A 131,058-nucleotide genomic window follows, 5' to 3' on the forward strand; every position below is an offset into this window, starting at 1 on the left:
TGACATGTAGAAATGTGTCACATCCATGTGTTTAAACCGTCTAAAATTCGTTTGAAATTTTCTCGTCAAAAAGTTGCTAAAGATGGCATCAAATTCGGTCTGTGTAATGTTGACCCCTCAACCGAGGTTCCTTGATGCTGGTGAGGGGTCGGGAGAGGGAGGGTTCTTGATCAAAGGAATTGAACCTGCCTTTCCTTTCCTTTGATCAACCCTCATTACCTTCTCTTCCCCCAAGCGCTGTATGACCCCTACGGGTTTAGCTGACCCCATGAATGTAATGTAATGCAACGCTTTAATGTAATCGCAATGCTTGATGGCTCACTTTCCTATTTTATTTTCTTTGCCTTCCTATCTACTGCTTTGTTGCGTTCTGTCCTATGGGTTTTTTGTCCCACTGGGATTTTGTCCTTCCCTCGTGGGCCATTAACTCTCCTGCAGTGGCCCTCTGTTCTCTTGTTCCTATAGACTAACTACACTAATACAACAACTACTACTACTGCCCCCTGTTTCACTTCCACTACTTGCTTCTCATTGCCCTACTACTACTACTACTACTCCTACTATGTTTCTCAGCGTATATACATCGAGAGGTGTCTTTCAGTGTATGCACACCAAGAGGTATATATATTCAGTTTATCCAAGAATCAGTGCTGTTGACCTAAAGCAGAAAGAAGAGGAAACGAATTGGTCCTTCCCACCACTTCTGCTGCTGCTCCTCCTCCTCCTTTTAGACTCTTCCTCTGGTACGTGAGTCATTCCTCATGCCTTACCTCCAATGTAGACAAACTTTTGTTAATAACAGATTTCATTTCATTTGACTGACATCGTCTAATTGTACAACTAGTAATGCATCTTACTCTTGATAAAATAAGATAAGATTTTCTTCGGATTTTTAACCCCGGAGGGTTAGCCATTCAGGATAACCCAAGAAAATCAGTGCGCCATCGAGGACTGTGTCTGATTTCCATTGTGGTCCTCAATCTTGTTCCCCAGGATGCGACCCACACCAGTCGACTAACACCCAGGCATCTATTTGCTGCTAGGTGAACTTGACAACAGGCGTAAGGAAACACATCGAAATGTTTCCCACCCCGCCGGGAATCGAACCCGTGCCCTCCGCGTGTGAAGCGAGAGCTTTATCCACCAGGCCACCGGTTAATATTATATTTAATATTATAGTGTTTCCTAAGATTACCATAATATTTGATATTATTTTATATCGAGTCATCTTTTGTTATTTTGCAAGGCTAAGTAATTTCAGTTTTCCTAGTCGGTGGACTCGGGTACAAGGATGGCGGCAAAACGATACGATTGATTAATGTTGTTAAGTAGAACGTGCGAAATTACGGTGCGGTATTTCTGACAGGTATGAAAAAAGATCTCACTGTACCGTCTACGTACTGAGAAAATAGGTGTCCAGTATCTGAAGAATCAGTAAGTTGCTCCAGCCAGTCGAGAGTTATGGAGCGACTGTGAAAATATCATGGCCCTTGACCAGGCCCTTGGCCTGGTGGCAAAAGCACTTGTTTAACATGGTGAGTGTCCGGGTTCGATTCCCGGCGAGGGTGGAAACATTGGGCGGCGTGTTTTCTTACACCGGTTGTCTATGTTCATCCATCAGTACAAAATGGGTACCTGGGTGTTAATCGACTGGTGTGGGTCGCATCCCGGGACAAAATTTACTTAATTTTCCCGAAATGCTCTGCATAACAAGTGGCTTTCTATATAGTATGTCATTGATGTCAGCTAGGCCTGTATGTCTTGTACATGTCCTTGTAGAAATAAAGATTTCATTATTATTATTATTATTATTATTATTATTATTATTATTATTATTATTATTATTATTATTATTATTATTGCTCTTAAATTCATATGAAACTCATGTGGGTCACCACAGGTGGTGCTGGAGGCTTGATCCTCCATCCACTGATTGCTACAGAGAAACTCATCTCCCAGCCAGACTTGACCATGGATGTCAGGAATGAACGGGGAAGAAGTTCAGTATAGGTACAACAGTCTTCCTCTCAGCAGTCGCATCTTGTTAAAGAGGATACAATACCCCGGTTGTGGGATCAACACCCTGCCCTGGGAGGTGTGAAAGACTTGTTTTGATACGAAGAACTTGCAAGTGAAGCTGTGTAAATGATTTCTCCCGAGACGCAGGTGAAGTTTACCATCTCTGAGGAAATCTTGAGAGGAGGAGAGAGGAATATCAGGTCAGTTTTATTGTTCTGAATGACTAATGCCGTTGTGGAGGAGCAACTATGTAGGAGACTGTAACAACTGCGGAGGAGTCTGTAACAACTGTGGAGGAGCCTGCAACAATTGTGGAGGAGATTGTAATAGCTATGAGTGATTCTTGTGCAGCTGTGGAGGAGCCTCTAACAGCTATGGAGAAGGTTGTAGCAGCTGTGGAGGAACCTCTAACAGCTGTGAATGACCCGAGTGCAGCTGTGGAGGAACCTGAAACAGCTATGGAGGAGCCTCTAACATCTGTAACGGAAGTTTTAGCAGCTGTGGAGAAGCCTCTAACAGCAATGGAGAAGGTTGTAGCAACGGTGGAGGACCCTATAACAACTGTGAATGACTAGTACAGCTGTGGAAAAGCCTATAACAACTGTGGAGAAGCCTGTAACAGCTGTGGAGTAGCTTGTAATGGATGGAGGAGTTACCTTGCAGGTGTCTATGTGAAGATATCTTACATGTGTCTCTGTAAAGCAGTCTTACAGGTGTCTGCCTGGAGTTAATCTGGAGAGGGTTCCGGAGGTCAACGCCCCCGCGGCCCGGTCTGAGACCAGGCCTCGTGGTGGATCAGGGTCTGATCAACTAGGCTGTTACTGCTGGCCGCACATAAACCGACGTACGAACCACAGCCCGGCTGACAGGTACTGACTTTAGGTGCCTGTTCAGCGCCTTCTTCAAGACGACAGGGGACTATTTGTAATCTACCTTAAGTATGCTGGAAGGCAGTTGAACAGTCTTGGGCCCCTGACACTTGCTGTGTTGTCTCGTAGTGTACTCGTGGCCCCCCTGCTTCTCATTGGGGGAAAGTTGTATCTCCTGACGAGTCTTTTCCTTTCGTAGGGAGTGACTTTCGTGTGCAAGTTGGATACTAATCCCTCTAGGATTTCAGGTGAATATTATCATGTATCTTTCTCGCCTGCGCTATAAGGAATACAAATCAAGGGACTTAAACCGTTCCCAGTAATTTAGGTGCTTTACCGTACTTATGCATGCCGTGAAAGTTCTCTGTACATTCTCCAGGTCAGCAATTTCGTCTGCTAGTTAGTGTACAGTAGTAGTCGAACCGAGAGAACAAGCGATTTGAAGAGAATCATCATGGGCTTTGCATCCCTAGTTTTGAAGGTTCTCATTATCCATCCTATCATTATTCTAGCAGATGAGGTAGATACGTTATTGCGGTCTTTGAAGGTGAGAGCCTCTGACATTATCACTCTCAGATCTTTCACATTAGTTTTTTGCTCGATTGTTTGGTTAGAATTTGTTTTATACTCTGATAAAGTTTTAATTTCCTGAAGTTTTCCACATCTGAGTAGTTGAAATTTCTCTTCATTGAACTTCACACTGTTTTCTGCGGCCCATTTGAAGATTTGGTCGATGTCCGCTTGTAGTCTTTACAGTGTCTTCGATGGAGGAAACTGTCATGCCAATTCGATCGAGTGTCATCCGCAAAGGAAGACATGGAGCTATGGCTTACATCTCTGTCTATGACAGATATGAGAATGAGGAACAGGATGGGAGCGAGTACTGTGCCTTGTGGAACAGAGCTTTTCACCGTAGCTGCCTCAGACTTTACTGTTTACTGTTACATTTTGTGTTCTATTTGTCAGGAAGTTATAGATCCGTCTACCAACTTTTCCTGTTATTCCTTTGTCACGCCTTAGATTTAGCATAAGAGAAGTGTTTCGCGTTTCAGTTTCATTTATGGCTTTAAGTTCTTCCTGAGATTTTTGTCTCCTGTAAGATTCCTCAAGCTGAAGTTCGATATTTTCTATTTCTCTGACCAGTGCCTCCCTTCGAATTTCAGAAATACTGGCCCCTCTCAGCAGCTCTATGATTCTTCGCCTTTGCCAGCATAGGGAGCATCTTTCTCTTTCTTGTTTACATCTTCTTTCTTTTTCTTAATGGAATCTGCCTTGAGGAGACCTCAGGTGGCACAGAGTTAATTTTTTTCTAGACATTGGTTCGGATCCGTGTTGATTAGGATATCTTCCTATCTTGTTTCATTTAGCACATGGTTTACTTGTTCCTAGTGTATGTTTTTGTTACTGAAATCCAATTTTGTGAAGGCACCCTCATAACTAATACCATTTTGCTGTACCTCTATTATGTTGTGATCTGAGTGTATTGTCTTTGATGCGGATATATTACGGATCAGATCGTCGTTGCTGAAGATGGGGTCCAGTGTATTTTCTAGTCTTGCTGGTTTAAGGTGAATTTGGTGCAGAGATTTAGTAGCTCGTGTGTGTGGGAATTTTCATCTCAGCTGCCTCCTGCAGTGATTTCTGCTATAACATTATTTAAATAAGCTACACTCCTCCGTTGTAGGTGTCTCAAGTTGAAATCCCCCATTAGGAAGATGTTTGGGGCAGGAGTTGGGAGATTTTCCAGACAGTGGTCAATTTTCAAAAACTCGGAAGTTGCATCCGGAAGCTTGTATACAACCACAATGGCAAGGTTTTGGTTTTCGATTTTTACTGCCAAAACTTGAACTACATCATTGGAGGTGTTCAGTAATTCTGAGCAAATGATCGACTCTTGACGTACAAGCCGATCCCCCCGCTCCCTGTTGCCTGTTTAGTCTAGTCTATGTGAAGCTATCTTACATATGTTTATGTGAAGCAATCTTACAGGTGTATGTAAAGCACTTGCAGGTGTCTCTGTGTGAAGCAATCTTACATGTGTCTATGTGAAGCACTCTTGCAGGTGTCTGTGTGAAGCAATCTTACAGGTGTCTATGTGAAGCAATCTTACAGGTGTATGTAAAGCACTTGCAGGTGTCTGTGTGAAGCAATCTTACATGTGTCTATGTGAAGCACTCTTGCAGGTGTCTATGTGAAGCAATCTTACAGGTGTCTGTGAAGCAATCTTACAGGTGTCTATGTGAAGCACTCTTACAGGTGTCTATGTAAAACTATCTTACTGCTACCTCTACTACAACTCCTGCCCTATACCGCGTTGTCTTCAGACCTCTACTTTTTTTCGCCCTTCTGGTGACTTGACAAAGGTCCAGGAGAGACCGAAACGCTGTGATAAGTTTCCTCTCCTGAGTGCTGGTGTTTGGTGGGGATGAATAGTGTGAGCTCTAAATGCCTGAAAACAATGGTGTTTTCGCCTCCGTGAGGCAAGGCCACGCGATGTTATAAGTAGTTTTATCTCGAGATTACAGCTGCGTCACAAAAAAAAAAGGGGGGATGAGTAATAATAATAACAGTAATACTACTACTACTACTAATAATAATAATCTTTATTTCTACAAACGACTTATACAGACCTAACTGACATCAATAACATACTACTATATAGAAAATCCCTTGTTATGCAGAGAATTTCGGGCAAATTAAGTTAATTTTGTCCCCATGATGCAATCCACAGCAGTAGGCTAACACCTACGTACCTATTTACTGCTAGGTGAACAGGGACAGCAGGTGTCCTAAGGAAATATTCCCTAATGTTTTCGTCCGAGCCACGGACCTCAATATGTGAGCTGAGTGCGCTTAGATCGTAATCACATAACGTCAAATTACGTCAGTTATTAATATTAGTTAATTTTAATAAAATGGAAACAGAATCATATGATGAACCCCTCAGCTTGCCTCTCTAGTGATATTTGGATGGAGGTGCATGCCGGCCTATATTATTCATTCTCGCTAGATGTACATGAGTGGTCATCCGGGATTGTCATTACAGAATGAGGAAAGTCACTGTTGTTGACGCACTTGGGTCACGACTCTTCCTCCACCATCCCAGCTACCAACTCTGCAGAGGCTAGGCTGTCAGTTAAAAGCATTCTACCCTGCCGATAGGTGTACAGGCGCAAAACGGTGAGTTAAGGCTAACACCCAGCTGCACATACAATCTAAAACTAAGTTTGTTACATTCCCTGCTGTCTGCCAAACACCACTGACGTCCTCCTCTAGTACTGGAAACTTTGTTTAGGACAGCTGCCGATCGACCTTCCTTACTAACTGGTAGCTATAACGAAACTTCCTCAGTCTTCATGTGAACAACAAACACTACCAAACAGTCTCATGGTCAAGATCTGTCAAATGACCAGGGAATCCCATTCAGTGCTTAAGCCAACAATGTAGAAAGTGTAGATAAATAGTTTGTTGATCCGACAAGTTGATAAATTAGACACATCTGCAACACTTGGGTATCTTTACTGCGGGAACGTTTCGCCACACATTAGCTTTATCAGTCCTATAGAAAGAAGAATAAGAACATAAGAAAGAAGGAACACTGCAGCAGGCCTAGTGGCCCATGCGAGGCAGGTTCAAGTCTCCTAACGGCTTAAGCCAATACCCCAACCTAGTCAGAGCAGGTCACATTCACTTAAGAAAGGAACACGACAACTGACCTAGTAGCACAAGCTAGTCAGGTCCAACTCACACCCACCCACACCCACTCATGTATTTATCTAACCTAATTTTAAAACTACACAACGTTTTAGCCTCAATAACTGTACTTGGGAGTTTGTTCCACTCATCCACAACTCTATTACCAAACCAGTGCTTTCCTATATCCTTCCTGAATCTGAATTTTTCCAACTTAAAACCATTGCTACGAGTCCAGTCTAGGCTAGATATTTTCATCACGTTATTTACATCCCCTTTATTTATTCCTGTCTTCCATTTATACACCTCAATCATATCCCCCCTAATTCTACGTCTTTCTAGAGAGTGCAGATTCAGGGACCTCAGTCTATCCTCATAGGGAAGATTTCTGATACATGGGATCAACTTTGTCATCCTCCTTTGTATGTTTCCAGAGCATTTATATCCATTCTACAATACGGTGACCAAAACTGAGCAGCATAATCTAAATGAGGTGGCCTGGTGGCTAAAGCTCCTGCTTCACACACGGAGGGCCCGGGTTCGATTCCCGGCGGGTGGAAACATTCGACACGTTTCCTTACACCTGTTGTCCTGTTCACCTAGCAGCAAATAGGTACCTGGGTGTTAGTCGACTGGTGTGGGTCGCATCCTGGGGGACAAGATTAAGGACCCCAATGGATATAAGTTAGACAGTCCTCGATGACGCACTGACTTTCTTGGGTTATCCTGGGTGGATAACCCTCCGGGGTTAAAAATCCGAACGAAATCTTATCTTATCTTACCAAGGATATATAGAGTTTAAGAACAACCTGAGAACTCCTATTATTTATGCTTCTTGATATGAAGCCAAGGATTCTGTTAGCTTTATTGTGAACACTTGTGCACTGTTGTCTTGGTTTCAGATTACTGCTAACCAGGACTCCTAAATCTTTTTCGCAGTCCGTAATATTAAGATCGACATTATTTAGTTTATATGTGGCATGGTTATTTTCCTGTCCAACATTTAGAACTTTGCATTTGTCTATATTAAACTGCATCTGCCACTTCTCCGACCACTGCATCAGTCTGTTCAAATCTTCCTGGAGTGCTCTAATGTTCTCGTCAGAATGAATTCGACGGCCTATTTTGGTGTCATCGACAAACTTGCTTATGTCGCCCTTTATGCCCTCATCAGTGTCGCTTATGTAGATTGTGAACAACAGGGGGCCCAACACTGACCCATGTGGAACACCGCTCGTGACGCTTCCCCACTCTGATTTCTCCCCATTTGTGTAAACTCTCTGCTGCCTATTTGTCAACCATGCCTCTATCCAGGAAAAAATTTCTCCTCCTATTCCATGTGCCTTAATTTTCCTCAATAGTCTCTGATGTGGGACCCTGTCAAAAGCCTTACTGAAGTCCATATACACAATATCATATTCATTACCATGATCTGTCTCCTCAAATACCTTAGTGAAAAAAAGTTAATAAATTCGTAAGGCAGGAACGCCCCTTTGTAAAACCATGCTGAGATTCGTTGATTAATTTATGCTTTTCAAGGTGGCTACGAACTGCCTCGGCAATTATTGATTCCATAAATTTTCCCACTATGGAGGTTAGGCTTATCGGTCTATAGTTCGAAGCTAAGAACCTGTCACCTGCTTTGAAAATAGGTATCTCATTTGTCATTGTCCACTTATCTGGCACCATGCCAGTCTGTAGTGATGTATTGAAAAGATTAGCCAGAGGTTTGCTAAGCTCCTCTTTACATTCCTTTAGAACCCTTGCATACAGTTCGTCAGGGCCTAGTGATTTGTAAGGTTTTAATTTATCAATTTGCCATAAGAACCATGTCACTTGTGACCCTAATCGTGCATAGTTTATTATCGTCCTGTTCTACATAATTTATTATTTCTGGAATATCGCTAGTATCTTCCTGAGTAAAAACTGAGAGGAAGTATGTGTTAAAAATTCTACACATTTCCTTATCACTGTCAGTGAGCTGACCTGAGTAACTTTTGAGTGGGCCTATCTTGTCCCTGATCTTACTTCTGTATACCTGAAAGAATCCTTTTGAGTTAGTCTTCGATTCTCTTGCAACTTTAACCTCATAATCTCTTTTTGCTTTTCTTATTCCCTTTTTTATTTATCTCTTTAACTGAATATATCGATTTCTTAATTGCACTCTCCTCTTTTGACTTGCCTATATATGCCTGTCTTTTGGCCAATGAGATGTTTTAATCTATTGTTCACCCATTTAGGATCATTTTTGCTTGATCTGATTTCCTTTATTTGGAACATAAGTTGTCTGAGCAACTAGAACTATGCCCTGGAAAACGTCATATTGGCAATCATCACCACCTACCTGACCCTTAGTCAGGTCATTCCAGTTCTGCCCACCCAAGTAATTTTTCAGTCCTATGAAATTAGCCAAGCGGAAGTCAGGGACAGAGACTTGATTGCCATTATTAGGGGAATTCCATGATATATTAAAACTGAGTGATTTGTGATCACTTTCCCCGAGCTCATCATTAACCTCAAGATTATTAATTAGCATTTCCCTGCTGGCAAGAACCAAGTCAAGCAGGTTATTTCCTCTAGTTGGCTCTGTCACAAACTGCTTTAAAAAACAATCCTGAATCGTATCAAGAAAGTCACTTGATTCTAAATTTCCTGTCAAATTGCTCCAGTCAATCTGTCTATAGTTGAAATCTCCCATTATCACAACATTTTCGTATGTAGATGCCTTACGAATTTCATCCCATAAAAGTTTACCGCACTCTCTATCAAGATTTGGGGTCCTGTAAATCACACCCAAAATTAGTTTTTCACGGCCCTCGAGAAGCTGTAACCAAACAGATTCAGTGGCTGACGCTTCTAATTTTATATCTTGTCTAACACAACAATTTAAATTGTCTCTGACATACTTCGCTACTCCACCACCCTTCCTGTTGACCCTGTCAGTGTGGAATAATTTATAGCCTTGTATGTGACATTCAGAAGGCATCTCTCTATCTTTCAGATTGAGCCAGGTCTCTGTTATAGCAATGATATCTATGTTTCCTGCACTTGCAATTAATCTTAGCTCATCTATCTTATTTCTTACACTCCTGCTATTAGTATAATAGACTTTAAGTGAGCTAGTCCCTTGCTGCCCTCTGCTGCCTCCCTTTGTTTGCTGACATGATCTATTGTCTTTATTTATAACTTCATGATGAATGTCTTTTATACATTTACTGTTTTCAACCCTAGTGTTGCAACCTTACTGTTTCCCACACACACCCATACCTCTATCTTCTATCAGTTTAAAATCCTAGGCATTTCAGCAATGGCCCTCTCGATTGAGTTTGCAAGAGCTACCGCCCCTGCCCCAGAAAGATGTACCCCATCCCTTGTATACATATCATGTTTGCCATAAAAGTTGTCCCAGTTGTCAATGAATGGGATTGCAAGTTCCTTGCGGTACCTGTCTAGCCAGCAATTTATACCAATTGCCCTAGACAACCATTCATTGCCCACTTCCCTTCTAGGCAAGATGCTACATATAATTGGGACCCCTCCCTTAGACTTAATTAAATCTATAGCTGACCTGTACTTATCTAGCAGCTCTTCTCTCCTACCCTTCCCAATATCATTTCCACCAGCACCGAGACAGATAATAGGCCTGTTCCTATTACCTGACATGGTATTATCCAACCTGTCGACTATGTCACTAACCCCAGCTCCTGGGAAGCACACTCTATCTCAGCCTGGAGTCGTTGATACCGACTACAGTCTGAGGGAAGTGGCATTGTCCAGTTATTGCAGAGAAACCTGTATCTCGATTTGTTTATAAAAACTGACAAATTGGGACTTGCACAACCAAATAATAATGAAAACCTAAAGAAAATACAGCAGCTCTGAAGTTGATCAGAAGACGAAGTGAAGATTAAGACGCATGTGTAATAGTTAGGTATCTTTATTGATGAAACGTTGCGGCTACACAGTAGGCTTCTTCAGTCAAATACTGAGGGAGCAGGTGTAGGAGTGAAATAAAGATGATGTAATCAGTCCATTATCCTTGGAGAAAAAGCATTTCAGCATAGAGAGCTAAACCCTTCTCATCCCCCTACCCATCCCCTCTCCCCTAGCCCCTCCTTTCTTCCCCTACCCCCTCCTTTCTTCCCCTACCCCTCCTCTCTCCCTTACTCCTCCTCTATCCCCCTACCCCTCCTCTCCCTCCCACAGGAAGTGACCCACAACACATGACTAACACCTACCTGGAGTTTACCTGGAGAGGGTTTCGGGGGTCAACGCGTCCGCAGCTCGGTCTGAGACCAGGCCTCGTGGTGGATCAGGGTCTGATCAACCAGGCTGTTACTGCTGGCCGCACGCAAACTGACGTACGAACCACAGCACGGTTGGTCAGGTACTGACTTTAGGTGCCTCTCCAGTGCCTTCTTGAAGACAGCCAGGGGTCTATTGGTAATCCCTCTTATGTATGCTGGGAGGCAACTGAACAGTCTTGGGCCCCGGACACTTATTGTGTTGTTTCTCAATGTACTCGTGGCGCCCCTGCTTCTCATCGGGGGAATGTTGCATCTCCTGCCGAGTCTTTTGTTTTCATAGGGAGTGATTTTCGTGTGCAAGTTTGGTGCTAGTCCCTCCAAGATTTTCCAAGTGTATATTATCATGTACCTCTCTCGCCTGCGCTCAGACGACTTTTGTCCCGAGTAGGGAAATTAGATCTAACAAAAATGATCCCAGATGGATAAACGATAGATTAAAACATCTCATTGGTCAAAAGAGAGGCATATAGGCGTATCCAAAGAAGAGAAGGGCAGTTAAGAAATCAATATATTTAATTAAAGAGAGAAATAAAAAAAAGGAATAAGAAAAGCGAAAGGGATTATGAGGCTAAAGTCACAAGGGATTCGGAGACTAACCAAAGGATTCTTTCAGGTATACAGAAGTAAGATTAGGAACAGGGTAGACTCACTTAATAGTAACTCAGGTCAGATCACTGACAGTGATAAGGAAATGTGTGAACTTTTCAATACCTACTTCCTCTCAGTTTTTACTCGGGAAGATACTAGCGAAATTCCAGAAATAAATTATGTAGAAAAGGACAATAATAAACTATGCACGATTTGGGTAACTAGTGACATGGTCCTCAGACAAATAGAGAAATTAAAACGTAACAAATTCCCAGGCTCTGATGAACTGTTTGCAAGGGTTTTAAAGGAATGTAAAGAGGAACTTAGCATTCCTTTGGCTAATCTTTTCAATATATTACTATCACTACAAACTCAGCCTGGAGTCGATTGATACCGACTACAGGCTGAGGGAAGTGGCATTATCCAGTTATTGCAGAGAAACCTGTATCTCGATTTGTTTATAAAAACTGACGAATTGGAACTTGCACAACCAAATAATAATGAAAACCTAAAGAAAATACAGCAGCTCTGAAGTTGATCAGAAGATGAAGTGAAGATTAAGACCAATAAGCCTTACTTCCATAGTTGGTAAATTTATGGAATCAATAACTGCCAAAACAATTCGTAGCCATCTTGAAAAGCATAAATTGATTAATGAATCTCAGCACGGTTTTACAAAGGGGCGTTCCTGTCTTACGAATTTACTAACTTTCTTCACTAAGGTATTTGAGGAGGTAGATCATGGTAATGAATATGATATTGTGTATATGGACTTCAGTAAGGCTTTCGATAGAGTTCCACACCAGAGGCTATTGAGGAAACTTAAGGCACACGGAATAGGAGGAGAAACTTTTTCCTGGGCAGAGGCATGGTTGACAAATAGGCAGCAGAGAGTTTGCATAAATGAGGAGAAATCAGAATGGGGGCACGTCACGAGCGGTGTTCCACAGGGGTCAGTGTTGGGCCCGTTGTTGTTCACAATTTACATAAACGATATAGCTGAGGGAATAAATAGCGACATAAGCAAATTTGCCGATGACACCAAAATAGGCCGTCCAATTCATTTTAATGAGGACATTAGAGAAATCCAGGATGATTTAAATAGACTGATGCAGTGGTCGGAGAAGTGGCAGATCAGTTTAATATAGACAAATGCAAAGTTCTAAATGTTGGACAGGAAAATAACCATGCCACATATAAACTAAATAATGTAGATCTTAATATTGCGGATTGCGAACACTTTACAACTCTGGTTCTGGTTAGCAGTAATCTGAAACCAAGACAACAGTGCATAAGTGTTCACAATAAAGGTAACAGAATCCTTGGCTTCATAGCAAGAAGTATAAATAATAGAAGTCCTCAGGTGGTTCTTGAACTCTATATTTCTTTGGTTAGGCTTCATTTAGATTATGCTGCACAGTTGTGGTCACCGTATTACAGAATGGATATAAATGCACTGGAAAAGTTGATCCCATGTATCAGAAATCTTTCCTATGAGGATAGACTTGAAGGCCCTGAATTTGCACTCTCTAGAAAGGCGTAGAATTAGGGGGGATATGATTGAGGTGTATAAGTGGAAAACAGGAATTAATAAAGGGGATGTAAATAGCATGCTAAAAATAGCTAGCATAGACAGGACTCGCAGCAATGGTTTTAAACTGGAAAATTTCAGATTCAGGAAGGATATAGGAAAACACTGGTTTGGTAATAGAGCTGTGGAGGAGTGGAAGAAACTCCCGAGTACTGTCATAGAAGCTCAGACGTTGTGTAGTTCCAAAAATAGGTTGGATAAACACATGTGTGGGTTTGGGTGGGTGTGAGTTGGACCTGACTAGTTTGTTCAACTAGGTCGGATGCCGTGCTCCTCCCTTAAGTGAATGTGACTGACATGGCATAGGTCAAGGCATTGGCTTAAGCCGGTGGGAGAATTGGACCTGCCTCGCATGGGCCAGTAGGCCTGTTGCAGTGTTCCAACTTTCTTATGTTCTATTTGTCTGTATTGTCTGTGTGTTTGTGTGGAAACACTTGGGCATGTTTCTTTAAAACATCTGCTGTCCCTGGTCACTTAGCAGTGAGTAGGCACCTGGATGTTAGCCGACTAGTGTGGGTCGCATCCTGGGGACAAAATTAACCTAAGTTACCAGAAATGTTCTGCCTAACCAGAGGCTTTCTATATAGTATGTCAGCTACGGTCTGTGTAAGTTGTATCAAGTACTTGTGGAAATAAATATTATTATTATTATTATTAAGAAGGAACACTTCATCCCTTACTTCTACTGCCTCACTTTTAGTTCCCCACCAAATTCAATTCCTTTCTCTTCTCTTGTGCTGCCAGTAAATGTGTAAAATTACATTTTAAAACCTTTTTCTGATTCAGAATCTTACCTGGAGTTTACCTGGAGAGAGTTCCGGGGGTCAACGCCCCCGCGGCCCGGTCTGAGACCAGCCTCTTGATATAATTCTGTGACCTTCAGTTTGCACTGCCAACACTCACATTCCAAACAAAAACCTGAACGATATTTTAAACATTCTTAGGTTTATTGCATTCTAAAACCGATGAATTATCGAAAAAAAAAATATTTCAGGCATAGAGAGGTCCCGCTAACGAGGCACCGAGATGAACACCACAGACAACCCGAATATATCAGAAGCAACGTTCACCCCGGTGGACTACACAGTGCTGAGCCTCATGCTAGTGGCGTCCGCTGGTATTGGTGTGGTCAGCGCCATCAGGAGCCGAGGTAAAGCCTCCACGCAGGAGTACCTGCTGGGAGGCAGGAACATGTCACCTCTACCCGTGGCCATCTCTTTACTAGGAGGATGGATCTCTGCCATATCTTTCGTAGGTTAGTTAGAAGCATACCTACAACTATCACAATTTCACTTGCTTTTTCTTCCTCCAAGTTTTCTGTACGTTAACTTTAGAATGCCTCTTCCGATAGGCTTCAAATTTCCGAAGGTGGTGTAACTTAGAGCAAGACTGGACTGTGTAAAAGCCAGTTCGAAAAACTAATTAAAAAAAATTGTATTTTCTTGTAATTACCTGAGAATAATTCTTTTTAAACGGCTTAAGTACTAATGCATTGAGCCCAATAAGGCTTTAGACTGTGTAAATGCAATTTTGTTGACTTTAAAAATAATTTGAAAAGCAGGTATAACAGGTTTCCATGCAACAAGGGCAGAATGTCGTATCTGATCAACTTCATAAGTTAAACCCTGATTTTTTTTCTTCTGAAGTTTATAACAGATAAGACACAAGTGCAACAGTTTGGTATCTTTATTATTGAAATGTTTCGCCTGCTCAAACAGGCCTCTTTAGTCAAATACAGGTGACTAAATTTTGGAGCCAGCAACAGTAGAGGTAAAGATGATATGATCAGCCTCTCAGCCTCGAACAAGTTGAAATGTGGTCAGCCCAGTGTTTTGACAAGGTTGAGTGCCAGCTCCTAGGCTCTTATTGGTGTTGATCTCCAACCCATGGACCCCTTGGGAGGGTTTAATTTTAGGTTTTAGGTTTCCTGAGAGAGAGAGAGAGAGTTAAATTACAGTTCTTCAGCCTCAAGAGGGTTTTGAGGTCTAGCTTCTAGGTCCCTTGTATATGCTGAAGTACAGCTTCTAGGTCTCTTCCGTACGTTGAAGTACAGCTTCTAGGTCCCCTGTGTACGTTCAAGTACAGCTTTTAACCTCTTGCCTGCACTAAAGTACAGCTACTAAACCCTCTTGCGTGTCCTGGGATCCAGGGTGTAGGGATTATGTGATACAGGAGATATCTATCCCGGATCGCCCAGAAACTGAAACTAGTTTACATAACTAGTTATGAGACAAAGAACGCAGAACACATCAAATGAAAAGAATCAATAAACTCTCAAGCTATGGAGTAGCCTCGGATGACTGCTGAATTAGACTAGCTAAGGACAGTCTTTCTCGTTACTAGTGATCTCATCATCATTCATGGTCTCGGTATGAACACTGGGTCTTCCAGTTCTCTTACTGAACATTTGCTACATCTATGAAAAAAAAATTCCATGAATTCACTACAATTGACAGAACTCCCATCCCTTGATCTTGTTGGCAACAGAGGTGGACCTTGATCTTAATTCTTTTATTGATCTCAGTCTATGCTGGATAACACCCAATATTAGTCGGAGGAGGGAAGATCAAAACAGCAATCGTTTTTACACTAGCAGAAAAGAATACTTGTGGATATATGGACAGACTAAATTGGGATAAAATCAAGTAAAGCTTAAAGGATTTAAAGAAAAAAATAACAAGGAAAATGTATAACTGAAAACTCTCAAAGAGAAAACTAGTATAACAAAGAAAATAGAGAATGTGGGTCAGAAATTGGTTAAAAATGAGGATGATATTGAAAAGCAGATAATAGGCTTAAAAGGCTACAAAGCAAAAATGAAAATATTTATGCAGGAATAGCCAAGCAAAAGGCACGGCTAGAACAACAAATGAAGCTAGCTGAGGTTATTTATGAGAATGTTAACAAACATTTTGTGAAATAGAGGAAAGAGCTGGAAGAGTTTAAAGCTAAAATTGAAGACTATTGTGTCAAACTCACTAAGAAAAAGACGAAGATATTGGACATTTTAAAGAATAAATTATCACTTATCTCAGAATAGAACCTACACTCAATATTAACTTTTATAAACACTGCGGAGAGGCTGAATGAAGAGGTACTGTAAGTTTATTGAAGCACGGAAAGAGTGAACCTAGTAGCGACCAGCGAAGAGAGGGCCAGGAGCTGAGACTTGACCCCTGCAAGCATATATAGGTACAATACACACACAAACACACACATATACTGGGTCTGTTATGTGCTATTTACAAGCTTCAAGTGTTTGTTACTGCGATCGTCTCAGCCTTGTTCAGTAAGAGTTACATATTCCACAGGTAATCCCACAGAGATATACTTCTTCGGCACACAACTAACCACCATCTTGCTGGGCACAGTCCCAGGTAGTCTCTTCGCCGGCTACATCATTCTCCCGATTTTTTACAAGCTCAAAATCGTCTCCATCAACGAGGTCAGGTGATCATTAATGAATATTCTTCTCAGATAGGATTTTTTCTTAAATAAATGCAGTGTACGATTAATACGTTCATTTTAATCTTTGTAACTCTAGCGAATTCGGATAAAAACCGAATGAAATCGAATATACCTGCTGCCCCTGTTCATCTAGCAGTAAATAGGTGCTTAGGTTTTAGTCTACCGTTGTGGGTCGCATCCTAGGAAGTGGCTGTATACCTTAAATACAGTTGGGATTTGAAATAAACTAAGGAAAGATAATAGCCTGTAAATTCAGCTGTATGAAAATAAAAATGTTTTGGTTTCTCTATCCTTATAGTATTTAGAGTTGCGGTTTGGGTCAAAGCTACTGCGGAAGTTGGCTACCACATCTCTGGTCTTGTTCACCCTTACCTACTTGGCTTTGAGTGTGTATGCTCCTGCACTCATCATGTCCTCTGTCACCCAACTCTCTACCTGGGTCTCCACACTCATCATAGGCTCAGTCTGTACCTTCTACATCACAGTTGTGAGTATAACAAATGTGGCGTGACCGAATAATTTAGTCAATCGTAGACTGTATGAGCAAAGTTAAGTCGCTTATTACTGAACGTAACATTGTGGAAGGAGTAGCAGAGAGCTAACCCGCGGCGTTGCATTTATAGAATAAAAATATCAGAATAAGTTGCAGTTATCCCAGTGTGGAATATTACGACTGAAAAGAAAATACGATATTGATCAATGTCATGCTCAGAGAGCAACGAGCTGGTGCAAGAAGGAATTTTGGTATATATCATGTGTGTGTGTGTGTGTGTGTGTGTGTGTGTGTGTGTGTTAGTTAGTTAGTTAGTTACCATTCTGTCCTAGGCACATGTCGATTAGACACTTGGCCTGTTGTATATAAGTGTGTGCATGTGTGAGTGTGTGTGTGTGTGTGTGTGTTAGTTAGTTAGTTAGTTACCATTCTGTCCTAGGCACATGTCGATTAGACACTTGGCCTGTTGTATATAAGTGTGTGCATGTGTGAGTGTGTGTGTGCGTGTGTGCGTGTGTGCGTGTGTGCGTGAGTGTGTGCGTGAGTGTGTGCGTGTGTGTGTGTGTGTGTGTGTGTGTGTGTGTGTGTGTGTGTGTGTGTGTGTGTGTGTGTGTGTGTGTGTGTGTGTGTGTGTGTGTGTGTGTGTATGTGTGTGTGAATGTTGGTGTGTGCGCATGTTGGTGTGTGTGTGTATGTACTCACCTAATTGTGGTTGCAGGGGTCGAGACTCAGCTCCTGGCCCCGCCTCTTCACTGATTGCTACTAGGTCCTCTCTCTCTCTGCTTCCTGAGCTTTGTCATATCTCTTCTTAAAACTATGTATGGTTCCTGCCTCCACTACTTCACTTGCTAGGCTATTCCACTTCCTGACGACTCTATGACTGAAGAAATACTTCCTAATGTCCCTGTGACTCGTCTGAGTCTTCAGCTTCCAGTTGTGACCCCTTGTTCCTGTGTCCCCTCTCTGGAACATCCTATCTCTGTCCACCTTGTCTATTCCCCGCAGTATCTTGTATGTCGTTATCATGTCTCCCCTGACCCTTCTGTCCTCCAGTGTCGTCAGTCCGATTTCCCTCAACCTTTCCTCGTACGACATTTCCCTGAGCTCTGGGACTAGCCTTGTTGCAAACCTTTGTACTTTCTCTAACTTCTTGACGTGCTTGACCAGGTGTGGGTTCCAGACTGGTGCTGTATACTCCAGTATGGGCCTAACATACACAGTGTACAGTGTTTTGAACGATTCCTTATTAAGGTATCGGAACGCTATTCTCAGATTTGCCAGGCACCCGTATACTGCAGCAGTTATTTAGTTGATGTGTGCCTCCGGTGACGTGCTCGGTGTTATGGTCACCCCGAGGTCTTTCTCCCTGAGTGAGGTCTGTAGTCTTTGTCCACCTAGCCTATACTCTGTCTGCTGTCTTCTTTGCCCCTCCCCAATCTTCATGACTTTGCATTTGGCAGGATTGAATTCGAGAAGCCAGTTTCTGGACCACATGTCCAGCCTGTCCAGGTCTCTTTGCAGTTCTGCCTCATCCTCATCCGATTTAATTCTTCTTATCAACTTCACATCATCTGCGAATAGGGACACTTCAGAGTCTATTCCTTCCATCATGTCGTTCGCATAAATCAAAAATAGCACTGCTCCTAGAACTGACCCCTGTGGGACCCCACTCGTCACAGGCGCCCACTGTGATACCTCTTCACATACCATGACTCGTTGCTGCCTCCCTGTCAGGTATTCCCTGATCCATTGCAGTGCCCTCCCTGTTACATGCGCCTGATCCTCCAGCTTCTGCACTAATCTCTTGTGGGGAATTGTGTCAAAGGGCTTCCTGCAGTCTAGGAAAACGCAATCAACCCACCCCTCTCTCTCGTGTCTTACTTCTGATACCTTGTGTGTCTTACTTCTGTTACCTTGTGTGTGTGTGTGTGTGTGTGTGTGTGTGTGTGTGTGTGTGTGTGTGTGTGTGTGTGTGTGTGTGTGTGTGTGTGTGTGTGTGTGTGTGTGTGGGTGTGTTGGTGTGTGTGTGTGTGTGTTGGTGCGTGCGTGTGTGTGTGTGTGTGTGTGTGTGTGTGTGTGTGTGTGTGTGTGTGTGTGTGTGTGTGTGTGTGTGTGTGTGTGTGTGTGTGTGTGTGTGTGTGTGTGCGCGCTCTCACCTAGTTCTCACCTGTGTGTGTGTGTGTGTGTGTGTGTGTGTGTGTGCGTGTGTGTGTGTGTGTGTGCGCGCGCGTGCGTGCGTGTGCGTGCGTGCGTGTGCGTGTGTGTGTGCCGGGATTTTGCAAATATTTTATTTGAGCGATTTCGCATATGTTAGGTATAAGTGTTGTGGGACATATTTGTGCCCCTGACACTGTGTTCCGAGCAAAACCTTTTCTGTGTTTCATTTCATTTTTGTTCCATAGGGAGGTGTGAGGGCTGTAGTGTACACTGATGTGCTACAGACATTGATCATGTTTGGTGGGGTGTTGCTGGTGGTCATCGTCTGTAGTATTGACCTGGGTGGTATTGGCAACGTCTGGACCATCGCTGAGCGCGGAGGGCGCATTCAGTTTTTTGAGTGAGTTCTTCAGCTGAGCTTATTACGCACTGTTTGTTGATCAGTTGTGTCAGATGTCTGCGTATTTTTAATGTATCGTCACCAAACTTGGCACACTGATAAGTTAAGTGACGTGTCTGACCTCACTAGGTCAGTGAGGTCAGACAGTCACTAGGTCATAGAGCTTAAGCCATTGGTAGAATTGGACCTGCCTCGCATAGGCCAGTAGGCCTGTTGCAGTGTTCCTTCTTTCTTATGTTCTTATGTTCCCATAGCAATCAGACTTGACCGCTTGTACAGCTAGGAGAGAGAGTGATGGATAAGACACGTGCAACACTTTATTAAGCTCCTGGTGAGTCTTTCAAATAAAAATACACAGGTGTTGCAAATGTGTCTTATTTATCAACTTGTTAGTATTGTAAACCTTTGATCTAATTACTTTTGTCAGACACAGCAACATTATGGAACCTTATTTCAGAGATTATCTTAACTTTCTCCTTATAGCATAGACTTAGTAACCTACAGAACTTCCTGCAAATACTGACCTCTACTACCACTACATCATCGCACGTCAGACCCGACCACTACTTCCTCAGCCAGCAAATTACATCTCCACTAGCAAGCTCATCCCAGGTTTATGTGCTTCATCGCTCCACCACTCGCGTCTCCATTGTCGAGTCTCTGAATTAGACTGACAAAACTTCTGATGGACCAGAAGATGCCCAGGTGTTGCTCACGTGTTATTCATAAACTTGTTGATATTAATCCTTCGTCAAATTGTAGCAAGGAAATAACTGAAGAGTGCTTAGTACCAAGCATATGCCGAGGTGGAATCTTTCTGAGGAGTTTAATAATTCCCGCCAGTTTGTAGTACAAATCCAGCGTCTTCATAATTATCCAGCTAGAGGAGGGCGATATACCCGCCTTCCTAAAAATTACATAAGTCGATCGATATTGTCATTTTTCTGTAAACAAAACTCATTTTCCATATTTTTCGAATAATTCTCATAACCACGCGCGAAATTTTCCCACACGCCCCTTAAGGGAGGAGCACAGCATCCGACCTAGTAGCACAAGTACTCACCAAACAATCAATATGTAGTTACAGGAGCAGAGAAATGGTCGAGGTCTCTGTCCTCTGTAATAATTGGTTCATCATATTTTTCCAACGGTTGTAACACTTACTACGTAGTTGGTTTTCATTATTCCATAGGTGAGCCATTCTCTTCCTGAAGAAAAAATTCTAGTATCCCCTCGGCTTCACTTTTTTCTCTTGTCATCCCTGTTGCAGATACAAAGAAATAATTTTTACCTACTCTTTCATGATCTTTTATTCTTATATGTGGTTTCCTGTCTCCACTTTTCCTTCTGTCAGCCAGATAGCGCATCTTTAGTAAACACTGGTAGTCACTTCGTAGCTCTTCTTTGGACCTGGTCTAATTTATCCAAGTTTTTCAGAATTGGCTGCCACACAACAGCTACATATTCCAATTTGTAACTAATATATTCTGTAAAGAACCATTTTTAGCATTTCTGCATCCACATATTTGAAAGCTATTGCAAAGTAGTATCTGGTAATGTGATCCAGGCTCTTAACAAACATCAATGTCTTGGTCCTCAGAGATGGAGAAGGAACTACTTCGTGACTCGCAAATGTAACACATGAGTTTCTCGTAAATTTGTCTGTAGTACGATCTTCCAAAACTTCTACTCTCCTTACCCATTTCTACTTTGTATTGGACTGATGAAGCCACTGTGTGGCGAAACGTTTCTTCAATAAAGATTCCCATGTGTTGCATAAGTGTCTCAATTCTTCAATTTTTTAAACTTCTTAGTCCCTCTGTCTGACTTTGCTTTCTCCCTTCTCTGTTATGGCATTTATCTACACAAATTTCTATCACTCATCAATCACTATTTGCTCAATTTGTCCAATTCATCTTCGTTAGTTTATGACTGAATTAAAGCATTTTTTGTAAACTTAATAATTTTTAGGAAAAAATGCATTTTTGTAGATATACACAATTACCTGATTAATATTAAGTGACATGTTAAAATACCAGAGTGAAAACAGGAAATATAACCCGAGCTTTTTATTGTGATTTATTCCATCAAGTGATATTTTGTGCATTTAACTAGATTTTGTAACTCTCACCGAGAGAAGATAAAGGAAAGAGTCTCAGGAAGCAGATATTTAATGTAATAAGTAAATTTATGTATAATTCTATTATTAATGAATTACGTATTTAATGTGGCAGCTTCAACACGAGTCCCTACGAGCGACACACATTCTGGTCGACTGTCATGCTGGGCTTCTACCAGGGAGCCACCACTCTCACTCTCGTTCAACAGAGTTATCAAAGACTTGCCTCGGTTTCAACGCTGCAAACATCGCAAAGGTCTTTTTTTTTTTTAAGCTGTGCTGCTAGTGTTAGTTTATACGAGCGCGTGCACACACACGCACACAAACACACGCACACGTCAAGCATGTCAAGAAATTAGAGAAAGTGCAAAGGTTTGCAACAAGGCTGGTTCCAGAGCTAAAGGGAATGTCCTACGAAGAAAGGTTAAGAGAAATCGGTCTGACGACACTGGAGGACAGGAGGGTCAAGGGTGACATGATAACGACATACAAACTACTGCGTGGAATAGATAAGGTAGACAGAGACAGGATGTTCCAGAGATAGGACACAGAAACAAGGGGTCACAATTGGAAGTTGAAGACTCAGATGAGCCAAAGGGATGTTGGGAAGTATTTCTTCAGCCACAGAGTTGTTAGGAAGTGGAATAGTCTGGCAAGTGATGTAGTGGAGGCAGGACCCATACATAGTTTTAAGACGAGATATGATAAAGCTCATGGAGCAGGGAGAGGGAGGACCCAGTAGCGGTCAGTGAAGAGGCGGGGCCAGGAGCTGAGTCTCGACCCCTGAAACCACAATTAGGTGAGTACACACAGATACACACACACACTGTAAGAAGGCTTTTGGCACAGTTCCACACAAGAGATTAGTGCATAAGCTGGAGGATCAGGCAAGTATAACAGGGAAGGCACTGCAATGGATCAGGGAATACCTGTCGGGAAGACATCAGCGAGTCATGGTACGTGGCGAGGTGTCAGAGTGGGCGACTGTGACGAACGGGGTTCCACAGGGGTAAGTCCTAGGAAACGGTGCTATTTCTGGTATATGTGAACGACATGCCAGAAGGAATAGACTCAGAAGTTTTCCTGTTTGCAGATATTGTGCAGTTGATGAGAAGAATTCAATCGGACGAGGACTAGGCAGAACTACAAAGAGATCTGGACAGACTGCAGGCGTGGTCCAGAAACTGGCTCCAGGAGTTCAACCCCACCAAGTTCAAAGTCATGAAGATCGGGGAAGGGCAAAGAAGACCGCAGACAGAGTACAGTCTAGGGGGCCAGAGACTACAAACATTACTCGAGGAAAAGGATCTTGGGGTGAGCATAACACCGGACACATCTCCTAAGGCGCACATCAACCAAATAACTGCCGCAGCATACGGGCGCCTAGTAAACCCAAGTATAACATTCCGAAATCTCAATAAGAAATCGTTCAGGATCCTGTACACTGTACCTGGAGTTTACCTGGAGAGAGAATTCCGGGGGTCAACGCCCCCGCTGCCCGGTCTGTGACCAGGCCTCATGGTGGATCAGAGCCTGATCAACCAGGCTGTTACTGCTGACTGCACGCAATCCAACGTACGAGCCACAGCCCGGCTGGTCAGGTACCGACTTAAGGTGCTTGTCCAGTGCCAGCTTGGAGACTGCCAGGGGTCTATTGGTAATCCCCCTTATGTATGCTGGGAGGCAGTTGAACAGTCTCGGGCCCCTGACACTTATTGTATTGTCTCTTAACGTGCTAGTGACACCCCTGCTTTTCATTGGGGGGATGTTGCATCGTCTGCCGAGTCTTTTGCTTTCGTTGTGAGTGATTTTCGTGTGCAAGTTCGGTACTAGTCCCTCTAGGATTTTCCAGGTGTATATAATCAAGTATCTCTCCCGTCTGCGTTCCAGGGAGTACAGGTTCAGGAACTTCAAGCGATCCCAGTACTTGAGGTGTTTTATCTCTGTTATGCGCGCCGTGAAGGTTCTCTGTACATTTTCTAGGTCAGCAATTTCACCTGCCTTGAAAGGTGCTGTTAGTGTGCAGCAATATTCCAGCCTAGATAGAACAAGTGACCTGAAGAGTGTCATCATGGGCTTGGCATCCCTAGTTTTGAAGGTTCTCATTATCCATCCTGTCATTTTTCTAGCAGATGCGATTGATACAATGTTATGGTCCTTGAAGGTGAAATCCTCTGACATGATCACTCCCAGGTCTTTGACGTTGGTTTTTCGCTCTATTTTGTGGAAGGAATTTGTTTTGTACTCTGATGAAGTTTTAATTTCCTCATGTTTACCATATCGGAGTAATTGAAATTTCTCATCTTTGAACTTCATATTGTTTTCTGCAGCCCACTGAAAGATTTGGTTGATGTCCGCCTGGAGCCGTGCAGCGTCTGCAATGGAAGACACTGTCATGCAGATTCGGGTGTCATCTGCAAAGGAAGACACGGTGCTGTGGCTGACATCCTTGTCTATGTCAGATATGAGGATGAGAAACAAGATGGGAGCGAGTACCGTGCCTTGTGGAACAGAGCTTTTCACCGTAGCCCCGTCAGACTTTACTCTGTTGACTACTACTCTTTGTGTTCTGTTTGTGAGGAAATTATAGATCCATCTACCAACTTTTCCTGTTATTCCTTTATCACGCATTTTGTGCGTTATTACGCCATGGTCACACTTATCGAAGGCTGTGTGTGTCAGGCCCATATTGGAGTATGCAGCACCAGTTTGGAACCCTCACCTAGACAAGCACGTAAGGAAATGAGAGGAAGTGCAAAGGTTTGCAACAAGACTAGTCCCAGAGCTAAGGGGCATGTCCTAAGAGGATAGGTTAAGGGAAATCGACCTGACGACACTGGAGGACAGGAGAGATAGGGGGGATATGATAACGACATATAAAATACTGAGAGGAATTGACATGGTGGACAGAGACAAGGTGTTCCAGAGATGGGGCACAGCAACAAGGGGTCACAATTAGAAGTTGAAGACCCAGATGAACCACAGGGATTTTAGGAAGTATTTCTTCAGTCACAGAGTGGTCAGGAAGTGGAATAGTTTGGGAAGCGATGTAGTGGAGGGAGGATTCATACATAGCTTTAAGAAGAGGTATGATAAAGCTCATGGAACAGGAAGAGTGACCTAGTAGCGGCTAGTGAAGAGGCGGGGCCAGGAGCTGTGACTCGACCCCTGCAACCACAACTAGGTGAGCACACACACACACGCACACACACACACACACACACACACACACACACACACACACACACACACACACACACACACACACACGCACACACACACACACACACCAGTAGCAACCGGTGAAGAGGCGGGGCCAGGAGCTAAGACTCGACCCCTGCAACCACAAATAGGTGAGTACACACACACACACACACACACACCCACACACACACTCTCTCTCTCTCTCTCTCTCTAAATCTTCTTAGCTATAGCACATCAACAATGAAGGTATCTAGATATCTTTATTCTGTAGACATCTCGCCACTGGTTGACGAAACGTCTACAGAATAAAGATACGCAGATATTGCAGATGTGTCTAATTCATCACCTTAAAAGCGAATGAGTATATTGACTTATTGACATTTTATACATCACTGATTGTTCATAAGTCTGTCCCTCATGAAATATTTTCTCGTAGGTTGATTATTGGCTTCGTGGTGGGGTTGTTTACGTTGTGGATCGTCCTCTACCTTTCCGGCCTCGTCGCCTACGCTACCTACAGAGACTGTGACCCACTCACCTCCGGCAGGATACAGAAACCTGACCAGATTCTCACCTTCTTGGTGACAGACAAGTTGCGCTACATGACAGGAATGGCTGGTCTCTTCGTAGCTGCAGTTTATGGCTGCGTCCTCAGGTAGGTCATGACTATTCTTCTTTTGTAACATCTGTGTATCTTTATTCCGGAAACGATTTGCTAGTCAGTTATGAGCACATTGACTCCAGGCTGAGGGACTAATTACCTCAAACTCCTCCTTATTTTCCACAGATCTTTGCTTTGGACTGAAGAAGTCACTGGTTGGCGAAACATTTCAAGAATAATGATCTCGAAATGTTTCAAAAGCGTCTCATATATCAACCATTTATTCAGTAATTATTCTATGTCATATTTAATATTTCTGTGACTACTTAATATTTAGTATCAAGTAAATCATTATTGATATTAAATATAAGTGTCTGTACCTGTATTTAACTAATTAATATTTACCCTGAATATAATTAACTGAAGTCATTAAGTTAGTGTTTGGGAAGCCTAATTTATAATAAACAAGAGCGCACCAAACATCTCGACTTGCTAGAAGTTTCAGCTAGAGGAACAAACTTCATACCAGCAAGACTAAAACAGTTTAAAATACCCGATGTTATGAAATACGTAACATTCCTGTCCTTTGGCAAGCAGCACACACTCATCCTGTGGGAACTCCATGGCCTGCCTGGTGTGGGAAGACTTCATCAAACATCATAAATACTTCAGTGGCCTCAGTGATGCCAAAGCCACTAATGTTGTTAAGCTCCTCTGTAAGTACTATTAGTTTATCAATATTCAATAACATGTTCTTCGATAATGAAATTTCCTCCGGAATCAATATTCATACATAACTACAGACAATGTTAGTGAGGCCTCGCTTACATTATATATATATATATATATATATATATATATATATATATATATATATATATATATATATATATATATATATATATATATATATATATATATATATATATATATATATATATATATATATATATATATGTATATATACAGGGAGGTACCACCTCTACAACTGTCCTAGGGACCCTCATCCTCAGAGAAAAGAATAAACTTGCTTCAGGGAAAACTCAAGGTTCTCCCTGAAGCTGTTTGAGAATTTTCTCCTACCACCTCCTATATTTAATATATATTTTATTTAAAGACAAAATACATTGACAAAACATTCAGAAAAATACAATAGAAAGTACAACAACCTCGACAACAACCTGAACTTCAGCACCCATATCCAACACATAACCAAATAAGTATCCAAAACGGTTGGGATCCTCTCCAAGATACGATACTACGTGCCGCAAACTGCCCTTCTCACACTATACCATTCACTTATATATCCATACCTCACCTATGCTATCTGTGCTTGGGGTTCAACTGCAGCAACACACCTAAAGCCAATAATAACCCAACAAAAAGCCGCAGTAAGAATAATCACTAAATCCCATCCCTGGCAACACCCCTCCCCCCACTCTTCATAGATATAAACTTACTCCCTGTTCAGTACATCCACACTTACTACTGTGCAATCTACATCTACAGGACCTTAAATTCCAATATTAACCTTGACCTAAAACACTTTCTTGATAGTTGTGACAGAACCCACAGGCATAACACCAGACACAAACATCTCTACAACATTCCCTGTGTCCGACTACACCTTTACAAAAATTCAATGTATGCCAAAGGCCCTAAAATCTGGAACACCCTACCTGAAAATTCCGAAACTGCAGACACATTCATCACCTTCAAAACTACCATCAGAAAACATTTTATCTCCCTGATACACCCTGTCAAATAATAATACGAATACCACCTGGTGGTTCACACTTACACTCACTCACCCATTTGACAATAAACAGAAATATCAATCTCAATCTCAAAATAATGAATCTTAACTAGTCAAAAGTTGGCCTGTGATACTCCAATACTGAAACTATGTATAGTACCAAAACAAAAGCATTCACATTGCTAAACTCACAACTAGTATTTAGTCACTTAGCCATAATACCAACTTATCTCATAATTTTGTAACATTTTAAACCTAAGATTTAATATAAGTCTGCCCGAAATGCCTAGCCATGCTAGGCGTTCTAGTGGTACACTCTGTAATTATTATTTTACTACATGTAAACCACACAATAACCAAATTCTGTAAACTCAGCATTGTAATACTTATAGAGAATAAAGTATGAATAAAGTTTGAATTTGAAAATAACATAGGTAACTCAGAGCTACATCTCGAATACTTCATCCAGCTCCCCGGCGGTGGGCCATGTGCCCAGAATGCTGCAGGCATTTCCTCTGAAAGAGGAAGCTGGTCGCCCTGTGGTCCTTGGTTTCTATGATGAGCTTGTCACCCATCTCTTTGAGGAACTTTAGAGCACACTTGCCCCATGCTCCAAGGGTCTCCAACCCTATTGGGATGAAGTTATAGCAAGGGGAAAGGTCTTCATATTTGCGGATCTTCTGGGTCTCCCTGTGGCTGGCAGCTCCACCTCCTTCCACTATGGAGTATGGCAAGTAGGTGTCTGCCAATGTGGCGGCACAGGTGTAGTCCCAGGCAATCTGCTTTCCATCCTTCAAAGGTAGCATAGTGGCTCCATCAGGACTCTTTTGACTTCTGTCAGACCTCTGCACTTGGGGTTCCCATTGAGCTGGGCAACGGGCTGTGGCGAGGCTTCTCTTTATGATGTCATTGACCTCCTCATGCCTGGCATACTTTCCTTCTGCTGTGTGACACACGAGACCATGAAGTCTGAATTGATCAGCTGTCGCCCTGCTGCAAATACACCTATGTTTGGTGAGGATGGGGGCGGCTAGGCGAAGAGCAACACCAATCCGAATGGCCTGTGGGTCTAGTCGAGTGCCCAAGGAGGAATTAGGAACAGCTAACAGGAAATCTCCTGAGTGTGGTGCCTTCACTGCCAGGAGACGAGCTTTGTCATTTCCTGAGGCATTGGAGAGCATTGTGTTGGCGATTTTTTCCATGATTGGTTTGTCCTAGTGGAACTGTTTGTGTTCTTTGGGAGGAGCTGGTCTACTGGAGGAATCTGTAAGGGTGTCCCACCGAATCGCTGCTTCAGTAAACCTGGGGTCTTGAGCTCCTACCACGTCTCTCAAGCGTTCGGGAACAATCTTCTTGACTAATGCACTGGAAGCCAAACACGAAGACAGAAAAGCAGGTAAAGCAACATGCATTGCTTTGCGCACCCCTATACCTCCCAGTCACATTGGGAGGGTTGCCTGATCCCATTGCTGATCCTCTAGTGACAGGTTCAGTGCCTTCTTAAGGGTTGACCTCAGGTGTGCATCATATTCGTCGAGTGTTGGGTTGTCAAAAGAGGGTGCACACCTCAGGAAGTAAGTGAGTCTTGGAATAGTAAGGCACCTTGTGAGGAGATACAGAGCATCATGGGCATCAAGATTGCTTATTCTCTCCTCCATTCTCATCAGGTCATTCAATTTGTCCTTGAGGACTGTGTCGATGGCCTGGTGACCCAGCGGTGCTCCCAAGAGGATACTGTTGGATGGAGTGGTAATAGAGACTTCTGGGAAGATTCTTCACACAGCATTGATTATTTCGTGGTTTGCCATGATGATTTCACACTTGGAGGGATTGAGGATGAGTCCCAAGTTTTCTCCCTGTGTTTTCACCAGTTGTAGGTCCCCTACCAAGGACTCTTCAGTACCTGCCAGAGTGCCATCATCCGGGTACCAGATGTTGAGCTTGCTACATAGGCTGGAAGTTAGTTCTCTTACTGCCAAGCAGAAGAGAAGTGGAGCTAGTGGGTCACCCTGCTGAACACCTTCTGATGAGAGAATTTCATGTTCTCCAAACAAACGAATTGAGGGTTTGCTGTAGCAGGCTGAAATGAAGGGAAAAAGACTGGGGAACCGATCCCGAACAGCTGGCAAGACAGTATCTCTCTTCACCATATTAAAGGCATTTCTAAAATCAAGTTTGACTATGGCCTTGTCTTCTGGTAGGTCCCTGATGTAGGCCCTTGCCACATGAGCTGCAGCTTCACTGCCTTGAGAGACCCCAAAGCCCAGTTGGTGTGGCTGGAGTAAACTGGCAGCTTCTAGGCGAATGTTTCTTACTGCTGCTTTGGCAACGAGATGGCGAAGTGTTTCAAACCGCAATGGGTCTGATTCCCCCATCTTTCTTCTTCAACGCACACAGTGAGGCTCCAAAAAAGAAAGGTTTAATTTCTTCTGGGATTTGTTGATGAAAGTTGTTAACTCGGTGAGAAGAATTTTGTGCAGATGCACCTAGTACTGGATTTACCATCTCTTTGAGGTGCTGAGGTCGAATTGCAGATCCTGTAGGAAATGACACATTCGCCTTATAGACTTCCGATTCTGGCAAAATTAATTGTTCAGTGATGGGGTCTTCCTCAGGGTTGCTGTTGATGGCTATGGTGTCCCTGGTTGGATGCTTGTCTCTTAGTGCTTGGGCCGTGGTCTCATCTTTGGGGGCTACAGTGTCGTCACTTGTAATTATTCGGATTGCTTCCACTGTGTTACCTTCTTCGATTTTTTTGCTAACCTGTGTGCAAATTTTCTCGTTTTCAGTGGGACTTTTCTTCGGTCTACCTTTGTGATTCCTGCGATGATGGGGCAGAGGGACACAATTATCCATTCTTGGGTAGTTGCACTGCCTTGATAACTGACATGGTTAGCAGTTTGCCTCATCTCTCAGGAACTGCAATACAGACATTGCCGAACAGGAGTAGGTTGCGCCATGCTTGGATGGTGCCTCAGGCTTCTAAGTTGGTGGAACCTCCATTCACCTGCTTAAGAAGGTCTGTGAATTTCCCTGCTGCATATGGGCTAGCCGCTTTAGGGATGTGGGATAGGGTACTGCTAGCAGTGGATTTGAATGCCAACAGAAGGTTATCACAAGTGAGGAGGTTGCCATTGGAATTGTCATCTGCCTGTGGAGGCTGTGGGCTAATCTCTGTTGGGGGCATATGTGATCCTGCACACCCATTGTGTGCACGAATGCGGCCATCCCTGTTGCGTGCTCGAAACTCTCCACACACCTGACATGTGCCTCTTCTTTCATTGTTGGGTGCACTGTTTCCCTGGCTTTGCGGCTGGCTGGCTTCATCATCTGCCATACCTCAAACTGTGTGGTAAGCCCAGGCTGAAGGGAAAATGGCGCATGGCACATACCGCATGTAGTTCATGGTGGTGGTAGGGGGAGGAGAGGGGTCTCCCGTCCTTGTGGTGGGCGGTGGAGGAAAGGGAGGAGTGGAAGATGTGTGATGAGGCGGAGTAGGGCACTCACTCCCTCCCAGGACAAGTCACTATACACCACAATGCTCTGTGCACCTGTTACTATACACCATGGCAAGAAAGAATCAATGAGAAGTCCCCAGACATCATAGCAGTTACAGAAACAAAACTCACGGAGACAATAACAGATGCAATCTTCCCACCAGGATACCAGATCATGAGGAAAGATAGAAGGGGCAGGGGGGGAGGTGGGGTTGCTCTGCTCGTAAAAAACAGATGGAAATTCGAGAAAATGGAAGGCATAGATGAGACGGGAGAAAGAGACTACATAGCAGGTACACTTCAGTCTGGGGAACACAAAGTGGTCATTGCAGTGATGTATAATCCACCACAGAACTGCAGGAGGCCAAGAGAGGAATATGAAGAGAGCAACAGAGCAATGGTGGACACACTTGCTGAGGTGGCAAGAAGAGCTCACTCCAGCAGAGCAAAGTTGCTGGTTATGGGGGATTTCAACCACAGGGAGATTGACTGGGAAAACCTGGAGCCACATGGGGGTCCCAAAACATGAAGAGCCAAGATGTTGGACGTGGTGCTGGAAAACCTCATGCACCAACATGTTAAGGACACTACCAGAGTGAGAGGGGAGGATGAACCAGCAAGATTGGACCTTGTGTTCACCCTGGGCAGCTCAGACATTGAGGACATGAAGTATGAGAGTCCCCTAGGAGCTAGCGACCACGTGGTTCTGTGCTTTGAATACATAGTAGAGCTGCAAGTGGAGAGAATAACAGGAGTTGAATAGGAAAAGCCTGACTATAAAAGAGGGGACTACATAGGGTTGAAGAACTTCCTGCGGGAGGTCTAGTGGGACAGAGAACTGGCAGGAAAGCCAGTAAATGAAATGATGGAATATGTAACAACAAAATGCAAGGAGGCAGTGGAAAGGTTTATTCCCAAGGGCAACAGTAACAACGGGAAGACCAGAACGAGCCCCTGGTTTACCCGACGGTGTAAAGAGGCAAAAACAAAATGCAATAGAGAATGGAAAAAGTACAGAAGGCAGAGAACACACGAAAATAGGGAGATCAGTCTCAGAGCCAGGGATGAGTACGCACAGGTAAGGAGGGAGGCCCAACGACTGTATGAAAATGACATAGCATCGAGAATCAAGACTGACCCGAAACTGTTGTATAGCCACATCAGGAGAAAGACAACAGTCAAAGACCAGGTGATCAGATTAAGGACAGAAGGTGGAGAACTCACAAGAAATGATCAGGAGGTATGTGAGGAGCTGAACAGGAGATTTAAGGAAGTTTTTACAGTAGAGATAGGAAGGGCTGTGGGAAGACAGCACAGAAGGGAACATCAAGAGGGAATATACCAACAAGTATTGGATGACATACGAACAACTGAGGAGGTGGTGAAGAAGCTCTTAAGTGACCTTGACACCTCAAAGGCGGTGGGACCGGACAACATCTCCCCATGGGTCCTTAGAGAAGGAGCAGAGATGCTGTGCGTGCCTCTAACCACAATCTTCAACACATCCCTTGAAACTGGGCAACTACCTGAGAAATGGAAGACAGCTAATGTAGTCCCCATATTTAAGAAAGGAAACAGAAACGAGGCACTAAACTACAGACCTGTCTCTCTGACATGTATTGTGTGCAAAGTCATGGAGAAGATTATCAGGAGGAGAGTGGTTGAACACCTGGAAAGGAACAAGATTATAAATGAAAACCAGCATGGGTTCATGGAAGGCAAATCTTGTATCACAAACCTCCTGGAGTTTTATGACAAGGTAACAGAAGTAAGACACGAGAGAGAGGGGTGGGTAGATTGCATTTTCCTAGACTGCAGGAAGTCCTTTGACACAGTCCCCCATAAGAGATTAGTGCAGAAGCTGGAGGATCAGGCACTGCAATGGATGAGGGAATACCTGACAGGGAGGCAGCAACGAGTCATGGTACGTGAAGAGGTATCACAGTGGGCGCCTGTTACGAGCGGGGTCCCACAGGGGTCAATTCTAGGACCAGTGCTATTTTTGATATATGTGAACATGATGGAAGGTATAGACTCTGAAGTGTCCCTGTTCGCAGATGACGTGAAGTTGATGAGAAGAATTAAATCGGACGAGGATGAGGCAGGACTGCAAAGAGAGCTGGACAGGCTGGACATGTGGTCCAGTAACTGGCTTCTCGAATTCAATCCAGCCAAATGCAAAGTCATGAAGATTGGGGAGGGGCAAAGAAGACCGCAGACAGAGTATAGGCTAGGTGGACAAAGACTACAGACCTCACTCAGGGAGAAAGACCTTGGGGTGACCATAACACCGAGCACATCACCGGAGGCACACATCAACCAAATAACCGCTGCAGAATACAGGCGCCTGGCAAACCTGAGAATAGCGTTCCGATACCTTAATAAGGAATCGTTCAAGACACTGTACACTGTGTATGTTAGGCCCATACTGGAGTATGCAGCACCAGTCTGGAACCCACAACACCTGGTCAAGCACGTCAAGAAGTTAGAGAAAGTACAAAGGTTTGCAACAAGGCTAGTCCCAGAGCTCAAGGGAATGTCGTACGAGGAAAGGTTAAGGGAAATCGGACTGACGACACTGGAGGACAGAAGGGTCAGGGGAGACATGATAACGACATACAAGATACTGCGGGGAATAGACAAGGTGGACAGAGATAGGATGTTCCAGAGAGGGGACACAGGGACATGGGGTCACAACTGGAAGCTGAAGACTCAGACGAGTCACAGGGACGTTAGGAAGTATTTCTTCAGTCATAGAGTTGTCAGCAAGTGGAATAGCCTAGCAAGTGAAGTAGTGGAGGCAGGAACCATACATAGTTTTAAGATGAGGTATGACAAAGCTCAGGAAGCAGAGAGAGAGAGGACCCAGTAGCGATCAGTGAAGAGGCGGGGCCAGGAGCTGAGTCTCGACCCCTGCAACCACATTTAGGTGAGTACAATTAGGTGAGTACCACTATGCTCTGTGCACAGCCCCACTATAAACGACACACCGCTATACACTACATATGCTGTGCGCATACCATGCTCATACTACGCACTATACACTATACATACGGTGAACAAACACTCCATTGTTGTAACACGAGCACATGGTGTATGCGCGCCTGTTTGGGGAAGGGGGAACACAGTTTTACCGCTCAACCTCCGCCTCCTCCTCATCCATTAGGCCTCCCCTCACTGACCTCACCTACCCATGGTGACCGTTATGTTCCCTCACTGAATTCACCTACACAACACTTTTCTTGATTCTGAAGGAAGAGACGAAATGCAGTCTTCTGGCCCTTTCCAACACGAGCAGCAGATAATCACACACCAGGCCCGGTGGCCTGGTGGCTAAAGCCCCCGCTTCACACACGGAGGGCCCGGGTTCGATTCCCGGCGGGTGGAAACATTTCGACACGTTTCCTTACACCTATTGTCCTGTTCACCTAGCAGCAAATAGGTACCTGGGTGTTAGTCGACTGGTGTGGGTCGCATCCTGGGGGACAAGATTAAGGACCCCAATGGAAATAAGTTAGACAGTCATCGATGACGCACTGACTTTCTTGGGTTATCCTGGGCGGCTAACCCTCCGGGGTTAAAAATCCGAACGAAATCTTATCTTAGCTTGTTGATGATAATCCTGTTAGGTGTTCTTGATTGGACGATATTGTGCCAAAACACAGAGCAGGATGCCCACAGCCTCTCTCTGGCAGAGGTTACCTGGAGGTTATTCCGGGGATCAACGCCCCCGCGGCCCGGTCCATGACCAGGCCTCCCGATGGATCAGGGCCTGATCAACTAGGCTGTTACTGCTGGCCGCACGCAGTCCGACGTACGAGCCACAGCCCGGCTGATCCGGCACTGACTTTAGGTATCTGTCCAGCTCTCTCTTGAAGGCAGCCAGGGGTTTATTGGCAATTCCCCTAATGCTTGATGGGAGGCTGTTGAACAGTTTTGGGCCCCGGACACTTATGGTGTTTTCTCTTAGTGTACCAATGGCGCCCCTACTTTTTATTGGCGGCATTTTGCATCGCCTGCCCAGTCTTTTACTTTCGTAGGGAGTGATTTCTGTGTGCAGATTTGGGACCATTCCTTCCAAGATTTTCCAAGTGTAGATTATGATATATCTCTCCCTCCTGCGTTCCAACGAGTACAAGTCAAGTGCTTCCAAGCGTTCCCAGTAGTTAAGGTGCTTGACAGAACTTATACGTGCAGTAAAGGATCTCTGTACACTCTCTAGATCTGCGATTTCACCTGCTTTGTATGGAGATGTTAATGTACAGCAGTATTCCAGCCTAGAGAGAACAAGTGATTTGAAAAGGATCATCATGGGCTTGGCATCTCTCATTTTGAAAGTTCTCATTATCCATCCTATCATTTTCTTTGCACGTGCGATCGTGGCACCGTTGTGATCCTTGAAAGTGAGATCCTCAGACATTACTACTCCCAGGTTCCTTACATTATTTTTCCGCTCTATTGTATGGCCGGAGTCAGTAGTATACTCTGTTCTAGTTATTATCTTCTCCAGTTTTCCATAACGGAGTAGTTGGAATTTGTCCTCATTGAACATTATATTGTTTACCGTTGCCCACTGGAAAACTTTGTTTATATCTTCTTGGAGGTTAACCGCATCCTCAGCAGATGACAGCCTCATGCAGATCCTAGTATCATCCGCAAAGGATGATATGGTGCTGTGGTGTATATCTCTGTTTATGTCTGATATGAGGATAAGGAATAAGATGGGGGCGAGTACTGTGCCTTGTGGAACAGAGCTCTTCACTATGGCAGCCTCCGATTTAACTCCGTTGACCACTACTCTTTGTGTTCGATTTGTTAGGAAGTTGAAGATCCATCTCCCCTCTTTCCCAGTTATTCCTTTAGCACGTATTTTATGGGCTATTATGCCATGATCGCATTTGTCAAATGCTTTTGCAAAGTCTGTGTATATTACATCTGCATTCTGATTTTCTTCCAGTGCATCCAAGGCCATGTCATAGTGATCCAGTAGTTGTGAGAGGCAGGAGCGACCTGCCCTGAACCCATGTTGCCCTGGATTGTGCAGATTTTGGGAATCCAGGTGATTTGCAATCCTGCTTCTTAGCACTCTTTCAAAGATTTTTATGATGTGGGATGTCAGAGCTATTGGTCTATAGTTCTTAGCTAATGCTTTGCTGCCACCTTTATGGAGTGGGGCTATATCCGTTGTTTTAAGTGACTGTAGAATTTCACCCATGTCCAAGCTCCTCCTCCATAGTGTACTTAGGGCATGCGAGAGGGGTTTCTTGCAGTTCTTAATGAAAACAGAGTTCCACGAGTCTGGGCCCGGGGCTGAGTGCATAGGCATATTGTCAATGGCTTTCTCGAAATCTATCGGAGTTAGGGTAATGTCGGAAATCTGGCATACATTTATGGAGTTTTGAGGCTCATTCATGAAGAAATCATTTGGGTCGTTGATCCTCAGACCGATTAGTGGTTCACTAAACACAGAGTCGTACTGGGATTTCAATATTTCACTCATTTCCTTGTTGTCGTCTGTGTAAGTCCCATCCTCTCTGAGTAAGGGCCCGATACTAGATGTGGTATTTGCCTTGTTTTTGGCATATGAAAAGAAATATTTTGAATTTCTTTCAATTTCACTAATAGCTTTAAGCTCCTCCTGCCTCTCCTGGTTCCTGTAAGAGTCATTTAGCTTAAGTTCGATAGTTTCCACTTCCCTGGTCAGCGCCTCCTTTCGTGTATCAGATATTCTAGCACTCCTGAGGAGCTCAGTGACTCTTCGTCGTCTTCTGTAGAGGGAGTGTCTTTTTCTCTCCAGTTTACTCCTGCTCTTCTTCTTTCTTAGGGGAATATGCCTAGAACATGCTTCGGCTACCAGGAAGTTGATCCTTTCAAGGCACTGGTTTGGATCCATGTCATTTAAGACATCTTCCCAACATGTTTCGTTTAGGACATGGTTTACCTGGTCCCAGTTGATGTTCTTGTTGTTGAAATTGTATTTTGTGAAGACACCTTCACAGGTACATGCATTCTGTTGTTCAGGACCCCTATGCATGTACGTCTGGACTTTGATTAGATTGTGATCGGAATTAGTTGTTTTTGATATTCTTATGTCTCTTATCAGGTCCTCATTATTTGTGAAGATAAGGTCAAGTGCATTTTCTAGTCTTGTTGGCTCCACTATCTGCTGGCTTAAGGTGTGTTTTTCGCAGAGACTTAGTAGCTCATGTGTGTGTGACCTTTCATCTGCGCTACCTCCGGGGATTGTTTCAGCTATAACATTATTTGCTACATTTTTCCATTTTGTATGCCTTAGGTTGAAATCACCAAGCAGTAAGATGTTTGGGGATGGAGCTGGAAGGTTTTCCAAACAGTAATCGATTTTCAGTAGCTGTTCCTTGAACTGTTGGGAGGTTGCATCTGGTGGCTTGTATACAACCACAATGACTAGGTTTTGGTTCTCGATCTTTATTGATAGAACTTCAACTACCTCATTTGTGGTGTTCAGCAACTCCGTGCAGATAAGGGACTCTTTGACATACAGGCCAACCCCCCCTTGTTGCCTGTTTTTTCTGTCGCATCTAAAAAGGTTGTAACCACTTATCCATATTTCACTGTCAAAGTGATCTTTTGTGTGAGTCTCTGTGAAGGCTGCAAACATTGCATTAGACTCCACTAGAAGTCCACTGATAAAAGGTATTTTGTTGTTGGTGGATGGCTTAAGGCCCTGTATATTAGCAAATATGAACGAGGTTGTATTCTGTGTTTGTTGGGGGGATTTTGTTATTGGCATCAGTAGTTGTAATTCTGGAGGGCCATGGGTGGCCACTGGCTGCACCTCCAGTCCAACAAGGCTCCAAGGTGGTGGACTATTTTTGTTATTTCCTTCCATTTTCTTTTTTCGTTTCCTGCCACTAAAAAATCACCTGGAGTTGGGTTGTCGTAGCTACTATTGTTTGTCTTGTGGGGTCTGTGCCTCCTGGTCCCTTTTAGATGGTATGCAGGGCACTCGATGTTGTAACACGGCTTCTAGAGGACCGAGGAGTGGCACATTTTTGGGTGAAAGAAAGTACAGGAAGAAGAACGACACACTCCTTTAGACAGGAGGTCGCTACATTTTTTGGGATGGTCAAAGTTGCATGTCCCATTTTTTTCCCCTGTTATTCCATGCTTACAGATGCCCCAAGCATAATATTTGCACAAATTCACCTTTGGTTGAGAATTGTTGGGAGGTGTGTTGTCAATTTCTGCAGGTTCTGAGACTGCACTATAATCCTCAGTATCCAAGCCAGGGCCACCCCGTCCTGGATTCCATCTACTTTCCCCAGTAGAGGAAGGAGGAGACTCCTCTCCAACATCTGTACTGTGGGCCACGGTCTTGTGCAATGATGGTTGTATATTTACTGTTTTTGTGGTGGTTTGGGTAGTGTCCCTAGGAGAGTCTGGGCTGGCAGTAAGGCTGGGGGCTGGGTCTGGGTCAGCACTGGGGCTGGGGGGTGGGGCTGGGTCTGGGCCAGCACCAGCACTGAGGGTATTGGTGCTATGCCCGGGGGGGCCTGGGCCAGCACCAGCACTGTGGGTATTAGTGCTATGACTGGGGGATGGATCTGGCTTAGCACCATGTGGGTGACTAGGTAGTTTCGAGTCATCTGTTGTGGTATGGACATTCTGCATTTTTTGATACACTATCTCTTTCTCCCATGTTTTATATATTTTTGGTAGACTATCCAAGAGGTCATCCTTGTTTTCTTGATTATTTTTATCATTTATTACTCTCCTTAGTACCTTTCTGATACCTGCCCAAAGTTCTACATCTTTATTGCACAACCAGAAGCACCTTGCTAGTTCGAGGTCATTTTTTGAGGCTGTATTTAGTCTAGTACAAGAGATATGATGTTTGGAAGAGCATAGGTTGCATGTGATTCTGGATTTCCTTCCAAGGATTTTTTTACATGTCCCACAGATATGCTGTGCTGACATCCTGTCTGTATCCTACTACACTGTAGGATTTCCACTTTACCTTTCTCTTGCTGGTGCCATATATATATATATATATATATATATATATATATATATATATATATATATATATATATATATATATATATATATATATATATATATATATATATATATATATATATATATATATATATATATATATATATATATATATATATATATATTTATATGTGTGTGTGTGTAGTGCCGAATATGTAAAACTGGTCAATTAGCAAGAACTCATTTAAAATTAAGTCCTTTCAAAAAAAAATTCTTATAAGTTTAAAGATATATTTTTTTGATTAATGTTAATGTAAAAAATTTTAATTTTGCACCAAAAGGAACTTAGAAAATTTACCTAACCTTATTTTAACAAGAACAATTTATTTTAGCCTAACCCAACTAAATATATTTTAGATTTGTTTACGATAATTTAATACTAAACAAACACAGTGAAATATATTTTTTAGTTAGGTTCAGAATGATTTTGGTGAAATTATTGCATACACAAATTTTCACTTGTCCTATATGGCAAGATGAGCGTTGCTATTTAAGCCAAGATCGCAAGTTCTGCCTATTCGGCACGACATATATATATATATATATATTTATATATATATATAAATATATATATATAAATATATATATATATATATAAATATATATATATATATATATATATATATAAATATATATATATTTTTTTTTTTATCACACTGGCCGATTCCCACCAAGGCAGGGTGGCCCGAAAAAGAAAAACTTTCACCATCATTCACTCCATCACTGTCTTGCCAGAAGGGTGCTTTACACTACAGTTTTTAAACTGCAACATTCACACCCCTCCTTCAGAGTGCAGGCACTGTACTTCCCATCTCCAGGACTCAAGTCCGGCCTGCCGGTTTCCCTGAATCCCTTCATAAATGTTACTTTGCTCACATTCCAACAGCACGTCAAGTATTAAAAACCATTTGTCTCCATTCACTCCTATCAAACACGCTCACGCATGCCTGCTGGAAGTCCAAGCCCCTCGCACACAAAACCTCCTTTACCCCCTCCCTCCAACCCTTCCTAGGCCGACCCCTACCCTGCCTTCCTTCCACTACAGACTGATACACTCTTGAAGTCATTCTGTTTTGCTCCATTCTCTCTACATGTCCGAACCACCTCAACAACCCTTCCTCAGCCCTCTGGACAACAGTTTTGGTAATCCCGCACCTCCTCCTAACTTCCAAACTACGAATTCTCTGCATTATATTCACACCACACATTGCCCTCAGACATGACATCTCCACTGCCTCCAGCCTTCTCCTCGCTGCAACATTCATCACCCACGCTTCACACCCATATAAGAGCGTTGGTAAAACTATACTCTCATACATTCCCCTCTTTGCCTCCAAGGACAAAGTTCTTTGTCTCCACAGACTCCTAAGTGCACCACTCACTCTTTTTCCCTCATCAATTCTATGATTCACCTCATCTTTCATAGACCCATCCGCCGACACGTCCACTCCCAAATATCTGAATACGTTCACCTCCTCCATACTCTCTCCCTCCAATCTGATATTCAATCTTTCATCACCTAATCTTTTTGTTATCCTCATAACCTTACTCTTTCCTGTATTCACCTTTAATTTTCTTCTTTTGCACACCCTACCAAATTGCACACCCTACCATATATATATATATATATATATATATATATATATATATTTTTTTTTTTTTTTTTATTTTTTCAACAAGTCGGCCGTCTCCCACCGAGGCAGGGTGACCCAAAAAAGAAAGAAAATCCCCAAAAAGAAAATACTTTCATCATCATTCAACACTTTCACCACACTCGCACATTATCACTGTTTTTGCAGAGGTGCTCAGAATACAACAGTCTAGAAGCATACACATATAAAGATACACAACATATCCCTCCAAACTGCCAATATCCCAAACCCCTCCTTTAAAGTGCAGGCATTGTACTTCCCATTTCCAGGACTCAAGTCCGACTATATGAAAATAACCGGTTTCCCTGAATCCCTTCACTAAATATTACCCTGCTCACACTCCAACAGATCGTCAGGTCCCAAGTACCATTCGTCTCCATTCACTCCTATCTAACACGCTCACGCACGCTTGCTGGAAATCCAAGCCCCTTACCCACAAAACCTCCTTTACCCCCTCTCTCCAACCCTTTCGAGGACGACCCCTACCCCGCCTTCCTTCCCCTATAGATTTATATGCTTTCCATGTCATTCTACTGTGATCCATTCTCTCTAAATGACCAAACCACCTCAACAACCCCTCTTCTGCCCTCTGACTAATACTTTTATTAACTCCACACCTTCTCCTAATTTCCACACTCCGAATTTTTTGCATAATATTTACACCACACATTGCCCTTAGACAGGACATCTCCGCTGCCTCCAACCGTCTCCTTGCTGCTGCATTTACCACCCAAGCTTCACACCCATATAAGAGTGTTGGTACTACTATACTTTCATACATTCCCTTCTTTGCCTCCATAGATAACGTTTTTTGACTCCACATATACCTCAACGCACCACTCACCTTTTTTCCCTCATCAATTCTATGATTAACCTCATCCTTCATAAATCCATCCGCCGACACGTCAACTCCCAAGTATCTGAAAACATTCACTTCTTCCATACTCCTCCTCCCCAATTTGATATCCAATTTTTCTTTATCTAAATCATTTGACACCCTCATCACCTTACTCTTTTCTATGTTCACTTTCAACTTTCTACCTTTACACACATTCCCAAACTCATCCACTAACCTTTGCAATTTTTCTTTAGAATCTCCCATAAGCACAGTATCATCAGCAAAAAGTAACTGTGTCAATTCCCATTTTGAATTTGATTCCCCATAATTTAATCCCACCCCTCTCCCAAACACCCTAGCATTTACTTCCTTTACAACCCCATCTATAAATATATTAAACAACCATGGTGACATTACACATCCCTGTCTAAGACCTACTTTTACCGGGAAGTAGTCTCCCTCTCTTCTACACACCCTAACCTGAGCCTCACTATCCTCATAAAAACTCTTTACAGCATTTAATAACTTACCACCTATTCCATATACTTGCAACATCTGCCACATTGCTCCTCTATCCACTCTATCATATGCCTTTTCTAAATCCATAAATGCAATAAAAACCTCCCTATCTTTATCTAAATACTGTTCACATATATGCTTCAATGTAAACACCTGATCTACACATCCCCTACCCACTCTAAAACCTCCTTGCTCATCCGCAATCCTACATTCTGTCTTACCTCTAATTCTTTCAATTATAACCCTACCGTACACTTTTCCTGGTATACTCAGTAAGCTTATTCCTCTGTAATTTTTACAGTCTCTTTTGTCCCCTTTCCCTTTATATAAAGGGACTATACATGCTCTCTGCCAATCCCTAGGTACCTTCCCCTCTTTCATACATTTATTAAACAAAAGTACCAACCACTCCAACACTATATCCCCCCCTGCTTTTAACATTTCTGTCATGATCCCATCAGTTCCAGCTGCTTTACCCCCTTTCATTTTACGTAATGCCTCACGTACCTCCCCCACACTTACATTCTGCTCTTCTTCACTCCTAAAAGATGGTATACCTCCCTGACCAGTGCATATATATATATATATATATATATATATATATATATATATATATATATATATATATATATATATATATATATATATATCTATGTCGTGCCGAATAGGCAGAACTTGCGATCTTGGCTTAAATAGCAACGCTCATCTTGCCATATAGGACGACCGGAAATTTGTGTATGCAATAATTTCGCCAAAATCATTCTGAATCTAACTAAAAATATATATTTCACTGTGTTTGTTTAGTATTAAATTATTGTAAACAAATCTAAAATATATTTAGTTGGGTTAGGCTAAAATAAATTGTTCTTGTTATAATAAGGTTAGGTAAGTTTTCTAAGGTTCTTTTCGTGCAAAATTATAATTTTTTACATTAACATTAATGTAAAAAATATATCTTTAAACGTATAAGAGAAAATTTCAGAAAGGACTTAATTTTAAATGAGTTCTTGCTAACTGACCAGTTTTACATATTTGGCACGACATATATATATATATATATATATATATATATATATATATATATATATATATATATATATATATATATATATATATATATATATATATATATATATATATATATATATATATATATATATATATATATATATATATATATATATATATATATATGCAAACAATCGCAGACAGGCAATTTTAACTATGCAAGACAAGCCACAGGAAGGGGGGGGGTGGAAATCTTTAGCTCAAGTACTTTCACACTTCTCAGTGCATCATCAGGAGCTGTGCAGTGTTGCAAGGGAGCAACCAAAGCAGAGAGAGAGGTCTCAGGTGATATCAGAATATGCAAAACAACCACTGTGAAAGAATAGTGAAATTCCAAGTGCTTTCATGACTTCTCACATTATCAAGTTCCTTGATAATGTGAGAAGTCACGAAAGCACTTGGAATTTTACTATTTCGCAGTGGGTATTTGGCCAGCTACAGCAAACCTCAATTCTTCTGTTTGGGGAACATGAAATTCTCTCGTTAGAGGGTGTTCAGCAGGGTGACCCACTCACTCCACTTCTCATCTGCTTGGCAGTAAGAGAATTAACTTCCAGCCTACGTAGTGAGGTCAACATCTGGTACCTGGATGATGGCACTCTGGCAGGTACTGAAGAGTCCCTGTTAGAGGACCTACAACTGGTGAAAACACAGGGAGTAGACTTGTATTACAACCCAGGAATCCAAAGGCCTGTTATCCTGGGAATAACGGGAGCAAAATAAACACAGCAGAAAAACTTTTCACTTATATTATCCTTCACCAAGTAAGAACAGAATTATGTTCACTATATACACTATGTACAACAATAGGTATTAGTGCACTCCACGGTAAGCAAGGCAGAATAGAAGCCACTAGAGAGCAGACCTTGCTTCAACCAGCTCTAGAAAGGGAATGACAAGGGCAGACAGGTGTGTGGTACCCACAACACCTCTGCAATTGCCAAAACCATCTTCTCATGGGCTGGAACCTGGGTACTGATCGAACGACGGGGCCCCATCGTCGACCCTAGTACTGGTTCGCTGGGTGTGTACATGCGCCGAATAAAGGTTACATACTCTTTGCATGCCACACCCCCACTCCGAGAGGGTTTAGGAATAGGCTCCCACCTCCCATTGGTAACTGTGCCATCATGGCACCATATAATAGGACCACCTTTCCTCTCAACCATCCAACTCTTAGATAGAGCTCAGCTTTATTTGCAACATAAAGCCAAACTCTAAACTCAGAGTGAGACAGCAGACAGTAGGACTAACATAAGTCCAAGACACTGGTAGACGGTAGCCCATGTCCCCTCACTAAAAAAAAAAAACCCATACAAGGGGACAAAAAAAAAAAAAGAGCGTGCGGGTTACCATAGGTCCCTAACACATCCTAACCTAATATATACAATTTTTAGACTTTAGATAGGGAGTCTGCCAACTTATTTTCTTTGCCGGCAATGTGTAATATTTTGAGAGAATAGAATTGCAGTCGTAGACTTCATCTCATGAGCCTCATATTGTGATTCTTCATGGCTTGGAGATATACCAGAGGGTTGTGGTCACTATAGACAGTGACAACCTGTGAAGTCTGGCCCACGTAAACATCAAAGTGCTCCAAAGCCAGTACCAGCTCGAGGGCTTCTTTTTCAATGGTAGAGTAAGCCCTCTGGTGTGGCTGGAACTTTGATGAGTAGAATGCTACAGGCTGCAACCCCTCGTCCCCGTTTTTCATCAGTACTGCCCCAACCCCAGACTCACAAGCATCAACCTGTAATGAGAAAGGTTTGGAGAAGTCTGGAGACAAAAGAATGGGTGCAGTACACAATAATCTTTTTGCTTTCGTAAAAGCATTTTGACATTCTGGGGCCCAGTTAAAGGGAACTTTGTGACTAGTAAGAAAGGTAAGAGGGGCTACAATATCTGAAAAAAAATTGCAAATTTTTCTGTAAAACCCTATCATGCCTAGGAAACGTTGAAGAGATTTCCTATCATGTGGAATGGGATAATCTTTAATGGCAAGAACTTTAGCAAATTTAGGAGCAACTTTGCTACTACCTACTTCATGGCCTAGAAAAGTAACAGTAACCTGGCCAAAGGAAGACTTAGATAAATTAACAGTTAATTGGAAACTCTGGAAGGTCTCAAAGAGAGCCTCAAGCCTAAACAGGTGTTGATCCCAAGTATCAGACACCACTATGATGTCATCTAGATAAACTGCCATGCCTTCAAGTGCTTTAATAGCCTGATGGATAAGTTTCTGGAATGAAGAGAGGGAGATTTTCATTCCAAAAGGGGTAAATGTATATTGATAATGACCTTCTGGAATTACGAAGGCAGAGATTTCCTTTGCTTTATCTGTCAAAGGTACCTGATAGCAACCTTCAAGGAGATCTAACTTGGACACAAAAGTAGCCTTACCCACAAAGTCGATTACATCATCCAGACGAGGAAGAGGGTAAGCATCTGTGATTGTGACCTTATTCACCTTACGGTAGTCTGTACACATGCGAAAACCTCCATCAGCTTTTTTAACAAGGATGCACAGTGAAGCCCATGGACTAAATGACTCCTCTACTAACCCATGCTCCAACAGAAATTCTACCGCCTGCTGAAGTAGCTTCTGCTTTTCAGGATTAGCTCTGTAGGGGGAGAGTTTAATATGTTTAGAGTTTCCCACATCTACGTCATGATAACCTAACGTACGTTTTTTTGGCACATCCAAAAAAATATCAGGGTATGACTGTAGATGTGCAGTTAAACTTGTTGCTTGAATTTCAGATAGCCCCACCATTAAAGGGCTAGGGTCCTTGAGGAGGACAGAGTTTGGAAACTTGACATTAATTTCAGAAATAGAGTGCAAAGAGTCAGAATCATCCTCAGAGGTAGAGGACAGAGTCATTACTGGGACTTTATCTGATGTATGAAAAGATTTCAATTGATTAATGTGGTAAGTTTTAGTTTTTTGAGGTCTTATCAAGGGGAGATACCACATAGCTTATGTCATAATTTACTTACAATTTGCATAGGTCCCGTAAATCTAGCTTTCAAGGTGTAACCAGGTATAGGTTCCTGTGCCAACACCTTGTCTCCTGGATGGAAGGAGCGAAATTGTGCATTTCTGTCATACCTCTGTTTCATCTTGTTTTGAACTGCCTTTAAGTTAGCCTTGGCTAACTGACGTGCCACCTGCAACTTTGAAGACGGGTTGTAGAGTGTTGAGCTAACGTCTTCTCCCATCCATCCTTTGAGCACCCGAAGAGGACCTCTTACATTGTGCCCAAAGATCAGCTCAAACGGACTATACCCGGTAGACTCCTGCACAGTTTCCCTTATTGAAAACAGCAACAAAGGTAGTGATTCATCCCAGTCTCTAGGAAAATGCATACAAAAAAGTTCTCATAATGGTTTTTAACGTCTGATGGAATCTTTCCAAGGCGCCTTGGGACTGAGGATGATAGGCAGTGGATAAGTTGTGGATTGTCCCTAACCTAGTTAATGCTTCCCTAAATGCTTTGGCAGTGAAGTTAGTACCTTGATCACTTTGAATAGATTTAGGAATGCCAAAACAAGAAATAAATCTGGTTAGAGTCTTGAGAATGGCTTTAGTATTAATACTGCGCATGGGAATTGCTGCTGGGTATCTAGTTACTCTATCTATAATGGTAAATAAGTACTGATTTCCAGACTTAGACTTGGGTAGTGGACCTACACAATCTGTAATTAATTCTGCAAAAGGCTCTCCATCAGAAGGTATAGGTTGGAGAGGTGTAGGTTTAATGGAATGTCCAGGTTTCCCAACTTGCTGACATTCTCGGCAACATCGGATATGATTACAACCCAGGAATCCAAAGGTCTGTTATCCTGGGAATAACGGGAGCAAAATAAACACAGCAGAAAAACTTTTCACTTATATTATCCTTCACCAAGTAAGAACAGAATTATGTACACTATATACACTATGTACAACAATAGGTATTAGTGCACTCCATGGTAAGCAAGGCAGAATAGAAGCCACTAGAGAGCAGAACGTGCTTCAACCAGCTCTAGAATAGGAATAACAAGGGCAGACAGGTGTGTGGTACTCACAACACCTCTGCAATTGCCAAAACCATCTTCTCATTGGCTGGAATGGTTGGGGGAGATGGTCTTTCAATGAGGGTGTGTGCATGCACCGAATAAAGGTTATGTACTCTTTGCATGCCACAATTTGGGACTCGTCCTCAATCTCTCCAAGTGTGAAATTATCACAGCGAACCAGAAAATAATCAATGCCATGTGAAGAATCCTCCCGGAAGTCTCTACTACCACTCCATCCAACAGTACCCTATTGGGAGCACCGCTGGGTCATCAGGCTATCGACACTGTCCTCAAAGAAACATTGAATGACCTGATGAAAAAGGAGGAGAGAATAAGCAATCTTGATGCCCATGATGCTCTGTATCTCCTCACAAGGTGTCTTACTATGCCAAGATTCACTTCCTGAGGTGTGCACCCTCTTTTGACAACCCAACACTCGATGACTATGACGCACACCTGAGATCAACCTTTAAGAAGGCCTTGAACCTGTCACTAGAAGATCAGCAATGGGATCAGGCAACCCTCCCAGTGCGACTGGGAGGTATAGGGGTGCGCAAAGCAATGCATGTAGCTTTACCTGCTTTTCTGTCTTTGAGTTTGGCTTCTAGTCAAGAAGATTGTCCCTGAATGCTTGACAGACATGGTAGGAGCTCAAGGCCCCAGGTTTACTGAAGCAGCGATGCAGTGGGACACCCTTGCAGACTCCTCCAGTAGACCAGCTCCTCCCAAAGAGCACAAACAGTCCCACTGGGACAAACCGATCATGGAAAAAATCGCCAACATAATGCTCACCAACGCTTCAGGAAAGGACAAAGCTCGTCTCCTGGTGGTGAAGGCACCACACTCAGGAGATTTCCTTCTAGCTGTTCCCAATTCCTCCCTGGGAACTCGACTCGACCCACAGGCCATTCGGACTGGTGTTGCTCTTCGCCTAGCCACCCCCATCCTCACCGAACATAGGTGTATTTGCGGCAGGGCGACAGCTGATCAATTCGGACTTCATGGTCTCATATGTCACACAGCAAAAGGGAAGTATGCCAGACATGAGGAGGTCAATGACATCATAAAGAGAAGCCTCGCCACAGCCCGTTGCCCATCTCAACGGGAACCCCAAGTGCAGAGGTCTGACGGAAGTCAAAAGCATCCTGATGGAGCCACTATGCTACCCTGGAAGGATGGAAAGCAGATTGCCTGGGACTACACCTGTGCCACCACATTGGCAGACACCTACTTGCCATACTCCACAGCTGAAGGGGGTGGAGCTGCCAACCACATGGAGACCCAGAAGATCCGCAAATATGAAGACCTTTCCCCTTGCTATAACTTCATCCCAATAGGGTCGGAGACCCTTGGAGCATGAGGCAAGTGTGCCCTAAAGTTCCTCATAGAGCTGGGTGAAAAACTCATCATAGAAGCCAAGGATCACAGGGCGACCAGCTTCCTCTTTCAGAGACTCAGTGTCGTGATCCAGAGAGGAAATGCCTGCAGCATTCTGGGCATGCGGCCCACCGCCGGGGAGATGGACAAAGTATTCGAAATGAAGCTCTGAGTTGTTATCTAGGTTGTTTTACTTTCTATTGTGTTTTTGTGAATGTTTTTGTCAATGTATTTTGTCTTTAAATAAAATATATATTAAATATAGAGGGTGGTAGGAGAAAATTCTCAAACAGCTTCAGGGAGAACCTCGAGTTTTCCCGGAAGCAAGTTTATTCTTTTTTCTGAGGATGAGGGTCCCCAGGACAGTTCTAGAGGTGGTACCACCCTATATATATATATATATATATATATATATATATATATATATATATATATATATATATATATATATATATATATCTATATATATGTCGTGCCGAATAGGCAGAACTTGCGATCTTGGCTTAAATAGTAACGCTCATCTTGCCATATAGGACAAGTGAAAATTTGTGTATGCAATAATTTCGCCAAAATCATTCTGAACCTAACGAAAAAAATATATTTCACTGTGTTTGTTTAATATTAAATTATTGTAAACAAATCTAAAATATATTTAGTTGGGTTAGGCTAAAATAAATTGCGCTTGTTATAATAAGGTTAGGTAAGTTTTCTAAGATTCTTTTGGTGCAAAATTATAAATTTTTACATTAACATTAATGAAAAAAATATATCTTTAAACGTATAAGAGAAAATTTCAGAAAGGAATTAATTTTAAATGAGTTCTTGCTAATTGATCAGTTTTACATATTCGGCACGATATATATATATACATATATATATATATATATATATATATATATATATATATATATATATATATATATATATATATTTATTTAGTAATTTAAGCATACATACAGAGGTACAAAAAATACAGGTAAGAGCAGCATGCCAAAGCCACTTATATGCATAGCATTACGGGCTGGCTTAAAATTAACTTAAGATTAACTAAGCAATGATGAAATCAGTGATAAAACATTATTGTAAACAGATAACTATAAAGCACAAATGAGTATTACAAAGACAGGTCATATGGTTGCATGCATTGCTGTACATTCAGTCGAATGGAGTATTCTGTTAGGTAGAGTATTTAAAAAAATGACAAAGTTAGATTGGGTCCTAGGTTTAACATTTGTGTGATATAATTGTGAGTAACATATAGGATATACAATTTATAAGGTTCAGTTATTCAGTATTTATTTGGTTTTGAGTGAGTAAGTGATCTTTGAGAAGAGACTTGAATTTATAAACAGGTAGTGTTTCTTTTATATTTACAGGTAATGAATTCCAGATTTTAGGGCCTTTTATGTGCATTGAGTTTTTGCATAGCTTGAGATGGACACGAGGAACATCAAAGAGTGATCTGTGCCTTGTGTTATGGTCATGTGTTCTGTTGAGGTTGGCAAGATGTTTGAGGGGAGGGTTAATATCAGAGTTAAGTGTTCTATGTATGTAATAGGTGCAGTAATAAGTATGGATGTTTTGTATGGTGAGTAGGTTTAGTGTATTGAATATTGGTGGAGTGTGCTGCCTGTAGTGAGAATTTGTTATCATTCTAACTGCAGCCTTTTGTTGGGTAATTAGTGGTCTGAGATGGTTAATTGTTGTTGAGCCCCATGCACAAATTCCATAGGTGAGATAGGGGTAAATAAGAGAGTGATAAAGGGCCAGGAGGGCTGACTGTGGAACATAGTACCGTATCTTCGATAGTATGCCTACAGTCTTGGAAATTTTCTTAGAAATTTGTTGTATATGTGTATGAAATTTGAGTCTATTATCAAGGTGGATTCCTAAGAATTTTCCCTCTTTAGCTTTGTGATAGGTGATCTGTTTAATCGTTATGTTAAGAGGTACATCTGTAGCTCTGTTACCAAACTGAATGAAGTAGGTTTTGTCAATGTTTAGTGTAAGTTTGTTAGTCCTCATCCAGGTAGATATTTTCTGTAATTCGGTGTTTACAGTATTGGCTAGCGTGAGTGGGCTCGGGTGAGAGAAGACGTATGTAGTGTCATCTGCAAAAAGTGTGGGTTTGAGTAATTGCGAAGCATTTGGTAGGTCATTTATGTATAGGAGAAAGAGAAGAGGGCCAAGGACACTTCCCTGTGGGACACCAACTGTAATTGGTTGAGCGGAAGAGCTTGCCCCATTTGCATACACATATTGGCTTCTGTTGCTGAGGTATGACTTGAGGTAGTTGAGGGAGTGCCCTCTAATACCATAGTGTGACAATTTTACTTGGAGCAAGTCATGGTCAACTGTATCAAAAGCTTTACGTAAGTCAATGAAGATCCCCAGTGGGACTTCTTTTTTCTCTATTGCAGTGTACATATGTTCTAGCATGTGTATAATAGCATCATTAGTATTTTTATTAGGCATGAATCCAAATTGGCAGGGGTTGAGAATGTTTTGGGAGATGAGGTAGGAGTAGATTCGTTTATGAATTAATTTTTCGAAGATTTTTGAGAGAGGGTGTAAATTGGATATTGGCCTATAGTTATTCAACTCTGTTTGGTCTCCTCCTTTATGGATCGGGGTGACCCTTGCTATTTTGAGAGCTGTAGGGAAGGTGGAGGATTCAATGGATTTGTTAAAGAGTGTTCCAATGATTGGTGATAGTACTTGTGACACTTTTGTATATAAAGGGTGGTAAGGTATTTAAATCTCCTGCCTTGTTTTTTAGTGTGTTGATAATAAGGGAGACTTCGTATGGGTTAGTCGGAGCTAGGAACAGTGTGTTCGGATAGTTGCCAGTGAGGTAGTCATTTGGTGGGGTATCTGAGCTTGGGATTTTATTGGCAAGGTTTTGTCCTATAGTGGAGAAGAAATCATTGAGTCTGTTTGCTGTTTCTGTTGGTGGGAGTTGGGGTTCATCTGATTTTGCTAATTTTATTTCGCTATTTCGTGATATATTTTTTGTTCCCAGAATTTCTGATAGGGTCTTCCAGGTCTTTTTTATATCACCTCGTAAGTTGGATAATCTGTTCTCATAATACAGTTTTTTTGCCCTTCTTATCAGGCTGGTTAGGATTGACGAGTAACGTTTTGTTTGGTCTCTGGTTATGTGACCCATTCTGTACTGTTTTTAATATCGGTGTTTTGTATTTATGGATTTGAGAATGCTGGGTGTTAGCCAGGGACTGTTCAGTCTCTTAGCTGTCATCTGTTTAGTGTTTTAGGGCAGTGCTTGTTATAGAGGTATTGGGTCTTTTTTAGAAAATTATTAAAACATTCGTCAATATCTGTATAGATTTCTAGCTTAGTGTGCCAGTCAATGTTTGTTACTGCTGTTGTGAAGTTATTAATGGCTGCCTCATTGTGAAGTCTGAAGGTGACTTTAGTAGTGTCTTGGGGTATTTTACCAAGAGTTATTATGAGGAAAGTAGGGTAGTGGTCTGTGGTATTATCTGTAATTATGCCTGATTTTAAAGGGGATATGGTGTTGGTCCAGATGTGGTCAAGTAGGGAAACACTAGTCTCCGTAACTCTTGTAGGTTTTGTTACTGTTGGTAGCAACATGCAGTTACTCATTGTGTTTGTGAATTCAGTAACGTGTGGGTCCTGGTCTTGCAGGAGATTTATATTGAAGTCACCTGAGAGTAGTAAGTGATCTTTGTTCATGCGTGCATCAGTTATCATACTTCCTAGGTTTTGACTAAATTGGCTAATGTTTGATTGTGGAACTATATATATATATATATATATATATATATATATATATATATATATATATATATATATATATATATATATATATATATATATATATATATATATATATATATATATATATATATATATATATATATATATACCATGAAAACTTGGTTGATATGCCTTCTCTTCTTAAGACTTTTAATATTAAAGTTGTATTCAAAAATCTTGATACAGTAAAAAAACTTTTGATTAAGAATTCCCCCCAAATTGCTGATGGATGTGTCTATAAGATTCCTTGTAAAATTTGCGATAAAGTTTATTACGGTCAAACTGGTAAAAATCTCGAACTAAGATTAAAACAACATAAATATAGCATTAGAACTGGACAAGATTCCAATGCTCTATTTATTCATGTAAGAGATTTTAACCATCCAATTGATTTTCAAAAAGTTGAGAAAGTAGTATCAAGCAAGTCCATGGTCGACAGGAATATAATTGAATCTTGTTTCATAAAAAGCAGTTTTGACAATAATATGAATATTTCCTTTGGTTTATATAAATTAGATCCATTTATAATTAATAGAATTTGGGTAGAATTTAATAATACACTGGACAAATAAATAGCTTGGGGGTGAGTTTTGCAAAGGACCTGTCCAAGTTGGCTCGCCGCGCGTCACGTGTCTAACCGTTGTGGGATCTGATAGTGAGGTGCTGGCCGACCCCTTATATAGCTTCCTTGGATGCTTCACTTTCATAGTTCCTTGATAATGTGAGTAGTCACGAAAGCGCTTGGAATTTCTCTATTCTTTCAGAGTGGTTGTTTTGCATATTTTGAAATCACCTGTTTACTGTGATCTTATTGCATATATATATAGATATATATATATATATATATATATATATATATATATATATATATATATATATATATATATATATATATATATATATATATATATATATATTAATTCGAGAATTTCCTGATTTAAACTGAGCCAGGGACTACTTAGTTTAGAATTCTGCAATGTAGACGTGGACTTGATAGTCTTCATGGAAGACTGAGGAGGAACGTGGTGGGTGAGTGGACACGCATGAACTCAATGAGAAAATAAAATATATAACTTCTCATGGTATTATTACTATAACTTGTGTGTTTGTACCCTACCAGCTGCAGCACTGGGTCTGGTGGCCATGTGTCTGAGCTGGATACTGGACAAGTTGGGCAGTGTCTACGTCGTCTCCACCAGTTTGAATTCGGCTCTCTCTGGTCCCCTTAGCGGCGTCTTTATTGCTGGTATCTGTACACCCTGGGTCAACACGGAGGTTAGTAATCATATCCTATCCTAATTTCCCCTTTTTTTCAGTCTCAGTTATTGATCATATATGATCACTTATGAAGTAGTTTGAGGTATCTATGAGTATGATTGTAGTAGATATTGCAAAGATAAGTAGGGGCAATGTTTATCACTTATTAGAGTAATATTTAACCTGTGGATGACTACCCTCAGGTAGGAAAATTATGCCTGTTTTCGAGGGGTTACTAGTTGTTGGAACTGTTTATTATTATTATTGTTATTATTATTATTATTATTAGTAGTAGTAGTAGTAGTAGTAGTAATATTAGTATTATTATTATTACTATTATTATGCGAAGGGAAGGGTGTAATTGCGGTGTTGTTAGCTACCTCAAGAAACATTAGTGATAAAGATAGTATAATTACCACTGATAGTTCATCTTTGAAGGGAAGTGCTGGGTGCCTTGATGCTGGTGATAGGCTATAGAACTAGAGAAATGGATCAAACCTGATTACCGTTTATTCCACAGGCTCTGTATAAACCTTCCTGTTTATTCTTCTGATGATAATATTAATATCGCAGGGTGCCATAGTTGGCTTCATCACCTCACTAACATTCAGTTTATGGATGGTTATTGGGAAGTTGTACCGAGGCGGTGGGTCGCCTGCTCGTCTGTCACTCTCGACTGAGGGATGCCCAGAGAACCTCATGAACCTCGCCAACACCACCGTCAGCCACTCCATTATCAGTGATACCTCTCTGACAGATGCTGTCTATGTTAACTTCACAGAGAATGATCTGCTAATGTCTAATACCTCTAGCATTCAAAGGTAAGTACTAGAACTTCAGTAATCTGAAACATACACACACACACACACACACACACACACACACACACACACACACACACACACACACACACACACACACACACACACACACACTGCATTTTCTTGGACTGGAAGGTTTTCTACACAGTACCACACAAGAGACTGGTTGAAAAACTAGAGGAGCATGCAGGAATAGGAGGGAAAGTACTACAATGGATCAAGGAATATCTGACAGGAAGGAAACAACGTGTATCGGTCAGAGACGAGGAGTCAGAGTGTGTGCATGTGTCGAGTGGGGCTCCACAAGGATCACAAGGATCAGCTGTATAGCCCTTGTGGCTTAGCGCTTCTTTTTTTTTGATTATAATAATAATCCACAAGGATCAGTCCTAGGTCCGGTGCTGTTTCTTGTATGTGTGAATGACATGATGGAAGGGATAGAGGCAGAGATGTCCCTGTTTGCAGACGATTGAAACTAATGAGGAAAATACAAGCAGACGAGGATCAGCTAAGCCTACAAGGGGATCTGGACAGGCTGCAGCCTGGCCCGACAAATGGCTCCTGGAGTTTAACTCCAACAAGTGCAAAGTTACGAAGCTTGGGGAAAGACAAAAAAGACCGCAGACAGAGTACAGCCTAAGAGGTCAGAGGCTGCAAAACTCACTCAAGGAAAAGGATCTTGGGGTGAGCATCATACCGAGCACATCTCCTGAGGCGCACATCAATCAAATAATTGCTGTAGCATATGAGCGCTTGGCAAACCTAAGAATAGCGTTTCGACATCTAAGTAAGAAATCATTCACGACACTGTACACCGTGTACGTCAGACCCATATTGGAGTATGCAGCACCAGCATGGAACCTACACCTGGTCACACACATCAAGAAGAGAGACCATGGAGGAAGGAACTCTAAGAAAGGAGTTCCCTTGTAACACAGCAAAGGGAAGAAGCTACAGCACAGATCAAAAAGGTTACAGTGGCTGAAGAGCTCTAAAGCCGGAAGAGGAAATGTAAGGCTGAAAATCACCATAGAAGAAATGAGAGAGAGTAGACAATAGTGCAAGTACAATGAAGGCGGGAGAAAGAGTTTAGTTTAGTTTAATATGTTTATTATGCACCCCATACCCATCCTGTGGGCGGTAGTCAAAAGATTACAGAGGTACATAATTGGTCCAGGGACTGGACTCCAAAGTTTTGATAGCTGAGCAAGTTACAGAGGTAATGAACTCACAATTTACAAAGGTAATGAACTCACAATTTACAAAGGTAATGAACTCACAATTTACAAAGGTAATGAACTCACAATTTACAAAGGTAATGAACTCCAGGTAAGTCTGGTCACAATCATGACAAGTTACAAAGGTATTTACAGATTACAGAGGTACGTAATGGGTCCAGGGACTGGGCCCCCAAAGTTTTGATAGCTGAACTAGGTACAAAGCTCACAAGTTACAAAGGTAATGAATTCTGTAGAATGGTTACTTACATTTATACATGGCTACAATCATGAACAAATTATAGAGTAATGAGCAATTCACACTTCCACACCCGGTCACAACTGTAATGAGTTATTGGTGCAAATATTGATTGTTGAGTCACACACACCACACACACACACACACACACACACACACACACACACACACACACACACACACACACACACACACACACACACACACACACACACACACACACACACTTTAGTTTAATATCTTTATTATGCACCCCATACCCATCCTGTGGGCGGTAGTCAAAAGATTACAAAGGTACATAATGGGTCCAGTGACTGGACCCCAAAGTTATGATAGCTGAACTAGTTACAAAGGTAATGAACTCCAGGTAGATCTGGTCACAATCATGGCAAGTTACAGAGGTAATGAATCAGCTTCACTCCTATACATGGTTACAGTCATGAACAAATTACAAAGTAATGAACCACTGATACGTCCACACCTGGTCACGATTGTAATGAGTTATAAATACAAATATTAAGTGGATCATACACCCACACTAGCGCGCACGCGCACACACACGAGGGAGCACGCACGGACATGTGCACACGAGCGTACTAATATATGCATACACACAAGGACGCACACCCACACACACCCACACACACACCCACACAAACACACCCACACCCCACACACACACACACACACACACACACACACACACACACACACACACACACACACACACACACACACACACACACACACACACACACACACGCACACACACACACACACACACGCACACACACACCCACACACACACACACATACCCACCCACACACCCACACACCCACACACACACACACACACACACACACACACACACACACACACACACACACACACACACACACACACACTCACACACACACCCTCACACACACCCGCACACACACCCTCACACACACCCACACACATGCACGCACACACACACACACACACACACACACACACACACACACACACACACACACACACCCTCACACACACCCACACACACACACACACACACACACACACACACACACACACACACACACACACACACACACACACACACACACACACACACACACACATGCACATATGTGGTAATGCTTTATTTACAGCTAGCAAAGTCAGGGTATATCTCCAGAATGGTCTGCAATATACCACTGTGGATAAAATACTTTGCCATTTCTTGAACATTTCTGAGTGAGTTGTTTCTAAATTCATTAATCTGATCACACTCCAGTACATAATGACGCAAGGTGTGACAATAGTCCATCTGGCAAAGTTTACATTTCGTTTTGTCTACATCTGGTGGTGTTGATTTAACCTGCCAAAGATACTTGTAACCCAGCCGGAGCCGGGCAGTAGTGACATCCAAGAGTCTGCTTATCTTGTTGGATGCACCATAGACATGTGGCTCCTCCTGCATGATGGAATGATGATAGATGGACTCACTGGTGTCAATCTCCCTAAGTCTTAAGTCAATAAAGTTCATTTGAAGTTCTTTTCGTATTATTGTTCTCAAACTGCTAACTGACAACCCAAGATTGTAATCTACCCCCTCTTTGAAAGCATACAGCTTAGCCAATTTATCAGTTCTATCATGCATCTGAAGACCAATGTGAGATGGAATCCACAGCATGTGCACTCTGACTCCACTGTCAACAATCTTACCATACCTGTGTCTGGCTTCTGACACAAGCATGCCACAATTTATACTTAATGAGTTGAGAGCATTTATGGATGACAGAGAATCAGTTACAATTAAAGTGTCAACCTTAGATACATGGACACATTTGAGTGCAAGGAGTATGGCAAACAGTTCTGTTTGAAGGGTAGAGGCCCAGTTATTGATGCGTGCTCCAATTTCTTTATGAGAGCCATCACTCTGTGTGACAACAGCAGCACTACCAGCTGCACCAGTGGACTGGTGAACAGAACCATCGACGTAAATAATTTGTGAAAGATTGTTCTGTGTGACTAAGTTATCAATACAGCTTAAGGCATCACGTTTGGCTTCAAGACGAAGCTTTGGTTGTGATTTAAGAAGAGTTTTGGGGGGAAATGGAGGAATGGTAGTTTGGAATGGGGTAATATCCCATGGAGCAGGGAAATGTCTCTGTTGTCCAACTTGATATAGATCATGTAGCTGGTTCATGCGGAGGTCGGTTCCAGTTTTTTCGATCCATCTGGAAGGATGTTCACCAGTGCTGAGGAAAGTTTGGAGGGCTTCTGTGCAGGGGTTTGAATGGGCTAGCCTAAGCATATTGACCCCAATAAGGATATTTCTTTCAGTAACACGATCTCTAATGCTTGGAATATTAAGTTCTTTCCGCATATTTAAAATTTTGGCAGTACGAGGGCATCCTAGGATGATCCTCATTGCTTCGTTTTGCAGTTTTTCCAGCCCTCCAAGCTTCCAGTCAGACACGAGTGCAAGTAGTGGCGCTGCATAATCAACCAATGATCTAATATAAGCAAGATACATCATTTTCACAATTTTAACATTAGCACCATACCTGGGATGAAAACCTGCCACAACTCTAAGTGCTCTCAGCCTTTCTTTGTATTGGCGACAAAGTCTCGTTACAACAGGTCCAAGTAGTGGAACCTCAAAGCCTAGATACCTGTATCTGCTTACATATTCTAGAAGAGACCCATCATGCAACTGGATCTGACGAACTGTGCCTCTCTGCCGAGGAGGACGCCTGTTGAGTATCTTTGTTTTATCCCCTGAGATTATTAACCCCAGGTCCTGACACGAGGCTAGTACATGATTAAGAATGTTTTGGGTGTTGGAGAATCCGGTAGTGTGAATCATTATGTCATCAGCAAAACTAACCATATAATGATGGGGCTGGCTAGGCATGGCATTAAGTAAGGCATTAATCAAAATGTTGAAAAGGGTGGGACTAAGCACACCTCCCTGTGGGGTTCCTAATTCAAAATCTTTAGTTACACTTCTATGTCCCTGGAACAACACAGACGACTTTCTGTTGGACAGGTAACCTTTAATCCAGCGGAGAAGCCATCCTCCAACATCCATTCTGGCAAGTTCACTAATGATTACATGTCTGTTGGCTACATCAAAAGCGGATTTAAGGTCAAGGAACGTAGTGTATGAGCTGTCAGTGTGCAGAGTGAGAAAGGTGGTAATGCAATGATGCACACTCCTTCCATGCATGAAGCCATGCAACCGGGGTGACAAGAATTCCTTAATTCTGTGCATAAGACGATTAAGAATCGTCCTTTCAAATGTTTTACACAAGCAGCTAGTAAGGGATATTGGGCGAAATGAGTTTTGTTGATTGGGCTTTGGAATGGGAATAATGAGGCTATTGGTCCATGATTTAGGGAGCTCCCCAGTTACATAACTCATGTTATATAATTCAAATAAAGGATTACCTGGTACTCGACACAGCAATCTGAGTATGTTGTAAGTAATACCATCCTCACCAGGCGACGTGGAGTTGCCCTTAGTTAGTGCTGCATCAAGTTCATAATTAGTGAAAGGAATGTTGCAGTCATCTGCCTTGCTGAGCATAAAGCAAACAAGTCTCTCCCTTGCATCATATTTGTCCATTAATTTCGCCTGTGTGGTACTGGGAAGACTGTCATAGCTAGATGTAGCAGCCCAAGCACTGACTAACTCATTCGCCCTATGCAAGGGATGAGGGTGCGCGATCTGCCCAGTTCTGTTACCCTTAATTCTATTTATGTCCCTCCATGCCCGGCTAAGTGGGGTGTGAGCATTGAGACCATTGACAAATTGTTCCCAGTCTGTTAGCCGCAGCTCAGTCATACGCTCTCTGGCAGCAGCAAGGGCAGTTTGAAAGAGGCTCAGCATTTCAGGGGTACGATGGTTTCTATAGGCTAGGCCTAGTCTGCGAGCAGTACGTTTCAATGTTCGAAGTTTAGAATCATTGTAATAGGTATGATTTTTATAAGACTTATGATTATTATGGAAGTCATTTGGATTTAGAGTAGTAGGAGGTTTCAGAGGCGGCTCTAAGAAGTTCTGAATACTGCTCACAAGGTCATTGTTAAAAGTCTCGACAGAGGTACACTCATAGGAATTATACCAGTCAGTCACATGTGCAACAAAGTCATCATGTTGATCAGGGGAAACATTAAGACGTTTCCGTTTGAATATCCCACCAGGGAGAATAGTATTACCAATATCTAGAGAGGTTAGCCTTGGGAAATGATCAGACGCTATATCTGTTACAATGGAAGACTCACAGCTGGCAGAAGTAATGTTGAAGCCAAGACACAGATCAAGGACACCTCCATAGATATGTGTGGGTTCAAGGTCACCTACAATTTGCACATTATCATGACTGTTTAAGAGTGACAACAGTTGATTGCCATTACGATTACCAAACTGAGAGTTTCCAATGCTTTTGTGTCTTGCATTATAATCACCAATAATGAGAGTAGGTTCAGACTGAGCACAAGTTGGGAGCTCCAAGTAATTAAACTTATCAGCAGGAGCGTACAAGTTAAATATGTTGAGAGCAGAGTTCCCAATATAAATCCTAACACCGTGATACTGTAGCCCCTCTGTTTTCTTATGTGCAAGAAGTTGATGGGGAAGTGATTTTTTAATATATAGAACACAAGAATTAGTAGATTTGAGGTTATATGCAACAAACGATGGCAATTTAGGGGGTTGGGATTTTTCAGGGAGTCTGCACTCTTGTAGACACACAATATCAATGGATTCAGTGGTTACTTTATGATGCAGGTCAGAAAATCTTTTTCTAAGTGACGCAATATTCCAACTTAAAATGGATAGTTTATACGAGTTTGGTTCCATTATAAAAGTCCAGGGATAGTATTCAATTTCTCAGCAAAATGAAAAAACTTACTAAATAACAAACAGACATAATCAATATCAATATCATCAGTATTATCCTTATCCATGAGTCTCCTAAGTGCACTTCCATTAGTGAGACCTCTTGGGAGTCTTTGTACACATTGAGAATTTGGCCTTACCAGCTAAGATATAATTATATAATGAACACTTAGCTGATAAATGACAGCAAATCGTCTACACAGCCGTCCCTGCAGACGAGGTCTAGATGCTGTCGAAACCATCACAACAGTGGGCTGTCAAGAGATACAAATTGTAAGTATAATTACCCCTAGGGGTTGTTATGTCAGCATATTTCATTCGATGATGGCTGACGAATACTTACTTGTTTGGACTCAAAAGTCCACACCTTACTGCCGATTATAGGTTGATTACAAACTCCTTGTGACTCAAGAATTGCGCAATCCCCCGATCTACAAGAAATTCGTAACATACCTTGCTCTTTGTAACGTGAGCTATGGTGTTCTCAACACCTTCGACAGATATCGGTGACTTGATAGAAGCTGAAGTGTCCTTGGATGTCCACGTCTTCCATTGTCTAGGAAACGCACACTGGTACACTATGTTCAACAAGATTAGTTTTATTGTTCACAATGTATCACAAGAGAAGCTGATCACACTTCTCTAAGTGTTTATTGTGTTGTGTGAGACACTTTATTCACACTAACGCACAGATCAGTGTCCTTTGCTGGTTATCCTGGCGTCAGTGTCTCGTAGTAGAGTCAAAGTTAGTCTGCCCGACGCCCCAGCGCTCCATGCCGTCACTGGCCCCAGCACAAAAAAAAAAAACGCTGACCTAGTACCTTGCATCCTTGTCGTCACCTCGATGAAGCAAAGCAGAATGTTTGTTTCTTGCTGTCTTAATCATAGACAACAATGTACAACTTTACTATGGTAATAAAGTGGGAGCAGGATTTTCCTTAATTGTCCTGCTAAAGTAAGAGATGTACTGTCTCTTATAAAAATACACGTTGCAACACCCCTGCAAGGAGCGGAGGTCACTTGATTACGCATACGACATCTGTGATCAATTACTCACTCTAGCAGTAAACAAGACGCTCGCCCCTTCTGAGTGGCCCCTCAGGGCTGAAAGGGGCTGAAGGGGGCTGAAGGGGGCTGAAGGGCTGAAGGGGGCTGATACCCCCCTCCTGGAGAAAATTTCTCCACACTGGGGGGCGGCGGAGGTTCGCTGCAGGTGAACTATTCATCACTTAACATTAATTTGATTTTCTCACTCGCCACCACTGCTGCTTGTCTTTTCTGAACAGCTTTAGTCTGTGTGGTTTCTGGAGAATCACTAATTTTGTTTTCAACACTGTGTAATTCTAACGGCACTAGTTTATTTATTGTCCGCTTATTCACTACACCTTTGCTCAAAACATCAACTGTCCTGATGATTCCATTTGCATCAGGATATATGGTCACAATTTTTCCAAGTGGCCATTGGGACCTCGGACCATCATTGTCGATAATCACTATGTCACCAGGTCTTAAGGACTTATGATTTTCAGGAACACCAGCTCCATAGAAGTGTTCTCTCAATGAGGTGAGATAGTCTTCTCGCCAAATTTTCTCCCAACGTTCAATCACTTTATTAAGGTGTTTGAATTTACGTCTGAGTTGCTCAGGTTCGAAATAAGTAGGATCCTCTATGATTTCTTTATCATTCATGGGAGGAACAGGTTCGAGCCTTCTGCCATGGAGTAAATGAGATGGACTTAACACTTCTAAATTGTCCAGATCATCGGTAACATAAGTTAGAGGTCTGTTGTTGACTCTATTTTCTATTTCAGTCACAACTGTACGGAATTCTTCTAAGTCTATTCTCTGACGATGAAGAGTCTTCCTTAAACAACGTTTTACAATGCCGATCATTCTTTCATAAAATCCGCCGTGCCATGGAGATTTAGGAGGAATGTATCTCCAACGACATCTGCGTTGATTCAGCATCTGTTGTACTTCTGGTTGATCAAAGATCTTGCTTATATAAGCAGCACCAGCAACAAAGTTCGTTGCATTATCTGAAATCATCAGTCTGGGACATGCCCTTCTGGCTGCAAACCTTCTGAATAATTTGATAAAAGTTTCAGCAGACATGTCAGTGGCTACTTCTAGATGTACTGCTCTAGTTGTAGCACAAGTGAACAAACAGATGTACACCTTGATGGGAACTTTGTCAACTGTTTTGGTTAAAATTATTGGTCCAGTATAATCTACACCTGTCACCTCAAATGGAGTGATATGACAAACTCTTTCAGAGGGATATGGAGGTGGACCTGGATACTGACATACTCGCATATCGTAGTGACGACAAGTAATACAGTCCTTTATTTGTTTTTTCACACTTTGTCGACCTTGAGGTATCCAGTAGGATTGTCGTATATGACAAAGTGTGTCAGCTACCCCACCATGTAACACGTTACTGTGGGCGTTTTGCACAATCAGTTTTGTTAGCCAATGATTCTTGGGGATCAATATTGGATGTATGGCTTCTTTAGGTAGTGAAGAATTATGAATTCTTCCTCGACATCTTATAATCTTTTCTGAGTCGAGATAAAGTCCTAAAGAATTAATCATGACAGGTTTCTTTGGGGATTTATCTTGTGTTTCTAGAAATTTATATTCTGTAGAGAAAACATCTTTCTGTATTAGTTTCACCCAGTATTTAATGGGTTCAAGACATTCATAATCAGGTTTAATTCCTTTAATGAATTTAAAGACAAGAGCTGTAACTCTTAAGAGTTTACCCAAAGATGAGTAATTAGATCCATCAATGACTATTTCTGTTGTGTCTGCAGTATTTACACAACTTATTTCTGCTGTGTTCAAGCAGACTGTTTCTTCTGGCATAATGTGAGCTTTTTGCTGAGGCCAGTTATTTTCATTAGAGAGCCAGTTCGGTCCGTGGAGCCATAATTTATTATCCACAAATTTCTTGAGTGGGACACCACGTGACAACATGTCAGCTGGATTCTCTTGGGTAGAGACGTGAAGAAAGAGATAATCTCTCTGCATCTCTTTTATTTCTGCTACTCTGTTCTGTACATAGACCAACTTACTCTTATTATTTCTTAACCACTGGAGAACTGCCTCATTATCACTCCAGATCACGGTTTTCTCAATAGTGAGATGATCAAGTACTTTGTTGAGATAGACAGCTAATTTTGTACCTACATAGAGTGCTGTCAGTTCCAATTGTGGTACTGTTCTGACCTTCAAGGGTGCTACCCTGGCCTTTGAAGTAATTAGTGTACTTCCTTCAGCATTACTCATGTAAGCTACAGCGCCATAACCTCTGGTTGACGCATCACAGAACACATGTAATGTGTACTTGTTTCCCTCTTGACCTATTTGTCTGGGAAATTTAATTTGATGAAGTTGTTTAAACTCCTTGGATATTTCATCCCATGCTTGACTCATTTCTAGAGGCAAGTTCTCATCCCATCCAATTTTGAGTTTCCATGCATCTTGCATAAGCATTTTACCTTTTATGGTAATTGGTGAGACGAGTCCTAGAGGATCAAAACATTGTGATACCTCTGACAGTAAACTACGTTTAGTGAGTGTACTGCATGATTTATTGTTTATCCTTTTGAGACTCAAAGTATCTTCCTGTGTGTTCCAATTAAGTCCCAGCATATTGTTGCAATCAGGAATTTCAGTTTCAGGGAAATCTTCTTTGATAAGTTCCCTTAATTGCTTTGAATTTGTATTCCACATCCTTAGAGGCATATTTGCTTCTTTCATCTCCTTGTTAGCTTCTCTGTATAAGGATTTCAAATCCTCCTCTTTATTCACAGTACCTTGAAGATTGTCCACATAGAAACTTTTCTTTAAGACTTCTTTGAAGGGACTTTCAGATTTCTTCAAATGTGTATTTAGAGTAGCTTCTAGTAAGAATGGAGAGGATGTTGCACCAAATAATACTGATTTGAAACGATAAGTTTTCACAGGACTTTGAGGATCATGTGGATTTTCAGGCCACAAGAATCGAGTATAATCTCTATCTATTTCTTGTAGTCCTACTCTTAAGAAAGCTTTGGAAATATCAGCCGTGTAGGCATATGGGTTTGTGCGAAATTTCATAAGCACGTCTCCAAGCTTCTCAGTTAGTGAGGGTCCGGTCATCAGACAGTCATTAAGACTTGCTACATCTTTATTTGCACGTGCGCTGCAATTATATACAACACGTAGTGGAGTGGTTTCAGAATCTTTTCTGACTCCATGGTGCGGGAGATAATGAGCGTTTGTCTTCAACTTATCTTCGACTATTTCCTCAATGAATTTATTGTCCAACTGTTCTTGTATGATATTATCATAGACAGTCAGTAGCTCTGGATTCTTCCTGAGCTCATGTATTTGTGCTTTCATCTGTCCGAAAGCCATGCGATAATTGCTAGGCAGATGTGGTGGATTTAATTTCCATGGTAACCTAACCCAATACTGTCCATCTTTATATTTGACAGTGTCCAAATATTGGTTATAAGTCTGAGACTCTTGTGGGCTTGGTTTATTTACATCAATACCTATCGCATCTAAATCCCACAACTTATCAACTGGTTCATTCATTTCTTCCAGTAATGATAATTTTTGCTGTGGTACATGATCAGCGGTTATTCTCGTAACTAGTACATTTTCCACTGAATCAATATCAGCTTCTTTCCCACTTTGAGAGGGAATGGGACCACATATCATGTGGCCTCCTGCTGTTTTCAGCAAGTGAACATCATGTTTACTTACTATATTTTGCACAAAACAGTGATAATAATCACTTCCAATGATTAAATCAATTGGACTAATTGTGTCCGTCTGTATGTCAGGACAGGCTAACTTGACCTTAGCTGCTTTCAGTGCTGCAACTGTTTCTTTTAATCCCTGGATCTGCACAGACTTAGGCAAATCATCTACTACCACAGCTTCTACTGTCTTTTTCCTGTTTCCTAGACCAACAGTGATTTTGGCTAGGTCATATGTCTGTTTACCAGAATTATGGAAAAAACCAGCTATATCTAACTGTATTTTGGCATAGGGTTGTTTATTCAGTTTCTGCAACACTGATCTTCTTATGAAGGACCTTTGTGAGCCTTGATCAAATAGTGTTAGCACATTGGTTTTGTGTAATTTATTAGATAACTCAACTCGAGCTATCGGGAGAGCAGTTGCTTTAAACTTATCTCTCACATTTAATGCTGTTGCTTGTTGACTTCCTGATTCTGTGGAAGTCTGCTGCTGTTCAGCAAAAGTATTTGGGCATAATGCTGTATGATGCATACCCTTGCATTTAAAACACTTCTTCAGTGAGCATTTTCCTCCCTTGTGTTCACCTAAACACTTGATGCATCTTTTCAGCTGATGAACACGTTGTTTACGTGCCTCCATTGATGTGTATTGACTACAATACTGTGCCCAATGTGTTCCATCACAAAGTACACATTTTGGAGTACGTTTATGTGTGACAGTTTGTTTACTGTCTGTTGTATTCACAGCTTGATAAATGCCTATATGGGATTTCCCATTATGTGGTTTAGTGGGAGTAGGTATACTCTTTTTATACTGAGTTGAAGGTTTATTATCCACGGGATTTGTGGATTTTTCATCTTGTCTCGTTGCTTGCATGCATGAAACTATTGTTTGTAAACCATTGCTAATTTCTTCACAAGTGAAATAGCGTTTATTGAACATAATATTTAATCGTTCAATAGTTTGTGGTGACAACTTATCCTGTACAATACCACTGATAAACCAATCACATTGTCTTAGGTCATATTTAGCATCTAGAGATCTGAGACTATTGTCTAATGTAATTCTAAATGCCTGTAAGTCTGAATAACAATGTTTGGGTGGCTTCAAGCTTGATATTAAGACTGCATGTCTAACTCTAGCCTTGTCAGCATCAAAGTAATTGTCTGCTAAGACACGTAAGGCTAGTTGATAATTACCTTTAACCACCGGAAATGACTTAATCAGTTCATAGGGTTCTCCCTTCACAAGACATTTAAGGTAATTGAACTTAGCAATCTCATCTATGTCAGTTCGTGAATTTACTATGGATTGAAAACCACTAATGAATTCTTCATAATTATGACCTTGGAAAATAGGTAATGACAATGTAGGTAAGCTTGGTAATGGGACACTTGTTGTTGTTACAGGTGTAACAGGTGTTTGACCACTAGTTACAGTAGGTCTCTGTGACAGAGTTTTACGGCAGATAGCCTGTACTCCTGTCCACCTTAATTGTTGATCACTAAAAGTATCCAAAACATTTTTAATTTCATCTTCAGATGGATCTGATTCAAGAAATTTATTTTCATAATGTGTATAGTCTGAATTAATTATTTCCAGACGTTGTGTAAATAATTCAAACTTGACCTCAAGATCATCAAAATCTATGTTTGTATCTTGAGTTAATCCTAGACAGACTGAAATTAGATTTTCTAATTGTGTAATCTTAGTCTGTAAAGACTGAAACTGAGTTTTCAAACAAGCCATTTTAATGGTATACTGAAAATTCTAGCACCACACTTAGAGTGTTTATAAAACACTGTACTGCTATAGACAGCTGAGTTTTTGTTATGCTTAAGTCAGCAATAATCGAGTCAGACACTACTGACCCACTAAGCTTAACCTCAGGGTTAATGACCATGAGGGTACAGGGTACATGTGGCTGGTGTTTATGGCTTGTGTGCTGTGTCAGCCTGCCCACGATGATTAATCGTAAATAACGATGTTATACACTTCATTCACTATACACTATAAATGTCACTGTATAACTGTAATCACACGTGAATATTACTTACACATATATAAATTTCACTGTTAATATATATTTGAAAGCTTACACTTTATATATAAGTTCCTTTAATATAACAGGTAGATCTATAAGAAACAAACTTTAACACAATCTTGTCTCTTAATTTCTGTCTATAAACATTATAAACACTGTGTATATATACACTCAGACAAACATCATCACTTGGTGTTGTCTTAAGTCAGCATTTTCTCCAGATTGGAGCAGTGGTTGCAGGGTGTGGGTGAGTCACCCAGCTCCCGTTTTCTTTGGGTGTCCGCTGGGTGAGCGCCCGTTTTCCTTTGGGTGAACGCTGGGTGAGCGCCCGTTTTCTTTTGGCTGCCCATTCTCTGTGATTGAGTCTGGAGGGACTCATTTATACTGATTTATATTGTAAAACACTAGTTTTACAGCTTTTTTCGAAGGACCTTGGCTCATAGGTTATTTGTACACTGTAGTACAACATATTTGGACCACAGTGTGGTCTTTATCCGGTTCGAGCACGACCAAAGCTCTATTGAGAATTTGGCCTTACCAGCTAAGATATAATTATATAATGAACACTTAGCTGATAAATGACAGCAAATCGTCTACACAGCCGTCCCTGCAGACGAGGTCTAGATGCTGTCGAAACCATCACAACAGTGGGCTGTCAAGAGATACAAATTGTAAGTATGAATTACCCCTAGGGGGTGTTATGTCAGCATATTTCATTCGATGATGGCTGACGAATACTTACTTGTTTGGACTCAAAAGTCCACACCTTACTGCCGATTATAGGTTGATTACAAACTCCTTGTGACTCAAGAATTGCGCAATCCCCCGATCTACAAGAAATTCGTAACATACCTTGCTCTTTGTAACGTGAGCTATGGTGTTCTCAACACCTTCGACAGATATCGGTGACTTGATAGAAGCTGAAGTGTCCTTGGATGTCCACGTCTTCCATTGTCTAGGAAACGCACACTGGTACACTATGTTCAACAAGATTAGTTTTTATTGTTCACAATGTATCACAAGAGAAGCTGATCACACTTCTCTAAGTGTTTATTGTGTTGTGTGAGACACTTTATTCACACTAACGCACAGATCAGTGTCCTTTGCTGGTTATCCTGGCGTCAGTGTCTCGTAGTAGAGTCAAAGTTAGTCTGCCCGACGCCCCAGCGCTCCATGCCGTCACTGGCCCCAGCACAAAAAAAAAAAAACGCTGATCTAGTACCTTGCATCCTTGTCGTCACCTCGATGAAGCAAAGCAGAATGTTTGTTTCTTGCTGTCTTAATCATAGACAACAATGTACAACTTTACTATGGTAATAAAGTGGGAGCAGGATTTTCCTTAATTGTCCTGCTAAAGTAAGAGATGTACTGTCTCTTATAAAAATACACGTTGCAACACCCCTGCAAGGAGCGGAGGTCACTTGATTACGCATACGACATCTGTGATCAATTACTCACTCTAGCAGTAAACAAGACGCTCGCCCCTTCTGAGTGGCTTGGCCCCTCAGGGCTGAAAGGGGCTGAAGGGGGCTGAAGAGGGCTGAAGGGGGCTGAAGGGGGCTGAAAGGGGCTGAAGGGGGCTGATACCCCCCTCCTGGAGAAAATTTCTCCACACAATACATTACACTCATCAGGTTGACTATCATGATGGCCTTCACTGCCCTTATCATCTTCACTGTGATTGTAAACACCACTATCAGATTCATCGTTTTTGTAATTATTAACACCACTGCAATCATCGGCTTGTTCATCATCACCACACTCATTTCCATAATGGCTGACTATCTGTGGGTTGATGTACTCATTTGCAACCTCTGTAAGTTTTTCCTCGTGGTTCTCAAGTTGTTGTTTCAAACACCATTGTTGCTTCTCCAGTACTGTTATGCGCAGCTGCATGTTGTGTACCACCCCAGCAAGACTAGCCTCATCAGGAAGTATGAAGTCCCGATCAGCTGAGTCAGGTGGCTGACTGACAGCTGACTCAGCCAGACAGATGGTGTCAACACCAGCAGCATTACTAGTGTTGATAGCAGACGTGATCGTGCTCTGTTGATGTACTCCCAGAGTGACTCGCTCAACCATATTGTCTGAGTTCAGGCATGGGTCAGTATTCAGACATGAAGTATCTGGTAGGCCTATTGCCTCATCATGGGGGGTGATGGGTGAGGCGGGAGCTCTGCGGCTGGCGATGTGGGCAGCTTTCGCTCTGCAGTCAGCATGAGCAGCTGTGACTCCTGGAGTCTTACAATTGATACATTCTAATGCAACGGTCTGGTGTTTCTTGATCATATCATAGCACTGGTGAGAAGGATGGGCCTTGGCACACACTGCACACCAGTGTGACTTACTAAAGCATTTAAAAGCAACGTGACCCCAGCGCTGACACTTGTAGCATCTACGGTGAGGTGGTTTGTACAAAGCTATTTTGTAACTCCTATTAAGCGCTGCACGAGAGTAGATATATGATGGTGGAGTCCCTTGACCAATCCACTCAGCCAATATCAGATCATTTGGAAGTCGACGAGGGTTTGCAACTTGATCTGACAACAGGAATTTAGGATCCATGTACTTATTGACATTGTGGATAACAATAAGTACTTTAGGTGATCTTGGTGGGGCAGCTTGGAGTTGGATGTTAGCATATTTATGAGTAAGAAGTTTTTCTATGAATGTTGGGTCGTTAGTAACAAAAACGTAATTATCCTCGTCATGACGAAAGCGAATCCGAAGGTTTTTTTTCTGGGTTGTCTAATGAAGCTTCGTAAAACCATCTAAACTTGACCTCAAACTCAGTGTTAGCAGGGAAATGAAGCCTAACCGTTCTGCAATGGTAGTTGTTGCTCTCGTTGTTTCTTGCAGCAAGTCTCCTTTGAAATCCTCTTTCTTTTTTCAAAGCTCCCTTACTTCTAAAACGTACGAATTCGCCTTCACCATCATTTACTTCGTTCACATCCATAGGTCACTTTTAGTTCAGCTGCTTGAGATGGAAGAGTTAGTCTGTTACTTTTGGGTCAGTGAAACCGCCTTTATTCCATAAGAGAGAAGGGACAAGGAAGGGATATTCACCTCGCTAGACACAGGCAACATGGGTGTAGTGGCCTGCGGGTCGCAGTGCGATTTTCAAGGTCATTCACTGGGCCCACAGTCGTCTCGAGAGTTACCAACACTGTTATACTTATTAATTACTCCAAACCCGCAGCACTTAACACATCTAGCACACGTGTCTTGGAATGACAGACAAATTTTCACTACTTAAGAACTAGTTCTCACAACACCGAAGGTACGGCCGGAACACTGTAGAACGTTCACAAAGGCATTCTGTAACTTGGCCTTCACTGGCTGGCTTGGAGCGCTGTTTAGCCTGGATCAGCTAAACTCGCCCTTATCCCATATGTAGATAATGGCGACGAGTTAAGGGATACCGGTGAATAGGAAAGTCGAGGAAGGGACATTCATCTCACTAGACACACGCAGTATGGGTGTAAGTGGCATGCGGGTCTTATAGTGCCATTTTCAAGGTCACCCAGCAGGCCAGACATTCCTCACTCATTTTAAGCCTACGTAGGTACTGATGGTAGCACAATTGCCTAAGTCAGTGAAATCCACTCGTGCAAATAGTTACAAATCTGCAGCACTTAACACTACTAGCACAAACTTACAATGTTTATAGGTGAACCTCTGGCATGTCCCACTTAAAAAGTTAGTACTGCAATGCTCGTTAAATTGTTCTTAACTAAGCCACTGCAGGAAACACTGGTATGCCAGCAGCACTGTAGAACATATACGTAGACATGCTGGGCCTTTAAATGCTGCTTTCAAGCCTGCTTGAATGTGCTTGCTAAGCCCGTGTCAACCACTTGGATATTTGCTTGTAGCAGGCAGGTAGGCACACAGGAGACATATTCGTAAGATGAGTGGAGTGCGGCACGGAGGACTGACACGGGCACTCAAGCATTTATGTGGTCTGGCAAAAACCGCCTCTAGACCATAAGTAAATAGAGGCGAATGCCAGAGTTCCAAATCGAGGAAGGAGGGGAGAGAGGCGAGGTGGAGTGAAGTAGCCTCCTACAGCCACTTCAAATCAACATGTTTGTGTTTCACTAGGTATATCACTAGTCACAGTTCACACATAAGAGTTCCAGCAGCAATTCAGCTGCGCTCCAACGATATTTGTTGCATGATGAGTTATCAGTCGGGTGAGATAAGCAGTTCTGATATAGAAGGCCTAGGACTTCCCTCTACACACACACGTCCTCTCCCCTCAACCACTCAGGCCTAACTGGCGGCGGGAGAAAGAGCAGAGGGATTAGAGAGAAAATGACGGAAAGTCGATAGCAGAGATGCTCTATGAAGATAGAAAGGCTAAGGAACTGATAAAAGAGACACCCAGGGAAATGGTGAAGATTGACTAAGAGATCTGGAGGGAAAGACAGTGGAAGAAAGAAAGAGGGCAGCCACTGATGATCTATGGTTGTCAGGAAGCTAAAAAACGTCTAAAAAAATAGGAGATGGGAAGACGAAACTTGTCTCAATCCAGGTAGTGTATACAGAACAGTAGCACTGTGTGGTTTTCAGGCACGGTCTCTGTCATAGTCATAGGATTCTGTCCCAAGCTATATGGGTCCTGAAAGTCAGTTTGACGAGGAATTGTTTGCTTCGGTATAGCTTCCTGATTCTCTTAAAAAGATGCCGCCTGCCCAGTCTCTTCTCCTCCTCCAATGAAAACCCACCAGGAATGGAGAAGAGCAGCAGTGGAGGAACCAGGAGGAGGGAACTCCCAACCTCGAGGAACTCCTCCAGAAACAACAATCTCTCAGAACTAGCTCAACTCTGGGCCGCCTCGCACAATCCCAACACTAATACCAGCCCTCTTAACCCCCTCACCATTCCCCCCTCTCTCTCTTTTCCCCTTCCCCGCCCACATCCTCAGTAGTGATGCACACACTGACCCAGATCCAGCCTTTCCTTATACCTGTCAGATAAGCAACATGCAGAGGGAGTAGAAAACAAAAACGAGCATGTGATAAAGAGAAAATAATCTAAGACTGTGGTACACAAACGTAGATGGACTTTCAAACAAGAGAGATGTGCTGAAGTAATGAGTAGCTAAAGTAACTTTAGACATCATACCTATCACAGGGACAAAATTGAGCTTCATGATATCGGATGCCATATTTCCAGCTGGATATTATGTGATAGGGAAAGACAGAAAACAGGAGGCAGAGGGAATGGCACTGCTAATCAGAAATTAGTGGGGCTTTGAAGAGGCAAGATGGATAAACAGACATGAGACACACGACTTCATATTGGGCTTAGTTAAAACTGGGGTACGTAAAGTAGTAGCTGTGATTGTATATCCTTTGTTCCTTCGTGTCTCCAGTGTAGTAAGGATCAACTCTTCAGTCCTCTTCTCATTATGTCGTAAATTCAAGAGTTAACCTGCAGTTCATCTCTGAACTCAATTAACTTGTACCCCAGTTGATTCCTAGTACTACTTTTCGGTAATTGGTTTAGTTTAATTACATTTTTCTGCGTAGGAGAAGAGTCTTTGGAGGAGGTACATACTCCAGCAATGGTTTTGAAAGAGTCCTTTTTTTGTGGTTCTTGGAGAATATTGTTACACGCCGATGATGTTAATCTGATCGTCCAGCTCATCTGTGTTTGCTCATCTTGGAGTACGCAACACCATTATAAAACCTACGCCTGAGGAATCATATTAAGAAACTAGAGAAAATGCAGAAGTACGCAAAAAGTCTTGTTCCCGAGTTGAGGGGCATGAACTATAAGGAGAGGCTAATGGAATTTAAGCTAACGGCACTGAAGGATAGAAGAACTAAGGAAGATATAACAACACATTCGAGGGAATTAAAAGGGTGGTCAGGGACAAGCTGTTTAGGAGGCTAAAAACGGGAACTCGGGGTCACAGCTGAAGTTCAAGACAGACGAACCACAGGGATGTCAGGAAGTATTTCATCAGTCTCGGGATGGTCGGAAAATGAAACGTTCTCGGTGATGAAGGTTTGGAGGCAGACTTTATACATAGTTTTAAGAACAGGTACGATAAGACTCTTTAGGCTTAGAAGGAGTGAATCTAGCAAGCTCCAAGTTGAAAAGTAAGTCCAGGAACTTAGACTCATTTTTCCTCTGCAACCACATATAAGTGAGTATATGTAGATGATTTCTCTCTCTCTATCTCTCTCTCTCTCTCTCTCTCTCTCTCTCTCTAAGAATATATCACAACAACATGGCTGCAACAATTTGTACCAACCCACCAAACTGGGAACGACAACTGGATGACGTCACACGTGAAAACTCAACACCACCTCTGTAGTGAGAGGTAATAAGATTTGATCCAAGGAAGCAGAGAAGTTCAGGTTTTACTGGATCAAGAGCCCTTCACCAGCATCAAGACCCTCCCTTTTAAGTGATATCTTAACACTACAATGCGACATCCTAGACAGTGAATCCCCACAATATGTCTGAAAATAAAATGTATTGAAATTATAAAGCTCAGAAAAAAATATATACACCAGTCTTTAATGATTAATAAATACTTTAGAGTATTTTAATGCGAAATAGTTGTTACAAATATAGTTTCGTTTTTTCTTAAAGTTGATTTGAGATGTTACACTTTATACAAGAGTAATTTTTTTCCCCTGCAGGTTGGACTCCAACACCATCTACGAGATCTCGTACTGCTACACAGGCATTATTGGCATTATGATCACCGTTGTTGTAGGAAGTTTAGTCTCGTTGTGCACCGGTGAGTCTCTTATAATACACACAGCACTCCAGTATCTTCTGTGAGATTTATTCCACAAGTTCCAGACTTTGTTCAACTCTCTGCAACACTTGCAGATCTATCACCTGCAAGTCTAGTCAGTATGTACTAATACAACACACACATCACACGGTAATGTGGATCACTTTACTTATTATGTGATAATCGCTGCCACCACCCGGTTGGTAGAGGGTCACCAGGATCCCTTGTTATATCACAGAAGCCTCTTACACTGCGTGAGCTTAAAACCTACTCTATATACTCCATAAAACAAAAACAAAATATATAAATACATGATGGTAGAAATGAGCATGAGGTAATAAGCTTTTAATGTACTTTCCTTCCCTCACAACACATTTCAATATTTTTCTACAGAAGAAACATTATATGGGATAAACACTTGAATAAATTAATTAAGGTTACTAACAGAGATTCCATGGCACCAATCGGACAATAACCCAAGTAATCACAAAGGGTATCGGCCAAATTGCAGTTCAGTCAGAGAGAAACTCAGTGAGAGCGAGTGTGTGCCTCCACTAACTTTTATAACCTTCCAAACCCGTTTGTCTGTCGTGTCTAAAGCGATAAGTATTCGTTTCCCGTGCTCCCCTCAGTCTGGACCAATAGTAAGAGCCCAACTACCTGCATCACAATGACCTCACTCAGTGTGATTGCTACAGATGCTTCCCAGGACAAATTTTTACGTTGTCTCTGACTCTCATGACCCGACCACGCTCTTAGGGATGCCCGGGTGTTGCGCATGTCTTAATTTCATCTTGTCGGTATTATATACCATTCTTGTACTACTACTACTACTACTACTACTACCATCACATCTTCCTGCCTATATATAGCCGTCCTGCTCCACTTCTGGTTAGTGTGACTTTGTCAATGGTCCAAGTCGGACCGAAACGTCGTCGTAAGCTTCTCTCTTTTATGTGCGGGTTATTTGTGTATCGTTCCAGTCACGGTATTGTGCCTTTTTTTGTTACTTAGGTACCCAGACTAGCGACCCATCCTGGTAGAACTCGCTACTAGGATCTGTGTTTCAACTTGGTGGATTGCTAAAGAAAAAGTGTTAATCTAAGATGTAAAAATAAGTTAAATGTCGTATCCCGGATCATACTCCCACACTCACGGTGCACCAGTGAGTCCCTCCTCCCACACTCACAGTGCACCAGTGAGTCCCTGCTCCCATACTCACGGTGCACCAGTGAGTCCCTCCTCCCACACTCACAGTGCACCAGTGAGTCCCTGCTCCCACACTCACAGTACACCAGTGAGTCCCTCCTCCCACACTCACAGTACACCAGTGAGTCCCTCCTCCCACACTCACAGTGCACCAGTGAGTCCCTGCTCCCATACTCACGGTGCACCAGTGAGTCCCTCCTCCCACACTCACAGTGCACCAGTGAGTCCCTGCTCCCACACTCACAGTGCACCAGTGAGTCCCTCCTCCCACACTCACAGTACACCAGTGAGTCCCTCCTCCCACACTCACAGTGCACCAGTGAGTCCCTGCTCCCAAACTCACGGTGCACCAGTGAGTCCCTCCTCCCACACTCACAGTGCACCAGTGAGTCCCTCCTCCCACACTCACGGTGCACCAGTGAGTCCCTCCTCCCACACTCACAGTGCACCAGTGAGTCCCTCCTCCCACACTCACGGTGCACCAGTGAGTCCCTCCTCCCACACTCACAGTGCACCAGTGAGTCCCTCCTCCCACACTCACAGTGCACCAGTGAGTCCCTGCTCCCACACTCACAGTGCACCAGTGAGTCCCTCCTCCCACACTCACAGTGCACCAGTGAGTCCCTCCTCCCACACTCACAGTGCACCAGTGAGTCCTTCCTCCCACACTCACGGTGCACGAGTGAGTCCCTCCTCCCACACTCACAGTGCACCAGTGAGTCCCTCCTCCCACACTCACAGTGCACCAGTGAGTCCTTGCTCCCACACTCACAGTGCACCAGTGAGTCCCTCCTCCCACACTCACAGTGCACCAGTGAGTCCCACCTCCCACACTCACAGTGCACCAGTGAGTCCCTCCTCCCACACTCACAGTGCACCAGTGAGTCCCTCCTCCCACACTCACAGTGCACCAGTGAGTCCCTCCTCCCACACTCACAGTGCACCAGTGAGTCCCTCCTCCCACACTCACAGTGCACCAGTGAGTCCCTCCTCCCACACTCACAGTGCACCAGTGAGTCCCTCCTCCCACACTCACAGTGCACCAGTGAGTCCCTCCTCCCACACTCACAGTGCACCAGTGAGTCCCTCCTCCCACACTCACAGTGCACCAGTGAGTCCCTCCTCCCACACTAACAGTGCACCAGTGAGTCCCTCCTCCCACACTCACAGTGCACCAGTGAGTCCCTCCTCCCACACTCACGGTGCACCAGTGAGTCCCTCCTCCCACACTCACAGTGCACCAGTGAGTCCCTCCTCCCACATTCACAGTGCACCAGTGAGTCCCTACTCCCACACTCACAGTGCGCCAGTGAGTCCCTGCTCCCACACTCACGGTGCACCAGTGAGTCCCTCCTCCCACACTCACAGTGCACCAGTGAGTCCCTGCTCCCACACTCACGGTGCACCAGTGAGTCCCTCCTCCCACACTCACAGTGCACCAGTGAGTCCCTCCTCCCACACTCACAGTGCACCAGTGAGTCCCTGCTCCCACACTCACAGTGCACAAGTGAGTCCCTCCTCCCACACTCACAGTGCACCAGTGAGTCCCTGCTCCCACACTCACAGTACACCAGTGACTCCCTGCTCCCACACTCACAGTGCACCAGTGAGCCCCTCCTCCCACACTCACAGTGCACCAGTGAGTCTCTCCTCCCACACTCACAGTGCACCAGTGAGTCCCTCCTCCCACACTCACAGTGCACCAGTGAGTCCCTGCTCCCACACTCACAGTGCACCAGTGAGCCCCTCCTCCCACACTCACAGTGCACCAGTGAGTCCCTCCTCCCACACTCACAGTGCACCAGTGAGTCCCTCCTCCCACACTCACACTGCACCAGTGAGTCCCTCCTCCCACACTCACAGTGCACCAGTGAGTCCCTCCTCCCACACTCACAGTGCACAAGTGAGTCCCTCCTCCCACATTCACAGTGCAAAAGTGAGCCCCTCCTCCCACACTCACAGTGCACCAGTGAGTCCCTCCTCCCACACTCACAGTGCACCAGTGAGTCCCTCCTCCCACATTCACAGTGCATCAGTGAGTCCATCCTCCCACACTCACAGTGCACCAGTGAGTCCCTCCTCCCACACTCACAGTGCACCAGTGAGTCCCTCCTCCCACACTCACAGTGCAACAGTGAGTCCCTCCTCCCACACTCACAGTGCACCAGTGAGTCCCTGCTCCCACACTCACAGTACACCAGTGAGTCCCTCCTCCCACACTCACAGTGCACCAGTGAGTCCCTGCTCCCACACTCACAGTGCACCAGTGAGTCTCTCCTCCCACACTCACAGTGCACCAGTGAGTCCCTGCTCCCACACTCACAGTACACCAGTGAGGCCCTGCTCCCACACTGAGTGCACCAGTGAGTCCCTCCTCCCACACTCACAGTACACCAGTGAGTCCCTCCTCCCACACTCACAGTACACCAGTGAGTCCCTCCTCCCACACTCACAGTACACCAGTGAGTCCCTGCTCCCACACTCACAGTGCACCAGTGAGTCCCTCCTCCCACACTCACAGTGCACCAGTGAGTCCCTGCTCCCACACTCAGTACACCAGAGAGTCCCTGCTCCCACACTCACAGTGCACCAGTGAGTCCCTGCTCCCACACTCACAGTACACCAAGCAGTCCCTCCTCCCACACTCACAGTGCATCAGTGAGTCCCTCCTCCCACACTCACAGTACACCAGTGAGTCCCTTCTCCCACACTCACAGTGCACCAGTGAGTCCCTCCTCCCACACTCACAGTGCACCAGTGAGTCCCTGCTCCCACACTCACAGTACACCAGTGAGTCCCTGCTCCCACACTCACAGTGCACCAGTGAGTCCCTGCTCCCACACTCACAGTGCACCAGTGAGTCTCTCCTCAAACACTGACAGTGCACCAGTGAGTCCCTGCTCCCACACTCACAGTACACCAGTGAGTCCCTGCACCCACACTCACTGTACACCAGTGAGGCCCTGCTCCCACACTCACAGTGCACCAGTGAGTCCCTCCTCCCACACTCACAGTACACCAGTGAGTCCCTCCTCCCACACTCACAGTACACCAGTGAGTCCCTCCTCCCACACTCACAGTGCACCAGTGAGTCCCTCCTCCCACATTCACAGCGCACCAGTGAGTCCCTCCTCCCACACTCACAGCGCACCAGTGAGTCCCTCCTCCCACACTCACAGTGCACCAGTGAGTCCCTCCTCCCGCACTCACGGTGCACCAGTGAATCCCTCCTCCCACACTCACAGTGCACCAGTGAGTCCCTCCTCCCACACTCACAGTGCACCAGTGAGTCCCTCCTCCCACACTCACAGTGCACCAGTGAGTCCCTCCTCCCACACTCACAGTGCACCAGTGAGTCCCTCCTCTCACACTCACAGTGCACCAGTGAGTCCCTGCTCCCACACTCACAGTGCACCAGTGAGTCCCTCCTCCCACACTCACAGTACACCAGTGAGTCCCTCCTCCAACACTCACAGTGCACCAGTGAGTCCCTGCTCCCACACTCACAGTGCACCAGTGAGTCCCTCCTCCCACACTCACAGTGCACCAGTGAGTCCCTCCTCCCACACTCACAGTGCACCAGTGAGTCCCTCCTCCCACACTCACAGTGCACCAGTGAGTCCCTCCTCAAACACTCACAGTGCACCAGTTAGTCCCTCCTCCCACACTCACAGTGCACCAGTGAGTCCCTCCTCCCACACTCACAGTGCACCAGTGAGTCCCTCCTCTCACACTCACAGTGCACCAGTGAGTCCCTGCTCCCACACTCACAGTGCACCAGTGAGTCCCTCCTCCCACACTCACAGTACACCAGTGAGTCCCTCCTCCCACACTCACAGTGCACCAGTGAGTCCCTGCTCCCACACTCACAGTGCACCAGTGAGTCCCTCCTCCCACACTCACAGTGCATCAGTGAGTCCCTCCTCGGACACTCACAGTGCACCAGTGAGTCCCTCCTCCCACACTCACAGTGCACCAGTGAGTCCCTCCTCAAACACTCACAGTGCACCAGTTAGTCCCTCCTCCCACACTCACAGTGCACCAGTGAGTCCCTGCTCCCACACTCACAGTACTCCAGTGAGTCCCTCCTCCCACACTCACAGTGCACCAGTGAGTCCCTGCTCCCACACTCACAGTACACCAGTGAGTCCCTCCTCCCACACTCACAGTGCACCAGTGAGTCCCTCCTCCCACACTCACAGTGCACCAGTGAGTCCCTCCTCAAACATTCACAGTGCACCAGTTAGTCCCTCCTCCCACACTCACAGTGCACCAGTGAGTCCCTGCTCCCACACTCACAGTACTCCAGTGAGTCCCTCCTCCCACACTCACAGTGCACCAGTGAGTCCCTGCTCCCACACTCACAGTACACCAGTGAGTCCCTCCTCCCACACTCACAGTGCACCAGTGAGTCCCTCCTCCCACACTCACAGTGCACCAGTGAGTCCCTCCTCCCACACTCACAGTGCACCAGTGAGTCCCTGCTCCCACACTCACAGTCCTCCAGTGAGTCCCTCCTCCCACACTCACAGTGCACCAGTGAGTCCCTCCTCCCACACTCACAGTGCACCAGTGAGTCTCTCCTCCCACACTCACAGTGCACCAGTGAGTCCCTGCTCCCACACTCACAGTACACCAGTGAGTCCCTGCTCCCACACTCACAGTACACCAGTGAGTCCCTGCTCCCACACTCACAGTGCACCAGTGAGTCCCTGCTCCCACAATCACAGTGTACCAGTGAGTCTCTCCTCCCACACTCACAGTGCACCAGTGACTCCCTCCTCCCACACTCACAGTACACCCGTGAGTCCCTGCTCCCACACTCACAGTGCACCAGTGAGTCCCTGCTCCCACACTCACAGTGCACCAGTGAGTCCCTGCTCCCACACTCACAGTACACCAGTGAGTCCCTCCTCCCACACTCACAGTGCACCAGTGAGTCCCTGCTCCCACACTCACAGTACACCAGTGAGTCCCTGCTCCCACACTCACAGTGCACCAGTGAGTCCCTCCTCCCACACTCACAGTGCACCTGTGTGTCCCTGCTCCCACACTCAGTACACCAGTGAGTCCCTGCTCCCACACTCACAGAGCACCAGTGAGTCCCTGCTCCGACACTCACAGTACACCAAGCAGTCCCTCCTCCCACACTCACAGTGCATCAGTGAGTCCCTCCTCCCACACTCACAGTACACCAGTGAGTCCCTTCTCCCACACTCACAGTGCACCAGTGAGCCCCTCCTCCCACACTCACAGTACACCAGTGAGTCCCTGCTCCCACACTCCCAGTACACCAGTGAGTCCCTCCTCAACACTCACAGTGTACCAGTGAGTCTCTCCTCCCACACTCACAGTGCACCAGTGAGTCTCTCTTCCTACACTCCCTGTGCACCAGTGAGTCCCTCCTCTCACACTCACAGTGCACCAGTGAGTCCATCCTCCCACACTCACAGTGCACCAGTGAGTCTCTCCTCCCACACTCACAGTACACCAGTGAGTCCCTCCTCCCACACTCACAGTACACCAGTGAGTCTCTCCTCCCACACTCACAGTGCACCAGTGAGTCCCTCCTCCCACACTCACAGTGCAGCAGTGAGTCCCTCCTCCCACACTCACAGTACACCAGTGAGGCCCTGCTCCCACACTCACAGTGCACCAGTGAGTCCCTTCTCCCACACTCACAGTACACCAGTGAGTCCCTCCTCCCACACTCACAGTACACCAGTGAGTCCCTCCTCCCACACTCACAGTGCACCAGTGAGTCCCTCCTCCCACACTCACAGTGCACCAGAGAGTCCCTCCTCCCACACTCACAGTGCACCAGTGAGTCCCTCCTCCCACACTCACTGTGCACCAGTGAGTCCCTCCTCTCACACTCACAGTGCACCAGTGAGTCCCTCCTCCCACACTCACAGTGCACCAGTGAGTCCCTCCTCCCACACTCACAGTGCACCAGTGAGTCCCTCCTCCCACACTCACAGTGCACCAGAGAGTCCCTCCTCCCACACTCACAGTGCACCAGTGAGTCCCTCCTCCCACACTCACAGTGCAGCAGTGAGTCCCTCCTCCCACACTCACAGTGCAGCAGTGAGTCCCTCCTCCCACACTCACAGTACACCAGTGAGGCCCTGCTCCCACACTCACAGTGCACCAGTGAGTCCCTCCTCCCACACTCACAGTACACCAGTGAGTCCCTCCTCCCACACTCACAGTACACCAGTGAGTCCCTCCTCCCACACTCACAGTGCACCAGTGAGTCCCTCCTACCACACTCACAGTACACCAGTGAGTCCCTCCTCCCACACTCACAGTACACCTGTGAGTCCCTGCTCCCACACTCACAGTGCACCAGTGAGTCCCTCCTCCCACACTCACAGTGCACCAGTGAGTCCCTGCTCCCACACTCAGTACACCAGAGAGTCCCTGCTCCCACACTCACAGTGCACCAGTGAGTCCCTGCTCCCACACTCACAGTACACCAAGCAGTCCCTCCTCCCACACTCACAGTGCATCAGTGAGTCCCTCCTCCCACACTCACAGTACACCAGTGAGTCCCTTCTCCCACACTCACAGTGCACCAGTGAGTCCCTCCTCCCACACTCAGAGTGCACCAGTGAGTCCCTGCTCCCACACTCACAGTACACCAGTGAGTCCCTGCTCCCACACTCACAGTGCACCAGTGAGTCCCTGCTCACACACTCACAGTGCACCAGTGAGTCTCTCCTCAAACACTGACAGTGCACCAGTGAGTCCCTGCTCCCACACTCACAGTACACCAGTGAGTCCCTGCACCCACACTCACTGTACACCAGTGAGGCCCTGCTCCCACACTCACAGTGCACCAGTGAGTCCCTCCTCCCACACTCACAGTACACCAGTGAGTCCCTCCTCCCACACTCCAAGTACACCAGTGAGTCCCTCTTCCCACACTCACAGTGCACCAGTGAGTCCCTCCTCCCACACTCACAGCGCACCAGTGAGTCCCTCCTCCCACACTCACAGCGCACCAGTGAGTCCCTCCTCCCACACTCACAGTGCACCAGTGAGTCCCTCCTCCCGCACTCACCGTGCACCAGTGAGTCCCTCCTCCCACACTCACAGTGCACCAGTGAGTCCCTCCTCCCACACTCACAGTGCACCAGTGAATCCCTCCTCCCACACTCACAGTGCACCAGTGAGTCCCTCCTCCCACACTCACAGTGCACCAGTGAGTCCCTCCTCTCACACTCACAGTGCACCAGTGAGTCCCTGCTCCCACACTCACAGTGCACCAGTGAGTCCCTCCTCCCACACTCACAGTACACCAGTGAGTCCCTCCTCCCACACTCACAGTGCACCAGTGAGTCCCTGCTCCCACACTCACAGTGCACCAGTGAGTCCCTCCTCCCACACTCACAGTGCACCAGTGAGTCCCTCCTCCCACACTCACAGTGCACCAGTGAGTCCCTCCTCCCACACTCACAGTGCACCAGTGAGTCCCTCCTCAAACACTCACAGTGCACCAGTTAGTCCCTCCTCCCACACTCACAGTGCACCAGTGAGTCCCTCCTCCCACACTCACAGTGCACCAGTGAGTCCCTCCTCTCACACTCACAGTGCACCAGTGAGTCCCTGCTCCCACACTCACAGTGCACCAGTGAGTCCCTCCTCCCACACTCACAGTACACCAGTGAGTCCCTCCTCCCACACTCACAGTGCACCAGTGAGTCCCTGCTCCCACACTCACAGTGCACCAGTGAGTCCCTCCTCCCACACTCACAGTGCACCAGTGAGTCCCTCCTCCCACACTCACAGTGCACCAGTGAGTCCCTCCTCCCACACTCACAGTGCACCAGTGAGTCCCTCCTCAAACACTCACAGTGCACCAGTTAGTCCCTCCTCCCACACTCACAGTGCACCAGTGAGTCCCTGCTCCCACACTCACAGTACTCCAGTGAGTCCCTCCTCCCACACTCACAGTGCACCAGTGAGTCCCTGCTCCCACACTCACAGTACACCAGTGAGTCCCTCCTCCCACACTCACAGTGCACCAGTGAGTCCCTCCTCCCACACTCACAGTGCACCAGTGAGTCCCTCCTCAAACATTCACAGTGCACCAGTTATTCCCTCCTCCCACACTCACAGTGCACCAGTGAGTCCCTGCTCCCACACTCACAGTACTCCAGTGAGTCCCTCCTCCCACACTCACAGTGCACCAGTGAGTCCCTGCTCCCACACTCACAGTACACCAGTGAGTCCCTCCTCCCACACTCACAGTGCACCAGTGAGTCCCTCCTCCCACACTCACAGTGCACCAGTGAGTCCCTCCTCCCACACTCACAGTGCACCAGTGAGTCCCTGCTCCCACACTCACAGTCCTCCAGTGAGTCCCTCCTCCCACACTCACAGTGCACCAGTGAGTCCCTCCTCCCACACTCACAGTGCACCAGTGAGTCTCTCCTCCCACACTCACAGTGCACCAGTGAGTCCCTGCTCCCACACTCACAGTACACCAGTGAGTCCCTGCTCCCACACTCACAGTACACCAGTGAGTCCCTGCTCCCACACTCACAGTGCACCAGTGAGTCCCTGCTCCCACAATCACAGTGTACCAGTGAGTCTCTCCTCCCACACTCACAGTGCACCAGTGACTCCCTCCTCCCACACTCACAGTACACCCGTGAGTCCCTGCTCCCACACTCACAGTGCACCAGTGAGTCCCTGCTCCCACACTCACAGTGCACCAGTGAGTCCCTGCTCCCACACTCACAGTACACCAGTGAGTCCCTCCTCCCACACTCACAGTGCACCAGTGAGTCCCGGCTCCCACACTCACAGTACACCAGTGAGTCCCTGCTCCCACACTCACAGTGCACCAGTGAGTCCCTCCTCCTACACTCACAGTGCACCTGTGAGTCCCTGCTCCCACACTCAGTACACCAGTGAGTCCCTTCTCCCACACTCACAGTGCACCAGTGAGCCCCTCCTCCCACACTCACAGTACACCAGTGAGTCCCTGCTCCCACACTCCCAGTACACCAGTGAGTCCCTCCTCCCACACTCACAGTGTACCAGTGAGTCTCTCCTCCCACACTCACAGTGCACCAGTGAGTCTCTCTTCCTACACTCCCAGTGCACCAGTGAGTCCCTCCTCTCACACTCACAGTGCACCAGTGAGTCCCTCCTCCCACACTCACAGTGCACCAGTGAGTCTCTCCTCCCACACTCACAGTACACCAGTGAGTCCCTCCTCCCACACTCACAGTACACCAGTGAGTCTCTCCTCCCACACTCACAGTGCACCAGTGAGTCCCTCCTCCCACACTCACAGTGCAGCAGTGAGTCCCTCCTCCCACACTCACAGTACACCAGTGAGGCCCTGCTCCCACACTCACAGTGCACCAGTGAGTCCCTCCTCCCACACTCACAGTACACCAGTGAGTCCCTCCTCCCACACTCACAGTACACCAGTGAGTCCCTCCTCCCACACTCACAGTGCACCAGTGAGTCCCTCCTCCCACACTCACAGTGCACCAGAGAGTCCCTCCTCCCACACTCACAGTGCACCAGTGAGTCCCTCCTCCCACACTCACTGTGCACCAGTGAGTCCCTCCTCTCACACTCACAGTGCACCAGTGAGTCCCTCCTCCCACACTCACAGTGCACCAGTGAGTCCCTCCTCCCACACTCACAGTGCACCAGTGAGTCCCTCCTCCCACACTCACAGTGCACCAGAGAGTCCCTCCTCCCACACTCACAGTGCACCAGTGAGTCCCTCCTCCCACACTCACAGTGCAGCAGTGAGTCCCTCCTCCCACACTCACAGTGCAGCAGTGAGTCCCTCCTCCCACACTCACAGTACACCAGTGAGGCCCTGCTCCCACACTCACAGTGCACCAGTGAGTCCCTCCTCCCACACTCACAGTACACCAGTGAGTCCCTCCTCCCACACTCACAGTACACCAGTGAGTCCCTCCTCCCACACTCACAGTGCACCAGTGAGTCCCTCCTCCCACACTCACAGTGCACCAGGGAGTCCCTCCTCCCACACTCACAGTGCACCAGTGAGTCCCTCCTCCCACACTCACAGAGCACCAGTGAGTCCCTCCTCCCACACTCACAGTGCACCAGTGAGTCCCTCCTCCCACACTCACAGTGCACCAGTGAGTCCCTCCTCCCACACTCACAGTGCACCAGTGAGTCCCTCCTCCCACACTCACAGTGCACCAGTGAGTCCCTCCTCCCACACTCACATTGCACCAGTGAGTCCCTCCTCTCACACTCACAGTGCACCAGTGAGTCCCTGCTCCCACACTCACAGTGCACCAGTGAGTCCCTCCTCCCACACTCACAGTGCACCAGTGAGTCCCTCCTCCCACACTCACAGTGCACCAGTGCGTCCCTGCTCCCACACTCACAGTGCACCAGTGAGTCCCTCCTCCCACACTCACAGTGCACCAGTGAGTCCCTCCTCCCACACTCACAGTGCACCAGTGAGTCCCTCCTCCCACACTCACAGTGCACCAGTGAGTCCCTCCTCCCACACTCACAGTGCACCAGTGAGTCCCTCCTCCCACTCTCACAGTGCACCAGTGAGTCCCTCCTCCCACACTCACAGTGCACCAGTGAGTCCCTGCTCCCACACTCACAGTACTCCAGTGACTCCCTCCTCCCACACTCACAGTGCACCAGTGAGTCCCTGCTCCCACACTCACAGTACACCAGTGAGTCCCTCCTCCCACAATCACAGTGCACCAGTGAGTCCCTCCTCCCACACTCACAGTGCACCAGTGAGTCCCTCCTCCCACACTCACAGTGCACCAGTGAGTCCCTCCTCCCACACTCACAGTGCACCAGTGAGTCCCTCCTCCCACACTCACAGTGCACCAGTGAGTCCCTGCTCCCACACTCACAGTGCACCAGTGAGTCCCTCCTCCCACACTCACAGTGCACCAGTGAGTCCCTCCTCCCACACTCACAGTGCACCAGTGAGTCCCTCCTCCCACACTCACAGTGCACCAGTGAGTCCCTCCTCCCACACTCACAGTGCACCAGTGAGTCCCTCCTCCCACTCTCACAGTGCACCAGTGAGTCCCTCCTCCCACACTCACAGTGCACCAGTGAGTCCCTGCTCCCACACTCACAGTACTCCAGTGACTCCCTCCTCCCACACTCACAGTGCACCAGTGAGTCCCTGCTCCCACACTCACAGTACACCAGTGAGTCCCTCCTCCCACAATCACAGTGCACCAGTGAGTCCCTCCTCCCACACTCACAGTGCACCAGTGAGTCCCTCCTCCCACACTCACAGTGCACCAGTGAGTCCCTGCTCCCACACTCACAGTACTTAAGTGAGTCCCTCCTCCCACACTCACAGTGCAGAAGTGAGTCCCTCCTCCCACACTCACAGTGCACCAGTGAGTCTCTCCTCCCACACTCACAGTGCACCAGTGAGTCCCTGCTCCCACACTCACAGTACACCAGTGAGTCCCTGCTCCCACACTCACAGTACACCAGTGAGTCCCTGCTCCCACACTCACAGTGCACCAGTGAGTCCCTGCTCCCACACTCACAGTGTACCAGTGAGTCTCTCCTCCCACACTCACAGTGCACCAGTGAGTCCCTCCTCCCACACTCACAGTACACCCGTGAGTCCCTGCTCCCACACTCACAGTGCACCAGTGAGTCCCTGCTCCCACACTCACAGTGCACCAGTGAGTCCCTGCTCCCACACTCACAGTACACCAGTGAGTCCCTGCTCCCACACTCACAGTACACCAGTGAGTCCCTGCTCCCACACTCACAGTGCACCAGTGAGTCCCTGCTCCCACACTCACAGTGTACCAGTGAGTCTCTCCTCCCACACTCACAGTGCACCAGTGAGTCCCTTCTCCCACACTCACAGTACACCCGTGAGTCCCTGCTCCCACACTCACAGTGCACCAGTGAGTCCCTGCTCCCACACTCACAGTGCACCAGTGAGTCCCTGCTCCCACACTCACAGTACACCAGTGAGTCCCTCCTCCCACACTCACAGTGCACCAGTGAGTCCCTGCTCCCACACTCACAGTACACCAGTGAGTCCCTGCTCCCACACTCACAGTGCACCAGTGAGTCCCTCCTCCCACACTCACAGTGCACCTGTGAGTCCCTGCTCCCACACTCAGTACACCAGTGAGTCCCTGCTCCCACACTCACAGAGCACCAGTGAGTCCCTGCTCCGACACTCACAGTACACCAAGCAGTCCCTCCTCCCACACTCACAGTGCATCAGTGAGTCCCTCCTCCCACACTCACAGTACACCAGTGAGTCCCTTCTCCCACACTCACAGTGCACCAGTGAGCCCCTCCTCCCACACTCACAGTACACCAGTGAGTCCCTGCTCCCACACTCCCAGTGCACCAGTGAGTCCCTCCTCCCACACTCACAGTGTACCAGTGAGTCTCTCCTCCCACACTCACAGTGCACCAGTGAGTCTCTCTTCCTACACTCCCAGTGCACCAGTGAGTCCCTCCTCTCACACTCACAGTGCACCTGTGAGTCCCTCCTCCCACACTCACAGTGCACCAGTGAGTCTCTCCTCCCACACTCACAGTACACCAGTGAGTCCCTCCTCCCACACTCACAGTACACCAGTGAGTCTCTCCTCCCACACTCACAGTGCACCAGTGAGTCCCTCCTCCCACACTCACAGTGCAGCAGTGAGTCCCTCCTCCAACACTCACAGTACACCAGTGAGGCCCTGCTCCCACACTCACAGTGCACCAGTGAGTCCCTCCTCCCACACTCACAGTACACCAGTGAGTCCCTCCTCCCACACTCACAGTACACCAGTGAGTCCCTCCTCCCACACTCACAGTGCACCAGTGAGTCCCTCCTCCCACACTCACAGTGCACCAGAGAGTCCCTCCTCCCACACTCACAGTGCACCAGTGAGTCCCTCCTCCCACACTCACTGTGCACCAGTGAGTCCCTCCTCTCACACTCACAGTGCACCAGTGAGTCCCTGCTCCCACACTCATAGTGCACCAGTGAGTCCCTCCTCCCACACTCACAGTGCACCAGTGAGTCCCTCCTCCCACACTCACAGTGCACCAGTGAGTCCCTCCTCCCACACTCACAGTGCACCAGTGAGCCCCTCCTCCCACACTCACAGTGCACCAGTGAGTCCCTCCTCCCACACTCACAGTGCACCAGTGATCCCTCCTCCCACACTCACATTGCACCAGTGAGTCCCTCCTCTCACACTCACACTGCACCAGTGAGTCCCTGCTCCCACACTCACAGTGCACCAGTGAGTCCCTCCTCCCACACTCACAGTGCACCAGTGAGTCCCTCCTCCCACACTCAAAGTGCACCAGTGAGTCCCTCCTCCCACACTCACAGTGCACCAGTGAGTCCCTCCTCCCACACTCACAGTGCACCAGTGAGTCCCTCCTCCCACACTCACAGTGCACCAGTGAGTCCCTCCTCCCACTCTCACAGTGCACCAGTGAGTCCCTCCTCCCACACTCACAGTGCACCAGTGAGTCCCTGCTCCCACACTCACAGTACTCCAGTGACTCCCTCCTCCCACACTCACAGTGCACCAGTGAGTCCCTGCTCCCACACTCACAGTACACCAGTGAGTCCCTCCTCCCACAATCACAGTGCACCAGTGAGTCCCTCCTCCCACACTCACAGTGCACCAGTGAGTCCCTCCTCCCACACTCACAGTGCACCAGTGAGTCCCTGCTCCCACACTCACAGTACTCCAGTGAGTCCCTCCTCCCACACTCACAGTGCAGAAGTGAGTCCCTCCTCCCACACTCACAGTGCACCAGTGAGTCTCTCCTCCCACACTCACAGTGCACCAGTGAGTCCCTGCTCCCACACTCACAGTACACCAGTGAGTCCCTGCTCCCACACTCACAGTACACCAGTGAGTCCCTGCTCCCACACTCACAGTGCACCAGTGAGTCCCTGCTCCCACACTCACAGTGTACCAGTGAGTCTCTACTCCCACACTCATAGTTCACCAGTGAGTCCCTGCTCCCACACTCACAGTACACCAGTGAGTCCCTCCTCCCACACTCACAGTACACCAGTGAGTCCCTCCTCCCACACTCACAGTACACCAGTGAGTCCCTCCTCCCACACTCACAGTGCACCAGTGAGTCCCTCCTCCCACACTCACAGTGCACCAGAGAGTCCCTCCTCCCACACTCACAGTGCACCAGTGAGTCCCTCCTCCCACACTCACTGTGCACCAGTGAGTCCCTCCTCTCACACTCACAGTGCTCCAGTGAGTCCCTGCTCCCACACTCACAGTGCACCAGTGAGTCCCTCCTCCCACACTCACAGTGCACCAGTGAGTCCCTCCTCCCACACTCACAGTGCACCAGTGAGTCCCTCCTCCCACACTCACAGTGCACCAGTGAGTCCCTCCTCCCACACTCACAATGCACCAGTGAGTCCCTCCTCCCACACTCACAGTGCACCAGTGAGTCCCTCCTCCCACACTCACATTGCACCAGTGAGTCCCTCCTCTCACACTCACACTGCACCAGTGAGTCCCTGCTCCCACACTCACAGTGCACCAGTGAGTCCCTCCTCCCACACTCACAGTGCACCAGTGAGTCCCTCCTCCCACACTCACAGTGCACCTGTGAGTCCCTCCTCCCACACTCACAGTGCACCAGTGAGTCCCTCCTCCCACACTCACAGTGCACCAGTGAGTCCCTCCTCCCACACTCACAGTGCACCAGTGAGTCCCTCCTCCCACTCTCACAGTGCACCAGTGAGTCCCTCCTCCCACACTCACAGTGCACCAGTGAGTCCCTGCTCCCACACTCACAGTACTCCAGTGACTCCCTCCTCCCACACTCACTGTGCACCAGTGAGTCCCTGCTCCCACACTCACAGTACACCAGTGAGTCCCTCCTCCCACAATCACAGTGCACCAGTGAGTCCCTCCTCCCACACTCACAGTGCACCAGTGAGTCCCTCCTCCCACACTCACAGTGCACCAGTGAGTCCCTGCTCCCACACTCACAGTACTCCAGTGAGTCCCTCCTCCCACACTCACAGTGCAGAAGTGAGTCCCTACTCCCACACTCACAGTGCACCAGTGAGTCTCTCCTCCCACACTCACAGTGCACCAGTGAGTCCCTGCTCCCACACTCACAGTACACCAGTGAGTCCCTGCTCCCACACTCACAGTACACCAGTGAGTCCCTGCTCCCACACTCACAGTGCACCAGTGAGTCCCTGCTCCCACACTCACAGTGTACCAGTGAGTCTCTACTCCCACACTCATAGTTCACCAGTGAGTCCCTGCTCCCACACTCACAGTGCACCAGTGAGTCCCTCCTCCCACACTCACAGTGCACCAGTGAGTCCCTCCTCCCACACTCACAGTGCACCAGTGAGTCCCTCCTCCCACACTCACATTGCACCAGTGAGTCCCTCCTCTCACACTCACACTGCACCAGTGAGTCCCTGCTCCCACACTCACAGTGCACCAGTGAGTCCCTCCTCCCACACTCACAGTGCACCAGTGAGTCCCTCCTCTTACACTCACGGTGCACCAGTGAGTCCCTCCTCCCACACTCACAGTGCACCAGTGAGTCCCTCCTCCCACACTCACAGTGCACCAGTGAGTCCCTCCTCCCACACTCACAGTGCACCAGTGAGTCCCTCCTCCCACTCTCACAGTGCACCAGTGAGTCCCTCCTCCCACACTCACAGTGCACCAGTGAGTCCCTGCTCCCACACTCACAGTACTCCAGTGACTCCCTCCTCCCACACTCACAGTGCACCAGTGAGTCCCTGCTCCCACACTCACAGTACACCAGTGAGTCCCTCCTCCCACAATCACAGTGCACCAGTGAGTCCCTCCTCCCACACTCACAGTGCACCAGTGAGTCCCTCCTCCCACACTCACAGTGCACCAGTGAGTCCCTGCTCCCACACTCACAGTACTCCAGTGAGTCCCTCCTCCCACACTCACAGTGCAGAAGTGAGTCCCTCCTCCCACACTCACAGTGCACCAGTGAGTCTCTCCTCCCACACTCACAGTGCACCAGTGAGTCCCTGCTCCCACACTCACAGTACACCAGTGAGTCCCTGCTCCCACACTCACAGTACACCAGTGAGTCCCTGCTCCCACACTCACAGTGCACCAGTGAGTCCCTGCTCCCACACTCACAGTGTACCAGTGAGTCTCTACTCCCACACTCATAGTTCACCAGTGAGTCCCTGCTCCCACACTCACAGTACACCAGTGAGTCCCTGCTCCCACACTCACAGTGCACCAGTGAGTCCCTGCTCCCACACTCACAGTGCACCAGTGAGTCCCTGCTCCCACACTCACAGTACACCAGTGAGTCCCTGCTCCCACACTCACAGTACACCAGTGAGTCCCTCCTCCCACACTCACAGTGCACCAGTGAGTCCCTGCTCCCACACTCACAGTACACCAGTGAGTCCCTGCTCCCACACTCACAGTGCACCAGTGAGTCCCTCCTCCCACACTCACAGTGCACCAGTGAGTCCCTGCTCCCACACTCAGTACACCAGTGAGTCCCTGCTCCCACACTCACAGTGCACCAGGGAGTCCCTGCTCCCACACTCACAGTACACCAAGCAGTCCCTCCTCCCACACTCACAGTGCATCAGTGAGTCCCTCCTCCCACACTCACAGTACACCAGTGAGTCCCTTCTCCCACACTCACAGTGCACCAGTGAGTCCCTCCTCCCACACTCACAGTGCACCAGTGAGCCCCTCCTCCCACACTCACAGTACACCAGTGAGTCCCTGCTCCCACACTCACAGTACACCAGTGAGTCCCTCCTCCCACACTCACAGTGCACCAGTGTGTCCCTGCTCCCACACTCACGGTGCACCAGTGAGTCCCTCCTCCCACACTCACAGTGCACCAGTGAGTCCCTCCTCCCACACTCACAGTGCACCAGAGAGTCCCTGCTCCCACACTCACAGTGCACCAGTGAGTCCCTCCTCCCACACTCACAGTACACCAGTGAGTCCCTCCTCCCACACTCACAGTACACCAGTGAGTCCCTCCTCCCACACTCACAGTGCACCAGTGAGTCCCTCCTCCCACACTCGCAGTGCACCAGAGAGTCCCTCCTCCCACACTCACAGTGCACCAGTGAGTCCCTCCTCCCACACTCACTGTGCACCAGTGAGTCCCTCCTCTCACACTCACAGTGCACCAGTGAGTCCCTCCTCCCACACTCACAGTGCACCAGTGAGTCCCTCCTCCCACACTCACAGTGCACCAGTGAGTCCCTCCTCCCACACTCACAGTGCACCAGTGAGTCCCTCCTCCCACACTCACAGTGCACCAGTGAGTCCCTCCTCCCACACTCACAGTGCACCAGTGAGACCCTCCTCCCACACTCACAGTGCACCAGTGAGTCCCTCCTCCCACACTCACATTGCACCAGTGAGTCCCTCCTCTAACACTCACAGTGCACCAGTGAGTCCCTGCTCCCACACTCACAGTGCACCAGTGAGTCCCTCCTCCCACACTCACAGTGCACCAGTGAGTCCCTCCTCCCACACTCACAGTGCACCAGTGAGTCCCTGCTCCCACACTCACAGTGCACCAGTGAGTCCCTCCTCCCACACTCACAGTGCACCAGTGAGTCCCTCCTCCCACACTCACAGTGCACCAGTGAGTCCCTCCTCCCACACTCACAGTGCACCAGTGAGTCCCTCCTCCCACACTCACAGTGCACCAGTGAGTCACTCCTCTCACTCTCACAGTGCACCAGTGAGTCCCTCCTCCCACACTCACAGTGCACCAGTGAGTCCCTGCTCCCACACTCACAGTACTCCAGTGACTCCCTCCTCCCACACTCACAGTGCACCAGTGAGTCCCTGCTCCCACACTCACAGTACACCAGTGAGTCCCTCCTCCCACAATCACAGTGCACCAGTGAGTCCCTCCTCCCACACTCACAGTGCACCAGTGAGTCCCTCCTCCCACACTCACAGTGCACCAGTGAGTCCCTGCTCCCACACTCACAGTACTCCAGTGAGTCCCTCCTCCCACACTCACAGTGCAGAAGTGAGTCCCTCCTCCCACACTCACAGTGCACCAGTGAGTCTCTCCTCCCACACTCACAGTGCACCAGTGAGTCCCTGCTCCCACACTCTCAGTACACCAGTGAGTCCCTGCTCCCACACTCACAGTACACCAGTGAGTCCCTGCTCCCACACTCACAGTGCACCAGTGAGTCCCTGCTCCCACACTCACAGTGTACCAGTGAGTCTCTACTCCCACACTCATAGTTCACCAGTGAGTCCCTGCTCCCACACTCACAGTACACAAGTGAGTCCCTGCTCCCACACTCACAGTGCACCAGTGAGTCCCTGCTCCCACACTCACAGTGCACCAGTGAGTCCCTGCTCCCACACTCACAGTACACCAGTGAGTCCCTGCTCCCACACTCACAGTACACCAGTGAGTCCCTCCTCCCACACTCACAGTGCACCAGTGAGTCCCTGCTCCCACACTCACAGTACACCAGTGAGTCCCTGCTCCCACACTCACAGTGCACCAGTGAGTCCCTCCTCCCACACTCACAGTGCACCAGTGAGTCCCTGCTCCCACACTCAGTACACCAGTGAGTCCCTGCTCCCACACTCACAGTGCACCAGGGAGTCCCTGCTCCCACACTCACAGTACACCAAGCAGTCCCTCCTCCCACACTCACAGTGCATCAGTGAGTCCCTCCTCCCACACTCACAGTACACCAGTGAGTCCCTTCTCCCACACTCACAGTGCACCAGTGAGTCCCTCCTCCCACACTCACAGTGCACCAGTGAGCCCCTCCTCCCACACTCACAGTACACCAGTGAGTCCCTGCTCCCACACTCACAGTACACCAGTGAGTCCCTCCTCCCACTCTCACAGTGCACCAGTGAGTCCCTGCTCCCACACTCACGGTGCACCAGTGAGTCCCTCCTCCCACACTCACAGTGCACCAGTGAGTCCCTGCTCCCACACTCACAGTGCACAAGTGAGTCCCTCCTCCCACACTCACAGTGCACCAGTGAGTCCCTGCTCCCACACTCACAGTACACCAGTGAGTCCCTGCTCCCACACTCACAGTGCACCAGTGAGCCCCTCCTCCCACACTCACAGTGCACCAGTGAGTCTCTCCTCCCACACTCACAGTGCACCAGTGAGTCCCTCCTCCCACACTCACAGTGCACCAGTGAGTCCCTGCTCCCACACTCACAGTGCACCAGGGAGTCCCTGCTCCCACACTCACAGTACACCAAGCAGTCCCTCCTCCCACACTCACAGTGCATCAGTGAGTCCCTCCTCCCACACTCACAGTACACCAGTGAGTCCCTTCTCCCACACTCACAGTGCACCAGTGAGTCCCTCCTCCCACACTCACAGTGCACCAGTGAGCCCCTCCTCCCACACTCACAGTACACCAGTGAGTCCCTGCTCCCACACTCACAGTACACCAGTGAGTCCCTCCTCCCACACTCACAGTGCACCAGTGAGTCCCTGCTCCCACACTCACGGTGCACCAGTGAGTCCCTCCTCCCACACTCACAGTGCACCAGTGAGTCCCTGCTCCCACACTCACAGTGCACAAGTGAGTCCCTCCTCCCACACTCACAGTGCACCAGTGAGTCCCTGCTCCCACACTCACAGTACACCAGTGAGTCCCTGCTCCCACACTCACAGTGCACCAGTGAGCCCCTCCTCAAACACTCACAGTGCACCAGTGAGTCTCTCCTCCCACACTCACAGTGCACCAGTGAGTCCCTCCTCCCACACTCACAGTGCACCAGTGAGTCCCTGCTCCCACACTCACAGTGCACCAGTGAGCCCCTCCTCCCACACTCACAGTGCACCAGTGAGTCCCTCCTCCCACACTCACAGTACACCAGTGAGTCCCTCCTCCCACACTCACACTGCACCAGTGAGTCCCTCCTCCCACACTCACAGTGCACCAGTGAGTCCCTCCTCCCACACTCACAGTGCACAAGTGAGTCCCTCCTCCCACATTCACAGTGCAAAAGTGAGCCCCTCCTCCCACACTCACAGTGCACCAGTGAGTCCCTCCTCCCACATTCACAGTGCACCAGTGAGTCCCTCCTCCCACACTCACAGTGCACCAGTGAGTCCATCCTCCCACACTCACAGTGTACAAGTGAGTTCCTCCTCCCACACTCACAGTGCACCAGTGAGTCCCTCCTCCCACACTCACAGTACACCAGTGAGTCCCTCCTCCCACACTCACAGTGTACCAGTGAGTCCCCCCTCCCACACTCACAGTGCACCAGTGAGTCCCTCCTCCCACACTCACAGTGCACCAGTGAGTCCCTAATCCCACACTCATAGTACACCAGTGAGTCCCTCCTCCCACACTCACAGTGCACCAGTGAGTCCCTCCTCCCACACTCACAGTGCACCAGTGAGTCCCTCCTCCCACACTCACAGTGCACCAGAGAGTCCCTCCTCCCACACTCACAGTGCACAAGTGAGTCCCTCCTCCCACACTCACAGTTCACCAGTGAGTCCCTCCTCCCACACTCACAGTGCACCAGTGAGTCCCTCCTCCCACACTCACAGTGCACCAGTGAGTCCCTCCTCCCACACTAACAGTGCACCAGTGAGTCCCTCCTCCCACACTCACAGTGCACCAGTGAGTCCCTCCTCCCACACTCACAGTGCACCAGTGAGTCCCTGCTCCCACACTCACAGTACACCAGTGAGTCCCTCCTCCCACACTCACAGTGCACCAGTGAGTCCCTCCTCCCACACTCACAGTGCACCAGTGAGTCTCTCCTCCCACACTCACAGTGCACCAGTGAGTCCCTGCTCCCACACTCACAGTACACCAGTGAGGCCCTGCTCCCACACTGAGTGCACCAGTGAGTCCCTCCTCCCACACTCACAGTACACCAGTGAGTCCCTCCTCCCACACTCACAGTGCATCAGTGAGTCCCTCCTCCCACACTCACAGTGCACCAGTGAGTCCCTCCTCCCACACTCACAGTGCACCAGTGAGTCCCTCCTCCGACACTCACAGTGCACCAGTGAGTCCCTCCTCCCACACTCACAGTGCACCAGTGAGTCCCTCCTCCCACACTCACATTGCACCAGTGAGTCCCTCCTCTCACACTCACAGTGCACCAGTGAGTCTTTGCTCCCACACTCACAGTGCACCAGTGAGTCCCTCCTCCCACTCTCACAGTGCACCAGTGAGTCCCTCCTCCCACACTCACAGTGCACCAGTGAGTCCCTGCTCCCACACTCACAGTACTCCAGTGACTCCCTCCTCCCACACTCACAGTGCACCAGTGAGTCCCTGCTCCCACACTCACAGTACACCAGTGAGTCCCTCCTCCCACAATCACAGTGCACCAGTGAGTCCCTCCTCCCACACTCACAGTGCACCAGTGAGTCCCTCCTCCCACACTCACAGTGCACCAGTGAGTCCCTGCTCCCACACTCACAGTACTCCAGTGAATCCCTCCTCCCACACTCACAGTGCAGAAGTGAGTCCCTCCTCCCACACTCACAGTGCAATTGTGAGTCTCTCCTCCCACACTAACAGTGCACCAGTGAGTCCCTGCTCCCACACTCACAGTACACCAGTGAGTCCCTGCTCCCACACTCACAGTACACCAGTGAGTCCCTGCTCCCACACTCACAGTGCACCAGTGAGTCCCTGCTCCCACACTCACAGTGTACCAGTGAGTCTCTACTCCCACACTCATAGTTCACCAGTGAGTCCCTGCTCCCACACTCACAGTACACCAGAGAGTCCCTGCTCCCACACTCACAGTGCACCAGTGAGTCCCTGCTCCCACACTCACAGTGCACCAGTGAGTCCCTGCTCCCACACTCACAGTACACCAGTGAGTCCTTGCTCCCACACTCACAGTACACCAGTGAGTCCCTCCTCCCACACTCACAGTGCACCAGTGAGTCCCTGCTCCCACACTCACAGTACACCAGTGAGTCCCTGCTCCCACACTCACAGTGCACCAGTGAGTTCCTCCTCCCACACTCACAGTGCACCAGTGAGTCCCTGCTCCCACACTCAGTACACCAGTGAGTCCCTGCTCCCACACTCACAGTGCACCAGGGAGTCCCTGCTCCCACACTCACAGTACACCAAGCAGTCCCTCCTCCCACACTCACAGTGCATCAGTGAGTCCCTCCTCCCACACTCACAGTACACCAGTGAGTCCCTTCTCCCACACTCACAGTGCACCAGTGAGTCCCTCCTCCCACACTCACAGTGCACCAGTGAGCCCCTCCTCCCACACTCACAGTACACCAGTGAGTCCCTGCTCCCACACTCACAGTACACCAGTGAGTCCCTCCTCCCACACTCACAGTGCACCAGTGAGTCCCTGCTCCCACACTCACGGTGCACCAGTGAGTCCCTCCTCCCACACTCACAGTGCACCAGTGAGTCCCTCCTCCCACACTCACAGTGCACCAGTGAGTCCCTGCTCCCACACTCACAGTGCACAAGTGAGTCCCTCCTCCCACACTCACAGTGCACCAGTGAGTCCCTGCTCCCACACTCACAGTGCACCAGTGAGTCCCTCCTCCCACACTCACAGTTCACCAGTGAGCCCCTCCTCCCACACTCACAGTGCACCAGTGAGTCCCTCCTCCCACACTCACAGTACACCAGTGAGTCCCTCCTCCCACACTAACACTGCACCAGTGAGTCCCTCCTCCCACACTCACAGTGCACCAGTGAGTTTCTCCTCCCACACTCACAGTGCACAAGTGAGTCCCTCCTCCCACATTCACAGTGCAAAAGTGAGCCCCTCCACCCACACTCACAGTGCACCAGTGAGTCCCTCCTCCCACATTCACAGTGCACCAGTGAGTCCCTCCTCTCACACTCACAGTGCACCAGTGAGTCCCTCCTCCCACACTCACAGTGCACCAGTGAGTCTCTCCTCCCACACTCACAGTACACCAGTGAGTCCCTCCTCCCACACTCACAGTACACCAGTGAGTCTCTCCTCCCACACTCACAGTGCACCAGTGAGTCCCTCCTCCCACACTCACAGTGCAGCAGTGAGTCCCTCCTCCCACACTCACAGTACACCAGTGAGGCCCTGCTCCCACACTCACAGTGCACCAGTGAGTCCCTCCTCCCACACTCACAGTGCACCAGTGAGTCCATCCTCCCACACTCACAGTGTACAAGTGAGTTCCTCCTCCCACACTCACAGTGCAACAGTGAGTCCCTCCTCCCACACTCACAGTACACCAGTGAGTCCCTCCTCCCACACTCACAGTGTACCAGTGAGTCCCCCCTCTCACACTCACAGTGCACCAGTGAGTCCCTCCTCCCACACTCACAGTGCACCAGTGAGTCCCTAATCCCACACTCATAGTACACCAGTGAGTCCCTCCTCCCACACTCACAGTGCACCAGTGAGTCCCTCCTCCCACACTCACAGTGCACCAGTGAGTCCCTCCTCCCACACTCACAGTGCACCAGTGAGTCCCTCCTCCCACACTCACAGTGCACAAGTGAGTCCCTCCACCCACACTCACAGTTCACCAGTGAGTCCCTCCTCCCACACTCACAGTGCACCAGTGAGTCCCTCCTCCCACACTCACAGTGCACCAGTGAGTCCCTCCTCCCACACTCACAGTGCACCAGTGAGTCCCTCCTCCCACACTCACAGTGCACCAGTGAGTCCCTCCTCCCACACTCACAGTGCACCAGTGAGTCCCTGCTCCCACACTCACAGTACACCAGTGAGTCCCTCCTCCCACACTCACAGTGCACCAGTGAGTCCCTCCTCCCACACTCACAGTGCACCAGTGAGTCTCTCCTCCCACACTCACAGTGCACCAGTGAGTCCCTGCTCCCACACTCACAGTACACCAGTGAGGCCCTGCTCCCACACTGAGTGCACCAGTGAGTCCCCCCTCCCACACTCACAGTACACCAGTGAGTCCCTCCTCCCACACTCACAGTACACCAGTGAGTCCCTCCTCCCACACTCACAGTACACCAGTGAGTCCCTGCTCCCACATTCACAGTGCACCAGTGAGTCCCTCCTCCCACACTCACAGTGCACCAGTGAGTCCCTGCTCCCACACTCAGTACACCAGAGAGTCCCTGCTCCCACACTCACAGTGCACCAGTGAGTCCCTGCTCCCACACTCACAGTACACCAAGCAGTCCCTCCTCCCACACTCACAGTGCATCAGTGAGTCCCTCCTCCCACACTCACAGTACACCAGTGAGTCCCTTCTCCCACACTCACAGTGCACCAATGAGTCCCTCCTCCCACACTCACAGTGCACCAGTGAGTCCCTGCTCCCACACTCACAGTACACCAGTGAGTCCCTGCTCCCACACTCACAGTGCACCAGTGAGTCATTGCTCCCACACTCACAGTGCACCAGTGAGTCTCTCCTCCCACACTGACAGTGCACCAGTGAGTCCCTGCTCCCACACTCACAGTACACCAGTGAGTCCCTGCACCCACACTCACTGTACACCAGTGAGGCCCTGCTCCCACACTCACAGTGCACCAGTGAGTCCCTCCTCCCACACTCACAGTACACCAGTGAGTCCCTCCTCCCACACTCACAGTACACCAGTGCGTCCCTCCTCCCACACTCACAGTGCACCAGTGAGTCCCTCCTCCCACACTCACAGTACACCAGTGAGTCCCTCCTCCCACACTCACAGTGCACCAGTGAGTCCCTGCTCCCACACTCACAGTACACCAGTGAGTCCCTGCTCCCACACTCACAGTGCACCAGTGAGTCCCTCCTCCCACACTCACAGTGCACCAGTGAGTCCCTGCTCCCACACTCAGTACACCAGTGAGTCCCTGCTCCCACACTCACAGTGCACCAGGGAGTCCCTGCTCCCACACTCACAGTACACCAAGCAGTCCCTCCTCCCACACTCACAGTGCATCAGTGAGTCCCTCCTCCCACACTCACAGTACACCAGTGAGTCCCTTCTCCCACACTCACAGTGCACCAGTGAGTCCCTCCTCCCACACTCACAGTGCACCAGTGAGCCCCTCCTCCCACACTCACAGTACACCAGTGAGTCCCTGCTCCCACACTCACAGTACACCAGTGAGTCCCTCCTCCCACACTCACAGTGCACCAGTGTGTCCCTGCTCCCACACTCACGGTGCACCAGTGAGTCCCTCCTCCCACACTCACAGTGCACCAGTGAGTCCCTCCTCCCACACTCACAGTGCACCAGAGAGTCCCTGCTCCCACACTCACAGTGCACCAGTGAGTCCCTCCTCCCACACTCACAGTACACCAGTGAGTCCCTCCTCCCACACTCACAGTACACCAGTGAGTCCCTCCTCCCACACTCACAGTGCACCAGTGAGTCCCTCCTCCCACACTCGCAGTGCACCAGAGAGTCCCTCCTCCCACACTCACAGTGCACCAGTGAGTCCCTCCTCCCACACTCACTGTGCACCAGTGAGTCCCTCCTCTCACACTCACAGTGCACCAGTGAGTCCCTCCTCCCACACTCACAGTGCACCAGTGAGTCCCTCCTCCCACACTCACAGTGCACCAGTGAGTCCCTCCTCCCACACTCACAGTGCACCAGTGAGTCCCTCCTCCCACACTCACAGTGCACCAGTGAGTCCCTCCTCCCACACTCACAGTGCACCAGTGAGACCCTCCTCCCACACTCACAGTGCACCAGTGAGTCCCTCCTCCCACACTCACATTGCACCAGTGAGTCCCTCCTCTAACACTCACAGTGCACCAGTGAGTCCCTGCTCCCACACTCACAGTGCACCAGTGAGTCCCTCCTCCCACACTCACAGTGCACCAGTGAGTCCCTCCTCCCACACTCACAGTGCACCAGTGAGTCCCTGCTCCCACACTCACAGTGCACCAGTGAGTCCCTCCTCCCACACTCACAGTGCACCAGTGAGTCCCTCCTCCCACACTCACAGTGCACCAGTGAGTCCCTCCTCCCACACTCACAGTGCACCAGTGAGTCCCTCCTCCCACACTCACAGTGCACCAGTGAGTCACTCCTCTCACTCTCACAGTGCACCAGTGAGTCCCTCCTCCCACACTCACAGTGCACCAGTGAGTCCCTGCTCCCACACTCACAGTACTCCTGTGACTCCCTCCTCCCACACTCACAGTGCACCAGTGAGTCCCTGCTCCCACACTCACAGTACACCAGTGAGTCCCTCCTCCCACAATCACAGTGCACCAGTGAGTCCCTCCTCCCACACTCACAGTGCACCAGTGAGTCCCTCCTCCCACACTCACAGTGCACCAGTGAGTCCCTGCTCCCACACTCACAGTACTCCAGTGAGTCCCTCCTCCCACACTCACAGTGCAGAAGTGAGTCCCTCCTCCCACACTCACAGTGCACCAGTGAGTCTCTCCTCCCACACTCACAGTGCACCAGTGAGTCCCTGCTCCCACACTCTCAGTACACCAGTGAGTCCCTGCTCCCACACTCACAGTACACCAGTGAGTCCCTGCTCCCACACTCACAGTGCACCAGTGAGTCCCTGCTCCCACACTCACAGTGTACCAGTGAGTCTCTACTCCCACACTCATAGTTCACCAGTGAGTCCCTGCTCCCACACTCACAGTACACAAGTGAGTCCCTGCTCCCACACTCACAGTGCACCAGTGAGTCCCTGCTCCCACACTCACAGTGCACCAGTGAGTCCCTGCTCCCACACTCACAGTACACCAGTGAGTCCCTGCTCCCACACTCACAGTACACCAGTGAGTCCCTCCTCCCACACTCACAGTGCACCAGTGAGTCCCTGCTCCCACACTCACAGTACACCAGTGAGTCCCTGCTCCCACACTCACAGTGCACCAGTGAGTCCCTCCTCCCACACTCACAGTGCACCAGTGAGTCCCTGCTCCCACACTCAGTACACCAGTGAGTCCCTGCTCCCACACTCACAGTGCACCAGGGAGTCCCTGCTCCCACACTCACAGTACACCAAGCAGTCCCTCCTCCCACACTCACAGTGCATCAGTGAGTCCCTCCTCCCACACTCACAGTACACCAGTGAGTCCCTTCTCCCACACTCACAGTGCACCAGTGAGTCCCTCCTCCCACACTCACAGTGCACCAGTGAGTCCCTCCTCCCACACTCACAGTACACCAGTGAGTCCCTGCTCCCACACTCACAGTACACCAGTGAGTCCCTCCTCCCACTCTCACAGTGCACCAGTGAGTCCCTGCTCCCACACTCACGGTGCACCACCCTCCTCCCACTCACAGTGCACCAGTGAGTCCCTGCTCCCACACTCACAGTGCACAAGTGAGTCCCTCCTCCCACACTCACAGTGCACCAGTGAGTCCCTGCTCCCACACTCACAGTACACCAGTGAGTCCCTGCTCCCACACTCACAGTGCACCAGTGAGCCCCTCCTCAAACACTCACAGTGCACCAGTGAGTCTCTCCTCCCACACTCACAGTGCACCAGTGAGTCCCTCCTCCCACACTCACAGTGCACCAGTGAGTCCCTGCTCCCACACTCACAGTGCACCAGTGAGCCCCTCCTCCCACACTCACAGTGCACCAGTGAGTCCCTCCTCCCACACTCACAGTACACCAGTGAGTCCCTCCTCCCACACTCACACTGCACCAGTGAGTCCCTCCTCCCACACTCACAGTGCACCAGTGAGTCCCTCCTCCCACACTCACAGTGCACAAGTGAGTCCCTCCTCCCACATTCACAGTGCAAAAGTGAGCCCCTCCTCCCACACTCACAGTGCACCAGTGAGTCCCTCCTCCCACATTCACAGTGCACCAGTGAGTCCCTCCTCCCACACTCACAGTGCACCAGTGAGTCCATCCTCCCACACTCACAGTGTACAAGTGAGTTCCTCCTCCCACACTCACAGTGCACCAGTGAGTCCCTCCTCCCACACTCACAGTACACCAGTGAGTCCCTCCTCCCACACTCACAGTGTACCAGTGAGTCCCCCCTCCCACACTCACAGTGCACCAGTGAGTCCCTCCTCCCACACTCACAGTGCACCAGTGAGTCCCTAATCCCACACTCATAGTACACCAGTGAGTCCCTCCTCCCACACTCACAGTGCACCAGTGAGTCCCTCCTCCCACACTCACAGTGCACCAGTGAGTCCCTCCTCCCACACTCACAGTGCACCAGAGAGTCCCTCCTCCCACACTCACAGTGCACAAGTGAGTCCCTCCTCCCACACTCACAGTTCACCAGTGAGTCCCTCCTCCCACACTCACAGTGCACCAGTGAGTCCCTCCTCCCACACTCACAGTGCACCAGTGAGTCCCTCCTCCCACACTAACAGTGCACCAGTGAGTCCCTCCTCCCACACTCACAGTGCACCAGTGAGTCCCTCCTCCCACACTCACAGTGCACCAGTGAGTCCCTGCTCCCACACTCACAGTACACCAGTGAGTCCCTCCTCCCACACTCACAGTGCACCAGTGAGTCCCTCCTCCCACACTCACAGTGCACCAGTGAGTCTCTCCTCCCACACTCACAGTGCACCAGTGAGTCCCTGCTCCCACACTCACAGTACACCAGTGAGGCCCTGCTCCCACACTGAGTGCACCAGTGAGTCCCTCCTCCCACACTCACAGTACACCAGTGAGTCCCTCCTCCCACACTCACAGTGCATCAGTGAGTCCCTCCTCCCACACTCACAGTGCACCAGTGAGTCCCTCCTCCCACACTCACAGTGCACCAGTGAGTCCCTCCTCCGACACTCACAGTGCACCAGTGAGTCCCTCCTCCCACACTCACAGTGCACCAGTGAGTCCCTCCTCCCACACTCACATTGCACCAGTGAGTCCCTCCTCTCACACTCACAGTGCACCAGTGAGTCTTTGCTCCCACACTCACAGTGCACCAGTGAGTCCCTCCTCCCACTCTCACAGTGCACCAGTGAGTCCCTCCTCCCACACTCACAGTGCACCAGTGAGTCCCTGCTCCCACACTCACAGTACTCCAGTGACTCCCTCCTCCCACACTCACAGTGCACCAGTGAGTCCCTGCTCCCACACTCACAGTACACCAGTGAGTCCCTCCTCCCACAATCACAGTGCACCAGTGAGTCCCTCCTCCCACACTCACAGTGCACCAGTGAGTCCCTCCTCCCACACTCACAGTGCACCAGTGAGTCCCTGCTCCCACACTCACAGTACTCCAGTGAATCCCTCCTCCCACACTCACAGTGCAGAAGTGAGTCCCTCCTCCCACACTCAAAGTGCAATTGTGAGTCTCTCCTCCCACACTAACAGTGCACCAGTGAGTCCCTGCTCCCACACTCACAGTACACCAGTGAGTCCCTGCTCCCACACTCACAGTACACCAGTGAGTCCCTGCTCCCACACTCACAGTGCACCAGTGAGTCCCTGCTCCCACACTCACAGTGTACCAGTGAGTCTCTACTCCCACACTCATAGTTCACCAGTGAGTCCCTGCTCCCACACTCACAGTACACCAGAGAGTCCCTGCTCCCACACTCACAGTGCACCAGTGAGTCCCTGCTCCCACACTCACAGTGCACCAGTGAGTCCCTGCTCCCACACTCACAGTACACCAGTGAGTCCTTGCTCCCACACTCACAGTACACCAGTGAGTCCCTCCTCCCACACTCACAGTGCACCAGTGAGTCCCTGCTCCCACACTCACAGTACACCAGTGAGTCCCTGCTCCCACACTCACAGTGCACCAGTGAGTTCCTCCTCCCACACTCACAGTGCACCAGTGAGTCCCTGCTCCCACACTCAGTACACCAGTGAGTCCCTGCTCCCACACTCACAGTGCACCAGGGAGTCCCTGCTCCCACACTCACAGTACACCAAGCAGTCCCTCCTCCCACACTCACAGTGCATCAGTGAGTCCCTCCTCCCACACTCACAGTACACCAGTGAGTCCCTTCTCCCACACTCACAGTGCACCAGTGAGTCCCTCCTCCCACACTCACAGTGCACCAGTGAGCCCCTCCTCCCACACTCACAGTACACCAGTGAGTCCCTGCTCCCACACTCACAGTACACCAGTGAGTCCCTCCTCCCACACTCACAGTGCACCAGTGAGTCCCTGCTCCCACACTCACGGTGCACCAGTGAGTCCCTCCTCCCACACTCACAGTGCACCAGTGAGTCCCTCCTCCCACACTCACAGTGCACCAGTGAGTCCCTGCTCCCACACTCACAGTGCACAAGTGAGTCCCTCCTCCCACACTCACAGTGCACCAGTGAGTCCCTGCTCCCACACTCACAGTGCACCAGTGAGTCCCTCCTCCCACACTCACAGTTCACCAGTGAGCCCCTCCTCCCACACTCACAGTGCACCAGTGAGTCCCTCCTCCCACACTCACAGTACACCAGTGAGTCCCTCCTCCCACACTAACACTGCACCAGTGAGTCCCTCCTCCCACACTCACAGTGCACCAGTGAGTTTCTCCTCCCACACTCACAGTGCACAAGTGAGTCCCTCCTCCCACATTCACAGTGCAAAAGTGAGCCCCTCCACCCACACTCACAGTGCACCAGTGAGTCCCTCCTCCCACATTCACAGTGCACCAGTGAGTCCCTCCTCTCACACTCACAGTGCACCAGTGAGTCCCTCCTCCCACACTCACAGTGCACCAGTGAGTCTCTCCTCCCACACTCACAGTACACCAGTGAGTCCCTCCTCCCACACTCACAGTACACCAGTGAGTCTCTCCTCCCACACTCACAGTGCACCAGTGAGTCCCTCCTCCCACACTCACAGTGCAGCAGTGAGTCCCTCCTCCCACACTCACAGTACACCAGTGAGGCCCTGCTCCCACACTCACAGTGCACCAGTGAGTCCCTCCTCCCACACTCACAGTGCACCAGTGAGTCCATCCTCCCACACTCACAGTGTACAAGTGAGTTCCTCCTCCCACACTCACAGTGCAACAGTGAGTCCCTCCTCCCACACTCACAGTACACCAGTGAGTCCCTCCTCCCACACTCACAGTGTACCAGTGAGTCCCCCCCTCTCACACTCACAGTGCACCAGTGAGTCCCTCCTCCCACACTCACAGTGCACCAGTGAGTCCCTAATCCCACACTCATAGTACACCAGTGAGTCCCTCCTCCCACACTCACAGTGCACCAGTGAGTCCCTCCTCCCACACTCACAGTGCACCAGTGAGTCCCTCCTCCCACACTCACAGTGCACCAGTGAGTCCCTCCTCCCACACTCACAGTGCACAAGTGAGTCCCTCCACCCACACTCACAGTTCACCAGTGAGTCCCTCCTCCCACACTCACAGTGCACCAGTGAGTCCCTCCTCCCACACTCACAGTGCACCAGTGAGTCCCTCCTCCCACACTCACAGTGCACCAGTGAGTCCCTCCTCCCACACTCACAGTGCACCAGTGAGTCCCTCCTCCCACACTCACAGTGCACCAGTGAGTCCCTGCTCCCACACTCACAGTACACCAGTGAGTCCCTCCTCCCACACTCACAGTGCACCAGTGAGTCCCTCCTCCCACACTCACAGTGCACCAGTGAGTCTCTCCTCCCACACTCACAGTGCACCAGTGAGTCCCTGCTCCCACACTCACAGTACACCAGTGAGGCCCTGCTCCCACACTGAGTGCACCAGTGAGTCCCCCCTCCCACACTCACAGTACACCAGTGAGTCCCTCCTCCCACACTCACAGTACACCAGTGAGTCCCTCCTCCCACACTCACAGTACACCAGTGAGTCCCTGCTCCCACATTCACAGTGCACCAGTGAGTCCCTCCTCCCACACTCACAGTGCACCAGTGAGTCCCTGCTCCCACACTCAGTACACCAGAGAGTCCCTGCTCCCACACTCACAGTGCACCAGTGAGTCCCTGCTCCCACACTCACAGTACACCAAGCAGTCCCTCCTCCCACACTCACAGTGCATCAGTGAGTCCCTCCTCCCACACTCACAGTACACCAGTGAGTCCCTTCTCCCACACTCACAGTGCACCAATGAGTCCCTCCTCCCACACTCACAGTGCACCAGTGAGTCCCTGCTCCCACACTCACAGTACACCAGTGAGTCCCTGCTCCCACACTCACAGTGCACCAGTGAGTCATTGCTCCCACACTCACAGTGCACCAGTGAGTCTCTCCTCCCACACTGACAGTGCACCAGTGAGTCCCTGCTCCCACACTCACAGTACACCAGTGAGTCCCTGCACCCACACTCACTGTACACCAGTGAGGCCCTGCTCCCACACTCACAGTGCACCAGTGAGTCCCTCCTCCCACACTCACAGTACACCAGTGAGTCCCTCCTCCCACACTCACAGTACACCAGTGAGTCCCTCCTCCCACACTCACAGTGCACCAGTGAGTCCCTCCTCCCACACTCACAGCGCACCAGTGAGTCCCTCCTCCCACACTCACAGCGCACCAGTGAGTCCCTCCTCCCACACTCACAGTGCACCAGTGAGTCCCTCCTCCCGCACTCACGGTGCACCAGTGAGTCCCTCCTCCCACACTCACAGTGCACCAGTGAGTCCCTCCTCCCACACTCACAGTGCACCAGTGAGTCCCTCCTCCCACACTCACAGTGCACCAGTGAGTCCCTCCTCCCACACTCACAGTGCACCAGTGAGTCCCTCCTCTCACACTCACAGTGCACCAGTGAGTCCCTGCTCCCACACTCACAGTGCACCAGTGAGTCCCTCCTCCCACACTCACAGTACACCAGTGAGTCCCTCCTCCCACACTCACAGTGCACCAGTGAGTCCCTGCTCCCACACTCACAGTGCACCAGTGAGTCCCTCCTCCCACACTCACAGTGCACCAGTGAGTCCCTCCTCCAACACTCACAGTGCACCAGTGAGTCCCTCCTCCCACACTCACAGTGCACCAGTGAGTCCCTCCTCCCACACTCACAGTGCACCAGTTAGTCCCTCCTCCCACACTCACAGTGCACCAGTTAGTCCCTCCTCCCACACTCACAGTGCACCAGTGAGTCCCTGCTCCCACACTCACAGTACTCCAGTGAGTCCCTCCTCCCACACTCACAATGCACCAGTGAGTCCCTGCTCCCACACTCACAGTACACCAGTGAGTCCCTCCTCCCACACTCACAGTGCACCAGTGAGTCCCTCCTCCCACACTCACAGTGCACCAGTGAGTCCCTCCTCCCACACTCAGAGTGCACCAGTGAGTCCCTGCTCCCACACTCACAGTCCTCCAGTGAGTCCCTCCTCCCACACTCACAGTGCACCAGTGAGTCCCTCCTCCCACACTCACAGTGCACCAGTGAGTCTCTCCTCCCACACTCACAGTGCACCAGTGAGTCCCTGCTCCCACACTCACAGTACACCAGTGAGTCCCTGCTCCCACACTCACAGTACACCAGTGAGTCCCTGCTCCCACACTCACAGTGCACCAGTGAGTCCCTGCTCCCACACTCACAGTGTACCAGTGAGTCTCTCCTCCCACACTCACAGTGCACCAGTGAGTCCCTCCTCCCACACTCACAGTACACCCGTGAGTCCCTGCTCCCACACTCACAGTGCACCAGTGAGTCCCTGCTCCCACACTCACAGTGAACCAGTGAGTCCCTGCTCCCACACTCACAGTACACCAGTGAGTCCCTCCTCCCACACTCACAGTGCACCAGTGAGTCCCTGCTCCCACACTCACAGTACACCAGTGAGTCCCTGCTCCCACACTCACAGTGCACCAGTGAGTCCCTCCTCCCACACTCACAGTGCACCTGTGAGTCCCTGCTCCCACACTCAGTACACCAGTGAGTCCCTGCTCCCACACTTACAGTGCACCAGTGAGTCCGTGCTCCGACACTCACAGTACACCAAGCAGTCCCTCCTCCCACACTCACAGTGCATCAGTGAGTCCCTCCTCCCACACTCACAGTACACCAGTGAGTCCCTTCTCCCACACTCACAGTGCACCAGTGAGCCCCTCCTCCCACACTCACAGTACACCAGTGAGTCCCTGCTCCCACACTCCCAGTACACCAGTGAGTCCTTCCTCCCACACTCACAGTGTACCAGTGAGTCTCTCTTCCCACACTCACAGTGCACCAGTGAGTCTCTCTTCCTACACTCCCAGTGCACCAGTGAGTCCCTTCTCTCACACTCACAGTGCACCAGTGAGTCCCTCCTCCCACACTCACAGTGCACCAGTGAGTCTCTCCTCCCACACTCACAGTACACCAGTGAGTCCCTCCTCCCACACTCACAGTACACCAGTGAGTCTCTCCTCCCACACTCACAGTGCACCAGTGAGTCCCTCCTCCCACACTCACAGTGCAGCAGTGAGTCCCTCCTCCCACACTCACAGTACACCAGTGAGGCCCTGCTCCCACACTCACAGTGCACCAGTGAGTCCCTCCTCCCACACTCACAGTACACCAGTGAGTCCCTCCTCCCACACTCACAGTACACCAGTGAATCCCTCCTCCCACACTCACAGTGCACCAGTGAGTCCCTCCTCCCACACTCACAGTGCACCAGAGAGTCCCTCCTCCCACACTCACAGTGCACCAGTGAGTCCCTCCTCCCACACTCACTGTGCACCAGTGAGTCCCTCCTCTCACACTCACAGTGCACCAGTGAGTCCCTGCTCCCACACTCACAGTGCACCAGTGAGTCCCTCCTCCCACACTCACAGTGCACCAGTGAGTCCCTCCTCCCACACTCACAGTGCACCAGTGAGTCCCTCCTCCCACACTCACAGTGCACCAGTGAGTCCCTCCTCCCACACTCACAGTGCACCAGTGAGTCCCTCCTCCCACACTCACAGTGCACCAGTGAGTCCCTCCTCCCACACTCACATTGCACCAGTGAGTCGCTCCTCTCACACTCACAGTGCACCAGTGAGTCCCTGCTCCCACACTCACAGTGCACCAGTGAGTCCCTCCTCCCACACTCACAGTGCACCAGTGAGTCCCTCCTCCCACACTCACAGTGCACCAGTGAGTCCCTGCTCCCACACTCACAGTGCACCAGTGAGTCCCTCCTCCCACACTCACAGTGCACCAGTGAGTCCCTCCTCCCACACTCACAGTGCACCAGTGAGTCCCTCCTCCCACACTCACAGTGCACCAGTGAGTCCCTCCTCCCACACTCACAGTGCACCAGTGAGTCCCTCCTCCCACTCTCACAGTGCACCAGTGAGTCCCTCCTCCCACACTCACAGTGCTCCAGTGAGTCCCTGCTCCCACACTCACAGTACTCCAGTGACTCCCTCCTCCCACACTCACAGTGCACCAGTGAGTCCCTGCTCCCACACTCACAGTACAGTAGTGAGTCCCTCCTCCCACAATCACAGTGCACCAGTGAGTCCCTCCTCCCACACTCACAGTGCACCAGTGAGTCCCTCCTCCCACACTCACAGTGCACCAGTGAGTCCCTGCTCCCACACTCACAGTACTCCAGTGAGTCCCTCCTCCCACACTCACAGTGCAGAAGTGAGTCCCTCCTCCCACACTCACAGTGCACCAGTGAGTCTCTCCTCCCACACTCACAGTGCACCAGTGAGTCCCTGCTCCCACACTCACAGTACACCAGTGAGTCCCTGCTCCCACACTCACAGTACACCAGTGAGTCCCTGCTCCCACACTCACAGTGCACCAGTGAGTCCCTGCTCCCACACTCACAGTGTACAAGTGAGTCTCTACTCCCACACTCATAGTTCACCAGTGAGTCCCTGCTCCCACACTCACAGTACACCAGTGAGTCCCTGCTCCCACACTCACAGTGCACCAGTGAGTCCCTGCTCCCACACTCACAGTGCACCAGTGAGTCCCTGCTCCCACACTCACAGTACACCAGTGAGTCCCTGCTCCCACACTCACAGTACACCAGTGAGTCCCTCCTCCCACACTCACAGTGCACCAGTGAGTCCCTGCTCCCACACTCACAGTACACCAGTGAGTCCCTGCTCCCACACTCACAGTGCACCAGTGAGTCCCTCCTCCCACACTCACAGTGCACCAGTGAGTCCCTGCTCCCACACTCAGTACACCAGTGAGTCCCTGCTCCCACACTCACAGTGCACCAGGGAGTCCCTGCTCCCACACTCACAGTACACCAAGCAGTCCCTCCTCCCACACTCACAGTGCATCAGTGAGTCCCTCCTCCCACACTCACAGTACACCAGTGAGTCCCTTCTCCCACACTCACAGTGCACCAGTGAGTCCCTCCTCCCACACTCACACTGCACCAGTGAGCCCCTCCTCCCACACTCACAGTACACCAGTGAGTCCCTGCTCCCACACTCACAGTACACCAGTGAGTCCCTCCTCCCACACTCACAGTGTACCAGTGAGTCTCTCCTCCCACACTCACAGTGCACCAGCGAGTCTCTCTTCATACACTCCCAGTTCACCAGTGAGTCCCTCCTCTCACACTCACAGTGCACCAGTGAGTCCCTCCTCCCACACTCACAGTGCACCAGTGAGTCTCTCCTCCCACACTCACAGTACACCAGTGAGTCTCTCTTCCCACACTCACAGTGCACCAGTGAGTCCCTCCTCCCACACTCACAGTGCACCAGTGAGTCTCTCCTCCCACACTCACAGTACACCAGTGAGTCCCTCCTCCCACACTCACAGTACACCAGTGAGTCTCTCCTCCCACACTCACAGTGCACAAGTGAGTCCCTCCTCCCACACTCACAGTACACCAGTGAGTCCCTCCTCCCACACTCACAGTACACCAGTGAGTCTCTCCTCCCACACTCACAGTGCACCAGTGAGTCTCTCCTCCCACACTCACAGTACACCAGTCAGTCCCTCCTCCCACACTCACAGTACACCAGTGAGTCCCTCCTCCCACACTCACAGTACACCAGTGAGTCCGTGTTCCCACAATCACAGTGCACCAGTCAGTCCCTCCTCCCACACTCATATTACACCAGTGAGTCCCTGCTCCCACACTCACAGTGCACCAGTGAGTCCCTCCTCCCACACTCACAGTGCACCAGTGAGTCCCTCTTCCCACACTCACAGTGCACCAGTGAGTCCCTCCTCCCACACTCACAGTACACCAGTGAGTCTCTCCTCCCACACTCACAGTTCACCAATGAGTCCCTCCTCCCACACTTACAGTACTCCAGTGAGTCTCTCCTTCCACACTCACAGTACACCAGTGAATCCCTCCTCCCACACTCACAGTACACCAGTGAGTCCCTGCTCCCACAATCACAGTGCACCAGTGAGTCCCTCCTCCCACACTCACAGTACACCAGTGAGTCCCTCCTCCTACAATCACAGTACACCAGTGAGTCCCTCCTCTCACAATCACATTACACCAGTGAGTCCCTCCTCCCACACTCACAGTACACCAGTGAGTCCCTGCTCCCACAATCACAGTGCACCAGTGAGTCCCTCCTCTCACAATCACATTACACCAGTGAGTCCCTCCTCCCACACTCACAGTACACCAGTGAGTCCCTGCTCCCACAATCACAGTGCACCAGTGAGTCCCTCCTCCCACAATCACAGTACACCAGTGAGTCCCTGCTCCCACAATCACAGTGCACAAGTAAGTCCCTCCTCCCACACTCACAGTACACCAGTGAGTCCCTCCTCCCACAATCACAGTGCACAAGTAAGTCCCTCCTCCCTCACTCACAGTACACCAGTGAGTCCCTGCTCCCACACTCACAATGCACCAGTGAGTCTCTACCATGCTGTCATAATGCGCTGAGAAACTCACAACAGTACTGACTCATACATTAAGGGACTATGGTACTTTTCAATATTGGAAGTGGGTGTCTTGATGCCGGTGAAGGACACTGAGGTAACCTTCCTTTCCTGGGATCAAACCTAATTGCTTTCCACTCCCCAGGAACTGTATCACCCCTATGGTTTTAGCGCTTCCCCATCACTGAAATACTTACATGTAACAAGTTTGATTCCCTATTACTCCTGAATTTTAGAAACTATTCCTCTTCTGCGAAAGGGAAGAAATATTGTAATACCAAATTTTGTATTCTTTCTTTCAACACACTGACCGTATCCCACCGAGGCGGGGTGGCCCAAAAGGAAAAACGAAAGTTTCTCCTTTTACATTTAGTAATATATACAGGAGAAGGGGTTACTAGCCCCTTGCTCCTGACATTTTAGTCGCCTCTTACAACACGCATGGCTTACGGAGGAAGAATTCTGTTCCACTTCCCCGTGGAGGTAAGAGGAAATAAACAAGAACAAGAACTAGTAAGAAAATAGAAGAAAACCCAGAGGGGTGTGTATATATATGTTTGTACATGTATGTGTAGTGTGACCTAAGTGTAAGTAGAAGCAGCAAGATGTACCTGAAACCTTGCATGTTTATGAGACAGAAAAAAGGACACCAGCAATCCTACCATCATGTAAAACAATTACAGGCTTTTGTTTTACACTCACTTGGCAGGACGGTAGTACCTCCCTGGGCGGTTGCTGTCTACCAACCTACTACCTAGAAATTTTGTATTATATGGGTGTAAAACATTCTTGTATAATGTTATAGCGAGGAGGAAGAGGCTGGAGGCAGTGGAGACGTCTTGTCTGGGATCAGTGTGTGGTGTGAATATTACACAGAGAATAAGGAAAGCAGATATTAGAAGTTGATGTCGTGGTATAACAATTTAGAGAGTAGGAGACGGGGTTTTTGAGTTGACAGGATCATGGAGACCTTTTGGTACATATAATTAAATGAGTGTACAAAAATGGTGTGGATGGAAGAAGAATAAGGGACATTCCCTGAAGTTTTGGGAGGTGGATAAGAAGGAGGTTTTCAGAGACAGAGGTTTGAGCATCCAGCAGGCGTAAGCGGAGGGAAGTGGTTGTGGATAATATCTATGAAGGAATTCAATAAACCCAGTTAGACAAAGCTTTAAAAGTGGAAAGTACAGTGCCTGGATGTTGTAGTTTTGTGAGTCTTCAGTGAATAATGATGTCTGTAATTTATGGAAAGACACCTAGAGTACGAATGATGGCGAGTGTCTTTTTTTTTCTTCATTTTTTTTTACACCACCCTGCAACTGAGCTAATACACATCACATTCTGTCCATGACTCAGGTGCAGATAATCCTGGTGACGAGAAGGAAGTAGTGAACCCTATGTGTGGCCGAGCCTACAAGCGTCTTTTCCAGTTCCTCAGGAAATCCAAGACTCACACACTCACACAAGACCAGACTCAGACCTAAAATGCTGCCCACACACTCACATAAGACCATAAGAGTCATCAACTGACATAGACCAGTGTCAGGAGACACTGGTCCTGCTTCCTGACATCAAAGACCAGTGTCAGGAAACACTGGTCCCGCTTCCTGACATCAAAGACCAGTGTCAGGAGACACTGGTCCTGCTTCCTGACATCAAAGACCAGTGTCAGGAAACACTGGTCCCGCTTCCTGACATCAAAGACCAGTGTCAGGAAACACTGGTCCCGCTTCCTGACATCAAAGACCAGTGTCAGGAGACACTGGTCTTGCTTTCTGACATCAAAGACCAGCGCCAGGAGACACTTGTCCTGCTTCCTGACACCACCATCAAGAATGTGATAAAGTTTTTAGAATGACAATTATTAAATTACTAGAAATAAAAAATGTCATATAGATTGAATTTTTTTTATACAATTTCAGTGTGACTTAGAATTCTACATTCTACATAGCTAAAATAATAGTCTGATGATTTAGAATTATGCATTCTGAATAGTGCTCATAAAAGGAGATTTATAAATTACTTATTCTCGATAATTTGAATGGTAGTTTAAAAATTTAGAATTATACATTCTAGGTAATTATAAAGAATTTTGATGTAAAACTGATTATCCAATAAATCTGAAAATAAAAATACATTTATAAAAGGTAGAACGAGTTAGTTTAATATGTTTATTATGCACCCCATACCCATCCTGTGGGCGGTAGTCAGAAGATTACAGAGGTACATAATTGGTCCAGGGACTGGGCCTCAAAGTTTTGATGGCTGAGCAAGTTACAGAGGTAATGAATTCACAATTTACAAAGGTAATGAACTCACAATTTACAAAGGTAATGAACTCCAGGTAGGTCTAGTCACAATCATGACAAGTTACAAAGGTATTAACAGATTATAGAGGTACACAATGGGTCCAGGGACTGGGCCCCAAAGTTTTGATGGCTGAACTAGGTACAAGGTAATGAGGTAGAACGAGCAATGGGTTTCCTTGTTTACTTACACAGCTTTGCGACCACAAACTTTATCCGTGCTGGAAGGCAGCAGCAGCAGCAGCAGCAGCAGTAGTAGTGACTAGAAGTTTTTGTGAAGACCCCGGTCTTGAACACCAGCCTTGGACTCTACATATTCTACTCTTTTCTCTGGCCTATTGAAACCACAATCTTCCAACTGGCACTGTGGTAGAGTGACTGTGCTACATATACTTCTGCCAGCGCAAATGTTTTATTAAGAAGTTACTCACGAGTTAAAAGCAAGGAAATGATCTCCAACTGATGCAGAAACACATGGCTGATCTCCCTTCTAACCGAGAAGAATTCCAAAAGCAATGTCCTACTTGACTGTCTAACCCACAATAAAATGCTGACAGTTTCTAGGCTCCTGGCGGCTCTCTTCCTCTGACAAGTTGGCTATGATATAAATGGGCTAGAAAACTGACAAGTTGAAGAATGAGACACTCTTGCAATATTTGGAAATCTTTATTACTGAACAGCACACTAGCTGACGAAACGTTTCCGAAATATTCTCAAATGTTGCACAAGTGTCTCATTTTTCAACAAAGTGGTTAGTTATGCCTCCTGAATTGCTAGTTTATTGTGCACTCCATGCTCATCATGGAGCTGTATCGGAACTGGCATTTGATATATACATAAATATATACGAATAATTCTAACACTTACATAAGGTTAGTAGTTAAGATGTCATGTGAGGCCATAATACGTATTTCGATAGCTAAAAATTCCTTCGCAGATTCACGAAAGTTAACAGCATTCACGAAACGGATTCACGAAAGTTAACGGCACCTAGACGAGTTGGCGATACATAATATAAACTTCCTTTGGACGTTAATTTAACTTCCACACAAATTAGTTTGATTCTGGAATCCCCCGGCCACAAAAACTGTCATTGCTTGGGAAACATTGATATCAGTTTATTATGGCTTTTGATAATTCTGTTGTGTTTCTCGTCGTATATCTTGTGCTTTCCGAGAACTGCTGGTACCTATGTGGTGTAGTGCCTGGTGTGTGTTTGTGTAGTGCCTGGTGTGGTGTAGTGCCTGGTGTGGTGTAGTGCCTGGCGTGGTGTAGTGCCTGGTGTGTGTGTTTGTGTAGTGCCTGGCTTGGTGTAGTGCCTGGCGTTGTGTAGTGCCTGGTGTGTGTTTGTGTAGTGCCTGGCGTGATGTAGTGCCTGGTGTGGTGCTTGTGTGGTGTGTTGCCTGGTGTGGTGCTTGTGTGGTGTGGTATTTGTGTAGTGCCTGGTGTGGTGCTTGTGTGGTGTGGTGCCTGGTGTGATGCTTGTGTGGTGTGGTGCCTGGTGTGGTGCTTGTGTGGTGTGGTGCCTGGTGTGCTGCTTGTGTGGTGTGGTTCCTGGTGTGGTGCTTGTGTGGTGTGGTGCCTGGTGTGGTCCTTGTGTGTAGTGCCTGGTGTGGTGCTTGTGTGGTGTGGTGCCTGGTGTGGTGCTTGTGTTGTGTTGTGCCTGTTGTGGTGCTTGTGTGTAGTGCCTGGTGTGGTGCTTGTGTGGTGTGGTGCCTGGTGTGGTGCTTGTGTGGTGTGGTGCCTGGTGTGGTGCTTGTGTGATGTGGTGCCTGGTGTGGTGCTTGTGTGGTGTGGTGCCTGGTGTGGTCCTTGTGTGTAGTGCCTGGTGCGGTGCTTGTGTGGTGTGGTGCCTGGTGCCTGGTGTGGTGCTTGTGTGGTGTTGTGCCTGTTGTGGTGCTTGTGTGTAGTGCCTGGTGTGGTGCTTGTGTGGTGTGGGGCCTGGTGTGGTGCTTGTGTGGTGTGGTGCCTGGTGTGGTGCTTGTGTGGTGTGGTGCCTGGTGTGGTCCTTGTGTGTAGTGCCTAGTGTGGTGCTTGTGTGGTGTGGTGCCTGGTGTGGTGCTTGTGTGGTGTGGGGCCTGGTGTGGTGCTTGTGTGGTGTGGTGCCTGGTGTGGTGCTTGTGTGTAGTGCCTGGTGTGGTGCTTGTGTGTAGTGCCTGGTGTGATGCTTGTGTGTAGTGCCTGGTGTGATGCTTGTGTGTAGTGCCTGGTGTTGTGCTTGTGTGTAGTGCCTGGTGTGGTGCTTGTGTGTAGTGCCTGGTGTGATGCTTGTGTGTAGTGCCTGGTGTGATGCTTGTGTGTAGTGCCTGGTGTGGTGCTTGTGTGTAGTGCCTGTTGTGGTGCTTGTGTGTAGTGCCTGGTGTGTGTTTTTGTGGTGCCTGGCGTGGTGTAGTGCCTGGTGTGGTGCTTGTGTGGTGTGGTGCCTGGTGTGGTGCTTGTGTGGTGTGGTGCTTGGTGTGGTGCTTGTGTGGTGTGGTATTTGTGTAGTGCCTGGTGTGGTGCTTGTGTGGTGTGGTATTTGTGTAGTGCCTGGTGTGGTGCTTGTGTGGTGTAGTGCCTGTTGGGGTGCTTGTGTGGTGTGGTATTTGTGTAGTGCCTGGTGTGGTGTAGTGTTGTGCCTGGTGTGGTGTAGTGTGGTGCTGGTTTGTAGTGTGGTGCCCGGTGTGGTACTTGTGTGGTGCCTGATGTGGTGTAGTGTAGTACCTGGTATGGTGCTTGTGTAGTGCCTGGTGTGGTGCTTGTGTAGTGCCTGGTGTGGTGCTTGTGTAGTACCTGGTGTTGTGCTTGTGTGGTGCCTGGTGTGGTGCCTGGTGTTGTGCCTGCTGTGGTGCCTGCTGTGGTGTAGTGTGGTGCAGGTGTAGTGCTTGTGTGATGTAGTGTGGTGCTTGTGTGGTGCCTGCTGTTTTGTAGTGTGGTGCTGGTGTGGTGCTTGTGTGGTGACTGATGTGGTGCCTTCTGTGTTGCCTACTGTGGTGTAGTGTGGTGCTAGTGTGGTGCTTGTGTGGTGTGGTGCCTGCTGTGGTGTAGTGTGGTGCTTGTGGTGCGGTGCCTGGCCTCTCACAGACGGTACATGGCACCCGCTCATCACCTACTGACATGTGATGCAATGATGAAATAGGCAACTATTTCATCATTGCATAGCTCCTGACGAAGCACTGGCAACAGCGTGAAAGATATTCTTGAGCTGGTTTTTCAGCCCCTAGTGGCTTGTTTTGCATAATGGTCTGGTGCAACTTCTTGTTCTCCGCTAATGAGAGCTTTTCTGGCAGGACTTTCCTGGTGGTCAAGAGGACCTCTGATGCTGTAGCCGCCTGGCGAACATCACCACACAGACACACACACACACACACACACACACACACACACACACACACAACTATCACTGTTCACTACTCAGGCTTGGCTAATGAGGACTGCCATTTTTCTCCCTTATTGTATATTTCCGACCTTTCTCTCTCAAGAGACATTTTTCACCGTGTTTTATTTGTTGCACAGTACTAAGGCAATGTAGCAAACATTTGTTTCTCATGAACACTGAGGAGATGGGTAAATGTTAGAAGCTTCTACCTATGTTTAAGACGTACATTTGTATTTACATTCCTGCTTCCGTTTAGTTCTTTAATATGTGACTTATATGTGGATGCTAAAAATAAATAATTGTTAATATTATGAATTAAAGAAAAACGAATGTCTTAGCAATGAGTGAAATAAAAGTGAAATGAGTGATTTTAAATGGGAAGGAAACGTGTGGGACGCCCGGGGAAGGAAGGAACCGTATGGGACGCCCGAGGAAGGAAGGAACCGTATGGGACTCCCGAGGAGGAAAGGAACGTATTTTAGGTAAGTTTACAATATTTTAATAATAAACAGACACAATGAAATATATTTTTTTCGTTACGTTCAGAACGATTTTTTTGCGAAATTATTGGATACCCAAATTTTCGTTTGCCTTATTCGGCAAGAAGAGCCTTGTTATTTAGACCAAAATTGCAAGTTTTATCTATTTGGTAAGGCATACATTACATATATATATATATATATATATATATATATATATATATATATATATATATATATATATATATATATATATATATATATATATATGTCGTGCCGAATAGGCAGAACTTGCGATTTTGGCTTAAATAGCAACGCTCATCTTGCCATGTAAGACGAGTGAAAATTTGTGTATGCAATAATTTCGCCAAAATTATTCTGAACGTAACGAAAAAAATATATTTCACTGTGTTTGTTTAGAATTAAATTATTGTAAACGTATCTAAAATATATTTAGTTGGGTTAGGCTAAAATAAATTGTTCTTGTTATAATAAGGTTAGGTAAGTTTTCTAAGATTCTTTTGGTGCAAAATTATAAATTTTTACATTAACATTAATGAAAAAAAATATATCTTTAAACGTATAAGAGAAAATTTTAGAAAGGACTTAATTTTAAATGAGTTCTTGCTAATTGACCAGTTTTACGTATTCGGCACGACATATATATACAGTACACACACACACACACACACACACACACACACACACACACACACACACACACACACACACACACACACACACACACACACACGCACACACACACACACTGGGAGTTAGAGCTCCAAAAAAGGGAGGAAGAGTGGGGAAGGAAGATAGTAGAGCTTGGTAAGAAAATGGAGGAGCGGATAGCTGAAGAGTGCGGGAAGTGGGCAGTACAGGTCTTAGCAGCAGAAGCTAGGATACAGTGCTTAGAAGAGAAACTGCAAAGCCTGAAACAGATTAGAGAGACAAATGACAATTCAGATGTGACATCAGGAAATTCAAAGTCAGGCGCAGACAAGGGGATGGTAAGCAACAACGGAGACATGCCGTACAGGAAGGCCCTATCAGACCCACGTGGGGCCAGGGAAAAGACGACGAGCACACTGAGATCAAACGACAGGTCTGAAGACAATGATGGAAATTCAAAGTCAGGCGCAGACAAGGGGATGGTAAGCAACAACGGAGACATGCCGTACACGAAGGACCTATCAGACCCACGTGGGGCCAGGGAAAAGACGATGAGCACACTAAGATCAAGCGACAGGTCCGAAGACAATGAAGGTTTGTTATATGCAGAGGTTCTAACAGCCAACTGCAGTAGCAAGGGACAGCTGGCCAGGAAAGACAGTCCACTGAGAATAGAAGTTTCAGATATGACAGGGACTGAAGGCAAGAACATGTCAATGGAAGGAAATAAAATGCCTCAGAGGAAGCAGATGGAGACTCAGTGGGAGGAGGAAAGGGCGAGGTCAGTTTTTGTGTACGGGCTCCAAGAAGCCAAGGGGGCCAACTTTGAAGAAATAAAACAGGAGAAAAAAATGATTGAAGGCATCATGAAAACAATAGGGGAGGGCAATATGACCCAGGTGACAAATTTTCAGAGAATTGGGTGGTTTGCGAGTGGAAGGATACGGCCTGTCAGAGTAACTTTCAAGGAAGAATCAGTTCGAATCAGGATTCTGCAAGAGAAAGCAAGACTGATGGACAAAGAGGGGTACCAGAGAGTATACCTCGACCGCGACAGAACACAAGAAGAAAGGACTACACTGAAAGAGAGGGTACAGAGACGCAAGGAGGAACGAGAAGCAATGAAAATGAGCAGGACCCAGACACAGGAGGAAGGGCAAACACACCCCACAGAATCTCCCACCAAAAGACCCCACCCGCGACATTCCCAACGCAACTGAGCAACCTATACTCCAACCCACTCACTGTTCCCTCTGCCACCAACCCCCATACCACAAACCTCACCCCAACAGCTGTCCCTTATGGGCATTCTGACCCCACCCCCATCAACACATACCCCACCTACACCACAGCCCCATATAGGCCCCCACCAAGGCTCTCCCTCCCCCAACCCCAATATACTTGCATGACCACAATGATAGAAAAGAAACTAAAGGTTTGGTACACAAACGCGGATGGAATAACGAATAAACATGAGGAGTGGAATGAAAGAATCAGTGAAAAATCCCCAGACATCATAGCAGTCACAGAAACAAAACTCGCTGAGATAATAACAGACACAATCTTCCCAACAGGATATCAGATCCTGAGGAAAGATAGAAGGAGTAGAGGGGGAGGAGGGGTTGCACTGCTCATAAAACACCAATGGGGATTTGAGGAAATGGAAGGCATGGACATGATTGGAGAAAGAGACTACATTGTAGGTACAATTCAGTCCGGAGAACATAAAGTAGTCATTGGAGTGATGTATAACCCACCACAGAACTGCAGGAGGCCAAGAGAGGAGTACGAAGAAAACAACAGGGTGATGGTGGACACACTGGCTGAGGTGGCAAGAAGAGCTCACTCGAGCAGAGCAAAGTTACTGGTAATGGGCGATTTCAACCACAGGGAGATCGACTGGGAAAACCTGGAGCCACATGGGGGTCCCGAAACATGGAGAGCCAAGATGATGGATGTGGTACTTGAAAACCTCATGCATCAACATGTCAGGGACACAACCAGAGAGAGAGGGGAGGATGAGCCAGCAAGACTGGATCTTGTGTTCACCCTGAGCAGTTCAGACATCGAGGACATCACTTACGAGAGGCCCCTTGGAGCTAGCGATCATGTGGTTCTGAGTTTTGACTATATAGTAGAGTTACAAGTGGAGAAGGTAACAGGAACTGAAGGGGACAGGCCAAACTATAAAAGGGGGGACTACACAGGTATGAGAAACTTCCTGCAGGAGGTTCAGTGGGACAGAGAAATGGTAGGAAAATCAGTAAACGAGATGATGGAATATGTGGCAACAAAGTGCAAGGAGGCAGAGGAAAGTTTTGTTCCCAAGGGAAACAGAAATAATAGGAAGACCAAGACGAGTCCTTGGTTTACCCGAAGGTGTAGGGAGGCAAAAACTAAGTGCAACAGAGAATGGAAAAGGTACAGGAGGCATAGGACCCAGGAAAACAAGGAGATTAGTAGAAGAGCCAGAAACGAGTATGCACAGATAAGGAGGGAGGCCCAGCGACAGTATGAAAACGACATAGCATCGAAAGTCAAATCTGACCCGAAACTGCTGTATAGCCACATTAGGAGGAAGACAACAGTCAAGGACCAGGTGATAAGGCTGAGGAAAGAAGGTGGAGAACTCACAAGAAACGATCAAGAGGTATGTGAGGAGCTCAACACGAGATTTAAGGAAGTATTTACAGTAGAGACAGGAAGGACTCTGGGGGGACAGACCAGATGGGGACACCAACAAGGAATACACCAACAAGTGTTGGACGACATACATACAGATGAGGAGGAGGTGAAGAAACTGCTAAGGGACATCGATACCTCAAAGGCAATGGGACCGGACAACATCTCTCCATGGGTCCTTAGAGAGGGAGCAGATATGTTGTGCGTACCACTTACCACAATCTTCAACACATCCCTGGAAACTGGGCAACTACCTGAGGTATGGAAGACAGCAAATGTAGTTCCCATTTTCAAAAAAGGAGACAGAAAAGAGGCACTAAACTATAGACCTGTGTCATTGACGTGTATAGTATGCAAAATTATGGAGAAGATTATCAGGAGGAGAGTGGTGGAGCACCTGGAACGGAACAGGAGTATAAATGCCAACCAGCACGGATTCACGGAAGGCAAATCCTGTGTCACAAACCTTCTGGAGTTTTATGATAAAATAACAGAAGTAAGACAAGAGAGAGAGGGGTGGGTTGATTGCATCTTCTTGGACTGCAAGAAGGCCTTTGACACAGTTCCTCACAAGAGATTAGTGCAGAAGCTAGAGCATCAGGCGCATATAACAGGAAGGGCACTGCAATGGATCAGAGAATACCTGACAGGGAGGCAACAACGATTCATGGTACGTAATGATGTATCACAGTGGGCACCTGTGACGAGCGGGGTCCCACAGGGGTCGGTCCTAGGACCAGTGCTATTTTTGGTATATGTGAACGACATGACGGAAGGGTTAGACTCAGAAGTGTCCCTGTTTGCAGATGATGTGAAGTTAATGAGGAGAATTAAATCTGATGAGGACCAGGCAGGACTTCAAAGAGACCTGGACAGACTGGACACCTGGTGAAGCAAATGGCTTCTCGAATTTAATCCTGCCAAATGCAAAGTCATGAAGATAGGGGAAGGGCACAGAAGACCACAGACAGAGTATAGGCTAGGTGGCCAAAGACTGCAAACCTCACTCAAGGAGAAAGATCTTGGGGTGAGTATAACACCGAGCATGTCTCCGGAAGCACACATCAATCAGATAACTGCTGCAGCATATGGGCGCCTGGCAAACCTGAGAACAGCATTCCAACACCTTAGTAAGGAATCATTCAAGACACTGTACACCGTGTATGTCAGGCCCATACTGGAGTATGCAGCACCTGTTTGGAACCCGCACTTGATAAAGCACGTCAAGAAACTAGAGAAAGTACAAAGGTTTGCAACAAGGTTAGTTCCAGAGCTAAGGGGAATGTCCTATGAAGAAAGATTAAGGGAAATCGGCCTGACGACACTGGAGGACAGGAGGGTCAGGGGAGACATGATAACGACATATAAAATACTGTGTGGAATAGACAAGGTGGACAAGGACAGGATGTTCCAGGGAGGGGACACAGAAACAAGAGGCCACAATTGGAAGTTGAAGACACAAATGAGTCAGAGAGATAGTAGGAAGTATTTCTTCAGTCATAGAGTTGTAAGGCAGTGGAATAGCCTAGAAAATGACGTAGTGGAGGCAGGAACCATACACAGTTTTAAGACGAGGTTTGATAAAGCTCATGGAGCGGGGAGAGAGAGGGTCTAGTAGCAACCGGTGAAGAGGCGGGGCCAGGAGCTAGGACTCGACCCCTGCAACCACAAATAGGTGAGTACAAATAGGTGAGTAGGGACACCGAGCGCGTGAGTCACACCTTCCGTGCTCCGGGAATATAAGTGTTTTTGAGGGCTACCCAAGTGTTCTGCAAGGGTTGCTAAGTGTGTCAGGGTAGTGAACAATCCTAGAAGTGATTTTTAATCTGCCTGAGCCACATAAGTGTGGGGAGAGCCACAATTTTGTAAGTGATCTAGAAAATAAAAACGTGGTGGCGCAGAGTGGGCAGGCTAGTGAGGGTGGTAAGGCGACGTTGTCAAGTGTCACCCAAGAAAGATAATAAAGTGAAACAATCGTGTGACCAGTGAAAGAAATACAGTGAATAGGGTAATTATTAACGAGAAGAAATTGAGGTGGATCTACGCCAGGACGTACATCGAGCTGGATCTACGCCAGGACGTCACATCGACCTGGACAATCTACAGTGCTACAGCTGCACTACAAGTACTGTATCACCTATGAGTGGTTGTTTGGGTGTGGGGTTCAGGTTCCAATTAACCGCCAAGCTGAATGTGAATGGTCTAACTCTCATAGCACGATAAAGAATAGGCACTCAAGTATTCAATAAAGCATAGCAATTGGTAATCCATTGAACAAGGCGATTAACTTACTATAAGCAGGTCAAGCATAGGCAGCATTGTAAGTAGGTGAGCGTAAGTCTCAGGAGGGTGGGAGTCAGGTCACAAGAGGTTGTGGACAAAGCGACAACTGAGAATCCACATTACACTCCAAGCACAAGCCACCTACTTTTCAGACACATAATAAACCCACACATAATTCGACACATAATTACACACACACACACACACAAAGGTTTGCAACAAAGTTCAAAGGTTTGCAACAAGGCTAGTCCCAGAGCTCAAGGGAATGTCGTACGAGGAAAGGTTAAGGGAAATCGGACTGACGACACTGGAGGACAGAAGGGTCAGGGGAGACATGATAACGACATACAAGATACTGTGGGGAATAGACAAGGTGGACAGAGATAGAATGTTCCAGAGAGGGGACACAGGGACATGGGGTCACAACTGGAAGCTGAAGACTCAGACGAGTCACAGGGACGTTAGGAAGTATTTCTTCAGTCATAGAGTTGTCAGCAAGTGGAATAGCCTAGCAAGTGAAGTAGTGGAGGCAGGAACCATACATAGTTTTAAGAAGAGGTATGACAAAGCTCAGGAATTAGAGAGAGAGAGGATCCAGTAGCGATCAGTGAAGAGGCGGGGCCAGGAGCTGAGTCTCGACCCCTGCAACCACAATTAGGTGAGTACAATTAGGTGAGTACACACACACACACACACACACACACACACACACACACATATCCAGACTCACACATACACTCCCCCCCCCTCACCACCGACATCTCACTTCTTCCCCTGATCCCTCCCCTCCCTCGTTCACCCTCCCCCTCCCCACCCCTCCCCACTCCTCTCCCACATAGCCACAGTTCCTCCACTACCTCCCCCCCACACTCTGACATACACACTACTAACCTAACATACAGAACTAATAGGTTTCCCACTCTGAGGCAATCAGGATAAAACAAAAATGGGTTGTCAGAGAGCAACAAGAAAAACCAAGGGACAGGAGGAGGAAGCTGCAAAGGAAGATTGGGCAGCAGAGCTCATAAAAAGGGATCATGAATGGGAAAAGAAACTAGAAGAACTTAGCATGAGAATGGAAGAGAGGATAGATATGGAAAGCAGGAAGTGGGAGGTGCATGTCAAAGCAGCAGAGGCTAGGATACAGAGTTTAGAAGAGGAACTGAAAAATCTGAAACAGCCTAAAGAACTAAGAACGTTTTGGGATTGACAACAGAGACTGCTACCTCAGCCACAAATAAGGGGACTGTAGGGAAAGAAGGGGCACAACTGCATGGGGAAGCTCTATCAGAGGAGACTGTAGTAAATGAAAGAGCTAAGCTTTATGTGGAGGCCCTAACAGACAACAACAGAGCCCAAGGAAAGCCGAGAAGGGAAAATGACAGGCCACTGAGCCCAAGTACATTAGCCAGTGAAACTGAAGAAAGGAAAGCTGCAGTGGAGGAAACCAAATTAAATGAGGGGATACACAGGGATATGCAGTGGGAGAATGAAAGGGTGAGGTCAGTCTTTGTGTATGGGCTCCAGGAAGTTGAAGGGGAAACATATGAAGCAAGAAAACAAGGGGAAAAAAAGCAATTGAAAGCATCATGAAAGCAATAGGAGAAGACGACATGACCCAGCTGGAAAATTTTCGGAGAATAGGGGGGTTTGTAAAAAAAAGAACCCGGCCAGTGAAGGTGACCTTCAAGGCAGAAGCGACTCGGACCAGGATCCTGCAGGAGAAAGCACGATTAAGGGACATGCCGGCATACAGGAAGGTGTATCTCGACCGCGACAGAACACAAGAAGAAAGGCAGAAACTGAGAGAGATGGTACAAAGGCGAAAGGAGGAAAGAGAGGGGATGGAGAAGACAGACAGGAGATCCCAGACCCAGGAATAAGATCAAATACAGCCTCCCTCACAACTTCCTATAGAAGCCTCCCAACCAGGTCAACCCCAGTGCAACCAAACACTCTAAATCAAAACACCCATGCCATATCCAATGCCCCCACCCACTACATTACAAACTCCACCCCCACAGCAACAACCCATAGTTCCTTACCAGGTCTCCCACTTCCCCAACCCCAATATACCTCCCAGACCACAGTCTTAGAAAAGAAGTTGAAGGTGTGGTATACAAATGCAGATGGAATAACAAACAAGTATGAGGAGTGGCACGAAAGAATCAAAGAGACATCCCCAGACATAATAGCACTCACAGAAATAAAACTCACCAGAATAATAACAGATTCAACCTTTCCATCCGGATACCAAATCCTCAGGAAAGACAGAGGGAGGAGAGGGGGAAGAGGAGTTGCACTGCTCATTAAAAACCAGTGGGGTTTTGAGAAAATGGAAGGAATGGATGGCACGGGCGAAAGGGACTACTTAGTAGGAACAATCCAGTCTGAGGGACATAAGGTGATAATTGCAGTAATGTACAACCCACCACAGAACTGCAGGAAGCCAAGAGAAGAATATGATGAGAGCAACAGAGCAATGATCGACCCACTAGCCGAGGTGGCCAGGGGAGCACACATGGGGGGAGCAAAGTTACTAGTTATGGGTGATTTCAATCACAAGGAGATTGACTGGGAAAACCTGGAGCCCCATGGGGGTCCCGAAACATGGAGAGCCAAGATGATGGATGTGGTATTGGAAAACCTCATGCATCAACATGTTAGAGACACTACCAGAGAGAGAGGAGAGGATGAACCAGCAAGGCTGGACCTTGTATTCACCATGAGTAGTTCGGACATCGAGGGTATCATGTATGAAAGGCCCCTGGTTCTGTGCTTCGACTACATAGTTGAGCTCCAAGTGGAGAGAGTAGCAGGAATAGGCTGGGAAAACCAAACTACAAAAGGGGGAACTACTCAGGCATGAGGAACTTCCTTCAAGACATTCAGTGGGAGAGGGAACTGACAGGAAAACCAGTACAAGAAATGATGGACTATGTAGCAACAAAATGCAAGGAGGCAGAGGAGAGGTTTGTTCCCAAGGGAAACAGAAATAATGTAAAGAACAGAACGAGTCCTTGGTTCACCCAAAGGTGTAGGGAGGCAAAAACTAGGTGTACTAGAGAATGGAAAAGGTACAGAAGACAGAGAACTCAGGAAAATGAAGAAATCAGCCGAAGAGCCAGAAACGAATATGCACAGATAAGAAGGGAGGCTCAGAGACAATATGAAAATGACATAGCATCAAGAGTAAAGACTGACCCGAAGCTGTTGTACAGCCACATCATGAGGAAAACAACAGTCAAGGACCAGGTAATCAGACTGAGGAAGGGTGATGGGGAATTCACAAGAAACGATCAAGAGGTATGTCAGGAGCTCAACACAAGATTTAAAGAGGTATTTACAGTGGAAACCAGTAGGACTCCAGGAAATCAGAACAGGGGGGCACACCAGCAAGTGCTGGATGAGGTACATATAACCAAGGAGGAGGTGAAGAAGTTGCTATTCGAACTTGACACCTCAAAGGCGGTGGGACCAGACAACATCTCTCCATGGGTCCTTAAAGAGGGAGCAGAGATATTGTGTGAGCCATTAACAAAGATCTTCAACACATCATTTGAAACTGGGCAACTCCCTGAGGTATGGAAAATGGCAAATGTAGTCCCAATTTTTAAAAAGGGAGACAGACATGAGGCACTAAACTACAGACCTGTATCACTAACGTGTATAGTATGCAAGGTCATGGAGAAGATCATCAGGAGGAGAGTGGTGGGGCACCTGGAAAGAAACAAGTGTATAATTGACAACCAGCACGGTTTCAGGGAAGGAAAATCCTGTGTCACAAACCTACTAGAGTTTTATGACAAGGTGACAGAAGTAAGACAAGAGAGAGAGGGGTGGATCGACTGCATATTTTTGGACTGCAAGAAGGCCTTCGACACAGTTCCTCACAAGAGGTTACTGCAAAAGCTAGAGGATCAGGCACACATAACAGGAAAGGCACTGCAATGGATCAGAGAATATCTGACAGGGAGGCAACAACGAGTCATGGTACGCGACGAGGTGTCAGAATGGGCGCCTGTGACAAGTGGGGTTCCACAGGGGTCAGTCCTAGGACCTGTGCTGTTCTTGGTATATGTGAACGACATAACAGAAGGGATAGATTCAGAAGTGTCCTTGTTTGCAGATGATGCGAAGTTAATGAGAAGAATCAAATCGGATGAGGATCAGGCAGGACTACAAAGAGACCTGGACAGGCTACAAGCCTGGTCCAGCAACTGGCTCCTTGAATTTAACCCTGCCAAATGCAAAGTCATGAAGATTGGGGAAGGGCAAAGAAGACCGCAGACACAATATAGTTTAGATGGCCAAAGACTGCAAACCTCACTCAAGGAAAAAGATCTGGGGGTGAGTATAACACCGAGCATATCTCCTGAGGCGCACATCAATCAGATAACTGCTGCAGCATACGGGCGCCTGGCAAACCTACGGATAGAGTTCCGATACCTCAGTAAGGATCCGTTTAAGACTCTGTATACCATTTACGTCAGCCCCATACTGGAGTATGCAGCACCAGTTTGAAATCCACACCTAGTCAAGCACGTCAAGAAATTAGAGAAAGTGCAAAGGTTTGCAACAAGAGCTACGGGGATTGTCCTACGAAGAAAGGTTGAGGGAAATCGGCCTGACGACACTGGAGGATAGGAGGGTCAGGGGAGACATGATAACGACATATAAAATACTGCACGGAATGACAAGGTGGACAAAGACGGGATGTTCCAGAGAAGGGACACAGACACAAGAGGTCACAATTGGAAGTTGAAGACTCAGATGAATCAAAGGGATGTTAGGAAGTATTTCTTCAGTCATAGAGTAGTCAGACCGTGGAATAGCCTATAAAGTGACGTAGTGGAGGCGGGAACCATACATAGTTTTAAGGCGAGGTATGATAGAGCTCATTGGGCAGGGAGAGAGAGGACCTAGTAGCAATCAGCGAAGAGGCGGGGCCAGGAGCTGTGACTCGACCCCTGCAACCACAAATAGGTGAGTACAAATAGGTGAGTACACACACACACACACACACACACACACACACACACGGGGCGGGGCCAGGAGCTAGGACTCGACCCCTGCAACCACAAATAGGTGAGTACACACACACACACACACACACACAATGCGCGAGGAGGAAACCGAAGGCAGTGGAGACGTCTCTGAAGGCAATCTGTGGTGTGAATAATATGCAGAGAATTCGCAGCTTGGCGATTGGGATGTTTGGGGTTACCAGAAGTAACATTCAGAGGGCTGAGAAGAGTTGTTTAGAAGGTTTGGACATTTAGAGAGCATGGAGCAAAATGGGGGGTGTATAAATCTGGGGTGGAGATGAGAGGGGTTAGGGTCGTCCTAGGAAAGGTCGGAGGGAGGAGAATAGGTCCTTTGTGCATGAGGTACTTGGATTTCCAATAGGCTTATGTCAGTGTTTGAGAGGAATGGAGGCAAGTTTTTTCTATGATTCGACGTGCTGTTAGAGTGTGAGCACGGTAACCTTTATGAAGGGATTGGGGAAAGTGGTTACTGTCCTTGACGTGGATAGTATAGAGCCTGCACTCTGAAGGAGGAGTGTGGATGTTACAGATTTGAGGGTCATCTGAACTGTGAGGTCTGATTGTGAATACAGTGTAGCTGGAAGTGGGACCTTGTGTATCCTCTCACCGGCACCATTAACCGCCACCAAAACAATATTTTTTTTTTAATTATTTACAACTACTGAAGCTGGTTTGCTTACTAGAATTTAAGATAGGTACTAATCACTCTAATTTGGGTAACAGTTTTGTAAGGAGGATAGTTTACTGGTACCGCAGCACTGAAGCGACCACTTGCCAGTAACCCAAAACCCTACCTTGAGCAGATAAGGTACAAAATGATTTTCTGATGCTTTTTTCTTTCGGGGTGGAAAGGAAACAAGTCGTACATGCCTTGTCTATATCAGTGCCACCAGCTGTAATAATGTTAGTAGAATTACCGACAATATGTTAGGTAAAAGGAAACAAGTGCAACTAATGTGACATTTTACTGTGGCCACAATAAAATGTCACATTAGTTGCACTTGTGTCCTTTTGCTTAACAGCTGTAAGCTAACTGTCTCATCCCACAGCCCCAGAAACTGTATTGGTACATCTGTTCTCATTCCCCTCAAAGTCATATAGGCCCCAAAGTCCATATTTTTGGGAACAATTAAGAACGGTACTTAAAGAGTCATTGAAACTTTTGCTTTTACATGTAAGTTATAACTAGAAGAGATGAGACAG

At 47.4% G+C, this 131,058-nt stretch overlaps 1 protein-coding gene across 4 annotated transcripts; it reads left to right on the plus strand.

Moving 5' to 3' along the window:
- Positions 1-5,916: 5,916 nt before the first annotated feature.
- LOC128686444 (sodium-coupled monocarboxylate transporter 1) lies at positions 5,917-114,922 on the plus strand. Of its 4 annotated transcripts, none has more exons than XM_070085718.1 (12): positions 5,917-6,068; positions 14,062-14,322; positions 16,379-16,512; positions 16,834-17,022; positions 19,431-19,585; positions 21,820-21,960; positions 25,345-25,563; positions 26,107-26,225; positions 53,237-53,391; positions 53,947-54,194; positions 74,030-74,130; positions 114,384-114,922. In XM_070085718.1, the coding sequence occupies exons 2-12, from the start codon at positions 14,094-14,096 to the stop codon at positions 114,509-114,511; spliced, it is 1,818 nt and encodes a 605-aa protein (XP_069941819.1). In that variant the 5' UTR covers positions 5,917-6,068; positions 14,062-14,093; the 3' UTR covers positions 114,512-114,922. The 4 variants fall into 4 exon arrangements, with proteins under 4 accessions (XP_069941819.1, XP_069941820.1, XP_069941822.1 ...); XM_070085719.1 differs by having other exon boundaries at positions 16,391-16,512; XM_070085721.1 differs by lacking the exon at positions 21,820-21,960.
- The last annotated feature ends 16,136 nt before the right edge of the window (positions 114,923-131,058 follow it).

Source organism: Cherax quadricarinatus, chromosome 17 (assembly GCF_038502225.1).
Source record: "Cherax quadricarinatus isolate ZL_2023a chromosome 17, ASM3850222v1, whole genome shotgun sequence".
Classification (NCBI taxonomy): Eukaryota; Metazoa; Arthropoda; class Malacostraca; order Decapoda; family Parastacidae; genus Cherax; species Cherax quadricarinatus.

Excerpts from the sequence above, each read along its gene's own strand:
- LOC128686444 (XM_070085718.1), top strand. The coding sequence starts at position 14,094 with ATGAACACCACAGACAACCCGAATATATCAGAAGCAACGTTCACCCCG. Across the intron at positions 14,323-16,378 it reads CTCTGCCATATCTTTCGTAG|GTAATCCCACAGAGATATAC; the intron begins GTTAGTTAGAAG and ends CATATTCCACAG. Across the intron at positions 54,195-74,029 it reads AATACCTCTAGCATTCAAAG|GTTGGACTCCAACACCATCT; the intron begins GTAAGTACTAGA and ends TTTCCCCTGCAG.